Source organism: Bufo bufo, chromosome 6 (assembly GCF_905171765.1).
Source record: "Bufo bufo chromosome 6, aBufBuf1.1, whole genome shotgun sequence".
In the NCBI taxonomy this organism is placed as follows: domain Eukaryota; kingdom Metazoa; phylum Chordata; class Amphibia; order Anura; family Bufonidae; genus Bufo; species Bufo bufo.
In genome coordinates, this window is record NC_053394.1 from 179,319,002 (window position 1) to 179,463,180 (window position 144,179).

The 144,179-nt window shown below is 44.4% G+C and overlaps 1 protein-coding gene across 2 annotated transcripts; it reads right to left on the reverse strand.

Annotated features, from left to right (window-relative positions):
- Nucleotides 1-28,623: 28,623 nt before the first annotated feature.
- LOC121004700 (zinc finger protein OZF-like) lies at nucleotides 28,624-82,406 on the reverse strand. 2 transcript variants are annotated; one of them, XM_040437006.1, is made up of 7 exons: nucleotides 82,262-82,406; nucleotides 48,213-48,367; nucleotides 47,897-48,079; nucleotides 47,720-47,795; nucleotides 47,529-47,623; nucleotides 47,322-47,424; nucleotides 28,624-30,448 (listed from the first exon to the last, which is right to left on the reverse strand). In XM_040437006.1, the coding sequence occupies exons 2-7, from the start codon at nucleotides 48,288-48,290 to the stop codon at nucleotides 29,658-29,660; spliced, it is 1,326 nt and encodes a 441-aa protein (XP_040292940.1). In that variant the 5' UTR covers nucleotides 48,291-48,367; nucleotides 82,262-82,406; the 3' UTR covers nucleotides 28,624-29,657. The 2 variants fall into 2 exon arrangements, with proteins under 2 accessions (XP_040292940.1, XP_040292939.1); XM_040437005.1 differs by having other exon boundaries at nucleotides 47,505-47,623.
- Between the last annotated feature and the right edge of the window lie 61,773 nt (nucleotides 82,407-144,179).

Genomic DNA, 144,179 nt, shown 5'->3' on the forward strand with positions numbered 1-144,179 from the left:
AGAAGAAATAGAGCAACTTCTGAGCAAAAACAAACAATGAGGAAGTGAAAAGAGGAATGTCTGCAGGTAAAGGATGCTTATTATGAACATTTTTTTTTTCCCTTTACAACCCCTTGGATTGGCACTACATAAAAATTAGAACTGCACCCTCCTTGCTTTTACTGATGCAAACTGGTCTATGATCTGCTCAAAGTCAGTTTTTTCTGTTTCTTCTCTTTCTACACTCAGCAGAGCAAGATCACAGAGTCTGTCTTGACCCATGGAGGCTCTCAAATATGAAAGTATTAGTTTTAACTTGCTAAATGATCTCTCACAGCTGGCGATGGAAACTGCAATAGTTAGCATTATCTGAATAGCAATGCGAAGATTGGGGAAGACACTCTCATCTCCATATTGAACAATAAATTCGAGAAGCTCTTTAGGTCTTGATATTTTCATGTTGGCACGACTTAATAGCAACATTCTGCAATCCAAAATTTCTTCATATAGCTGCTGTCCATCAACATCAGAGCTGTAGAATTCTGCCAAATTTTCACACTTCTTTTTTAGGTCGTTATTGTAGGCACCGGAACACAGTCCCCCAACATCGAGAAGGAACCCAAACTTGGCGTCAGTGTCATGCAAACGGGTGAACCTTTCATCCATTTCTCTGTGAAGGCGGTCGAGTGTTCCCTTCATGACTCTTTCCATCTCCTCCTTGGCTGATAACCCAACATCTCTTAAGTTCTCACCAGGCATTTGTTTCTTTCGTCTCCGACGTCTTTCAACTTCAATATTCCAGTCTTGACAGAGACTGAGTCCTTCTTCGAGTGACTCACTGACTAAAACTTCTCTGTCATCATCAAAATGATCTCGGAGGGCTTTCAAATCCAGGGCAGCATCGTGAAAGTTCATGCTAGGATCCTGCAGCCTCTTTTGAATACGGTCGATGCAAATGAGTACTTTGTTCCAAAATCCTAGCAAAGTCAGAAAATCGTAACTCAACATGCGGTTACACAGCTGTCTTGCATCACTTCTTGTTTCACTGGTCTCGTTTTCATTATCTGTCATGTCTTGGAGAACTTGAACTATCTCCTCAAAGTAGTTGTTGACAGGCTTCACTGCTTCTGTCCTTGCACTCCACCTTGTTTCAGACTCTGACTTAACAACCATAGGCACAGCGTTTTTGAGTTTTTCCCATCGCTGTGTTGAACGAGAGAAGAACACATAGAGAGCTTCGATTGTACCAAAAAATGTGACCATCATTGTATCCTGCTTGGCTGCATGTACACCCACCAAGTTGAGTGAGTGATTGTTGCAATTCACAAACACTGCCAGGTTGTTTTTCTCACTTATTCTTTGATGAACACCACTTTTGTGTCCAGCCATCACAGCAGCGTTGTCATAGCACTGTGACCGACAATCCTGTAGCTCTATTCCGTCCTTCTCTAGCTGTTTCAAGATGTCTTCAACCAAGCTCTCAGCATCCTTCTGGCTTATCTGAATAAATCCAAGGAAGGACTCTCTAACACGGACAATTTTGCTCTCAAAATCAACCTCCACGTACCTCACTACTTCTGACATCTGCTCACGGTGTGCATGATCAGGAGTCGAATCAAACATGAGACCATAGTACTTGGCCTTATGAATACTTGTCAGTAAACTTTGGCGAACAGTAGATGCCATCATGTGAATGAATTCATTCTGAACACCTGGTGAAAGATAAGATGTGGATCCAGGATGACTTTCCACATGACTGAGGTGTTCTTTCATGACAGGGTCAAAGATGGCCAGTAGTTTCAGTAGGCCAAGGAAATTTCCCACGTTGAAGTCATCATCCAGCTGAAGTGACTCCCTATGTCCTCGCAAAGCCAGGTTCTGAGTCGCAAGGAATTTTATGCAATGAAGGATTCTCCTCAAGATATCACGCCACTTCTGCTTTTCCTTCTCAATCTGTGACTGAAGTTCCACGTCAATAACTCCTCTGTTTTCAGCTAAATTTCTTTCCATTTCTTTCCACTGTGCAAAGCACTCCCGATGATTCTTAGCATTTTCATGAACACTAATCCTTTCAGGTGCTTTCCATTGGCTGAATCCACTTTCCTGCTCCAATGAGGATTGATGGTCTGACCGGGAATATAGAAGACAACAGATACAAAATGCAGACTTTTTAAAAGGGGAATAGACCAGCCAAGAGCGGGTCACTTCCTCACCACGACCATTTCCCAATTTCCTCTTGAACCAAGTTTTGTTCATTGAGCGGTTACTTGTTGGTAGGAAAGGCCCCTCACTGTTTTGGAAATACTTTGAACCCAGCTTTATTATTTCTGTTCTTAATGCATCAGGCAGAATTGCTTTTCCAGATTCCTTGTTGAACTTCAGAAGTCCAATGTCATGGTGTTCAATAACTTCTGGTAAGACAGTTTGAGGCTCTTCAACACCATCAAATTCACCAGGTTCAGTATCGTCAGTTTCAATCTCATCAATAAACACAGAATTTCCGCCACCATCGTCTTCCCCTCCTGTCATGTTCATGTTCTCTCTGGCCTCCTCACTTCTAATCTCATCATACTCAGATTTATCTGACTTGACTTCGTCCTCGGCTTGTGATGCATTTTTACTTGATCCACCTTCAGATTCTAATAAACATGTAGCAGGTGCAGGGGACTCCATGGAAGGTGTCAAACAACTTGTTCCAGGCTTTTCAAAGAAGGTCATGAAGAACTTGCTTGACTTCTTGGCTTCCTCCGCCTCCAACTTTCGTCTCTTCCGTCCTTCAGCTCCACTTTCCTTCTTCTTCGTCAAGAAAGCTTTCATGGTTTTGCAATACACCTGAAAATTGATAGAAGTGGGCTGTCAGGGCTGGTGCTCTCCACTTCTATCACTGGGCTCTCCAATTTTTTTCTTTAGTAATTTTAAAGAAGAACACATACACACACTAATATATATATAAACGACTTACACTTTTCACTGACAATGACCCATACACATGCTCTCAGATACACATGCTGACTGTGGCACACACACACAATGGCCCGTGGGCACACAGTGATATAAAAAAAATCACTGATGATGCCAACTCACACTCATTAATATAAATTGGTGCACACAGTAACTCATACAAAAACAATGACACACACTAACACACAATCAAGGAACAGGGAGGGACACTGGTGACAGATGGAGAGGGACGCAGTGTGATGAGGACAGAGAGGATTGTTGACGTCCTAGGCGAAACCTAATTTTGCCGATCCCCTGGCTCCAGTAATATCAGCACCCATAAATGCGGTAACGGTACCCATAGATGCAGTAAAATCAGCACCCATAAATGCGGCCTTACCAGCACCAATAAATGCAGTAACATCAGCACCCATAATTGCAGTAACATCAGCACCCATAAATGCAACCTTACCAGCATCCATAAATGCGGCCTTACCAGCATCCATAAATGTGGCCTCACCAGAACCCATAAATACAGTAACATCAGCGCCCATAATTGCAGTAATATCAGCACCCATAAATGTGGCCTCACCAGAACCCATAAATACAGTAACATCAGCACCCATAAATGCAGAGGAATCGTGCGGTGTATGGGCACTTAGCAGGAGGGAGAGAGTGGCCTCCATGGGGGCGGATCATGTGGTGTACGGGCACAGCACTGGGCAGAACCGCAGAGTGGAACGGAACATCAGAGACAAGTGACTGTGCACAGTGGAACACACACAGGTCACACTCACTGGCAGTGGCACTGTGATGATCAGGGACACGCAGCAGTGCAGGGGATGTTTCCTCAAACTTTTACCGCATAGGAAATATTGTAAAAATAAAACCCATGAAACTTTATTTTTTTAATTCCACCCTATTTTGAATATTTTTCCTGCTTCCCATTACGTTGTATGAAACTGTAAGTGGTGTCATCAGGAAGTACAACTTGTTCTGCAAAAAAAATTGTACAGCTATGTGAATTGAAAAATAAAAAGTTATGGCTTTGGGAAGGTTGGGAGTAAAAAACAAAAATAAAAAAATTGAAAATTGCCCGGTCGTTAAAAGGTTATTACAGAAACAAATAGTGGAATATTGTATTATTTGACATGCCCTTAAAATATCCCCATGTGAAGTTGCCTGTTCAGGGTCCTGGTAGATAAGCAAAGTAGTAGAACCTACTGTACAGATGTTTGCTGTAGCTCAGTTAGGGAATTCTGAATTGCACTTCAAACTGTAGAAGTTTTGTGGTGGTTTCTTACTTTTTAAATCGATTGTTTTCAAAATGTAAGTCTTTTTTCACAGGCATTTTCTTTTACACATCCCTACAGAAAAAGAAAAACACCTGAAAAATGCCCCACAAACACCTCATAAATTAGAATTTTTTTTCACAGGCCCAATAAACTAATGATGGAGTAGTACTGGAGGATCATTGTTGTGTGCCAGTCGTGCCCGTGCTGTTATTTTGAATGTGGCCTGTGATCCGCAAATGACGATCCACACTGCACAAAAGTAGTGCATGCAATACTTTATTGTGGTGCAGAGGCACGGACAGAAAACCCACGGAAGCACTCTGTAGAGTACACACTGTATCTTCCAGATTGCAGTTGCAATACGGCATGGCCAGCACACATTCATGTGCATGAGCCCTTAAAGGGGCATTCCCATGCCAGATATCCATTACTTAAATCGGAACACCTGTCATATGTTACAGCCAGATATGGCAGAGGTTATGGAAACAGCTGAGCTCGCTGTGCTACTAATATGGGAGTTATGGAAACAGTGTTGGTCAGGTATTCCCTCAACCCTGACCACCTCTAGCCATCGTATGTGACAGGTATTCCAATCTCAGCCATAAATGTCTGAAATTGGAGTACCATTTTAAGGCTAACAACAATTACCAGAGCATAGCATGATTATATCTACTACATGCAAGAGGCAGAGAAGAAGAACCTTGGTTATAGAATAGTATAGTATAGTTTCTCTTGTGTCCAACCTCATACACAGCATATTAGGCTAATCATGCACAATAATTTGTATTACAGCAGGAAACTTTATGCTTGTCAGCTAATGTGGTAAAATTCTGAGGATGCAAGTTTTTGGAAACATCTACACTACAAAAAAAAAGCTAGAGAAAACCCCTAATTTGGCTCTGGTTTTTGCTACATTTACATTTATTTTGCTGGACACCAATGACTATAATGAGATCAGGCGGGTTTCCAGCATAAATGCCTGCTTTCTGCTGGACAAATACTGCTGCATGCAGGAATATTTGTACACCAGATCACATTATAATCAATGGGTATCCGGTGGTGCCCTGCGTTGTTTGGCTATGCCAGATATGGTAATTCTGGTCATCTGATAGAATAGAATAATGCCTCAAGTCAACGGAGATGTGGACGTAGCCGTAGACACTTTCAGGGGCACCTCATCCAGGATATAACTGGCATAATGTATTGGCTGGTTATCTTTACTTGCCTGCCAGCCAGTCTGAAGTGACACAGTGCACACTGACCAGTGGACTCAGTCTGTCTTCTGCCGCGGCGCCGCCTCCTGCTCCTGGCAATCTTCTGCTGGCTCTGACTCCCACACTCCGCACTGTGTTTCCCGCCTGGAAAGTGGGCGGAGCCGGCCGGAGCCTGGCCAGTCAGACTGTCTAGTTGTTAACAGTTAACTAACCAACACAGTAGTGCGCCCGCCGCGACGACCGCACAAATGAATCATCAGGGCCGGGCGGGCGCACGCACTAAACAGCTTTCTGCCTCAGACTCTTGCCGGCCGTTGCGCGTCCTGAAAAAAACGCACAATATAAAAACTTTTCAGCCGGCGCCGGAGCGCCCCCTGCAGTTTGGCGCCTGGGGCAACAGCCCCCCTGGCCACCCCCCACGCTACGCCCCTGTCTCTGCTTAGTGGGAGGGAAATATGTTACTTAACTGGGACTGTATGATAGAAGGGCTGACGGGAGGTGAGGGGTGTTAGTTACATGGGACTGTACGTTACAGAAGATTGGGGGGAGATGACTGGTGTTATTTACATGGGACTGGATATTATAGAGGACTGGAGGGTAAGGAGTGATGTTATTTACATGGGACTATGTGTTAGAGGGGCTGAAGTTATTTACATGGGACTGTATGTTATAGAAGACTGTAAGGAAGCAAGGTTATTTACATGGGACTGTATCATATAGAAAATTGGTGGGCGAAGACTGGTGTTATTTGCATGGGACTGCATGGTATAGAACAGGCATGCTCAACCTGCGGCCCTCCAGCCGTTGCAAAACTACAACTCCCAGCATGCCCAAATAGCCTACGGCTATCAGCCTACAGAAGGGCATTGTGGGAGTTGTGGTTTTACAACAGCTCGAGGGTCGCAGGTTGAGCATGCCTGGTGTAGAAGACTGGAGGGAGAGGAGTGATGTTATGTACATGGGACTGTAGGGAGAGGACAGGCATTATAATTTATGGGGGCACTACAGAGAATATTATAACCCCAAGGGGTATGGCAGGAGGTATTATAATTATAGGGGGCACTGCAGGGAATATTATAAATACTGTGGACACTGTAGGGGTACTATGGTGAAAGGGGGGCTTCCGCCTAGCAGTGAGCCCGGTGACATCACTGGCACTAATGGACTGGCTTTAGCGCTGCCTTAGCCTGTAAAGCCACCCATCAGTGCCGTTGACGTCACCGGGAACACTGCTAGGGCTGTAAACAAAACAGTATGAAATGTTAGAGGGGCTGAGTGGGGGAAGGGGATTCAGATTTGAACCCGGACAAATGCTTTAAAGGGCATCTGTCAGCAGATTTGTACCTATGAGACTGGCTGACCTGTTACATGTGTGCTCGGCAGCTGAAGACATCTGTGTTGGTCCCATGTTCATATGTGTCCGCATTGCTGAGAAAAATGGTATTTTGATGTATGCAAATGAGCCTCTAGGAGCAACGAGGGCATTGCCATTACACCTAGAGGCTCCGGTTTCTTTGCAACTGCCGCTCCCTGTCTACTTTGATAGGGCCTGACAGTGAAAATATCATCACAACTAGCCATGTCAAAGTTCAGTTACAGAGAGAGGGTGCGGCATTTACAGAGAGAGGGGAGCCTCTAGGTGTAATGGTAACGCCACTGTTTGCATATAATAAAACATCATTTTTCTTAGCCATGCGGGCACATATCTGGACATAACTACTGTGAAGTGGGCACATATGTGGGCATAACTACTGTGAAGGGGGTACATATCTTTGCATACCTATTGTGAAGGGGCACATATCTGGGCATAGCTACTGTGAAGGGGGCACATACAGTCATGGCCGTAAATGTTGGCACCCCAGACATTTTTCAAGAAAATGAAGTATTTCTCACAGAAAAGTATTGCAGTAACACATGTTTTGCTATACACGCTTATTCCCTTTGTGTGTATTGGAACAAAACCAAAAAAGGGAGGGAAAAAAGCAAATTGGACTTAATGGGCTTAACAAAATTATTGGCACCCTTTCAAAATTGTGGATAAATAATATTGTTTCAAGCATGTGATGCTCCTTTAATTCCTTAAGGACCTTATTTCACCTTAAGGACCAGGCCATTTTTTGCAAGTGGTGATAACTTTAAAACGCTTTTACTTATCCAGGCCATTCTGAGATAGTTTTTTCGTCACATATTGTACTTCATGACACTGGTAAAATGGAGTAAAAAAAAAAATCATCTTTATTTATAAAAAAAATACCAAATTAGCAAAAATTTTTTAAAAATTTGCAAATTTCCAAGTTTCAATTTCTCTACTTCTATAATACATAGTAATACCTACAAAAATAGTTATTACTTTACATTCCCCATGTGTCTACTTCATGTTAGGATCATTTTGGGAATGACATTTTATTCTTGGGTGACGTTGCAAGGCTTAGAAGTTTAGAATTAAATCTTGAAATTTCTCAGAAATTTAAAAAAAACAGCTTTTTAAGGACCAGTTCAGGTCTGAAGTCACTTTGTGAGGCTTACATAATAGAAACCACCTAAAAATGACCCCTTTCTAGAAACTACACCCCTCAAGGTATTCAAAACTGATTTTACAAACGTTGTTAACCCTTTAGGTGTTCCACAAGAATGAATGGAAAATAGAGATACAATTTCAAAATTTCACTTTTTTGGCAGATTTTCCATTTTAATATTTTTTTTCCAATTACATAGCAAGGGTTAACAGCTAAACAAAACTCAATATTTATGGCCCTGATTCTGTAGTTTACAGAAACACCCCATAGGTGGTCGTAAACTGCTGTACGGGCACACAGCAGAGCGCAGAAGGAAAGGAATGCCATACGATTTTTGGAAGGCAGATTTTGCTGGACTGGTTTTTTTGACACCAGGTCCCATTTGAAGCCCCCCTGATGCACCCCTAGAGTAGAAACTCCAAAAAAGTGACCCCATTTTAGAAACTACGGTATAGGGTGGAAGTTTTGTTTGTACTAGTTTAGGGTACATATGATTTTTGGTTGCTCTATATTGCACTTTTTGTGAGGCAAGGTAACAAGAAATAGCAGTTTTGCCACAGTTTTTTTTTTTTTGTTATTTACAACATTCATCTGACAGGTTAGATCATGTAATATTTTTATAGAGCAGGTTGTCACAGAAGCGGCGATACCTAATACACTGTGTGCACAATTATTAGGCAAATGAGTATTTTGACCACATCATCCTCTTTATGCATGTTGTCTTACTCCAAGCTGTATAGGCTCGAAAGCCTACTACCAATTAAGCATATTAGGTGATGTGCATCTCTGTAATGAGAAGGGGTGTGGTCTAATGACATCAACACCCTATATCAGGTGTGCATAATTATTAGGCAACTTCCTTTCCTTTGGCAAAATGGGTCAAAAGAAGGACTTGACAGGCTCAGAAAAGTCAAAAATAGTGAGATATCTTGCAGAGGGATGCAGCACTCTTAAAATTGCAAAGCTTCTGAAGCGTGATCATCGAACAATCAAGCGTTTAATTCCAAATAGTCAACAGGGTCGCAAGAAGCGTGTGGAAAAACCAAGGCGCAAAATAACTGCCCATGAACTGAGAAAAGTCAAGCGTGCAGCTGCCACTTGCCACCAGTTTGGCCATATTTCAGAGCTGCAACATCACTGGAGTGCCCAAAAGCACAAGGTATGCAATACTCAGAGACATGGCCAAGGTAAGAAAGGCTAAAAGACGACCACCACTGAACAAGACACACAAGCTGAAACGTCAAGACTGGGCCAAGAAATATCTCAAGACTGATTTTTCTAAGGTTTTATGGACTGATGAAATGAGAGTGAGTCTTGATGGGCCAGATGGATGGGCCCGTGGCTGGATTGGTAAAGGGCAGAGAGCTCCAGTCCGACTCAGACGCCAGCAAGGTGGAGGTGGAGTACTGGTTTGGGCTGGTATCATCAAAGATGAGCTTGTGGGGCCTTTTCGGGTTGAGGATAGAGTCAAGCTCAACTCCCAGTCCTACTGCCAGTTTCTGGAAGACACCTTCTTCAAGCAGTGGTACAGGAAGAAGTCTGCATCCTTCAAGAAAAACATGATTTTCATGCAGGACAATGCTCCATCACACGCGTCCAAGTACTCCACAGCGTGGCTGGCAAGAAAGGGTATAAAAGAAGAAAATCTAATGACATGGCCTCCTTGTTCACCTCATCTGAACCCCATTGAGAACCTGTGGTCCATCATCAAATGTGAGATTTACAAGGAGGGAAAACAGTACACCTCTCTGAACAGTGTCTGGGAGGCTGTGGTTGCTGCTGCACGCAATGTTGATGGTGAACAGTTCAAAACACTGACAGAATCCATGGATGGCAGGCTTTTGAGTGTCCTTGCAAAGAAAGGTGGCTATATTGGTCACTGATTTGTTTTTGTTTTGTTTTTGAATGTCAGAAATGTATATTTGTGAATGTTGAGATGTTATATTGGTTTCACTGGTAAAAATAAATAATTGAAATGGGTATATATTTGTTTTTTGTTAAGTTGCCTAATAATTATGCACAGTAATAGTCACCTGCACACACAGATATCCCCCAAAAATAGCTAAAACTAAAAACAAACTAAAAACTACTTCCAAAAATATTCAGCTTTGATATTAATGAGTTTTTTGGGTTCATTGAGAACATGGTTGTTGTTCAATAATAAAATTAATCCTCAAAAATACAACTTGCCTAATAATTCTGCACTCCCTGTATGTATACAATTTTTTTTATTTATGTAAGTTTTACACAATGATTTCATTTTTGAAACAAAAAAAATCATGTTTTAGTGTCTCCATAGTCTGAGAGCCATAGTCTTTTTGCGGGATGAGATGGCGGTTTGATTGGCCCTATTTTGGGGTGAATATAACTTTTTTATCGCTTGCTATTACACTTTTTGTGATGTAAGATGACCAAAAAAATATTTTACACAGTTTTTTTTACGGTGTTCACCTGAGGGGTTAGGTCATGTGATATTTTTATAGAGCCAGTCGATACGGACTCGGCGATACCTAATATGTATACTTTTTTTTATTTATGTAAGTTTTACACAATAATATCATTTTTGAAACAAAAGAAAATATCATGTTTTAGTGTCTCCATAGTATGAGAGCCATAGTTTTTTCATTTTTTCGGCGATTATCTTAGGTAAGAGGTTCAACTCACCTGGGGCAAGTAACAGGTGTGGGCAATATAAAAATCACACATGAAAGCAGATAAAAAGGAGAGAAGTTCACTTAGTCTTTGCATTGTGTGTCTGTGTGCGCCACACTAAGCATGGACAACAGAAAGAGGAGAAGAGAACTGTCTGAGGACTTGAGGACCAAAATTGTGGAAAAATATCAACAATCTCAAAGTTACAAGTCCATCTCCAGAGATCTAGATTTGCCTTTGTCCACAGTGCGCAACATTATCAAGAAGTTTGCAACCCATGGCACTGTAGCTAATCTCCCTGGGCGTGGATAGAAGAGAAAAATTGATGAAAAGTGTCAACGCAGGATAGTCCGTATGGTGGATAAGCAGCCCAAAACAAGTTCCAAAGATATTCAAGCTATCCTGCAGGCTCAGGGAGCATCAGTGTCAGCGTGAACTATCTGATTACATTTAAATGACATAAAACGCTATGGCAGAAGACCCAGGAGGACCCCACTGCTGACACAGAGACATAGAAAAGCAAGACTACATTTTGCAAAAATGAATATGAGTAAGCCAAAATCCTTCTAGGAAAATGTCTTGTGGACAGATGAGACCAAGATAGAGCTTTTTGGTAAAGCACATCATTCTACTGTTTACCGAAAACGGAATGAGGCCTAGAAGAAAAGAACACAGTACCTTCAGTGAAATATGGTGGAGGTTCATTGATGTTTTGGGGTTGTTTTGCTGCCTCTGGCACTGGGTGCCTTGAATATGTGCAAGGCATCATGAAATCTGAGAATTACCGACGGATTTTGGGTCACACTGTAGAGCTCAGTGTCAGAAAGCTGGGTTTCCGTCCGAGATCTTGGGTCTTCCAGCAGGACAATCACCCCAAACATACGTCAAAAAGCACCAAGAAATGGATGGCAACAAAGCGCTGGAGAGTTCTAAAGTGGCCAGCAAGGAGTCCAGATCTAAATCCTATTGAACACCTGTGCAGAGATCTTACAATTGCTGTTGGGAAAAGGCGCCCTTCCAACTGGAGCAGTTTGCTAAGGAAGAGTGGTCCGAAATTCTGGGTGAGAGGTGTCAGAAGCTTATTAATGGTTATAGGAAGCAACTGATTTCAGTTATTTTTTCCAAAGGGTGTGCAACAAAATATTAAGTTAAGGGTGCCAATAATTTTGTCCAGACCATTTTTGGAGTTTGGTGTGACATTATGTCCAATTAGCTTTTTTCCCCCTCCCTTTTTTGGTTTTTGTTCCAATGCACACAAAGGGAATAAACATGTTTATAGCAAAACATGTGTTACTGCAATACCTTTCTGTGAGAAATACTTCATTTTCTTGAAAAATTTCAGGGGTGCCAACATTTATGGTCATGACTGTATCTGGATTTAACTACTGGGAAGGGGGCACATATTTGGGCATAACTACTGTGAAGGGGGCACATATCTAGGCATAGCTACTGTGAAGGGGGCACATACCTGGGCATAGATACTGTGAAGGGGGCACATATCTGGCATAGCTACTGTGAAGGGGGCACACATCTGGCATAGCTACTGTGAAGGGGGCACATATCTGGATATAACTGTTGTGAAGGGGGCACATATTTGGGCATAACTACTGTGAAGGGGGCACATATCTGGGCATAAAAACTGTGAAGGGGGCATATCTGAGCATAATTACTGTGAAGGGGTCATATCTGGACATAGCTACTGTGAAGGGGGCTCTGAGCATAACTACTGTGAAGGGGGCACATCTGGATATAGCTACTGTGAAGGGGGCACAGTGTGGGCATTACTACTATGTGCAGGTACAAAGGAGGAATAATTACTATGTGGGGCATTAAGGGGACCGGGTGTGTATAGTTATGCTTTGGGCAGAGTTAGAGGTGTAACCTAGTATTAAAAAAATATATATACATATTGTAAACATATTGACCCATATTAACAAGGTTTTTTTATTTGCACGTGTATATTTATATTTGTATGTGTGTTTTTTTATTAGTTTTATTTTTTTTTGGGGGGGGGGGGCATGTACAATCCTTTCACAGGGGTCCTCTGCTGTTTGTGTTTCCGTCTCTGCTTTCAGTACTTACTTAGATGTGGTATACAGTTTTATTAAAGATTATGTAGCTGTTCTTATAATTGTGATGTAAAACTTCTTGTAACAATGTACATTCTATCTTACTGTAATATAGTCAACCAAAAAGAGATATATGGATACCCACTAGATCATATGAAATAATGTCCCAACGCAAAATGGAATAAAAACATACACAACTTTATTATAATCACATAAATACTCACGATTGACATAACACAAGATTAAAAACACAATTAAAAAAGCACTGGGGTTGGTGGTGTATGATTGGCGGGTCAGGAAATAAAGTGCAAGTGCAAAGTGCGATCAGTAGCAAGAGTTGATGAAAAGATCTGTATATTCATCAACAATGATGTAGTCACTGATTTGATCAATGAAAATAAGGAAAGAAAATATATACACCAAAACAGTGTATACCACTGGCGCCGCGATATGGCACACAGGAGGAATATGGTCATACAGTGTGACAATAAACTAAAGCTAGGTGAAACTGATAAGATTCACCAGCATCCAGTTACATATAGAGAAAAGAGAGACCAGTGAAGGCAATATTGCAATGTATACTGACCACAATTTTGACCTCAAACTATCCAGGCACCACCAGTCCACTCCCTGACATGCGTTCCACGTGCTGCTTTCTCTTACTGTAATATAGTAAGCTTCTTGTAATTTGTGAATATGAATAAGATGTTTAAAACCGAAATAAAAGTGGGGGGAGAAGACGCAATCTGCGCCAAAAATACATCTATTTTAGGCGTATTTCTGCTTAATAAATGACCCCCTATGTTTCTTAGCTGTGAAAATTCAAAATGACATTTTTTCATTAAACTGGTGCTTTAGCCCCAAATTATAAAATTTTCGCAAGGAGTAACAGAAAATACACCTGCCAATTTCTTATCCGTATTCTACTGAATATGAAAAAACCCTATATGTGCACACCACAGGACTCAGTAGGGGAAGGAGCACTAAATGACTTTTGGGTGGCAGATATTGCTGAAATGTTTTTTGGATGCTATGTTGCATTTGAAACCCCCAAAATGTGACTCTATCTTGGAAACTAAACCCTCCAAGGACTTTTTCAAGATGGAAAGTGGTGTTTCATTCAGCCGTGAAAATTAAAAAGTACCTTTTTTTATTATTAACAATAAAATCCAGGTTCTACTGGGTACATAAATGTGAACATAAACTGCTTTTTGGGTTCACTGGAGCATTCAGAAAGACCGCCATTTGGATTTTGCAGCACAGATTTTGATGGATTGGTTTACAGGCGCCATGTTGCTATTGAACAGTCTCTGGTTACCAGTACAGCCATTTTCTGACAACCATACATTTTTTATTTTTTCTCTAGACAGAGCTGTGTGAGGGCCTATTTTTTACAGGATGAGATTGCTTGATATGATTTTTTTGAGGAGAGGTGACCAAAAATGGCTGTTCTGGCATATTTTTTTTTTTTTATGTTTTACAACATTCACCTGATGGTATAGGTCATGTGATATGTCAAAGAACTGGTCATTACAGACGTTGCAATACCAAATATGTTTATTTTTTTATTTATTTTACATTAAAAACATTTTTGAAAAAATCTAGTTTTTGCATTGCCATTTTCAAAAAGCCATATTTTCCATTTCATTTTCTGGCGATTGTCTTGTGTGAGGGCTTTTTTTATGGGATGAGTTGACATGTTCATTGATACCATTTTGGGGTACGTAGTACTTTTTGATTGCTTGATATTGGTACTATTTTGGGGTACATATGACTTTTTGATCACAATGATTTTTTTTCTCTGGCGTTCACCTTATTAGTGCCTTATTATACAGCTGGTATCAGTAAAGTAATACTTCTTGATATTACTTTTAAACCTTTGTCCCTCTAATTTAAAACTATGTCCTCTTGTAGAAGTTTTTCTTCTTTTAAATTTTCTCTCCTCTTTTACCTTGTTGATTCCCTTTATGTTTTTAAAAGTTTCTATCATATCCCTTCTGTCTCGTCTTTCTTCCAAGCTATACATGTTAAGGTCCTTTAATCTTTCCTGGTAAGTTTTATCCTGCGATCCATGTACCAGTTTAGTAGCTCTTCTCTGAACTCTCTCCAAAGTATCAATATCCTTCTGGAGATATGGTCTCCAGTACGGCGCACAATACTCCAAATGAGGTCTCACTAGTGCTCTGTAGAGCGGCATGAGCACCTCCCTCTTTCTACTGGTAATGCATCTCCCTATACACCCAAGCATTCTGCTAGCATTTCCTGCTGCTCTATGACATTGTCTGCCTAACTTTAAGTCTTCGGAAATAATGACCCCTAAATCCTTTTCCTCAGATACTGAGGTTAGGACTGTATCACAGATTTTATATTCTGCTCTTGGGTTTTTACTCCCCAGGTGCATCATCTTGCACTTATCAACATTAAATTTTAGTTGCCAGATTTTTGACCATTCCTCTAGTTTTCCTAAATTCTTTTTCCATTTGGTGTATCCCTCCAGGAACATCAACCCTGTTACAAATATTTGTGTCATCAGCAAAAAGACACACCTTACCATCGAGGCCTTCTGCAATTTCGCTGATAAAGATATTAAACAATATGGGTCCCAGAACAGATCCCTGAGGTACCCCACTGGTAACAAGACCATGGTCTGAATTAGGGTTGGGCGATATACCGGTATCACGATATACCGCGGTATTAAAAAAACGGCAATATGGCGATATCGCTGTTTCCTAATTACCGCGGTATTTTGTGACGTCATAGAAGCGGTCATTAGTGATGAGCGGCAGGGGTCATATTCGAATTCGCGATATTTCGCGAATATTTTGTAGAATATTCGTCGGAAATTTGCAAATTCGAACATTCGCGATTTTTTTTTTTAATAAAAAAATCGGAAAGGTAATGATTGTGTAATATGCAAATTTTCGGAAGTCGAATTTTCGGATTAGAATTTTTTATTGCAAATTTTTCAACTTACAACTATTAGACAAAGAAGATTATGTCACTATATTAGCTAAATTGCTCTATTCGATTTTTTTAGAATATTCTCTATATTGCTATAACTTCATTTTTTCAAATATTCGTAATATTCTAAAACAAGAATATATAGCAATATAGCGAATATTCAAAAAAAAAACGAATATAGAGCAAAATTCGCAAACACTACTACTCCTAAAGTCAAGTATATTGCAGCCTTCTTATTGGCCCACAAGCTAGAAGCAGTGAGGGATCATGTGTACTGCTAAAAAAAAAAAAAAAAAAAAAAAAAAAAAAAAAAATCGGGGAAAATTCGAATATTCGAATATATATAACTATATTCGAAATTTTCGCGAATTTTCGAAGTACCTATATTCGCGATAAAAATTCTAAATTCGAATATTCGTGATCAACACTAGTGTTGAATGGAAGAGCACCCTATAGGCTCTCTCAACAGCACAAAGACCAGATAAAGTGTCCTTTCCAAACTTGGAAATCAGCCATTGCGTTACAGCCTTCAGCTTTTTCTGCTTTATGCTCATCAATCGTAGATTGTTTCTGCGCAGCCTGTTCTCTAAATCAGCTTTGCTCAATAAATAGGATACATCATGAGCCACTTTTCCCAGTTCTTTCCTCAAAGACGGTACTTGATCTTCCAAGCAGCTATTTGACTGATCTTACACCTTGTGCATTCTTCCCTTGAAAATTTTCACTGACCAAAAGAAATTATGACATTAGAAATCACAAATTACTTGCTATTAAAGGGAACCTGTCTTCCCAAAAAAAATGTTCTGGCAGTTAAGCCTCATTCACACGTCCGTATTTGGTCAGTGATTTCCATCAGTGATTGAGAGCCAAAACCAGGAGTGGAGCCTCCTCACACATAAGGTATAAGGGAAAATTCTGCTCCTGTTCTGTATTTAGAGCCGCACCTGGTTTTGGTTCACAATCACTGATGGAAATCACTAACCAAAACACCGATGTGTGAATGAGGCCTTAAAATCAGATAGACATATATTTTTTTTTAATTCAATTTCTTGAACATGATTATGGGGGCTGCCATTTTACATGAGATGTTCTTACAGGCATTTAGAGAATTTCTTTGCAGCAGCAACCATGGGCCATAGACAAAACAGACTGGAGGAGACTCATTTACCTCCATGAGAGGGTTTTCTACGCATGCTCTGAAACCTGTACAGAGATCAGAAGGGGGTTAAGGCTGTATTACACCAGATCCAGCTGCAACCCGCCATGTATGCCGAGGAGCTGGCGGATGAAAACTGCTGCGTGCAGCGATATTTGTCCAGGGATTTGTCGGGTTGCGGTTGGATCTCCGCTGACCGCCTATTATAGTGAATGGGGCTGGACCGAATGCTGGCAGCGCTCTGCTGAGCCTGGCAAAGACAGATCCGACAGGCTGTTCTCTGCCCGGAAACAGCCTGCCGGATGTGTTTCACGCAAGTGTAAAACAAGCCTTATCTTGAAATTCTGAATTAGATCTGCAAGTCAGCCAAATGGTGATCTATCTCTACCTTCATCAAGGCTGGATGTGAATTCCAAGGGGCAACAAGAGTGCTGGAAAATGTGGCTATATAACTCCAGCCTGCATTTCTTCTTATATTTCATTGCTGTGCTGCTGAAGGACTACCATGAATATGAAAATGTATTTACCTGAAATTTTATTTTCTTCTGTCCAGAGGAATCATAAAGCCCCCTAATAAATTTCACATTGCTGCATATATCACATGTGGTACTGACTTTAATACAAAGCAACTTGTTAGTAATTTATTCATAATTGCTAATTAACTTATTGCCCGTCCACTTGTGGGCAAAGGTGAGATAACCCAGAAAGCAAAAATACCAGGTACTGTCAATAAATTTACATAATAGTGACTTCTGATGGCCAAGTAAGATTATTACGACTATCTCCCCATGCTGACATGCAGAGGTTGCTTTTACAAAAAAAAAAAAGTATTCTATTAGAAAGCTTTTTGTCTCTATTTGGCTTCCATAGCCTCAACACTTTTGAAGCTACTATATTATGATCCTTTATTATATACAGTTTTAATAGAGTATTCATTCACTCTTCCGATATTTTATGAAATCTTTTATGTGTGAGATGCATCATTGTTTAATGTTCTTCCTCTCTATATTTAATTTCTATCATGTTATGCTTTTTGCTCTAAATAATCTTATGTACAAATATGTCTCTGCCTTATGTTGTCACCACTCTTTATTAACCATATGACGTCCATGCCCGAACTTTTGTATTCTGTTTTTGACCAAAGATTTTATTTATTTCAACCTGGTTTACTTTTGTATACAGCAAAGAATATTTGCTATATTACAAAAATGCTATGAATGAATTTTTTATCAGTTTTTTGGCATCTTTTCTCCCTTTTATATAGCCCTTCATCACTGGTAACATAGTAACATAGTACATAAGGCCGAAAAAAGACATTTGTCCATTCAGTTCGGCCTGTTATCCTGCAAGTTGATCCAGAGGAAGACCAAAAAAAACCCTGTGAGGTAGAAGCCAATTTTCCCCACTTTAGGGGAATAAAAATTCCTTGCCGACTCCAATCAGAATAACCCCCTGGATCAACGACCCCTCTCTGGAGCTATAGCCTGTAATATTATTACGCTCCAGAAATACATCCAGGTCCCTCTTGAATTCCTTTATTGTACTCCCCATCACCACCTCCTCAGGCAGAGAGTTCCATAGTCTCACTGCTCTTACCGTAAAGAATCCTTTTCTATGTTTGTGTACAAACCTTCTTTCCTCCAGACGCAGAGGATGTCCCCTCGTCACAGTCCTGGGGATAAATAGATGATGGGATAGATCTCTGTATTGACCCCTGAAATATTTATACATATTAATTAGATCTCCCCTCAGTCGTCTTTTTTATAAAGTGAATAACCCTAATTTTGATAATCTTTCAGGGTACTGTAGTTGCCCCATTCCAGTTATTACTTTAGTTGCCCTCCTCTGGACCCTCTCCAGCTCTGCTATGTCTGCCTTGTTCACTGGAGCCCAGAACTGTACACAGTACTCCATGTGTGGTCTGACTAGCGATTTGTAAAGTTGTAAGATTATGTTCTTATCATGGGCATCTATGCCCTTTTTGATGCAACCTATTATCTTATTGGCCTTGGCAGCAGTTGCCTGACACTGGTTTTTGCAGCTTGCTGTTTTATTAAAATTCCTAGATCATTTTCCATGTCAGTGTTACCGAGTGTTTTACCATTTAGTATCTACGGGTGACTTGCATTATTCCTTCCCATGTGCATAATTTTACATTTGTCAGTGTTAAACCTCATCTGCCACTTATCTGCCCAAGTCTCCAATCTATCCAGATCCCTCTGTAGTAGTATACTGTCCTCTTCAGTGTTAATTACTTTACACAGTTTAGTGTCATCTGCGAAAATTGATACTTTACTATGCAAGCCTTCTACAAGATCATTAATAAATATATTGAAGAGAATAGGGCCCAATACTGACCCCTGAGGTACCCCACTAGTGACAGTGACCCAATCTGAGTGTGTACCGTTAATAACCACCCTCTGTTTTCTATCATTGAGCAAGTTACTTACCACATACAGACGTTTTCTCCCAGTCCGAGCATTCTCATTTTATATACTAACCTTTTATGTGGTACAGTGTCAAATGCTTTGGAGAAGTCCAGATATACGACATCCATTGATTCGCCGCTGTCAAGTCTAGAACTTACCTTCTCATAGAAACTGATTAAATTAGTTTGGCATGACCGATCCCTCATGAAGCCATGCTGATATGGCGTTATTTGCTTATTTCCGTTGAGATGCTCCAAAATAGCATCTCTCAGAAAACCTTCAAACAGTTTACCCACAACAGATGTTAAACTTACCGGCCTATAGTTTCCAGGCTCTGTTTTTGGACCCTTTTTGAATATTGGCACCACATTTGCCATGCGCTAATCCTCTGGGACATTCCCTGTCAGCATAGAGTCCGAAAATATCAGAAATAAGGGTCTGGCTATGACATTACTTAATTCCCTTAGGATACGGGCGTGTATGCCATCCGGTCCTGGCGATTTGTCTATTTTAATCTTTTTAAGTCGCTGATGTACTTCTTCCTGGGTCAGACAGGACACTTTTAATGGGGAATTTATTTTTACATTCTGCATGTCTTCGGACAGTTTATTTTCCTCAGTGAATACATTGGAGAAAAAAAATATTTAACAGCTTTGCTTTCTCCTCGTCGCTCTCTGCGACTCCCCCCTCATTACTCTTTAAAGGGCCGACACCTTCAGATTTATACTTTTTAACATTTATATATTTGAAGAACATTTTAGGGTTAGTTTTACTCTCTTTGGCAATCAATCTCTCGGTCTCGAGTTTGGCCGCTTTTATTTTGTTTTTTACATGTTCTATTTTTTTCCTTATAGTTTTTCAGTGCTTCCGTTCTACCCTCCTGTTTTAGTGATTTATATGCTTTCTTTTTGTCATTTATTGCTTTCCTTACAGTTCTATTTATCCACATTGGTTTCTTTTTGTTCCTTAACCTTTTATTCTCATACGGTATGTACCTCTCACAATGAGATTTTAGGATGCTTTTAACGATATCCCATTTTGTGGCTGTATTTTTATTTTTCAGGACTTTGTCCCAGTTAGTTAGGCCTATGGTGAATAGTTTTTTTATTACCCGAGAAATCCTGAGTCTGAAACATATAAATGCACTGTATGCCTAAACACAAATAAATGTAGAGAAATTTGCAGGACTCCAGAATAATATTTGCAATTTAGTTTTCAATTTTATTACAGTGAAAACATATGAGGTTCTGTAGCTTGTGAAGGAAAAAGCCTGGACATTTTTCCATCATGAGCCACAGAAACCCCATAGAAAAAGGTCTTGATTGGACCAAATGTCCAGTATTAATCACATGTGGCGTAATATAACAAAATATATGTACTTCAACCTGGATATGTTTTTACGCTTAGAAAATTCTAAACTAAAAGATTATTCTGCAGTGTGGATTTCTCTACAATACTTTAGACTGCCAACACTGAGTGCAGATCTCATTTCCTCTAGGTAAACACAATTTAGAGAAAGCTCTCTGGATGTTTATTTGGTACAGCCTCAGAACAAGATGAAGATACAAAGAGTACGGTGCAGAGAGTAAGTGTCACTTCTGTGTACAGAGAACCATAGCTCTGGTAAATATAATCCAGACCAGGAAATCTTTGCTTTAATCTTAATGTATGTACAGTGCTGCCTATAATTATTCATACCCCTGGCAAATTTTGACTTAAAGTTACTTTTATTCAACCAGTAAGTAATTTTTTGACGGGAAATGACATAGGTGTCTCCCAAAAGATAATAAAACGATGTACAAGAGGCATTATTGTGGAAAAAAACCATTTCTCAGCTTTTATTTACATTTGAGCAAAAAGTGTCCAGTCCAAAATTATTCATACCCTTCTCAATAATCAATAGAAAAGCCTTTATTGGCTATTATAGCAATCAAACGCTTCCTATAATTGCAGACCAGCTTTTTGCATGTCTCCACAGGTATTTTTGCCCATTCATCTTTAGCAATGAGCTCCAAATCTTTCAGGTTGGAGGGTCTTCTTGCCATCACCCTGATCTTTAGCTCCCTCCACAGATTATTAATTGGATTCAAGTCTGGACTCTGGCTGGGCCACTCCAAAACGTTAATGTTGTTGTCTGCTAACCATTTCTTCACCACTTTTGCTGTGTGTTTTGGGTCATTGTCATGCTGAAATGTCCACTGGTGCCTAAGGCCAAGTTTCTCTGCAGACTGCCTGATGTTGTCGTTGAGAATCCTCATGTATTGCTCTTTTTTCATGGTGCCGTTTACTGTGATTAGGTTCCCTGGTCCATTGGCTGAAAAACACCCCAAAAGCATTAGGTTCCCACCACCATGTTTGACAGTGGGGATGATGTTCTTTGGCTTGAAGGCTTCTCCTTTTTTACGCCAAATGAAGGAAACATCATTGTGACCAAACAATAAAATTTTTGTTTCATCTGACCATAACACATAAGACCAGAAGTCTTCTTCTTTGTCCAGATGAGCTTTTGCAAAGGCCAAGCGAGCTTTTGTGTGCCTTATCTGTAGAAGTGTAACCCAGCAGTGTGCAGTGTACGTTGGATTGTCTGCTTTGAGACATTGCCACCAGCAGAGCCCAGATTCACCAGGATGGCCTTGGTGGTGATCCTTGGATTCTTTTTCACCTCTCTAAACTATCCTCCTGGCCAGCACAGGTGTAACTTTTGGCTTCCGACCATGTCCTCTGAGATTTTCCACAGTGCGGTACATCTTGTATTTTTTGCTCAAATGTAAATAAAAGCTGAGAAATGTTTTTTTTTTTCCACAATAATGCCTCTTGTACATCGTCTTATTATCTTTTGGGAGACACCTATGTCATTTCCCGTCAAAAAATTACTTGCTGGTTGAATAAAATTTACTTTAAGTCAAAATTTGCCTGGGGTATGAATAATTATGGGCAGCACTGTATGTACACACTTTACAGCCATTTATGACTTCATGTGTTGTCCAATTTAAGGGTAGATGTTCATGTAAAATGTAGAGCAGATAACCAGTGGCACTACACCAAACCTAAAATTGTCAGGATGCGACTGCCGAGGAGTGGTGCCTCACGGAGGTGCTCAGCTTGTAGCTGCAGTGAGCATATGTGATAAAAAGAAAAAGAAAACAAAACGAGCGGCACTCACCGTTGATAGGCAGGTTACTTTATTCCATGGCAGGAGGGGGGTGCAAGGGTTGCAGATACAGCAGCAAAAAGGCAACAGCCGTTTCGCGCGTGTATGCGCTTCTTCTGGCTTTCCAACACTGAAGAGGTCACGGCACCTTCTTATAGTGCACAGGAAGCCGCATCATCGCAGTAATTTGCTTAATTACTAAGTAATCAACACCTGGCCTCTCAAGAGGGAGGGCAGGGATTACAGTCAGGCGGGACCTCTTCAATGATGTAAGGTGCATATGTGAACATACATAAACCAATAAGAACAAATCAAAATACGAAAATACAATAAGCAAGAGTGGTTCATTACAAAAATACGCTCATATCTATTTTTTCATTTAGTCCCAGCGGACCCAATGCATCCGTGCGTAGGATCCATATAGTTTCTCTTCTCAGAAGCTCCCTTTCTCTGTCACCACCTCTTTCAGTGCGGTTAACTACTTCAAGGCCAGCAAAAGTCAGCACATTGGGATTTCCACTATGTGCCTTATTCACATGATCTATTAACCGCGGAACACCCTTTCCTGTTTTTAAGGAGTTTAGGTGTTCGCGGAATCTTTCAAATAAGCAGCGGATAGTTTTTTCCGATGTAGAAGCGTCCGCATCTACATAAAATTATATAAACCACAAATTTGCTGCGGCAGGTAATAAGTGGAAAAACCCTATGTTCTATCCCTGCAAAAGAGATCACTTGTAGTTGGGAATTGAAGCTGCAGAAGGAACAGTTTCTGCAACTCCTATTCCCTTTTGGTCTCTGTTCAGACAGCCATGTGAGACGTTTTTTCCTGAAATGGCTAGTTACCACTTGATCGCGTATAGTATGGCATCTTCTAAACGCTATCACTGGTTTCATATCTTTCAATTGTTTTAGGGAATCGTCCCTCACTAGGATACTCCAATTTTTCTTTATGACCTGTTTTATCTTATCGGCCATAGGACTGAATTTAAAGGAAAAGGCGAAGGGTGGGGGCCCTTTTATTGAGGGTTTACCCTCCCTTACTTCTGTCTGATGTACTTGTGACGCTTTTGTCATAGCTTGATTCAACAAGTCTGGGGGATACCCTCTACGTCTCAGCCTAGCGCGCAGATCCTGCGCCTGTTTATCATAACTCATTGAGGTGGTATTTATACGTGCAAGTCTCCTGAATTGGCCATATGGCACTGATTGTTTTACTGTGCTTGGGTGATAGCTGGAGAAATGGAGGAGGGAGTTGGCGGCGGTCGGCTTGCGAAAACCTTCCGTCACCAACTCCCCCTCCACCACTGATACCACTACATCCAGAAACTCGATTTTATTGCCCCCAAACTGGTAAGTAAATCGCATGTTCATGTCATTCTGTGTATTCAAGTAATCCACGAAAGCCCGGAAATGTGCCTCGTCGCTGGACCATATGATGAAAACATCATCCACGAATCTGTAATAGGCATGCATATATTTCAGAAATGGATTAAAACTCGAGTACACAAAACGGTCTTCGAACCGGGCCAGGTACAGATTGGCAAAAGTACACGCCACTGGGGTCCCCATCGCGGTACCGACCCTTTGTTTATACCAGGAATCTCCGAACATAAAGGCATTGTTAGTGAGAATTAGTTTCAGGCCTTCCGTGATGAACATCTTGAAGTCCTCACTTCTATCTGTGTTCTGTAGGACTTCCATCACTGCCTCAATGCCCTTATCCTGAGGGATCCGGGTATAGAGACTCTCCACATCGAGGGACACGAGTCGGAACTCCTCCTGCCACTGAATATCGGTCAGTGACCGGAGGAGGTCCGACGTGTCCCTCAAATGTGAGGGTATCATCTTAACGATAGGTCTCAACAGCCAGTCTATGTACCTGGACACCGGTTCGGTCACTGACCCAGTCCCGGAGACAATAGGTCGCCCAGGGGGCTGGGTCAGTGACTTGTGTATTTTAGGCAAAAAATACCAGGTGGGCCGTCTCGGAAAAATCGGAAGCAGTTTTTCTGCCTGCTGGCGTGGTACTACATTTTTCTCTACGTATGTATGTAAAAAACTGCGCAGAATATTTTGGATTTTCCAAGTGGGATCAGTACACAATTTCTCATACACCTGTCTGTCATCCAATTGTCTAAGTGCTTTGTCACTGAATGGCATCGGATCCACCAGGAATTTTCCCTCACCATTATGGACACAGTGCTAAAACAAAACGAGAAAGAATACGCTAAAATAACAACTGAATTACAGAAAGCAAAGACCGTTTTGGCATCCCGCCATACTGACAGCCAATCGCAAGCCTTTTTGAAACGAATGGATAAAAAACTGACCATAATACAAAATAGCATAAAAGAAAATAAACGTGACAAGTTTTTACGTGATAAGCTAGATTACGACGCAGGCAAAATGTTCAACTGGGGCAACAGACAACAGACAAGGATACGTCCAAAAAGAAGGAAGAGCGACTACTGGACATCAGATTCGGACTCTAGTGCCCATGATGATACCGACAACTCTTCTACGGACATGAGCCCTTTAGACAGGGCACTAGAAGGGGAAGAGGGAATAGTAAGAAACAAAAACAAAAATATAGGGAAGCAAGGTTACAAACGCAAACAGGTATCCTGGAAACGATAGAGGAGGAACCTGTCAGTGAGGAGACCCTGGTGGTTAATTTGTCCGGGATCGAATTGCCCCGGGACTGTGAACGCGTGCTCAATAAGGGCCTCAATTACAGTCTCACGGAACAGTTCGATCCAGTACAATTCGAGATAGACCTATTTAAAGCCACCAGAAAACTTAACCTTAAAAGAATATATGAGAACCCTATAGCTCCCAAAATACCTCCTATCCACCTTGAAGGGGAACGACCTATGAGTATCGGCCCTCTAGGTTTCAGCATCAATGCTAACTTTAGCGATGAAGAAATCTCTTGCCTTGAGGCCTTGACAGATTCCGTGTTGAGGGATCAGGCACAGGATATTGAATGCCCTGCGTTTACAGGGGGCATTCGCTCCACCTATTGTCCCCCCTTGCCCGCCGGCTCTAGCATTGACCTCTTCCAGCAAAGAGTGTTGGAAGAGGTTAAGGCTTTGGTATATCCCCGTGCTGAAAATAATCTCACAGATGCAGAGAAAAAAGCCTTAAAGTGGCTGAAAAACAGAGAGGATCTAGTGGTGAAGCCGGCGGACAAGGGGGGTAATATAGTGATACTGAGCAAGTCTTACTATGTTTCCGAAGCACTTAGACAATTGGATGACAGACAGGTGTATGAGAAATTGTGTACTGATCCCACTTGGAAAATCCAAAATATTCTGCGCAGTTTTTTACATACATACGTAGAGAAAAATGTAGTACCACGCCAGCAGGCAGAAAAACTGCTTCCGATTTTTCCGAGACGGCCCACCTGGTATTTTTTGCCTAAAATACACAAGTCACTGACCCAGCCCCCTGGGCGACCTATTGTCTCCGGGACTGGGTCAGTGACCGAACCGGTGTCCAGGTACATAGACTGGCTGTTGAGACCTATTGTTAAGATGATACCCTCACATTTGAGGGACACGTCGGACCTCCTCCGGTCACTGACCGATATTCAGTGGCAGGAGGAGTTCCGACTCGTGTCCCTCGATGTGGAGAGTCTCTATACCCGGATCCCTCAGGATAAGGGCATTGAGGCAGTGATGGAAGTCCTACAGAACACAGATAGAAGTGAGGACTTCAAGATGTTCATCACGGAAGGCCTGAAACTAATTCTCACTAACAATGCCTTTATGTTCGGAGATTCCTGGTATAAACAAAGGGTCGGTACCGCGATGGGGACCCCAGTGGCGTGTACTTTTGCCAATCTGTACCTGGCCCGGTTCGAAGACCGTTTTGTGTACTCGAGTTTTAATCCATTTCTGAAATATATGCATGCCTATTACAGATTCGTGGATGATGTTTTCATCATATGGTCCAGCGACGAGGCACATTTCCGGGCTTTCGTGGATTACTTGAATACACAGAATGACATGAACATGCGATTTACTTACCAGTTTGGGGGCAATAAAATCGAGTTTCTGGATGTAGTGGTATCAGTGGTGGAGGGGGAGTTGGTGACGGAAGGTTTTCGCAAGCCGACCGCCGCCAACTCCCTCCTCCATTTCTCCAGCTATCACCCAAGCACAGTAAAACAATCAGTGCCATATGGCCAATTCAGGAGACTTGCACGTATAAATACCACCTCAATGAGTTATGATAAACAGGCGCAGGATCTGCGCGCTAGGCTGAGACGTAGAGGGTATCCCCCAGACTTGTTGAATCAAGCTATGACAAAAGCGTCACAAGTACATCAGACAGAAGTAAGGGAGGGTAAACCCTCAATAAAAGGGCCCCCACCCTTCGCCTTTTCCTTTAAATTCAGTCCTATGGCCGATAAGATAAAACAGGTCATAAAGAAAAATTGGAGTATCCTAGTGAGGGACGATTCCCTAAAACAATTGAAAGATATGAAACCAGTGATAGCGTTTAGAAGATGCCATACTATACGCGATCAAGTGGTAACTAGCCATTTCAGGAAAAAACGTCTCACATGGCTGTCTGAACAGAGACCAAAAGGGAATAGGAGTTGCAGAAACTGTTCCTTCTGCAGCTTCAATTCCCAACTACAAGTGATCTCTTTTGCAGGGATAGAACATAGGGTTTTTCCACTTATTACCTGCCGCAGCAAATTTGTGGTTTATATAATTTTATGTAGATGCGGACGCTTCTACATCGGAAAAACTATCCGCTGCTTATTTGAAAGATTCCGCGAACACCTAAACTCCTTAAAAACAGGAAAGGGTGTTCCGCGGTTAATAGATCATGTGAATAAGGCACATAGTGGAAATCCCAATGTGCTGACTTTTGCTGGCCTTGAAGTAGTTAACCGCACTGAAAGAGGTGGTGACAGAGAAAGGGAGCTTCTGAGAAGAGAAACTATATGGATCCTACGCACGGATGCATTGGGTCCGCTGGGACTAAATGAAAAAATAGATATGAGCGTATTTTTGTAATGAACCACTCTTGCTTATTGTATTTTCGTATTTTGATTTGTTCTTATTGGTTTATGTATGTTCACATATGCACCTTACATCATTGAAGAGGTCCCGCCTGACTGTAATCCCTGCCCTCCCTCTTGAGAGGCCAGGTGTTGATTACTTAGTAATTAAGCAAATTACTGCGATGATGCGGCTTCCTGTGCACTATAAGAAGGTGCCGTGACCTCTTCAGTGTTGGAAAGCCAGAAGAAGCGCATACACGCGCGAAACGGCTGTTGCTTATTTGCTGCTGTATCTGCAACCCTTGCACCCCCCTCCTGCCATGGAATAAAGTAACCTGCTCAATTTAAGGGTAGAGTCTAAGACCCAGACATTTTATGCCTTGGTTATATTTAAAGGCTATGTACACCTTTGGGGGCTGATGGACTCCTTATCTCTGCTCTCTGACATAAACACTCCTTAAAGGGGTATTCCCATCACAATGATTACTGTTAAATCTCTTAATGATTTGACAGCGATCATTTTTCTAAATACATTTTATTACCCAATTCCCACCCTTTTTGAGAAAATAAGTCCCCTCTTACCCGATTGCTGTCTTTCGTCTCCTCTGGTTACGGACACCTCTCCTGTCGAATCCCGCCAGGCCACGCTTGCGCAGAAGACTGAAGATTCTCTCCTGGCCGGGCAATGTCCTGAATGCGCACGCCGCCGCTCATATACGCCATGATGACTTCTTCCTGGCCAGTATAGTACAGAGCCGCGAACGCACACGCCAGCACTGTACTATACAGGCCAGGAATAAATCACCATGGCGCGTGCGCGTTCAGGACATTGCGCGGCCCGGAGAAAAACTTCAGTCTTCTGCGCAAGAGCGGCCTGGCCGGGAGAAGACGTCAATCAAGCAACGCCGAATCCAGGAAGTGAACGTCGCGAAGGACGAAGGAGGTAAGTATGAAAACTAAAGAATGTGGCTTAAATGTGTGTTTATGACCTCTTAGTAGTCTAGAAATAAGGTTTATTTGATGACTTGCACAAAGTGTAAGTACCAGTCACGCAGTTAGAAAAACAGTTGACACTTTATGACAGAATATTTTTAATAAAGGCCAATAAAAAATATGATTTTTAGCCAAAAATTAGTAAAATGCAATCAAACAAAAATTGCCTCCAAAGGTGTGCATAGTCTTTAAGTCTAAAACTGTGTATCTGAAACTCTTTGTAGGAATTTTCCACTGATGACCTATGATCTGGATAGGTGTCTGACACTCGTACCCTACCGAGCAGCTGTCTGAGAAGGCAGCGGCACTCACAGTAGCACTGCGGCCTTCTCTCAGCTTCTCCTAGGCCAATGATAACACCTCCATGTCACATGGCCTAGGTACAGCTCAGTCCCAATGAAATGAAGTGGGGCTGAGCTGAGATACCAAGCACAGCCATTATATAATGTATGGCGATGTGCATGGTGAGCATGGAGAAGGCTGTGGCTCTAACAAGAGCACCAGTGCCTTCTCAAACAGCTGATCGGCTGGGGTCCCAGGTGTCAGACTCCCACCGATAAGATACTGATGACCTATATAGAGGAAAACCCCTTTAAGGCGAACCAGTCACCATGAAAATGTAATGCAGTCTGTAGGCAGCATGTTGTAGACTGATGTGCTCTGTTTATGCTTAGGAGTCATGTAGGTGGTGCCAGCCAGTGATTGACAGCTTACTCTCCATAACTAATTATACAGGGAAGACTGTCAGTCACTGAGTATGACTGCCCATATGACTCCTAAACATAAAAAGAGGTTGAAATGAATAAATTACAAGTTTTACTGATTCTTTCTCCACACAACTATATATCAATCTGCTCAGCTGCTCCTGCTTTATATAACATGCTGCTTGAAGATTGCACTGCATTTCAATGGTGACGTTCTTTTAATGACAATCTGCTCCAAGTAGATCAGATTTTAAAAAAATAAAACAATGACAGTTAGTATCCTCCACACGAAGCATGTGTAATTGTCTCAAGATGACAAGTCTTACCTCCTAAAACAAAGTTTGAGTGCATATCGAGGACTATTTCCAAAATGGAAAAACCAATCAATCAATGAACTTGATTAGCTGAATGAGCGCCGTATACATGTTTAATTTCTACTTACATGATTCTTTATTCTGATTGAGTCTACAAGTTTCTTTGACGAATGACCCAGTAGCGTATAGGAAGGATTATAAAAGTGGGAATGGCCTTGACTTTTAAGCTTACTGTGATATTTAATGAGGTGCGTGTTTCCATAATTAGGCCTCCTCATGTCTACAAGTTTTTAAGTGATGAACAAGACGAAACTTACGAATAAAACTTTTCCCACATCTGGAACATGAAAACGGTCGCTCACCAGTGTGGGTCTTCTCATGGAAAACAAGATCACATTTATTACTGAAAGATCTCCCACATTCCAAACATCGGAATGGTTTCTCCCCCGTGTGCGTCCTCTGATGAACAAGGAGTTGTTGTTTACGTGTAAAGCATTTGCCACACTCAGAACATGGAAATGGTTTCTCTCCCGTGTGGATGAGCTGATGATAGAAAAGGTTAGATTTACCTGAGAAACATTTCCCACATTCAATGCATGAAAAAGGTCTCTCCCCTGTGTGCGTTTTCTTATGCTTGGCTAGATCACTTTTTGTTTTGAAGCACTTCCCACATTCATTACAGGGGAATGGCTTTTCACCTGTATGAATAACCTGATGACGGACCAGATTTGATTTCTTGGTAAAGGATTTTCCACAGGCAGAGCATGAGAATTGATTTTTGCTTATGTCAATTGTCTCTTGTGGCATAAAATCAGAATTTTTTGTAAAACAATCAAAACATGGAAACAAGTCACTGCATGAATGAGATGTACACTGTGCATCAATATTTGTAGTATCAGAAAGATTTTTTCTGTGGACAGAGCTATCACATAGTACATCTGCTCCACAAGGAACCTGATTTTCCTCAGTCACTGCAAGGTCTTTTTCTTTCAGGTCATAAACAGTAGATAAAATAAGACCTTCTTCGGCAACAGCCCTGCTATTCTTTCCATCTCCTACAATATATTAATATAAAAGCAGGTTTCAAACTTTCAGTGTGGTAAAACAATATTTACAATACAAATGTCCACATACAGGATTGTCGAGTTTGTGGATTGCTGAACCTAAAAAGCAGCAGCAGCAGCATGATAATAGTGGTTCCATGTAGAAGATATTTTTTCAGTAATTAGTATCAACACATCAGTAAGATAAAAACACCCATGAAACTGTCCTCACCTCAGTACTGAAAAAAAAAAAAAACACCACGGAGGAGTGCTCTAGGCCAAGTATAAAATTTAGGAGTACAATGATTTATGTTGGTTGCCAGATACAGTGCCTTGCAAAAGTATTCACACACCCCCCCCCCCCTTGATTTTTTTTGTATTTTAGTGTCTCACAACCTTAAATTAACATGGATTGTTTTAGGATTTGCATTTGCATCATTTAATTTACAGAACATGCCCACAACTTTGAAGATTTTTTTTTATTGTGCAGCAAACAATAGGACAAAATAACAGAAAAGGTCAATGTGCATAATTATTCATTCCCCTAAAGTCAATACTTTGTAGAGCCACCTTTTGCGGCAATCACAGCTCCAAGTCGCTTTGGATAAGTCTCTTTGAGCTTGCCACATCTTACCACTGGGATTTTGCCCAGTCTTCCTTGCAAAACTGCTCCAGCTCCTTCAAGTTGGATGGTTTGCGCTTGTGAACAGCAATCTTTAAGTCTGACCACAGATTTTCTATTCGATTGAGATCTGGGCTTTGACTAGGCTATTGCAACACATTTACATGTTTCCCTTAAACCACTCAAGTGTTGCTGTAGCAGTGTGTTTGGGGTCATTGTCCTGCTGGAAGGTGAACCTCCGTCCTAGCCTCAAATCACGCACAGAGTGGTACAGGTTTTGCTCAAGAATATCCCTGCATTTAGCACCATCCATCTTTCCCTCAACTCTGACCAGTTTCCCAGTCCCAGCTGCTGAAAAACATCCGCACAGCATGATACTGCCACCACCATGTTTCACTGTGGGGATGGTGTTCTTTGGGTGATGTGAGGTGTTGGATTTGCGCCAGACATAGCGTTTTCTTTGATGGCCGAAAAGTTCAATTTTAGTTTCATCAGACCAGAGCACCTTCCTCCATACATTTTGGGAGTCTCCCACATGCCTTTTTGCATACTCACAACGTGCCTTTTTGTTTTTAGCAGAAAGTAATGGCTTTCTTCTGGCCACTCTGCCATAAAGCCCAACTCTATGGAGCGTACGGCTTATTGTCATCCTATGAACAGATACTCCAGTCTCTGCTGTGGAACTCTGCAGCACCTCCATGGCTACCTTAGGTCTCTGTGCGGCCATCTTTTGGCAGGTTTGCTGTTGTGCCATGTTCTTTTCATTTGGTTATGATAGATTTTATGGTGCTCCTGGGGATCATCAAAGATTTGGATATTTTTTTATAACCTAACCCTGACTTGTTCTTCTCAACAACATTGTCCCCTACTTGTTTGGAGAGTTCCTTGGTTTTCATGGCAGTGTTTGGTTAGTGATGCCTCTTGCTTAGGTGTTGCAGGAGGCCTTTCAAAAAAGGTGTGTATATCTAATGACAGATAATGACACTTAGATTGCACACAGGTGGAAATCATTTCACAAATTATGTGACTTCTGAAGGTAATTAGTTGCACCAGAGCTTTTTATGGGCTTCCTAACAAAGGGGGTGAATACATATACGCACATGCCAATTTTCTGTTTTCTATTTCTAAGGGCTCGTTCACACTTGCGTTGTTCTTTTCCGGCATAGAGTTCCGTCGTCGGCCTTAAGCTAAACGTCGTTTCGGCGCATTACCGGATCCGGCATAGAGTTCCGTCGTCGGCCTTAAGCTAAACGTCGTTTCGGCGCATTACCGGATCCGACATTTAGCTTTTTCTGAATGGTAACCATGGCTGCCAGGACGCTATAGTCCTGTTTGCCATGGTAAAGTGTAGTGGGGAGCGGGGGAGCAGTATACTTACCGTCCGTGCGGCTCCCGGGGCGTCATCCATGCGCATGGGGCGTCCTGACGTCATTCTGGAGCGCCCCGGGAGCCGCACGGACGGTAAGTATAAAGCTCCCCCGCTCCCCATTACTACTATGGCAACCAGGACTTTAATAGCGTCCTGGGTGCCATAGTAACACTGAACGCATTTTGAAGACGGATCCGTCTTCAAATGCTTTCAGTTCACTTGCGGTGTTACGGATCCGGCGGGCACTTCCGACAAATGGAGTACACAACGGATCCGGACAACGCAAGTGTGAAAGAGGCCTAAACAATAGTTCTATTTATACATTTTTTTAATTTCACTTCTTCAATTTAGTCTATTGTGTTCTGATCCATCAAATAAAATTCAGATTAACAAAACATTAAACTTAAGGCTGTAATAAAGGCTGTAACAAAATATGAAAAAAGTCAAGGGGGGGTATATTTTTGCAAGGCAATGTATATACCTGTGAAACTGGTTGTGCCTGCATTGCTGAAAACAATTATTAAATATAGGCAAATGAGACTCTTGAAGCAACGGGGGTGTTGCCATTACACCTAGAGGCTCAGCTCTCTCTTCAACTGCCGTGCCCTCTAAACTTTCATTGGCAGGACCAGTCAGAGTAAAGGTCATCACACCTGGCCCAGTCAATAAAAGTGCAGCGGGCGCTGCAGTTGCAGAGAAGGCAGAGCCTCTAGGTTTAAACACAACATATATATAAACATTGTTTTTCTCGGCAATGCAGTCACATATGAACATGGGTCCAACACAGATGCCTTCAGCTGCCAAGCGCACATGTAACAAGTCAGCCAGTTTCATAGGTACAAATCTGCTGACAGATGCCCTTTAACCACCTCAGCCCCCAGTGCTTAAACACCCTGAAAGACCAGGCCACTTTTTACACTTCTGACCTACACTACTTTCACCGTTTATTGCTCGGTCATGCAACTTACCACCCAAATTAATTTTACCTCCTTTTCTTCTCACTAATAGAGCTTTCATTTGGTGGTATTTCATTGCTGCTGACATTTTTACTTTTTTTGTTATTAATCGAAATTTAACGATTTTTTTGCAAGAAAATGACATTTTTCACTTTCAGTTGTCAAATTTTGCAGAAAAAAACGAGATCCATATATAAATTTTGCTCTAAATTTATTGTTCTACATGTCTTTGATAAAAAAAAAATGTTTGGGTAAAAAAAAAATGGTTTGGGTAAAAGTTATAGCGTTTACAAACTATGGTACAAAAATGTGAATTTCCGCTTTTTGAAGCAGCTCTGACTTTCTGAGCACCTGTCATGTTTCCTGAGGTTCTACAATGCCCAGACAGTACAAACACCCCACAAATGACCCCATTTCGGAAAGTACACATCCTAAGGTATTCGCTGATGGGCATAGTGAGTTCATAGAACTTTTTATTTTTTGTCACAAGTTAGCGGAAAATGATGATTTTTTTTTTTTTTCTTACAAAGTCTCATATTCCACTAACTTGTGACAAAAAATAAAAAGTTCTATGAACTCACTATGCCCATCACGAAATACCTTGGGGTCTCTTCTTTCCAAAATGGGGTCACTTGTGGGGTAGTTATACTGCCCTGGCATTCTAGGGGCCCAAATGTGTGGTAAGGAGTTTGAAATCAAATTCTGTAAAAAATGACCTGTGAAATCCGAAAGGTGCTCTTTGGAATATGGGCCCCTTTGCCCACCTAGGCTGCAAAAAAGTGTCACACATCTGGTATCTCTGTATTCAGGAGAAGTTGAGGAATGCGTTTTGGGGTGTAATTTTACATATACCCATGCTGGGTGAGAGAAATATCTTGGTCAAATGCCAACTTTGTATAAAAAAATGGGAAAAGTTGTCTTTTGCCGAGATATTTCTCTCACCCAGCATGGGTATATGTAAAATGACACCCCAAAACACATTCCCCACCTTCTCCTGAGTACGGAGATACCAGATGTGTGACACTTTTTTGCAGCCTAGGTGGGCAAAAGGGCCCATATTCCAAAGAGCACCTTTCGGATTTCACAGGTCATTGTTTACAGAATTTGATTTCAAACTCCTTACCACACATTTGGGCCCCTAGAATGCCAGGGCAGTATAACTACCCCACAAGTGACCCCATTTTGGAAAGAAGAGACCCCAAGGTATTCGCTGATGGGCATAGTGAGTTCATGGAAGTTTTTATTTTTTGTCACAAGTTAGTGGAATATGAGACTTTGTATGAAAAAAAAAAAAAAAAAAAATCATCATTTTCCACTAACTTGTGACAAAAAATAAAAAATTCTAGGAACTTGCCATGCCCCTCACGGAATACCTTGGGGTGTCTTCTTTCCAAAATGGGGTCACTTGTGGGGTAGTTATACTGCCCTGGCATTTTCCAGGGGCCCTAATGTGTGGTAAGTAGGTAAATGACCTGTGAAATCCGAAAGGTGCTCTTTGGAATGTGGGCCTCTTTGCCCACCTAGGCTGCAAAAAAGTGTCACACATCTGGTATCTCCGTACTCAGGAGAAGGTGGGGAATGTGTTTTGGGGTGTCATTTTACATATACCCATGCTGGGTGAGAGAAATATCTTGGCAAAAGACAACTTTTCCCATTTTTTTATACAAAGTTGGCATTTGACCAAGATATTTATCTCACCCAGCATGGGTATATGTAAAAAGACACCCCAAAACACATTCCTCAACTTCTCCTGAATACAGAGATACCAGATGTGTGACACTTTTTTGCAGCCTAGGTGGGCAAAGGTGCCCAAATTCCTTTTAGGAGGGCATTTTTAGACATTTGGATACCAGACTTCTTCTCACGCTTTGGGGCCCCTAAAATGCCAGGGCAGTAAAAATACCCCACATGTGACCCCATTTTGGAAAGAAGACACCCCAAGGTATTCAATGAGGGGCATGGCGAGTTCATAGAAAAAAAAAAATTTTGGCACAAGTTAGCGGAAATTGATTTTTTTGATTTTGTTCTCACAAAGTCTCCCTTTCCGCTAACTTGGGACAAAAATTTCAATCTTTCATGGACTCAATATGCCCCTCAGCGAATACCTTGGGGTGTCTTCTTTCCAAAATGGTGTTATTTGTGGGGTGTTTGTACTGCCCTGGCATTTGAGGGTCTCCGCAATCATTACATGTATGCCCAGCAATAGGAGTTTCTGCTATTCTCCTTATATTGAGCATACGGGTAATGAGATTTTTTTTTTCCGTTCAGCCTCTGGGCTGAAAGAAAAAAATGAACGGCACAGATTTCTTCATTCGCATCGATCAATGTGGATGAAAAAATCTCTGCCAAAAAAAAAAAAAGGAGGGGAAAGGCGTCTGCCAGGACATAGGAGCTCCGCCCAACATCCATACCCACTTAGCTCGTATGCCCTGGCAAACCCGATTTCTCCATTCACATCAATCGAGATTTTTTTTTTTATATATACAAAGTGTTTGCCAAAGTATATGAACACCGCCACCTCCTCAGCTCATATGCCTCGGCAAACGTATCTTTTACTGCAGAGGAGAAATCTCGTCTTGCAGCGCCGCATACACCGACTTGTGTGTAATCTGACAGCAGCGCAATGCTTCTGTCAGAATGCACATCAGTGCTGCAGCTAATCGATCGGTTGGTTCACCTGAAAGGTAAAAAAAACAAAACAAAAAAGAAAAAACCAGGCCGCAACGCAATAACTTTATTAACTTTAGAACAGAACATATTAACTTTTTTTTAACTTTTTTACTTACCGGTAATTTTTTTTTTGTTTAGTTTTTTTTACCTTTATAGAACAAACCTCTCCTTCCCCATGGGACAATGTGCAAAGCGCAAATCGCCCAAAGATGTGGCAAAGTACGTTATGCACTTTATCCCAGGTGAAAGGAGAGGTTTGCAGCAGCTGTGAGTAAAAGGGCCCTAATAGCCCTGTGTGCCTGTCCTGTGAGATGCAATCCCTATGCTAGGTGTACCTGTGTGTGGTACTTCCGGAAACACTCACCAAAGCATAGGGCAGGGTGGTCAGGACAGTCAGGACAGAAATAGCGGGTGTCACGCCTTATTCCACTCCTGCTACAGACACGACATCTTTTTCGGGGTGACGGTTGGGTTGAGGTACCAGGAATGACACTGGGGAAATGTCGCTCGTGTAGACGGCTAACTACACTGGTGGATGGGGCCACGGAACCTCCTGGGTAAAGGAGGTTCTCGATGATCTCTTCCTGGAATTTGAGGAAGGATCCTGTTCTCCCAGCCTTACTGTAGAGAACAAAACTATTATACAGCACCAATTGAATTAAATATACAGACACCTTCTTATACCAGCGTCTGGTTCTGCAGGAAACTAAATACGGAGACAACATCTGGTCATTGAAGTCCACCCCTCCCATGAGCGCATTATAGTCGTGGACACAGAGGGGCTTTTCAATGACACGGGTTGCTCGCTCAATTTGGATTGTCGTGTCTGCGTGAATGGAGGAGAGCATGTAAACGTCACGCTTGTCTCTCCATTTCACCGCGAGCAGTTCTTCGTTACACAAGGCAGCCCTCTCTCCCCTTGCAAGACGGGTGGTTACAAGCCGTTGGGGGAAGCCCACGCGACTAGTTCGCGCGGTGCCACAGGCGCAAATCCGTTCTAGAAACAAATGCCTAAAGAGGGCCACACTTGTGTAAAAATTGTCCACATAAAGATGGTACCCCTTGCCGAATAAGGGTGACACCAAGTCCCAGACTGTCTTCCCACTGCTCCCCAGGTAGTCAGGGCAACCGACCGGCTCCAGGGTCTGATCTTTTCCCTCATAGATCCGAAATTTGTGGGTATAGCCTGTGGCCCTTTCACAGAGCTTATACAATTTGACCCCATACCGGGCACGCTTGCTTGGGATGTATTGTTTGAAGCCAAGGCGCCCGGTAAAATGTATTAGGGACTCGTCTACGCAGATGTTTTGCTCGGGGGTATACAAATCTGCAAATTTCTGGTTGAAATGGTCTATGAGGGGCCGAATTTTGTGGAGCCGGTCAAAAGCTGGGTGGCCTCTGGGACGGGAGGTGGTGTTGTCGCTAAAATGCAGGAAACGGAGGATGGCCTCAAATCGTGCCCTGGACATAGCAGCAGAGAACATGGGCATGTGATGAATCGGGTTCGTGGACCAATATGATCGCAATTCATGCTTTTTTGTCAGGCCCATGTTGAGGAGAAGGCCCAAAAAAATTTTAAGTTCGGAAACTTGGACTGGTTTCCACCGGAAAGGCTGGGCATAAAAGCTTCCCGGGTTGGCGGTTATAAATTGTGTGGCATACCGGTTTGTCTCTGCCACGACTAAGTCCAAGAGCTCCGCAGTCAAGAACAGCTCAAAAAATCCCAGGGCCGAACCGTTTTGAGCTGTCTCAACCCGAACTCCAGACTGGGCGGTGAAAGGGGGAACTACAGGTGCGGCTGAAGTTGGTAACTGCCAATCAGGGTTTGCCAGCACCTCAGGGATTCTAGGGGCTCTATGGGCCTGTCTGTGCGGTGGCTGCGACGGGGTAACTAGTGCACGTGCCACCGTACCAGCTTCAACTGCCCTTCTGGTGCTCGCCACGTCACCATGTTGTACGGCAGTGCTGGTACTAGGTCCAGGGAGGGCTGCGCTGCTGGTGTATGCCTCACCACGTGATCCGGCAGCGACAGCCCCACTCTGCTGCTCTTGAAGCGGATCCTGCATAACCTGTGGTCTAGCGACACGGGGCCGGGTACGCCTGGTGCTGCCAGGGACCTCAACCTCCTCGTCCGAACTTTGGGTCAGAGAGCCACTGCTTTCTACAGGTTCATATTCTGACCCGCTAGATTCGTCAGACGAGGGTTCCCACTCCTCATCCGACTGGGTCAGAATCCTGTAGGCCTCTTCAGAAGAATACCCCCTGTTTGACATTTTGGACTACTAAATTTAGGGGTATTCCCTGAGACTACCCAAGAAAAAAAGCCTGTCTTACAAAGGGGAGGCTAGCGAAGTACCGGAGGCTGCTGCGGTTGATAAAAAAATATCAAAACTGATTTTTTTATCGCCGCAGTGCGTGTAAAATGAATGTGCAGTGATCAAAAAATATATTTTTTTGTCACTGCGGTGGGGCGGGCGTGGGTGAACGCACGTGTGGGCGACCGATCAGGCCTGATCGGGCAAACACTGCGTTTTGGGTGGAGGGCGAACTAAAGTGACACTAATACTATTATAGATCTGACCGTGATCAGTTTTGATCACTTACAGATACTATAAAAGTACAAATGCTGATTAGCGATACGCTATTCAGCGAATAAAAGTGACTGCGGTGCGGTGGGGTGGGCGCTAACTGACGCTAACTACCTAACCAAGGGGCCTAAACTATCCCTAAAACCTAACAGCCAATACCAGTGAAAAAAAAAAAGTGACAGTTTACACTGATCACTTTTTTTCCTTTCACTAGTGATTGACAGGGGCGATCAAAGGGGTGATCAAAGGGTTAATTGGGGTGCAGGGGGGTGATCTGGGGCTAAGGTGTAGTGTTTGGTGTACTCACAGTTCAGTCTGCTCCTCTGCTGGATCCAACCGACGAAAAGGACCAGCAGAGGAGCAGACAAGCCATATAACAGATCATATTTACTAATATGATCTGTTATATGACTTTTGATTGGATTTTTTGAAAATCGCCAGCCTGCCAGCCAATGATCGTTGCTGGCAGGCTGGTGACGAACTTGTTCTTTGAATTTTGCCGGCCCGCGATGCGCATGCGCGGGCCGGCTTTGAGCGAAATCTCGCGTCTCGCGAGATGACGCGTATATGCGTGATTGTGCGCAGCGCTGCCACCTCCGGAACGCGAATCTGCGTTAGGCGGTCCGGAGGTGGTTAAATAAAGCATTTATAGCAGACTGTTTCTACACTAGAAACAGGCTATGAGCTGTGCGCTGCGATTGGCCAGCGCTGCAGCAAGGGACACGCCTCATACAAAAAATCAGTCCAGTACAACAGAGGGAGCGCAGACACCGGAGCCTATACCGGGCGAACGGAGCGGCGCCCAGACATACTAGTAAGTGCAGGGGGACCCCTGGGCGCCGCTCTGCCCACTGATATAGTTTGTTTTTAGTTTGTACACGAGTGAAAGGTCCTCTTTAACTAATGCCGCTCTGCAGTCCCATGCTGATCTGGTGGCTGCTATCCATGCCATTACTAGAACGTTATACTGAAAGGTCACCTCACATCCTGGTACAGGTAAAGAGGGGTATAGAAAATTATGTACAAACAATTGGATGTGGTTAATCCTTAACCACCTCCTGTCTCGCTAACGCCGAAAGGCGTGATTGCTGCGGTGCTCCCAGGTCACACTAACGCCAATAGGCGTCATCTCGCGTGAGCCGAGATTTCCTGTGAACGCGCACACACAGGCGCGCGCGTTCACAGGATCGGAAGGTGAGTGAGTGGATCTACAGCCTGCCAGCGGCGATCGTTCGCTGGCAGGCTGTAGATGCGATTTTTTTAACCCCTAACAGGTATATTAGACGCTGTTTTGATAACAGGGTCTAATATACCCGCTACCTGGTCCGCTGGTGGTCCCTTTTGCTTGGATCGACCACCAGAGGACACAGGCAGCTCTGTAATAAGTAGCACCAAACACCACTACACTACACCCCCCCCGTCACTTATTAACCCCTGATCACCCCATATAGACTCCCTGATCACCCCCTGTCATTGATCACCCCCCTGTCATTGATCACCCCCCTGTAAGGCTCCATTCAGATGTCCGTATGTTTTTTACGGATCCACGGATACATGGATCGGATCCGCAAAACACATATGGACGTCTGAATGGAGCCTTACAGGGGGGTGATCACCCCATATAGACTCCCTGATCACCCCCTGTCATTGATCACCCCCTTGTAAGGCTGGCTCCATTCAGAGGTCCGTATGTGTTTTGCGGATCCACGGATCCATGGATCGGATCCGCAAAACACATACGGACGTCTGAATGGAGCCTTACAGGGGGGTGATCAATGACAGGAGGGTGATCACCCCATATAGACTCCCTGATCACCCCCTGTCATTGATCACCCCCCTGTAAGGCTCCATTCAGACGGCCATATGTTTTTTACGTATCCACGGATACATGGATCGGATCTGCAAAACACATATGGACGTCTGAATGGAGCCTTACAGGGGGGTGATCACCCCATATAGACTCCCTGATCACCCCCTGTCATTGATCACCCCCTTGTAAGGCTGGCTCCATTCAGAGGTCCGTATGTGTTTTGCGGATCCACGGATCCATGGATCGGATCCGCAAAACACATACGGACGTCTGAATGGAGCCTTACAGGGGGGTGATCAATGACAGGGGGGTGATCACCCCATATAGACTCCCTGATCACCCCCCTGTCATTGATCACCCCCCTGTAAGGCTCTATTCAGACGTCCATATGTTTTTTACGGATCCACGGATACATGGATCGGATCCGCAAAACACATACGGACGTCTGAATGGAGCCTTACAGGGGGGGGGTGATCAATGACAGGGGGGTGATCACCCCATATAGACTCCCTGATCACCCCCCTGTCATTGATCATCCCCCTGTCATTGATCACTCCCCTGTAAGGCTCCATTCAGACGTCCATATGGTTTTTACGGATCCACGGATACATGGATTGGATCCGCAAAACACATACGGACGTCTGAATGGAGCCTTACAGGGGGGTGATCAATGACAGGGGGGTGATCACCCCATATAGACTCCCTGATCACCCCCCTGTCATTGATCACCCCCCTGTCATTGATCACCCCCCTGTAAGGCTCCATTCAGACGTGCGTATTTGTTTTGCGGATCCGATCCATGTATCCGTGGATCCGTAAAAAACATATGGACGTCTGAATGGAGCCTTTCAGGGGGGTGATCAATGACAGGGGGGTGATCAATGACAGGGGGGTGATCACCCCATATACACTCCCTGATCACCCCCCTGTCATTGATCACCCCCCTGTAAGGCTCTATTCAGACGTCCATATGTTTTTTACGGATCCACGGATACATGGATCGGATCCGCAAAACACATACGGACGTCTGAATGGAGCCTTACAGGGGGGGGTGATCAATGACAGGGGGGTGATCACCCCATATAGACTCCCTGATCACCCCCCTGTCATTGATCATCCCCCTGTCATTGATCACTCCCCTGTAAGGCTCCATTCAGACGTCCATATGGTTTTTACGGATCCACGGATACATGGATCGGATCCGCAAAACACATACGGACGTCTGAATGGAGCCTTACAGGGGGGTGATCAATGACAGGGGGGTGATCACCCCATATAGACTCCCTGATCACCCCCCTGTCATTGATCACCCCCCTGTCATTGATCACCCCCCTGTAAGGCTCCATTCAGACGTGCGTATTTGTTTTGCGGATCCGATCCATGTATCCGTGGATCCGTAAAAAACATATGGACGTCTGAATGGAGCCTTTCAGGGGGGTGATCAATGACAGGGGGGTGATCACCCCATATACACTCCCTGATCACCCCCCTGTCATTGATCACCCCCCTGTAAGGCTCCATTCAGACATTTTTTTGGCCCAAGTTAGCGGAAATTGTTTTTTTTTTTTGTTTTTTTTTTCTTACAAAGTCTCATATTCCACTAACTTGTGTCAAAAAATAAAATCTCACATGAACTCACCATACCCCTCACGGAATCCAAATGCGTAAAATTTTTTAGACATTTATATTCCAGACTTCTTCTCACGCTTTAGGGCCCCTAAAATGCCAGGGCAGTATAAATACCCCACATGTGACCCCATTTCGGAAAGAAGACACCCCAAGGTATTCGCTGAGGGGCATATTGAGTCCATGAAAGATTGAAATTTTTGTCCCAAGTTAGCGGAAAGGGAGACTTTGTGAGAAAAAAAAAAAAAGAAACCAATTTCCGCTAACTCGTGGCAAAATTTTTTTTTTCGATGAACTCGCCGTGCCCCTCATTGAATACCTTGGGGTGTCTTCTTTCCAAAATGGGGTCACATGTGGGGTATTTATACTGCCTTGGCATTTTAGGGGCCCTAAAGCGTGAGAAGAAGTCTGGGATCCAAATGTCTAAAAATGCCCTCCTAAAAAGATGTTGGGCCCCTTTGCGCATCTAGGCTGCAAAAAAGTGTCACACATGTGGTATCGCCGTACTCTGGAGAAGTTGGGCAATGTGTTTTGGGGTGTCATTTTACATATACCCATGCTGGGTGAGATAAATATCTTGGTCAAATGCCAACTTTGTATAAAAAAATGGGAAAAGTTTTCTTTTGCCGAGATATTTATCTCACCCAGCATGGGTATATGTAAAATGACACCCCAAAACACATTGCCCAACTTCTCCTGAGTACGGCGATACCAGATGTGTGACACTTTTTTGCAGCCTAGGTGGGCAAAGGGGCCCACATTCCAAAGAGCACCTTTAGGATTTCACAGGTCATTTTTTACACATTTTGATTTCAAACTACTTCCCACACATTAGGGCCCCTAAATTGCCAGGGCAGTATAACTACCCCACAAGTCACCCCATTTTGGAAAGAAGACACCCCAAGGTATTTCGTGATGGGCATAGTGAGTTCATGGACGTTTTTATTTTTTGTCACAAGTTAGTGGAATATGAGACTTTGTAAGGAAAAAAAAATCAAAAAAAAAAATCATCATTTTCCGCTTACTTGTGACAAAAAATAAAAAGTTCTATGAACTCACTATGCCCATCAGCGAATACCTTAGGGTGTCTACTTTCCGAAATGGGGTCATTTGTGGGGTTTTTCTACTGTCTGAGCATTGTAGAACCTCAGGAAACATGACAGGTGCTCAGAAAGTCAGAGCTGCTTCAAAAAGCGGAAATTCACATTTTTGTACCATAGTTTGTAAACGCTATAGCTTTTACCCAAACCATTTTTTTTTTACCCAAACATTTTTTTTTTTATCAAAGACACGAAGAACAATAAATTTAGAGCAAAATTTATATATGGATGTCGTTTTTTTAACCCCTTAAGGACCGGGCTCATTTTCACCTTAAGGACCAGGCCATTTTTTGCAAATCTGACCAGTGTCACTTTAAGTGCTCATAACTTTAAAACGCTTTGACTTATCCAGGCCATTCTGAGATTGTTTTTTCGTCACATATTGTACTTCATTACACTGGTAAAATGAAGTCAAAAAAATTATTTTTTTTGCACAAAAAAAATACCCAATTTACCAAAAATTTGAAAAAAATTAGCAAATTTCAAAGTTTCAGTTTCTCTACTTCTGTAATACATAGTAATACCCCCAAAAATTGTGATGACTTTACATTCCCCATATGTCTACTTCATGTTTGAATTGTTTTGGGAATGATATTTTATTTTTTGGGGATGTTATAAGGCTTAGAAGTTTAGAAGCAAATCTTGAAATTTTTCAGAAATTTACAAAAACTCAATTTTTAGCGACCAGTTCAGGTCTGAAGTCACTTTGCGAGGCTTACATAATAGAAACCACCCAAAAATGACCCCATCTAAGAAACTACACCCCTCAAGGTATTTAAAACTGATTTTGCATACATTGTTAACCCTTTAGGTGTTGCACAAGAGTTATTGGCAAATGGGGAGGAAATTTGAGAATTTCATATTTTTGTCAAATTTTTCATTTTAACCCATTTTTTCCACTAACAAAGCAAGGGTTAACAGCCAAACAAGATTGTATCTTTATTGCCCTGACTCTGCCGTTTACAGAAACACCCAATATGTGACCGTAAACTACTGTACGGCCACACAGTAGGGCGTAGAGTGAAAGGTGCGCCGTTTGGTTTTTGGAAGGCTGATTTTTATGGACTGTTTTTTTGACACCATGTCCCATTTGAAGCCCCCTGATGCACCCCTAGAGGAGAAACTCCCTAAAAGTGACCCCATCTAAGAAACTACACCCCTCAAGGTATTCAAAACTGATTTTACATACGTCGTTAACCCTTTAGGTGTTGCACAAGAGTTATTGGCAAATGGGGATGAAATTTGAGAATTTCATTTTTTTGCCTAATTTTCAATTTTAACCCATTTTTTCCACTAACAAAGCAAGGGTTAACAGCCAAACAAGATTGTATCTTTATTGCCCTGACTCTGCCGTTTACAGAAACACCCCATATGTGGCCGTAAACTACTGTACGGGCACACAGTAGGGCGTAGAGTGAAAGGTGCGCGGTTTGGTTTTTGGAAGCCAGATTTTGCTGGACTGGTTTTTTGACACCATGTCCCATTTGAAGCCCCCCTGATGCACCCCTAGATTAGAAATTCTATAAAAGTGACCCCATCTAAGAAACTACACCCCTCAAGCTATTCAAAACTGATTTTACAAACTTTGTTAACCCTTTAGGTGTTGCACAAGATTTAATGGAAAATAGAGACACAATTTCAAAATTTCAAATTTTTGGCAGATTTTCCATTTTAATATTTTTTTTCCAGTTACAAAGCAAGGGTTAACAGCCAAACAAAACTCAATATTTATGGCCCTTATTCTGTAGTTTACAGAAACACCCCATATGTGGTCGTAAACTGCTGTACGGGCACACGGCAGGGTGCAGAAGGAAAGGAATTCCATACGGTTTTTGGAAGGCAGGTTTTGCTGGACTGTTTTTTTTGACACCATGTCCCATTTGAAGCCCCCCTGATGCACCCCTAGAGTAAAAACTCCAAAAAAGTGACTCCATTTTAGAAACTACGGGATAGGGTGGCAGTTTTGTTGGTACTAGTTTAGGGTACATATGATTTTTGGTTGCTCTATATTACACTTTTTGTGCAGCAAGGTAACAAGAAATAGCTTTTTTGGCACGTTTTTTTTTTTTGTTATTTACAACATTCATCTGACAGGTTAGATCATGTGGTATTTTTATAGAGCAGGTTGTCGCGGACGCGGCGATACCTAATATGTATACATTTTTTTTTATTTATGTAAGTTTTATACAATAACTTCATTTTTAAAACCAAAAAAATGTTTTAGTGTCTCCATATTCTAAGAGCCATAGTTTTTTCAGTTTTTGGGCGATTATCTTGAGTAGGGTCTCATTTTTTGCGGGATGAGATGACGGTTTGATTGGCACTATTTTGGGGTGCATATGACTTTTTGATCGCTTGCTATTACACTTTTTGTGACGTAAGATGGCAAAAAATGGCTTTTTTTACACTGTTTTTATTTTTATTTTTTTACGGTGGTCATCTGAGGGGTTAGGTCATGTGATATTTTTATAGAGCCGGTCGATACGGACGCGGCGATACCTAATATGTATACTTTTTTTTTATTTATGTAAGTTTTACAGAATGAGTTCATTTAAAAAAAAAAATAAAATCATGTTTTAGTGTCTCCATAGTCTAAGAGCCATAGTTTTTTCAGCTTTTGGGCGATTATCTTGAGTAGGGTCTCATTTTTTGCGGGATGAGATGACGGTTTGATTGGTACTATTTTGGCGTACATGCGACTTTTTTGATCACTTTTATTACCTTTTTTGGGAAGTAAGGTGGGCAAAATTTCAATTTTCTCATAGTTTTTATTTTTTTATTTTTATGGCGTTCACCGTGCGGGGAAAGTAACATGACCATTTTATAGATCAGGTCGTTACGGACGCGGCGATACCTAATATGTGTAGTTTATTTTATTTTTTTAATTTTTATTCAGTGATAAATGTTTTTTTTTTTATCTTAACTTTTTTCACTTTTTTTTACATTTTTGTGACCCAGACCCACTTGGTTCTTGAAGATCCAGTGGGTCTGGTGTCTGTATAATACAGTACAGAACAATATATATTGTTCTGTACTGTATTTTACTTACACTGAACAGATCTGTGCTTTTAGCATAGATCTGTTCAGCACCATGGACAGCAGGGCGCCTGAGCAGGCGTCCTGTTGCCATGGGAACCCTCCCCGTCTGCTCAGAACTTCGCAGACGGGGAAGGGTAAGCACGGGGCTGAGGGGGGCTCTCTGGGGGCTCTCTCCCTCTCCATCGGGGGGCTGCAAAGGCACAGCAGCCCCCCGATGGAGAGGGAGGGAGCTCCCTGACCGATGACAGTTAACTTTTTCCATACAGCAGTCCGTACGGACCGCGGTATGGAAAGGGTTAAACGGCTGACATCTTCACAGATGTCAGCCGTTTATACCAGGGTGCCAGCAATGTGCTGGCACCCTGGTACAACCACTAGAAGCCAACGATCGTTCATGGGGAGGCGGGCGGGGGATCGCGATCCCGCCTGCCGCACCGCCCGCACCGCCTGCGACACCCCCCCGCACCACCCTCCGGCATAAAATCGTGCAGGGGTGCAGGGGGGGGTGAAAAATATTTATTTTAGCCACTCTAAAGTTTCTGATCCCCGCGGTGAGGGACCGCGGCGATCAGAAACTGCAAAAAGCGCAGCAAACCGCAGGTCTGAATTGACCTGCGGTTTGCTGCGATCGCCGATACGGGGGGGTCAAATGACCCCCCCCCTGCATTGTTACGGGATGCCGGCTGAATGATTTCAGCCGAAATCCCGTTCCAATTAACCCCTGGGGTGCCGGAATACAGATTTTAAGTCAGGACGTACCGGTACGTCCTGGGTCCTTAAGGACTCGGGAAATAGGGCGTACCGGTACGTCCTAGGTCCTTAAGGGGTTAAAAAAAAAATTACAACTGAAAATGAAAAATTTCATTTTTTTGCAAAAAAATCTGTAAATTTCGATTAATAACAAAAAAAGTAAAAATGTCAGCAGCAATGAAATACCATCAAATGAAAGCTCTATTAGTGAGAAGAAAAGGAGGTAAAATTCATTTGGGTGGTAAGTTGCATGACCGAGCAATAAACCGTTAAAGTTGTGGAGTGCCGATTTGTAAAAAAGGGCCTGGTCACTAGGGGGGTATAAACCTGTGGTCCTTAAGTGGTTAATACTCACCAGGGCTGATAGGTGAAGGTGTTTCCACTTTGTGCTGCTCCTCACTCCTTTCATACACCTCTTCTTCTAGTACTTCAACTTTAATATCAATCAAGTCTTCATCCTAAGTAATTCACAGACAACATTCTAAAGTAGCTTAAACTCATACTGATATAAAAGTAGTATTATAGTTGTATACTCTACTTTGATATCTTCATTCCATTCTACCTGACAGTCTTGTAGGTTATCATGATCTTCCTTTGGACAGTCCTCAGAAAAAAGACTAGGACATCTAACTGATGTATTTTTCCTACTGGTTCCATCTGTAGTTAAAAAGAAAACCCACATTATATTCTCCACATATCATGGGCAGATAATAAGAAAAGCTCTCTGTACAGTCAATGAAAGTTTTCTCTTACTCTGTGAAGTGAAGGACTGGTCATTTTCTATAATGTCCTTAGATAGATCCTTTTGTCCTTCTAAATATTCCCACACCTATGTGAAGAAATTGTAACGTTAGGAACCTGACACAATGGTACAGTCATCTCTCAGACTCCTTCCCTGTGTAATGTCCCAGCATTCCCAGCAGTGCTCACCTCTCCTGTTAGAAGATGTACAATCTTGTTAGTGAGTTTTAAAATTTTCTGCTCATTGTTTTTCTCGAGTGTCAACAAGTGAGAAGAAGGCACAGTGATGGGGCTCGGAGTCCTGTTCCATCCTCCAGAACTTTTACCACAGGTCTCACGATCATCAAATGCCTTCTTTGTGAAAATATACCCCTGCACATGAAACGTTACAATGGAGTGACCTCTTACAAGACGTTGTACAACATAACCTTATTTTCCAATGGTCCAATTCATATAAATAGTTCTTTACTAATACAGATATGTGTAATGTCACTGAATCCCTCACCTCTCCAGTCAGCAGATAGATGACCTCAAGAGTTAGATTTAATATTCTACCAACAATCTTGTCGTTTTTTATGTCCATTGTCCCAGGAACTTCAGAGGAACCCACTGTGCATGTGTAGAAGATATTGATCTAGATCAGTATCAGAAAAGCAGCATCTGAAAACATGAAAAAACATTGATGGCAAGTTGCTAGTAAATCAGAGAAATATTAAGAAAATAGTCTGAATAATCCTATAGTACTGTATAGTTACTCCTATTAGTCCCAATAAAAATATAATTTCCCTAATTTCATAGCAAACCTTCAGTTCCTCTGATCCTCAAGCAGCAATGAATGGATCATGATGCTTTGCTTCTAATTAGGATAATGCATCTATAATACCTTTCCCGACACAAGAATGAGGAGTCTTTTTTTCTTCTGTTCTAATTAGGTCACCCTGCTGCTATTAGTGAAGATTATTGCATCTGCTTTCTCCATCAGGTCTGGATAGAGGTACTGCCATACTAAGGGGTTTGTAGCACCTTCAATACCGGCTCTACATGGTTGCTGCTGGGTTTCCTGGGGGTCCCAACCCTGCTGGATGTGTGCTGGCTGTATCTATGCTTCCTTTGCCAAATTAAAATGGAGCTGCTGTGCTTATTGTGCCTGTAAGACGCATATGCTCACACAAGGAGAGAAGAGGAAACCGCAAGAGATTCCCTCATCTTTATGTGACCGAACATAAGTGCATACTGTGATCACAAACAAATAACTAAGCGGTGCAGCGGCTGAGAAGCTGGTTTGTGCATGTGCAGGCATGCACCCTTTCTTATATTTAACCTGCCATCTTACATAGTTACATATAGTTAATACGGTTGAAAAAAGACATACGTCCATCAAGTTCAATCAAGGGATATGGGGACGCGAATCCCAGAAGAAAGTGAGGCTCAGATTTCTACACGTTTTCATAAGCATTAAAGGGAGTCTGTCACCACAATTTGCCCTTATAGACCACTTACATAGCACTGTAGCATAACTATAGATCAGTCAAATGGTACCTTTGTCTTTTTGTTTGGATGTTCACCAGGGGCAAAAACTGAGTTTTATTCATATGTAAATGAGAGCTCGCAAGTGCCCAGGGGCGGCGTTCGGGCTGTAAGTGCCCAGGCCGCTCTTCCTTCTCACATAACCCCTCCCCAGCCTGTTGCTTGGCCCGCCCTGTAAGCCTCTTACGTCATCCAGTGTACTGGCCGATATCCCGCCCGCGCATGCGCACTGCATGGAATGATGCTGCTGCCCACAATGGTCATCACAGTGCGCATGCGCGGGCGGGATATCGGCCAGTACACTGGATGGCGTAAGAGGCTTACAGGGCGGGCCAAGCAACAGGCTGGGGAGGGGTTATGTGAGAAGAAGGAAAAGCGGCCTGGGCACTTACAGCCCGAACGCCGCCCCTGGGCACTTGCGAGCTCTCATTTACATATGAATAAAACTCAGGTTTTTGCCCCTGGTGAACATCCAAACAAAAAGACAAAGGTACCATTTGACTGATCTATAGTTATGCTACAGTGCTATGTAAGTGGTCTATAAGGGCAAATTGTGGTGACAGACTCCCTTTAATGTTGTTTACTTTTAAGAATTCATCTAAACTCTTTTTAAAACTGTCCACCGTTCCTGCTGTGACTGAGGAAGTCTATTCCACAGACTCACAGTAAGGAAGCTTTGACGTTTCCGGAGACTAAACTTTTTCCTCTCCAATCGGAGGCAGTATTCCCTTGTCCTTTGAACGCATTTTACATGGAACAGTTTTTCACCATATTTTTTGTATGGCCCATTTATATATTTGCATAGGTTAATCATGTCCCTCCTTAGACGTCTCTTCTCAAGAATAAATAAATTCAATTATTTTAATCTTTCTTCATGCCCCTTATCAGTTTAGTCGCTCTCCTCTGTACTTTTTCCAGCTGCAGTGCGTCCTTTCTATGGACTGGTGCCTAGAACTGGATTGCGTATTCCAGATGAGGCTGCACCAACGCTTTGTAAAGTGGTAATATTACATCCCTGCCCCGCAAGTCCATGCCTCGTTTAATGCATAACAATATCCTGGTGGCCTTAGAAGCAGCTGATTGACATTGTGTGCTATTATTTAATCTACCATCTACACGGACACCCAAATCCTTCTCTATAAGTGACTCTCTCAGTGTTACATCACCTAGGACATATGAAGCACGGAGATTATTACTACCAAGATGCATAATTTTACATTTGTCCACATTGAACCTAATTTGCCAAGTTGATGCCCAATCACTCAGAGTGTTCAAGTCAGCTTGTAGTACATGGGCATCTTTCATAGACTGTACAGTACTACATAGCTTAGTGTCATCTGCAAAAATAGAAATGGTGCTATCAACACCCTTCCTAGATATCATTAATAACTGAACCTTGGGGTACACCACTTATAACTCGGGACCATTCTGAAAAGGAATCATTGACCACAACTCTCTGGACACGGTCCTTCAACCAGTTTTCAATCCAATTACAAACTATACTTTCCAAGCCTATAGACCAGGGATGGCCAACCCGTGGCTCTTGGGCCGCATGCAGTTTTTTGCTTCTTCAAGTGCGGCTCTAGCTGTAGAGCCGGGAAGGAGTCAGGCAGCTCACTCTCCACTCTATGCTCAGATCTCTTTTCCTGATCGGGCACTGTTGCTACTTTGCAGCTCCAGCTCACTCTCCACTACGTCCTGATGCACACAGTGTGAGAACGTACTACATGGAGACACGCACTATGACCTGACGTTGTGCTCATCAGGTCACAGTGGAGAGCGTGTCAGACCTGCAGAGTAGCAGGTCCCTGATTAGTAGAGGGAAGAGATTTTTTTTAAATTATATAACTGAGCATGGGGCTCTGATCTGAGCATGGGAGGGGAGGGTCCTGATCTGGGCAATGGGGGCCTGATCTGAACAATGGTTGTCTGATCTGAACAATGGGGGTCTGATTTGAGCATGCGGGTTCATATTTGAGCATGGGGGGGAGATCTGAGCACTGAGGGTCTGACACTGGGAGTCTGATTTGTTTTGTCTGATTCGAGCATTGGGGGTCTGATGAGGTTTGGGGATCTTATTTCAAATGAGGATTTGAGATCTGATTTAGGAGTCTGATCTGAGGTCTGATAAAATCTATTTTTTCTTTTTTTTTCTCTCTGCTAATGAAAAATAAGAAACAAATATTTTTATCAGACCTCAGATCAGATAAAAAAAAAACATTTCGCTTATTTATTTTTCTTTGTTAAAGCCTAGGTGTATCTTGTAGGGCGAAAAATACGGTGACCCATGTGTAAAATATATATTTTTTTGGCTCTTTGTGACTGTAAGGTTGGCCACCCCTGCTATAGACTTTAATTGACCTATTAAATGTCTATGAGGGATAGTATCAAAACCCTTTGCAAAATCCAGAAATACTACATCCACAGCCGCCCCTCTGTCCCGGCTACTAATCACTTCCTCATAAAAACAAATCAGGTTAGTCTGACAACTTCTGTCCTTGGAAAACCCATGTTGGTTATCACTTATAATATTATTTACAGTCACATACTCCTGTATATAGTCCCTTAAGAGTCCTTCAAACACTTTTCCCACAACAGAAATTAAACTAACTGGTCTATAATTACCTGTGAAGGACCTAGATCCTTTTTTGAATATGGGCACCACATTTGCCTTGCGCCAATCACTTGGCACTGTACCAGTACCTAGAGGATCAATCTTTGAGATTTTCTCTGGCACTCACCGGGCAGCTGAGTTTCTCAGCAGAAAAGGTAGCCTGGCTCTGACTATCTCTAGTAGAAGCAATATATAGAGGGAAATGTAGTTTTTTTCCCAGGACAAAAACATTAATATATCTTCCCCATTACAGATGGCCAGCATTTCTCCCCAAGGGAAAAGAAAAAGAAAATCCAGGCACAGGTTGTGTCTTAAATGTCAACAACCCTTAACTAAAGATGCATCTACTGATACTTGTACTCATTGTTCTGAGCAGATTTCAGAAAATGAGGATCTCCCAGAAGCCATCAATTTATAACTATGGCTTAAAGGAAAGTTGTCTGAAGCTAGGGGTGGGCGATATAGACAATATGCAATATAAATTATATAAATTTGGCCAACGATAGATTTCGTTTATATCGCCATATCGCAGTAGAACATGCTCTCAGCGCGCACCATGTTCTCCTGAGCCAGCACAGTGGAGAAGGAGTCCCTCCCTCCCCACTGTGTGAGGCTGCCGCTGACCACCAATGAGAACAGAGGAGGAGAGGAGGGACTGTGGCCACTCCGCCACCAATGAGAACAGAGAGGAGGAGGTACTGTGGCCACTGAGCCACCAATGAGAACAGAGAGGAGGAGGTACTGTGTCCACTGTGCCACCAAGGAGAACAGAGGAGGAGGAGGAGGGACTGTGGCCACTGCGCCACCAATAAGAACAGAGAGGAGGAGGTACTGTGGCCACTGCGCCACCAATGAGAACAGAGAGGAGGAGGGACTGTGGCCACTGCGCCACCAATGAGAACAGAGAGGAGGAGGAGGAGGGACTGTGGCCACTGCGCCACCAATGAGAACAGAGAGGAGGAGGAGGGAAGGGACTGTGGCCACTCCGCCACCAATTAATATAGTTAATATGCCTGAATACAAACGTAGCCTGCATGTGCTGGCCATATCCCATACCCCTCTATGACTGCACACTGTGATCCACCGCAATTAACCCCTCAGGTCCTGGCATGTGCAGGCTATGTTTGTATTCAGGCATATTAACTATATTCATTGGTGGCGCAGTGGCCACAGCCCCTCCCTTCTACTCCCTCTCTTCTAAGTATTATATTAATTGCAGGCCCCCCCTCCACGCGATTAAATCATTGGTGGCAGTGGCCCCAGGGTGGCAGCTTCTGATCAGAGCCCCAGCAGTGTAATCCTGGGGCTACGATCGGTTACCATGGCAGCCAGGACGCTACTGAAGCCCTGGCTGCCATGGTCAGCTCCCTGCTGCTGTCTGCACTATGCACAGGGCAGCAGGGAGAGTGTGAAGTCCTATTTACCCTGATAGAGCTCTATCAGGGTGAATAGGACCAGGGTTCTAGCCCCTAAGCAGGCTAATAGTTATTAAATAAAAAGTTTTAAAAAAGAAGTTTAACCCGGGGGCGGAGCTTGGCCGTTGGCGTGGATGGCTGTGTGAAAGAGCTGCTCCTCCACGATCCAGCATTTACAGCCTTTTAAACAGCAGTGACCTGTACAACAATGGTTAAATGCGGTCGAGACAAGGGACTAGAACCCCCGGATACACCAAGATCGCACAAGAGGCAACAGGACATGCAAAAATTCCTTAAAAAAAGAAGCTCGCACTCTCCGGGAGCTAATGCCAAGATGGCGGCGGCGCGCGAGACTGAAGCGGAAGCCGATGACTCCGAGGCAGATAGCGAACGATGCGGAGCAGCTGAAAAGCGAGACCCGGCGCCTGTGTCCAAGTCATTTCTCACCAAAGTACTCGGTCAAGCCTTGGACAAAGCCATTAGACCGGTACTAACAGAACTGGCCGATATTAAAACAGAGATATCTCAGGTGGGACACAGAGTTGAGGCCCTGGAGCATACGGCCCAAGAACTGTGGTCGCATGCCACAGGAGTGGCAGAATGCCTGAATGGTCATGCAGCTGAGCTCAATAGAGCATTCTTACTGCTGGAAGACCAAGAAAATCGCAGCAGGAGACGCAATATTCGTATAAAAGGCCTACCGGAGTCCTGGGCTGCGGAATCACTTCGCAAAGTAGCCATGGAAATTTTTACAGATTTATTAAACCCAGACTCTGCTGCGTCTATTACCATCGAACGAATACATAGGGCCTTGAGACCAGTGGCGTACCTACCATATAGGCAGATCACGCAGCTGCTATGGGGCCCGTGAGAAAGAGGGGCCCGAAGTGGAGGAGAGGCCCCGCCCCCTAATTGCTCCGGTTTATCTTTCTAAAGCTAAAGGACCTTTGATGATGTCATCAGAGGTCCTGTAAGGGAATTGCACAGTTCCCAGGTTAGAACAGTGCATCTGCCAGGACCTGTGATGACATCATCTTCAACATCACAGGTCCTGCAGAATCTAGCAAAGGAACTGCACCAAAAATGGTGTAGTTCCTAGGTTTCAAATGTATATCTGCCAGGACCTGTGATGACATCATCACAGGTCCTTCAACCCCTAACAGCAAGTATTAGAAGTTCACAAGCAGCTCTGCATGGATCCATACAGACTGGAATGGAGTGGTAAGAGGAGGTCCTCCACTTTTCATCATTTACCCCCCCCCCTCCATGCCCTGTTTTTACTCATTGCTCACTCATGTATAATACTTCAGACAGTTACAGTGACCACTAACTCATGTACCTCACACACACAGTGACCATAGTGTATAACTGACCACATATTTCTGTAAACACTGCATCTACAGTATTATACCCTCTATGTGTCACATCAATACACTGCTCTGTGTGTATGTATATATATATATATATACACTGCGTGCAGAATTATTAGGCAAATGAGTATTTTGACCACATCATCCTCTTTATGCATGTTGTCTTACTCCAAGCTGTATAGGCTCGAAAGCTTACTACCAATTAAGCATATTAGGTGATGTGCATCTCTGTAATGAGAAGGGGTGTGGTCTAATGACATCAACACCCTATATCAGGTGTGCATAATTATTAGGCAACTTCCTTTCCTTTGGCAAAATGGGTCAAAAGAAGGACTTGACAGGCTCAGAAAAGTCAAAAATAGTGAGATATCTTGCAGAGGGATGCAGCACTCTTAAAATTGCAAAGCTTCTGAAGCGTGATCATCGAACAATCAAGCGTTTCATTCAAAATAGTCAACAGGGTCGCAAGAAGCGTGTGGAAAAACCAAGGCGCAAAATAACTGCCCATGAACTGAGAAAAGTCAAGCGTGCAGCTGCCAAGATGCCACTTGGCACCAGTTTGGCCATATTTCAGAGCTGCAACATCACTGGAGTGCCTAAAAGCACAAGGTGTGCAATACTCAGAGACATGGCCAAGGTAAGAAAGGCTGAAAGACGACCACCACTGAACAAGACACACAAGCTGAAACGTCAAGACTGGGCCAAGAAATATCTCAAGACTGATTTTTCTAATGTTTTATGGACTGATGAAATGAGAGTGAGTCTTGATGGGCCAGATGGATGGGCCCGTGGCTGGATTGGTAAAGGGCAGAGAGCTCCAGTCCGACTCAGACGCCAGCAAGGTGGAGGTGGAGTACTGGTTTGGGCTGGTATCATCAAAGATGAGCTTGTGGGGCCTTTTCGGGTTGAGGATGGAGTCAAGCTCAACTCCCAGTCCTACTGCCAGTTTCTGGAAGACACCTTCTTCAAGCAGTGGTACAGGAAGAAGTCTGCATCCTTCAAGAAAAACATGATTTCCATGCAGGACAATGCTCCATCACACGCGTCCAAGTACTCCACAGCGTGGCTGGCAAGAAAGGGTATAAAAGAAGAAAATCTAATGACATGGCCTCCTTGTTCACCTGATCTGAACCCCATTGAGAACCTGTGGTCCATCATCAAATGTGAGATTTACAAGGAGGCAAAACAGTACACCTCTCTGAACAGTGTCTGGGAGGCTGTGGTTGCTGCTGCACGCAATGTTGATGGTGAACAGATCAAAACACTGACAGAATCCATGGATGGCAGGCTTTTGAGTGTCCTTGCAAAGAAAGGTGGCTATATTGGTCACTGATTTGTTTTTGTTTTGTTTTTGAATGTCAGAAATGTATATTTGTGAATGTTGAGATGTTATATTGGTTTCACTGGTAAAAATAAATAATTGAAATGGGTATATATTTGTTTTTTGTTAAGTTGCCTAATAATTATGCACAGTAATAGTCACCTGCACACACAGATATCCCCCTAAAATAGCTAAAACTAAAAACAAACTAAAAACTACTTCCAAAAATATTCAGCTTTGATATTAATGAGTTTTTTGGGTTCATTGAGAACATGGTTGTTGTTCAATAATAAAATTAATCCTCAAAAATACAACTTGCCTAATAATTCTGCACTCCCTGTATATATACACACACACACACACACACACACACACATATACACACACACACACACTGCATATATTACACAGTATTATACATGCAATATGTACAGATATATAGTATATACCGCAGTGCACTGATATGTGAGGTACAAGGTATAATAGATGCAGTGTGTACAGATATATAGTATATACAGCGGTGTACTGATATGTGAGGTACGAGGTGTCAATACACTGCTGTATTTACTATATACCTGTACACACTGCATCTATTATACCTCGTACTCGTACCTCACATATTACACTACTGCAGGGGCGTTGCTAGGGTCTGAAGACATCCGGGGCACGAGCCCACGTGAAGCCACGCCCCCATCCCATGAAGCCACGCCCTCATCGCCACTGGGGGGGCCTTCACAGTAGTTATTAACCCCTTTCAGCAATCCCCCCTTCAGTGAATGGCGGACTGCTGAATGGGGTTAATAACTACAGTGAAGGGCCTAGCTGTCTGGGCAACCCCACAGATCATCCATAACAGTGCCATCCACAGATCCCCCTCCCCATAACAGTGCCATCCACAGATCCCCCTTCCCATAACAGTGCCATCCACAGATCCCCCTCCCATAACAGTGCCATCCACAGATCCCCCTCCCCATAACAGTGCCATCCACAGATCCCCCTCCCCATAACAGTGCCATCCACAGATCCCCCTCCCCATAACAGTGCCATCCACAGATCCCCCTCCCCATAACAGTGCCATCCACAGATCCCCCTCCCCATAACAGTGACATCCACAGATCCCCCTCCCCATAACAGTGACATCCACAGATCCCCCTCCCCATAACAGTGCCATCCACAGATCCCCCTCCCATAACTGTGCCATCCACAGATCCCCCTCCCATAACTGTGCCATCCACAGATCCCCCTCGCCATAACAGTGCCATCCACAGATCCCCCTCCCCATAACAGTGCTATCCACAGATCCCCCTCCCATAACTGTGCCATCCACAGATCCCCCTCCCCATAACTGTGCCATCCACAGATCCCCCTCCCATAACAGTGCCATCCACAGATCCCCCTCCCATAACTGTACCATCCACAGATCCCCCTCCCATAACTGTGCCATCCACAGATCCCCCTCGCCATAACAGTGCCATCCACAGATCCCCCTCCCCATAACAGTGCTATCCACAGATCCCCCTCCCATAACTGTGCCATCCACAGATCCCCCTCCCCATAACAGTTCCATCCACAGATCCCCCTCCCATAACAGTGCCATCCACAGATCCCCCTCCCATAACTGTACCATCCACAGATCCCCCTCCCCATAACTGTGCCATCCACAGATCCCCCTCCCCATAACAGTGCCATCCACAGATCCCCCTCCCCATAACAGTGCCATCCACAGATCCCACTCGCCATAACTGTGCCATCCACAGATCCCCCTCCCCATAACTGTGCCATCCACAGATCCCCCTCCCCATAACAGTGACATCCACAGATCCCCCTCCCCATAACAGTGACATCCACAGATCCCCCTCCCCATAACAGTGACATCCACAGATCCCCCTCCCCATAACAGTGCCATCCACAGGTCCCCCTCCCATAACTGTGCCATCCACAGATCCCCCTCGCCATAACAGTGCCATCCACAGATCCCCCTCCCCATAACAGTGCTATCCACAGATCCCCCTCCCATAACTGTGCCATCCACAGATCCCCCTCCCCATAACTGTGCCATCCACAGATCCCCCTCCGCATAACTGTGCCATTCACAGATCCCCCTCCCATAACAGTTCCATCCACAGATCCCCCTCCCATAACAGTGCCATCCACAGATCCCCCTCCCATAACTGTACCATCCACAGATCCCCCTCCCCATAACTGTGCCATCCACAGATCCCCCTCCCCATAACAGTGCCATCCACAGATCCCACTCGCCATAACTGTGCCATCCACAGATCCCCCTCCCCATAACTGTGCCATCCACAGATCCCCCTCCCCATAACAGTGCCATCCACAGATCCCCTTCCCCATAACAGTGCTATCCACAGATCCCCCTCCGCATAACAGTGCTATCCACAGATCCCCCTCCGCATAACAGTGACATCCACAGATCCCCCTCCCATAACTGTGCCATCCACAGATCCCCCCCTCCGCTCACAGGAGTGTACAACTGTACATTATTAACATTTTAAACTGTAATCCTAGTAATCCGTATCCTGCAAGTGCAAATTAAACTTTTGCTCATTCTAGTCTTACTCACAGGCTCTCTCTCAGCTAGTCAGCTCCAGGCAGTGCGGGCGGCGCTCACTCACTGACGTCACGCCTGCGCCGCCTAGTGGGAAGAGCAGGCGCCTGACGTCAGTGAGTGAGCGCCGCCCGCACGGCCTGCTGTTATCGGAGCTGTAAGAATCTAGTGAGATGAGCGGCTGCAGATGATTTTTCAAGTTAAAAATTAAGTCTGCAGGCAGGGCAGGAGGATTAGTATTACACATACAGTTTTTTTGAGTTAAATATATGGAGTGAGCGGCGGGGTCGGTGTAGCGCAGGAGAGTCAGAGCGCCGGCCGGCCCTGCCAGTGACAGCAATACATTCGGGGCACTTGTCAAAACATCCGGGGCTCAAGCCCCGAATGTTTTGACCTAACGACGCCCCTGCACTACTGTATATACTGTATACACTGCATAGATTATACCCCGTACCTCACATATCAGTACACTGCTGTATATACTATATACCTGTACACACTGCATATATTATACCCTGTACCTCACATATCAGAACACTAGGGAATATACTATATACCTGTACAGACTGCATCTATTATACCTCTTTTGTGTGCCAGGGCTGTTTTGTAATCCCAATCCGGCCCTGGTGACATAAATTATAAAACGCAGCAGCAAGAATAGTTCATGGAACAAAAGGAGGGGCTATAAAAGGGGAATGGGGGCCCAATTTAGATTCCTGCTATGGGGCCCAGTGATTTTTATGTACGCCCCGGCTTGAGACCCCAGCCGAAGCCAAACGAGAGGCCGAGAGATGTGGTCTGCGGCCTACTATCATTCATAGACACAGCGCGTGTCATGGAGACGGCACGTACTAGAGGCCGGATTTCGTACGGAGGTACAGATATTGCCCTATATCAGGACATAGCGCCCTCAACGCTAGCAAAAAGGCACATATTGAAACCCCTGCTAGATGCACTACGGCAGGGGTGGCCAACCCGCGGCTCCTCGGACCTTCACTTGCGGCTCTCAGAGGAGCGCGGTCTCCTCTACATATGCGGCTCGCAGGGGAGCGGGCCAGGGATGTCGCAGGTTTTCATAATATTTGCAGCACAGGGGAGAAGGAAGAAGAAAGCAGTCCCTTCCTCCTCCCTGTGCTGCTGCCGCTGCCACCAATGATATTGCAGAGGGGAAGAGGAGGGGAGGGGCTGTTTCCACTGCCACCAATGATGTTAACTCACTCATTTATTCAAATACAGGAGGAGGGTTCTGGCTGCAGAATCATATAGCCCGCACCTGAGAGGTTAAGTGCCGGGGAACGCAGCATAGAGGCCAGGTGTCGGCTATGTGATTCTGCCGGCACCCGCCCCCTGTATCTGTATTAAAGGTTGTCATTGGTGGCGCAGTGCACCCCCCCCCCCCCCTTAATACATGCAGGCCCGCGCTCTGACCTGACGCTGTGCACGTCAGGTCACTATGGAGAGGTCGCCACAGTCTTCAGAGCAGCGGCAGCAGAGGTAGGATAAGCCTCCTACACAGTTTTATTTTATTAAAGTACTGATCTGGGGGTCTTATCTGACATGGGGGTAGTATGAGCTCAGATAAGACCCCCAAATCCACATCAGACCCACAAAATAAGCCTCCCAGTGCTCACATAAGACACAAAAAATCAGACACCCCATGCTCACATCTCCCCTATGTCAAATCACCCCTGAGCATCTGAGCATGGGGTGTCATCTGAGCATGGGGCGGTCATCTGATAATAAGGCGGTCATCTGAGCATGGGGCGTCATCTGAGCATGGGGCGGTCATCTGAGCATGGGGCGGTCATCTGAGCATGGGGCGGTCATCTGAGCATGGGGCGTCATCTGATAATAAGGCGGTCATCTGATAATAAGGCGGTCATCTGAGCATGGGGTGTCATATGAGCATGGGGCGGTCATCTGATAATAAGGCAGTCATCTGAGCATGGGGCGGTCATCTGAGCATGGGGCGTCATCTGAGCATGGGGCGTCATCTGAGCATGGGGCGTCATCTGAGCATGGGGCGTCATCTGAGCATGGGGCGTCATCTGAGCATGGGGCGTCATCTGAGCATGGGGCGTCATCTGAGCATGGGGCGTCATCTGAGCATGGGGCGTCATCTGAGCATGGGGCGGTCATCTGATAATAAGGCGGTCATCTGATAATAAGGCGGTCATCTGATAATAAGGCGGTCATCTGATAATAAGGCGGTCATCTGATAATAAGGCGGTCATCTGAGCATGGGGCGGTCATCTGAGAATGGGGCGGTCATCTGAGAATGGGGCGGTCATCTGAGCATGGGGCGTCATCTGAGCATGGGGCGGTCATCTGAGAATGGGGCGGTCATCTGAGCATGGGGCGTCATCTGAGCATGGGGCGTCATCTGAGCATGGGGCGTCATCTGATAATAAGGCGGTCATCTGAGCATGGGGCGTCATCTGAGCATGGGGCGTCATCTGATAATAAGGCGGTCATCTGAGCATGGGGCGTCATCTGATAATAAGGCGGTCATCTGAGCATGGGGCGGTCATCTGAGCATAAAGCGATCATCTGAGCATGGGGCGTCATCTGAGCATGGTGCGTCATCTGAGCATGGGGCGTCATCTGAGCATGGGGCGTCATCTGAGCATGGGGCGTCATCTGAGCATGGGGCGTCATCTGAGCATGGGGCGTCATCTGAGCATGGGGCGTCATCTGAGCATGGGGCGGTCATCTGATAATAAGGCGGTCATCTGAGAATGGGGCGGTCATCTGAGAATGGGGCGGTCATCTGAGAATGGGGCGGTCATCTGAGCATGGGGCGTCATCTGAGCATGGGGCGTCATCTGAGCATGGGGCGTCATCTGAGCATGGGGCGTCATCTGAGCATAGGGCAGTCATCTGTGCATGGGCGGTCATCTGTGCATGGGCGGTCATCTGTGCATAAGGATGTCATCTGTGCATAAGGATGTCATCTGTGCATAAGGATGTCATCTGTGCATAAGGATGTCATCTGTGCATATCTGTGCATAAGGATATCATCTGTGCATAAGGGTGTCATCTGTGCATGGGGTGTCATCTGAGCATAAGGCGGTCATCTGAGCATAAGGCGGTCATCTGAGCATAAGGCGGTCATCTGAGCATGGGGCGGTCATCTGTGCATAAGGATGTCATCTGTGCATAAGGGGTGTCATCTGAGCATGGGCGGTCATCTGAGCATAAGGCGGTCATCTGAGCATGGGCGGTCATCTGAGCATGGGCGGTCATCTGAGCATGTTTGATAACTCAATTGCAGTAATACTGTCGTGTGCACGCATATTTGTGTAAACGGATAGCTTGTGGCTCCTGGCAGTCATAAGATTTTTTTTTCTGGCTCTTTGTGTCTGTAAGGTTGGCCACCCCTGCACTACGGGCTCAAAAGATCCCATATACCTGGATGTATCCCTTTGGACTGTCAGTACTGAAGAATGGAAGACGCATTGCCATACACACTCCAGAGGACCCAGATGGGGCGTGGGAGCGCATTGGTATTCAGCCCATTGATATCCCTTCTTGGCTACCTGTGGCCTGCCCGGCAGCACTCCCAGTTCTCCCACAAATAGAATCATGGAGAAGGGTCCAACGTGCCAAGGCCAGCAAGACAACTAAACACCAAATAGGAGCTGCAGACCCTCCAACATGAGGACATACCACGCTGTAATCTGGTTCAGTATTATTGAGGACATGGGTGGACCCTGATGGGGATACTTTCACTGGGACAGTCCTTGCATTATTGCATTTATATCACTGTGGGCTGACCTAGCCATTATCCCCCTACATATTTGGTGACTTGAAGCTGAGTCATCATACATCCAAGGGGCCCAAGTTCACCATCATTTCTCAATTAGTTTTTTCTGTGCACCTTGTTAATGTTCAAGTTACAACGAGTCTATAATGTGCTCAGTACCTTCCTATCTAACAGCTTGTTAGTTTGATATTTGAATAACAATGCGTTTCTGTTCAAGGAACTCAACACCTTACTGAAGATACATATATGTGGTGTTTAAACATCAGCATGCTACCGTTTAAATGCACTCAGCGCCTTCTTACATGAAGGCTCATATATGTGATATTCGGGCTCTGGTGCGTTTCCGCTCAAAGCTATCAGCATTTTTCTGCCTGAAGTCTGTATCTGTGATGTCTGTTCCATAACACATATTTGGTTAATGTACCCGATACACTTATGTCTAGAGCAGTGATGGCAAACCTTTTAGAGACCGAGTGCCCAAACTGCAACCCAAAACCCACTAATTTATCACAAAGTGCCGACACGGTAATTCACCCTGAATACTACAGTCCAGTATAGTGTATCTTCCATGTACTTTATCATTTAGCTATAATACCCTGCCTACATTCAGTGCGCTGCCTGCGCTGTTCATAGTGCGCCCTGCGTTGATGAATGGCAGGAAAGTCTATGGCATATTGGTACACCACAGACTTATTCCAAGATGTGGGTGCCCACAGGGAGGGCTCTGAGTGCCACCTCTGGCACCCGTGCCATAGGTTCGCCACCACTGGTCTAGAGAATCAGATGTGTGCTTACTGGGTCTTACTTTTTCCTGGAGGCTTACATCTGTGACTCTCAGATGCTAGTATGTCTCAGTTTAATACATTCAACACCTTCCTACCTGAAAGTTTATGTCAGGAATGTATGCTTACTTGATAATATATGTTATAATTAATGTATTTAACACATTCCCACCTGACAGTTAGATCTATACCTGCTAAGCCTTAACCCCTCCCCCCCTTCTAACTACTTACCTACATTTTCACCTAAGGTATAGGTATAGACGATAATTGAAGTATACAGGTCACCAAAGAATAACTTTAACATTACTAGCTGTGATGTCTGGATGACGCGACCAGGCTAAAAGTTTTTCTTGTGTTTCACCCACTCACACTACGGTTAACTCCTTATGTGACAGACTCTTTTTACTGGCCTAATATCCAGTAACTGGTTAACTACATTATTCTCTCTATTTCTATTGGTTTTTCTTGTTCTCTTTTTCTCTCTCCCCCCCTCCCCCCTCTGATTCTCTTCCCTATTTGTATTCCGCTTAAAGGGACACTTGAGAGGCAGCCTCTGAGAATCAGACTGGGCGCAGGCGCGATGCGATCCCGGCCAGTGAGGGTGTCGGGCGCATGCGCTGAAGATGGACGGGGACACTAGTAGCCGCCCAGCGAAGTGAATATTGATGAGCTGGGCGGCGCTTCAAACGGCAGTTGTGGCGAGGCTGGCTGGGCGCAAGTGGAGATGAAACACCGCCCCTTGGGCAGATTGAAGACGATTCAAGCAGGTTATAAAACTTCAGATTACTGTATTTATAAGGTGGACAGGGGGGATACTTAGATGATTCTAATACACTTTATAAGACCTGTACTGTCATATATATACCTAAATATGCTTTTTGGGCCTGTCACTGTCCCTTTAATCCTTGCACCTACCCTTCAGATGAGTTCACAGAAGGTTTCTTTAACACGAAACTAGGTAATATTGCTCACCTAAGATGACTGACATAGTGATCTCTACATTTAATGTGAAAGGTCTCAACTCGCCTCAGAAACGGAGTCAAGTTATGCTTGCTCTTAAAAAGCTGGGTTCGCATATTGTATTCCTCCAGGAAACTCACCTCCGCCAGAAGAAAATGCCAAGACTACTGAAGCGCCCATATCCACTCTGGTACCACAGTGTTCAGCCAATGTCTGCCTCTAAAGGGGTCGCCATAGCAATTCATCATCAGTCCCATTTACCTTTCTGAAACAACATTCAGATGCGGAAGGTAGGCTCCTACTAGTCAAGGGCTTAATAGCAAACAGCAAATTCACTCTAGCAAATTTTTATGTTCCTAATAAATCTCCTGTTCATTGGCTCCTGCAAGCCCTAGACACCCTCAAGCTTTTTGCCGAGGAACACATAATCCTAGGTGCTGACCTGAATTTAGTGCTGGACCCAGCTGTGGACTCATCCTCAGCTAAGTCCCATATATCCCAAAAACTCCTCAGCAAACTCAACAAGAAACTCCATGAGTTACACTTAATAGATGTATGGCATAGCCTCCACCCCACAGTCAAAGACTTCTCCTTCTACTCCGTCCCACATGGATCGTATCAGCGATTAGACCACGTTTTGCCTTCTGCACCTCTTCTCTCCTCTTTTAGGTCAGCTGAGATCGGAACTATCACCGTGTCGGACCATGCACCATGTTCGGGGACCTTTACCCTAGCCTCTCTACCAAAAAGAGAATGTAGCTGGAAATTAAATGAATCTCTACTTCTCAATCAACTTCATCTGGACCAGGTTAGGACCCAATTGATAGAGTACTTTGCGATCAACTCCTCTGCACACAGCTCACAACCCATTATCTGGGAGGCTCATAAAGCGTTTGTCAGAGGTTGTTTTATCTCTCTGGGCACTAAGGTTAAGAAAGAACGACAAAAAGCTGTAGACACACTCTTAGAGAAGATAGCAACAGTAGAAAATTTGCATAAGGCTTCCCTACGAATGGAACACCAAAAAACTTTGACAGAGCTTAGGTTACAACTTCGTGACCTTCTCAATCAAAGAGTGATAAGAAAGATGTTGAACTTTCAACACAAAGTATACGCCCATGGCGACAAGGGGGGAAAACTGATGTCCTCTCTGCTTAAGAAGGCTAAGAATATAACCTACATCTCCTCTATAAAGCAACCTGATGGCAGCCTAACACAGGAAACCCCAGAGATAGCTAGAGCTTTTAAAGAATTCTACTCAGCACTATACAATCTCCATCAGAAAGATACGAGTGATAGGGAACTCCAAAAAAGAGCAGCACATTAGGGACTTTTTGGGCTCTCTTCACATCCCGGTCATTACACCTGAGGATTCCACATACCTCACTAGACCAATTACAGCGGAAGAAGTAACAAGCATTCTTAAAAGCTTTCCACCAGGCAAGAGCCCAGGACCAGACGGTCTGTCCTTGCTATACTATAAAAAGTTTCAGGATATCCTAGTCCCCAGGTTTACAGAAGTCTGCAATGCCTTACTACAAGGTGACTTCTTACCCAAGCAGACACTGGAATCCCACGTTACCCTAATCCCTAAAGAGGGAAAAGACCCCCAAAACTGTGAAAGCTATCGTCCGATTTCCCTCCTGAACCTGGACTTAAAGCTTTGGGCCAAGGTCTTAGCATGCAGATTAAGCAAGCTCTTACCAGCCCCGATAGGACCTGAGCAATCAGGCTTCGTCCGGGGTCGTGAGGGGAAAGACAATACTCACAGAATATTTCACGCTATACACATGGCTCATAAAAAAGGCTTCCCCCTAGCTTTACTTAGCATCGACGCTGAAAAGGCGTTCGATAGGGTCAATTGGATGTTTATGAATTTGACTCTACAACGCTTTGCCTTTCCAGACGCCTTCATACAGGCAATTCTTACTCTCTACCATAATCCTCATGCCAGTTTAAAAATCAATGGCACGCTCTCGCTGACTTTCGACATCATTAATGGGACTAGGCAGGGATGCCCCCTGTCCCCCTCGCTGTTCATTTTGGTAGTGGAAACACTCTTACAGTTAGTTAGACAATCACCGGACATTTTGGGAGTTAAATACGGCCAGAGAGAATTAAAATGCACTGCGTTTGCAGATGACTTATTGTTCTTAGTAAAAGATCCCGAAAGGGGGCTAGGCCCCTTGGTGAACAAAATAGATACATATAGTTCACTCTCAGACTTTAAAAGGTAAATCACGCTGTGGCGAAACCAACCTCGCCACTGGGTTTTGGAGGGGCCTGGCTACTAGCCTCTTGCCCCAGGATTATGGGGCCTCTCATCAGCCAGGCCTCATTTGTTCACAAAGGACTTGGACTAACTTGAACTCTCACCCCCACGAATTAGACCAGGGTTCAAGTTAGTCCATTACGTTTGGTAATTGTATTTTGTGGATTGCGTCTCAGACAATGCTCATTGTGTTAGTTAATTGCGTCTCAGACAATTCTCATTGTATTTTGTTTATTGCGTTACAGACAGAGGGAAGAGGATTTTGTGTACAATTGCTGGGGAGGTTTGAATACTGTAAATGCATGTGATTGGCTGTTTTTACAAAACCCTGTGGGTGGTGGCCTTGTTGGAAGATGTGTATAAAATGCTTGTGTGTTAGAATAAAGCGGTTGCTTTTATACCTTCATTAAGTTTTGGCTCATGTTTGGGGAATGAGATAACTACACTCTTGGGATTGCTATATCACAATACTCCCCTGAGTATAAGCTCTTGTAAGAGCTTGTTCATGGTTCCTGCTCTCTGGATGTAGGAGAGGTTCACCCACTGGAAGCTGAAGCCCAGTCTTGGGTCCAGCATGGGTGAAGGACGGTGAGACCCCAACCAAGCTGCGGCGGTTCGTGGGGTCTGCAGTGCGTACGGTGTCAAGTGGAGTGCTTGGAGTCCTCTGGAAGCACTAGGAGCATATATGGACGGAGGTACCCGGTCGGGGTGCTAGGCGTTCCGTTACACACGCTAAATCCGAACTCTTAAATATCTCCTTACCAGTATCTAAAGTAGCTGCCTTAAGCACTCATCTTCCATTCCATTGGACTAAAGGGCCAATTAAATACCTGGGGATCCAAATCCCCAAAGACACCAACGATTTATACGGGCACAATTACACCTCCCTTCTAGGGGAGATACGACGTTTGCTTCAAACTTATAGTCTTCCCTATCTCTCATGGATGGGACGGAAAAACATTTTAAAAGCCTATGTGATGCCCAAAATCGTATATATTATGCAATTAGTTCCAATATGGCTCCCTAAATCCTTTTTCTCGAACGTACAGAGCATGTTCTCCAAATTCCTATGGAATGGTAGGAAGCCTCGTATTTCACACAAAATCCTGGTTAGATGTAAGGAGCAGGGGGGTTTAGGATTGCCTGATGTTTCTAGTTATTATAGAGCGATACAACTCAATAGATGGCTGGAATTGGTGGACCCTAAAAGACAACCAGACGTACACGCTATCTGTACACATAGTGCAGGCCAACACTTCCAGAAGCGCCTATGGCTTCCAGATAAGAACATACATAAGGATACGACTATAGATCCTATGCTTAGAGGACTAGGTGAGGTATGGAGAGACATGTGTAGAACTTTGGCACCTATCCCATCTCCCCTGATGCCGGCAAGCCTTATTCCAGACCTCTTAAATCGAGCCAATCTAGATAAACCGCAGTTGTGGTCCTACCTGGCATCGACTAGAATTAGTGAAGTTACTCCAGACATGGAGCTCTCTATCCTTGGAACGCTCCCAAATACAATTGTTGACTCGCCTGGGTTTTTACTCATGAAATCCCATATCAGAGCTGTGTGCGCAGAGTTGAAAGAGTAGTACTTCCTCCAAAGGTCTCTAACTGACTTCGAGAAATTGGTCTCCTCACCACTTTCTATTTATAGGAAAGTGGCGAAACTCTATCCATTGGTGGGAGGCTTGGGTGAACCTCTGAAACCTCTGTATCTCAGAGAATGGGAAAAGGAATTAAACAAAGTTCTGGATGATGCAGAAGTCAAAAGGGTGCTAGCAAACTCACATGGATTCTCTACCTGTACTCGTCTACAGGAGAACCATTTCAAAATATTATCAAGATGGTACAGAACTCCTGACTTTCTCTTCAAGAGAGGCCTGTCTGCTACAAGAGAGTGCTGGAGGTGTGGTGAGGGAACAGGTTCTTTGTCGCATATTTGGTGGGACTGCCCTCGAATCAAGTCCTTTTGGAGAGAAGTAGAAGCGTTGATACAGAAACTTACAACCCCAGATTTCAAGCTTAAACTAGAGATGGTGGTCCTGGCCCTCCCCATCCCGAATATGTCCCATCCAAATGGAATTTAATATCGCACCTTCTAGCAGCAGCCAAAATGTTAATTCCCCTACATTGGCTAGACACGAATCCTCCTTCCATATCAGAATGGAAAGCTAAGGTCAACCAAATTTGTCGGTTCGAAGAGATGTCTGGGTGGATTAACAGAACGCATGATAAGATGCTGAAATTGTGGAGCCCTTGGAGGTCTCTGGCGGAGGTGACCCCTGGTTGATAGACACACCAGCAATTAGGAAAAGCATCACCTGTCGATCTACCAGACCCCCACCCCCCACCCCTGCTCCCCCTTGACTTTTTCTTTTCTTTATTTTTTCCTCTCCTCATATTTTCTTTCTTGCCTCTTATCTCTGTTTCCCTCCATTTCCCTCCATGAACTCAACACCGATATCTTGGAGCGGAAGTTAGATCCGTTGAATTTCTCTTTCTCATAATGTCTGAAGGGAACTGAACAACAATAACAACAACAATAAGGCTACTTTCACACTTGCGTTCGGTGCGGATCAGTCTGGTATCTGCACAGACGGATCCGCACCTATAATGCAAACGCTTGCATCCGTTCAGAATGGATCCATCTGCATAACAGCTTTTTCAGATCTGAGTTTTCGATCCGACAGTATATTCTAACACAGAGGCGTTCCCATGGTGATGGGGATGCTTCAAGTTAGAATATACTAAGAACTGTGTACATAACTGCCCCCTGCTGCCTGAGGGGTTAATTGTGCGTATCATAGCCCCCTGTAAGAGATCAGGTGCTGCCAGGCAGAAGACCCCCCTCCCTCGCCAGTTTTAAATTCATTGGTAGCCAGTGCGGCCCCTCCCTCCCCTGTATTAAATTCATTGGTGGCCGGGGGGCGTGGCCTAAGAGCGCATGGAGTAAGTCGCACCGCTCGTAGCTCCTGCCAGCATCCTGCTTAATCGAGTGGTAGCACTCCTGAATTATTGATCCAACCTTACCTGGTGGTAGTGAAGTGACCGGAGGGTGCGGTGGTGACTTGGTGAGCTCCGACATGCCGAGGAAGTCCAGCAAAGGGCCGCGGTCTGACAGGCCTGAGGTGAGCCAGCATGGCGCCGATGAAGAAGAGGGGACGGCCTTACAGCAAAAGATGAGCCAGAGTGCGGCTGCAAAACTGAGCAGGTTTGCTCGTGCTGATAGCGGTGTGGGTGATTGGGCTGAGGGAAAGGAGACGGATGCACATACCTCCTCTGAACAGGAGGACGGATCCCTTGATGGTGAGGCCCTGGATGCGGTGAATTGGCCGCCATTGACCCCTGCACATCCAGCTAAAAATACAGTAGGCCCCAAGGCTGCGGCCAATGAAGAGCCCACACTGAAAGATATTATGGCCGCTGTGGCCAGCTGCAACAGCACCCCGAAAGTGCTCACAGTACAAGTCGGCAGCCTAAGGTCAGATGTGTCTATAATTAGGCACGACCTGCACAAGATTTCTGAGCGCACCTCTGAATTGGAGAAGAGGGTGTCCACCATAGAAGATGATATTCAGCCTTTGCAAATGGCGGCAAAAACAACTGCTAAGGACATAGCTGCTTTATATGCCAAAACAGATGATCTGGAGAACAGGTCCAGAAGGAATAACTTGCGGATTGTGGGAATGCCAGAAAAGACGGAGGGGGATAATGCCACAGAGTTTGTGGAAAAATGGTTGCATCAGTTGTTTCATGATAAAGGTCTATCTTCCCTATATGCGGTGGAGCGGGCGCACAGAGTCCCCATGCGGCCGCTTCCGCCAGGCAGACCTCCCCGTCCTATACTGGCGAAGATCCTGCATTTTAAAGACCGGGACACTATCCTGCGGCAATCAAGGGACAATGATGAGATGGTCCTAAATGGGGTTAAAGTGTCCATATTCCCGGATTATTCCAATGAAGTGCAACGGAGGAGAAGTAGATTTATGGATATAAAGAAAAGGCTGAGAGGTCTACAAGTCCAGTACGCTATGCTGTTTCCTGCTAAACGGCGTGTGGTGGCATTGGGATCCACCAGATTTTTTGAAGATCCGGAGGAGGCGGCGCAGTGGCTGGACGTCCACGAGCGACAATTGAGAAGTGGAGCCCTGGACACTTGAAGAAGACAAGATATGGTTTCTTATGTTCACTTTATATATGCATTTGCACTCTAGGGTTGTTTTAATTGTTACACCAGTTAAGGAGTGTACTATGTAATGCTACCATATGGTAGATCCTGAGGAGGGAGTAGGTGGTTGAGAGAGTAAAATGTATTTCTCAGATGTGGGGAGGATTCTCTACCTGAGGAAATGTGTTATAATCTGTTATGATTATTGTAGGTTGGGGGGCAGGTTGCTCTCGGATTGCCCTGTTTTAATGTGTGAGGTTGATATCAAGGGGACAGCGATCCCCTGTTATAGTAACCTGATTATGAGAGGGAGGGAGGGGGGGGGGGGGGGCAGGGAAAAAGTTGGGGGGATGGGATAAGGTCTTGAACTATGAGCAAATGGTGTCTGAGTGGGTCGTGAGATTCAAGTATGGTTTGATGTTTTACCATGTCACAGGTGATTAGAGTTTTAAGCTGGAATGTGGGAGGGATGGCAGATGCACGGAAGAGACAGTGTATTTTTCAATACTTGGGGCGGTTTCAGCCGGCTATATGTTGCCTTCAGGAAACGCATCTGACCGGAGATAATTTACACTGGATGAGTAAAAATTGGGTGATCCATGCGTTACATTCAACTCATTCCTCTCACTCTAGAGGTGTAAGCATGATTGTGCATAGTAGTATTAGGTATGAACATATGCAGGAATGTGTGGACACTAATGGTAGATATGTGTGTGTTGTGTGTAAGGTGGATGGGATACAGGTGGTGCTGGTGTCTGTGCACGTGCCTCCACCGTTTGCTTCCCCATTGATAAGAGAGATTATGGACTTTGTGGCGGACTTCCCTGGGTTGCCGTGGCTGTTGGTTGGGGACTTCAATTGCACACTGAATGACTCATTAGACAGATGTCGGGTGGAAGGAGAAGCTGGTTTACCGGGGAGCGCGGCTCTCAGAAATATTATGGGTGAAATAGGTGTACATGATGTATGGAGACTGCGTAACCCTGATAAGCGTGAATTCTCGTGTAGATCAGGCGCGCACCATTCGCTATCGCGTATTGATTTGGCCCTTGTTAATGATATAATGCTGCCACTGGTTAGGGATGTTGTCTATCATCCTCGGTCGTTGTCTGACCATTCTCTGGTGCAGATTGACTTGTGCCTGGGGGTGCTCAGACAGGGACCTAGGCTGTGGAAATGTAACTCACATTGGCTGAATGTGTTGGGTGACCTGTCTGGGATCTCTCTGGAGATTAAGGAATTTTTTTATATCAATGCAGGGACGGCTTCGATACCGGGGGTATGGGACGCCATGAAAGCATTCCTGAGGGGAGTCTTGATGAAAGAAATTAGCAAGCATAAATCTAGGTCTAGGGAGGCGGAAGTTAAGGCGCATGTCCTAGTGGCTGAGGCGGAGAGAGAGTTTGGTAGATCCCCCACCCTGATTAATAGTGAGGCGCCGACAGTAGCTCAGGAGCAGCTGAGGTGTCATTTAGTGCAGGCCGCAGAAAGAAAGAGAAGTTTCTATCGTCAGAGATCCTTTGAAGAAGGCGAGAAGGTGGGTCATCTGTTGTCGGTGGTTTCACAGGCCCAGAGAGGCTCCTCTTGTATTCAGGAACTGAGAGATGACATGGGGAATAGTAGCCAGGACACGAAAGGAATATTAGATATTCTAAAAAGCTTTTATGTATCTCTATATGCTTCCACCGGCTCTAGTTCTGAGGAGGCTCTGAATGATTTCCTAGTGGAGGCACAGTTATCGGTGTTGTCAGAGGAGGATAGAGAAAGGCTGGAGGAGCCGATATCAATTGAAGAACTGGAAGCTGCTCTTGGGGATATGGCAAATGGTAAGGCGCCTGGAGCTGATGGCCTCCCAGTAGAGGTGTATAAAAAGCTGCAGGGGATATTACTTCCTGAGTTACTTAAGGTTCTTGAGCACTCATTGGAGGCAGGTTCGCTACCACACTCGATGCAGGAAGCTATAATTGTGGTTATACCTAAGCCTGGGAAGGATCCTAAAATACCGGATTCCTACAGACCAATTTCGCTTCTCACGGCTGATGTTAAGCTCCTGGCGAAGGTGTTGGCGAACAGGCTGTCCAAGGTAATTCTGACCATAGTACACCCGGACCAGACGGGTTTTATGCCTGGGAAATCGACGGCTATTAATCTCCGTAGGCTATATGCTAGTTTAAATATTCCGGCGGATAATTGTGGAGACAGGGCCTTGCTTGCTCTCGACGCCGCCAAGGAGTTTGATAGTGTGGAGTGGAGCTACTTGTGGGGGGGTCTTGAGAATCATGGGATTTGGAGCGCGGTTCATTCAGTGGGTAAAGGTCCTGTATTCTAGTCCTAAGGCGAGAATTAGAGCTAATGGAGGGTTGTCAGATTGTTTCGCCCTTGCCAGGGGCACCAGACAGGGATGCCCATTGTCGCCCTTATTGTTTGCTCTTGCAATAGAGCCGCTTGCGGCGTATATCCGCTTATCAACAAATATTGAGGGATTTAGATACGGTGGGCTGCACAACAAAGTGGCTATGTACGCTGATGACACTCTGCTTTTTATGGGCGATACTGGTGCGTCCCTGGATGCGGCCATGGCATTGATTGACAGATTTGGTGGCTTCTCTGGGCTTCAGATAAATTGGCAAAAATCCTCTTTGATGCCAATTGATGGGCAGGCCCTGTCAGGTAGACAAGTAGATAGTCGGGTTCCCTGGGTGGATAAATTTAAATACTTGGGACTGTATATAACACCTAGATTGTCGGAATTTGAGGACCTTCATTTGTTTCCGTTGCTGGCTACTTTTAGGCTAAAGGTGAGGTCATGGTGTAGGCTCTTTCTTTCAGTGGTAGGTAGAGTGAACCTCTTAAAAATGGTTATGATGCCCCAGTTGCTCTATGTATTGAACAATGCTCCCGTATGGATCCCCCTGGATAGATTTAAGAAAATTCACTCTATATTTAGGGATCTTATTTGGAAATATGGTCAGGCTAGGATTAAACTGGAGACATTGCAGTACCCTAAGTCGGAAGGGAACTTGGCTGTTCCTAATGCATGGATTTATTTTTTGGCTTCCCAATGTCAGCATTTCAAGGGGTGGATTGGTCTCCAAGTGCCGGATATGACTTGACAGATATTGCAGCATTGGTTGGGCAGTCGTGATCTCATGGGAATTCTGGAAGGGTCAGGTATGCATGCTGGGAGGGAAAAACTCCCTCTTATTGAACTTATGAAAAAAGTTTGGGCAAAGGTGAAGCAGCTAAGAGGTGTAGGTGGAATCAGTGAACTTTCCCCTATCAGAGATAATCACCTGTTGCCTGAATTTTTTGCCATGTCAGGACTTCGGAACTGGGAAACTTATGGAGTGACGAGAATTGGCCAATTAATTGAGGATAAGATTTGTAAGTCATTTCAGAACCTGCAGCAGGATGTCAATATCCCTAGGGGATGGTTCTATAAATATCTTCAAATAAGGCATGCCCTTGAGGTCACGCTGCGGAAAGGATGTGTGATAGCCCAAATGGAGGTGATTCATAAGCTTGTTCTCCCGACAGGGGGGGGGGGGGGGGGGGGGGGAAGAGGGCTGATATCACAGGTGTACGCTCTTTTACTTGATAAATTCTTAGAGGGGTTTCCACTCTCAAGAATGAAGAAATAAGAGGCTGACTTGGGGGAAATGTCTAAGGATAAGTGGGATGAAATATTGGAAGGAGTCCCCAAGGTGTCCTTGAGTGAACAGGGCAAACTGTCCCAACTATTCATCATACATAGAGTGTACAAAACACTGGTGTTCCTAAAAAAGGTTGGAGTAAGAATTGATGACAAGTGTCCAAAGTATATGGAAGATGGTGCGGATTTGTTACATATGCTGTGGTCTTGTCCAGTAATTGGTAATTATTGGGAGGATGTAAGGAATATGATTAATAGTAAAATGACGTTGAAAATTCAAAAAGATCCCAAGGTGTGTGTATTGGGATATGTGTCTGAGATTGGAGGGACTGAATCGGTCAAGGTTGCGGTGGGGAGGTTGTTGTATGTGGCCAGGAAGCTGGTGGCTATGAGGTGGATCCAGGGAAGTCCGCCTACACTGGGTGAGTTTGAACGGAAGGTACATGACATGCTGATATTGGAAAAAGGGGTGTATGTGAAGAGAGGGTGTCCTCAGAAGTTTGATAAATTGTGGAGTGATTGGTTATCTCATACTCATGTGGTTATATAGGCTCGGGTTGGTTCAAGACTAGTTTACAGGGTTGGGAGGTGGTAGGGAAGGGTGGGGGGGGGGGGAGGGATCTGAGATTGTTAGGTCTTATGCAATTCCTTGTCTCAATATTTGTTTCTACAAGTGTACTTGTTATGTTTGGATACTTGATATAACTGTATGTTGATATTTCTACGGATATTGCTGTACACTGATTCCACATGGTGGATAAAGTAAGAAAAGACAATGTATTGTTTTTGTAATATCCTGCATTTATTGATTTAATAAAAACTATTTGATTCAAAAAAAATTCATTGGTGGCTAGTGTGGCCCCCCCTCCCTCCCCTGTATTAAATTCATTGGTGGCCAGTGCGGCCCCCCTCCCTCCCCTGTATTAAATTCATCGGTGGCCAGTGCGGCCCCCCCTCCCTCCCTCCCCTGTATTAAATTCATTGGTGGCCAGTGCGGCCTCCCCTCCCCCCCTAATTAAAATAACCCCCATCATTGGTGGCAGCGGAGAGTTCCGCTCAGAGTCCCAGTTTAATCGCTGGGGCTCCGATCAGTTACCATGGCAACTAGGACACTACTACAGTCCTGGCTGCCATGGTTACTTAGCAATTTTAGAAGTATTATACTTACCTGCGCTATCTGTGGCCGGCCGGTCGCTCCTCTTACTGGTAAGTGAAAGGTCTGTGCGGCTCATTGCTTATAGCACAGACCTGTCACTTACCAGTAGGAGGAGCGCCCGGCCGGCCACAGACAGCGCAGGTAAGTATAATTCTTCTAAAATTGCAGTAGCGTCCTGGTTGCCATGGTAACCGATCGAAGCCCCAGCGATTAAACTGGGACTCCGATCGGAACTCTCCGCTGCCACCAATGATGGGGGGGGGGAGAGGGGAGGCCGCACTGGCCACCAATGAATTTAATACAGGGGAGGGAGGGGGGGCCGCACTGGCCACCAATGAATTTAATACAGGGGAGGGAGGGAGGGGGGCCGCACTGGCCACCAATGAATTTAATACTGGGGAGGGAGGGGGGGCCGCACTGGCCACCGATGAATTTAATACTGGGGAGGGAGGGAGGGGGGGCCGCACTGGCCACCAATGAATTTAAAACTGGGGAGGGAGGGAGGGGGGGCCGCACTGGCCACCAATGAATTTAAAATTGGGGAGGGAGGGGGGTCTGGCCCCTGCTGCCTGGCAGCACCTGATCTCTTACAGGGGGCTAGGATACGCACAATTAACCCCTCAGGTGCGGCACCTATGGGGTTAATTGTGCTGATCACAGCCCCCTGTAAGAGATCGGGTGCTGCCAGGCAGCAGGGGGCAGTTATGTACACAGTTCTCAGTATATTCTAACTTGAAGCGCCCCTATCACTATGGGAATGCCTCTGTGTTAGAATATACTGTCGAATCTGAGTTTTCACGAATCGATCTAACTCAAATCCAATGCTATATTCTAACATAGAGGCGTTCCCATGGTGATGGGGACGCTTCAAGTTAAAATATACCATCGGATTGGAGAAAACTCAGATCCGATGGTATATTAATAGGGACTCCTGACTTTTCATTGAAAGTCAATGGGGGACGGATCCGTTTGCAATTGCACCATATTGTGTCAACGTCAAACGGATCCGTCCCCATTGACTTGCATTGTAAATCAGGATGGATCCGTTTGGCTCCGCACGTCCAGGCGGACACCAAAACGCTGCAAGCTGCGTTTTGGTGTCCGCCTCCAGAGCGGAATGGAGGCGGAACGGAGCCAAACTGATGCATTCTGAACGGATCATTATCCATTCTTTATGCATTGGGGATGAACGGATCAGTTCGGGGCCGCTTGTGAGAGCCCTCAAACGGATCTCACAAGCGGAACCCCAAACGCAAGTGTGAAAGTAGCCTAATCCATGTCTGTTTATGATTCGATCATTATGCCTAACGTTGTATGACAGTGGATGTAAATTATTCATGGCTATACCTGTTCATGTCATGTTCTTCTGTCTTTCTAAATTGAAAATTGGAAAATAAAGAATTCATTAAAAAAAATATATAAAAAAATTCACCTACAAAAAAATAATAATAATAAAGTTTGACCCCCCCCGAAATATAGAATATATCGCAATATAGATTTTAGGCCATATCGCCCACCCCTATGCCTTTGATGACATTCATGCACAAAAGAAAAAGTTGAAGAAGCATTATAAGTAGCATAGACATAAATCTCCCTCAAGTTCCTCCTCATCTTCAGATGTTCAGTTCTTTCTGATGGCTCAGAACAGGGTTCGTTGACAGATTTTTTTTCTTTTTCACAAAGACAAAGCTCCCAAATTAATCAAAGCCATTAAAAGTGTGGAAACAGATGAATCCTTAAAGGATGTTGTTACTAAGAACACACTTTTTTTTTACGGAGTAAAAAAAGTCGACATTCCTGTAGCCAAGTTAGCAAAAAAGTCTTTCAAGTTAATGAGTCCTCTCTTCTCAAGGATCCACTGGATAAAAGTGTGAATTCTCTTTTGTTTAGAATCTATCAGTTATCTGCTTCCCTTTTTAAAGCCTATCTGGCTACTGTTCGTGTTGCTTGGCACTTAGATCATGTCCAGTCTGGCTGAACTAGATAGAGTCTATCTTCCTAGAAACTGGCTGGTGATTTTACCTGTGAAAAACATGATATCTAATTCTGCATATGGGGTCTTCTCAAACCCTGGTCCAGTGATGTAGCCTCAAAACATAATTTCCATGCCCTTCCTTTCATCTTTCTAGTCTCTTAGTAAAGGAACTAAAAATTGGTACTAAATGAACTCATTGAAGATAAAGGAAATTATTTTCCTCGACTTTCTAATAAACCAAGAATCAGGGATTCTGCACTCAGAAGTGTAGAGGGAAGCTAGTTTCTCGTGGTTCCAATAGAGGAAACAGATTTTCTAGACCAGACAGAGAAGACTCCTGCTCTTTCTCAGCCAAGAACAAAAATAAATAATAATAATATAATAAAATGTATTTATATAGCGCCACCATATTCCGCAGTGCTTTACAAATTCATAGGGTTCATGTACAAAACCAAAGTAAGTGGCTAATATGCAACTGAAACACTAGGAGTCAGGGCCCTGCTCGTAAGAGCTTAAAATCTATGAGGAATTGGGGGTGACAAATAAGGTAGCTGATTGTATAAAAAAATAAGAATTCTGACACCAGCTCAACCCTGCTTCCTAAGGGTGCCAGGTTGGCAGAGTTTTACAACCTTTAGAGAAGTTTTACTTCTAATACCTGGGTTCATTCCACTATAAAGGACAATTACTCCTTAAAGTTCATTCACTGGCCTCCAGACAGATTCGTTTCTGTGTCCTCCAAAAAGCCTCACATTGCAGCCCTTCTGACAGAATTTCTTCAATAGCATGCATTAGAAGAAGTTCCTTTGAAAAAAAGATGACAGGGAGTATACTTGGCAGGTTTTACAGTTCCCAAGCAGGTTAGAAAGTGGCGACTATGTCAAGATCTTTGTTGTGTAAACAGATTCATGAAAAGAGTCTGCTTCAAAATGGACGCAATAGGATCTGCCACAGCCATTTGTTAAAAAAGACAGTGGGCGTCATTTATCAAAGACCAGCTTTTATCGCAATCTTTGATAGCACCTGCGCTGCTGGAGGAAACCTTGTCATAAATTAGTCAGTCTGTGAGCCTGGAGTGGAAACTGCTCCAGCCCCTGACTGTATAGTTTTCACTCCTCTTTTTCATCTGTTTCGAGGTGTAAATGTTAGTAAATTTGCTGGGGCCGATGTCTTGGTCCTGGCGCGGCCCCCGCCACTCCCAAGTGGCAAAAATGGCGCAGGAACACTTGTGCTACAAAATTTGGTCGCAGGGGCATTACAAAAATAGCAAAACAGGGTCCTGTGACTTTTTTATGCCCAACACCGGTGTAGACTTCTTAATAAATGACCCCTAGTATCTTTTCCAAAATAGTTCTTACAGATGCTTACCTGCAGGTACCAGTATGAACAACAGCACAGAAAATTTCTCAGAATAGCAGTTTTTCACCAGTCCTGATCAGTTTGCCCATCTACCTTTCTGTATAACTTCCACTCCACGACTGTTTACCAAGCTCACCATTGTTTTAGCCACGGCATTGAGACTTCAGAGGATTCAGACTGTCCCATACTTAGGCTAGTTACAGACTAGCACTAGCGATCTGGCAAGGAGCTCTCTGCATTCCCACATTGTCGGAAGCATGAAAGCCTCTGTTCAATCCCATTAAAGGGCATCTGTCAGCAGATTTGTACCTATGAAACTGGCTGTTACATGTGCGCTTGGCAGCTGAAGGCATCTGTGCTGGTCCCATGTTCATATGTGCCCACATTGCTAAAAAAAAGTTAAGTTTTAATATATGCAAATGAGCCTCCAGGAACAATGAGGGCGTTGTCATTACACCTAGTGGCACTACTTTCTGTGCTGCGCTCTCTGCACATTGACGGGGTCAGACAGTGAAAACGTCATCATACCTGGTGCTGTCAAAATGCAGAGGGCGTGACAGTTGCAGAGAGAGCAGAGCCTTTAGGTGTAACGACAACGCCCCCGTTGCTCCTAGAGGCTCATTTGCATCTAGCAAAACATCACTATTCTCAGCAGGCACATATAAACATGGGACCAACGTAGATGCCTTCAGCTGCCAAGCGCACATGCAATAGGTCAGCCAGTTACAAATCTGCTGACAGATGCACTTTAACTACAAGGTCACCTGCACACGTTGCGGAAAAGTCATGCAGACTTTTTCCGTGCAGAAATTGACCTGCATTGCGGATTTCCAAATCTACAGCATGTCAATTATGTTTGTGGATGTAGCTGCAGATCTCACCCTTTTTAATAGAAAGGTGAGATCTGCAGACTTTGGTGCAGATATGCTGCAGAAACGCACATAAATCCACATAGAAATTCGTTCGGATCTTATGTGCGTTCACTTGCTCTCGTGTGCAGGTGGCCTAATGAGGACTGGCGGAGAACCGGCCAGAAGAAAACCGCTGCGTAGAGGCCATTCTGGTAACAGCCTTATGGCCTTGCAGCGTGTGGTTCTCTCTCCTCATGAATCTCTCCAAAAGAGAGTTCTAGAAACCGCCCGTGTCTCCAGATCTTTTGTCTCAGAGGGGATTTTTTCCACCTGTCTCCTCACACATTGCTACTTACAGCGTAAAGGTAGCTCGTCTAGGTGTAAATCCAGATGCTGGGTGTCCTTAACCCAGTGCTTCTCAAATAGTGGGGCGCCAGGCTCCGTAAAGGGGGGCTCGTTCAGGGCCGGCCTTTGGGGTGTGCGGGCTGTGCGGCCGCACAGGGCGCCATAGCAACAGGGGCGCCGGGGCGGCCGACAGCTCGCAGTGTAATATGCGGCAGGGAGATGAGCGCTTCCATTGTGGAAGCGCTCATCTCCCGTCTGATCAGAGGCCGGCGCAGGCGCTGGACGCGATGTATGGAGCGGGGGCCGGGGGAGGGACTGGGAGGAGGAGCTGGGGGCCGGCAATAGCGGTGGGGCGGTGCGGTCACTGTACTATAGCCCCGCCCCACCGCTCCCTCCGGTATACTAATATAAAATGTATTATTGAATTAAAAGTTATTAAACATGCCCCCCTCACTCCTAATAGTACCGTATATCCGAATTTCTTCTGTATAATGCCGGCAGGCAGGCCGGGCGGCCGGCGCGTCCCTCAGTGATGTCACGTGCCTGCGCCGCCTGCTTTATGAATGAAGCAGGCCGCGCAGACAAGTGACGTCACTGCGGGACGCGCCGGCCGCCCGGCCCCCCGGCCCGCCTGTCGGCATTATACAGAAGAAATTCGGATATACGGTACTATTAGGAATGAGGGGGGCATGTTTAATAACTTTAAACGGCGGCGGCGGGCACACGGAATCTGTGGATGGCACAGTTAAGGGGTGGGGGTCTGTGGATGGCACTGTTATGGGCTGGGGGGGCACTGTGGATGGCACTGTTATGGGGTGGGGGGTCTGTGGATGGCACATATATAACAGTGCCAGCCACAGATCCCCCTGTAACAGTGCCAGCCACAGATCCCCCCCATAAGTGTCCGTCATCCACAGATCCCACCATAAGTGTCCGTCATCCACAGATCCCCCCATAAGTGTCCGTCATCCACAGATCCCCCCATAAGTGTCCGTCATCTACAGATCCCCCCATAAGTGTGTGTCCGATCCACATTTCTTTCTTTTTTTATTCTCTTATACGTTAATAAGGATACAGTGTTATGCAGAGGTGTACTTATAACAATTTTATAGACAAATGATACTATTTACAGTCGCGCGGGGGGCGCAAAATGTTTTCTTCTTCCTAGGGGGGGCATGACAGAAAATAATTGAGAAGCACTGCCTTAACCCTTTAAGGACCTCCGCTGTACATGTATGGCGGAAGTCCAGTCCCCAAACATGGCCCCTGCTCGCATGTGCAGCGGGCGCCATAGCTGCCAAGTTTCTGCTATTTTAAATAGCAGAGACCCGCGGCACATGTATGCAATCAGCCATAAGGCTGATCGCATACATTTTCCCTTTCAGATGCCGTGGTCAAATGTGACCACGGCATCTGCGCAGTCCGGAAGTGGAAGTCGCGCACTTCCGCTCTGGTAACAGCATTCCCCGGCTGAGATGGGGGAACCTGGCTGTTACATTGATCTAATAGGCTGGCTTCAGTGCCTATTAGATGACTATACCAATACAGGCCACTAGGTGGCAGCATTGTTTTGGTATAGTGCAAATGAAGTGTTCAATGGTGTCTATATAGAAATCAATGAACACAATAGGCAATCTAATGATTGCCAGTTATTCATACACAAGTTGACTTAAAAAAAGTAAAAAATAAATTAAAATAAAAGTTCAAATCACCTCCCTTTCCTTAAAATAAAAATAATAAACATCATAGGCATCGCCGCGTGCGAAAATGCCCATGCTATTAAAATCTACCAATATTAATGGCATACGGCAAATGGCAATTTGCCATTTTTTGTCACTTCAACTACCCAATAATTATTTTTATAAAAAAGTGATCAAAAAGTAAACCGTACTGACCTGGAGAATGAAGGTAACAGGTCAATTTTACCGCATAATGTACAGTGTAAAAAAAAATATATATATAAAAACCTTTATCAGAATTGCATTTTTTCCCAATTCTACCCCATTTGGAATTTTTTTCACGCTTCCTACTACATGGTATGCAACCGTAAATGGTGCGATTAAAAAGTACAACTTGTCCTGCAAAAAATAAGCCCCTATAAGGCTATGTGAATGGAAAAATAAAAAAGTTAGGACTATGGGAAGGCGGGGAGTGAAAAATGAAAACGCAAAAATGGAAAATCCCGGGGTCCTTAAGGGGTTAAAGCAGAAGTAAATAGGGCTTCACTTCCCTCTGATATTAAACAAACTCCTGATCTCTCTAGTTGTACCCATGTGTAGAGTCTTTTTGTATCTATTCAGCTATTTACAATGAAAGAAGTACACCTATAGGCTGCACGTAGGGCATCCCATTCACAGGAAGAGCACCAGTATTATGCACCCACACTTGCTGTGGATATGCAGAGGAACATATGGAAAAATACATGGGAAAAATGAATACATACCAAGCAGCAAAGCACCAAACCCTGCACCACAGCTGGGAGATCAGGAACTGGTTATATTTCCATAGGCTTCATTACCTGTTTCCAGTAGGAGGACAGGAACATAGCTGCAGATGCAGTTATCACACTCTAAAGGCTGAAGGACCTGTGATGATGTCATAGTCATGTGACCTGTGGGGCAGTGTCAGGGGCGGTGCTTGAATTGTGTGCTGTGCGTGATGTCATGCTGCCTGTGGGTATTACTGCGCACAGGCTCGGACTGGCCCCAGGGGTACAGGGGAATCCCCCGGTGGGCCCCTGAGCAAGGTGGGCCCCTAGTCTCCCACCCCCTGCACAAATGGCACATAACACATTAGATTTACTGTACTATATACATATATTCAATGTACAGCATCTCAACCAGCCTATGTTCATATAAAAAACTTGTTAAATTATTTATTATATTCGAATGTATCCGTACGGTGGGCCTCCAAATCAAATTTTACTGGTGGGCCCTAGGTACCCCAGTCCGACACTGACTGCGACATGTCTACATGTGACTGTATAATAGCTGTGTGTAATTGTAATGTGGACGTACTCCTGTGGTAGTGTCTAAATCCCATGAGGACCATCTGACGCCAGGTGTCTCTGAAGCTGACTGTGGACACTGGAGCAGGGCAATGGCTAAATCAATAGCTTACCCTAATGATTAGGGATGAGTGAACTTGTGTTTCAAGTTCGGCATACAAGGTTCCTGTTATCTAAGAATTTAGTTATGGATTCTGGTACCATGGATCATAACTTATGGTCTGTGGTAGCGGAATCCATAACAGAATTCTTAGATAACCCGAACTTTGGACGCCGAATTTGAAACACAAGTTCGGTCAACACTACTAATGATGCTTTAGTGAGGCGCATGCTGACTGTGGGGTTGAGGCTTTGAATGACACGTAACATCAGAAGGTCTTTACGGCACATGACATTTAGTACACAGCAGAGCTGTCGGTCTAAGGCTAGGGCTACACGGAGACATGTATTTCTGAAAAGTTGTGCGACATTTCTTCTAATGATAGTCAATGGTATTGCACTGCGACTGTGCTGCTACGCAGTTAAAATCTATATAGTTTAATTCATATGATATTCTATATTTGGTTATATGCTCCCATCTAGTGGCCATTTTTGGTAATGCACTTGTTTTTTATGTTCGTGGTATATGTAATTCATTTCATTCTCCACCCCTTCTTCTGTGTACCTCACTTCCTGTTTCTCTATACTGCTCCAGGCATTAAACAGGTACACATGTATGCTCATGTAAGCTTACAAAAGCATCATCTTTTGACCGCACAATACCGGAATCCATCTGTTCTGCTGTACTCTGTTATCTGGCTTACAGAATAAAGCAACTTACATGGATAAACTCAGTGTTGGTGAGTTCAAGCTATCTGATAAGGATTGTCCACAGTGATTATATCTGCTTATACAGGCCAGGCATAGAGGTCTCAATGATGCAATGATGTTGCAATGATCCATCCAAGTTGGATTTTTATGCGAATTTCGCGTCGCAGCATGTCTCAGAGCAACACCATTGACTGTCATTAAAAAAAACTGTTGTGCGACACATGTCTCCATGTAGCCCTAGCCTAAGAGTCTGATCCTTACATATAAACCAGAAAAGTTACAAGCACACTGTAAATCAACAAAAAGTCACACATTTTTGGTGGGAAAGTTGGCTTGCTCCAGTGATATAAAGGAAACTGGCGTACATCCAATTATGAGGTGATTATAAAACTAAGGCTGAGTGCACACAGGGTCCTTAGGATAGACTATCAATATAAGATGGAGGAGGGGGGTCTGACTCTGAACCCCTGCCAATTAGCTGACTGACGGTGCCTTTACTCTTGTGCAAATGCTATAGCCTCTTCTATTTTTGCTTTGGTCTGTAAACCAGAACGCCCTACACTTAGTAGTGACTGTTTTATGATTTGCAGAGAAGTCCCATTCAACAGCCAGATAGCCATTTATTTTTCTTTACAATCAAACCCACTGGGTTAAGGATACCACTGTGTAACATCTAACCAAGGCCTCTGTCAGCCTTATATGTTCTGAGCGTACATTTCTGATGGAAGTAATGAATGCAAGCATTTTGTATTAGATTGTAAGCAATATGCAGCAGGGCAGATGTGATCCAGGGAGATATCCGATTGCCACATCTGGGGTCAGGAAGCAATTTTTTCGCCCTCTTGAGGTAAAATTCTCAGGGGGTTTGTTCGCCTTCGGCTACTTTCACACTCGCGTTTGGTGCGGATCCGTCATGGATCTGCACAGACGGATCCGTTCAGATAATGCAACCGTCTGCATCTGTTCAGAACGGATCCGGTTGTATTATCTTTAACATAGCCAAGACAGATCCGTCTTGAACACCATTGAAAGTCAATGGAGGACGGATCTGTTTTCTATTGTGCCAGATTGTGCCATAGAAAACTGATCCGTCCCCATTGACTTAAATTGTGTGCCAGGATCCGTTTGGCTCAGTTTCGTCAGACGGACACCATAACGCTGCAAGCAGCATTTTGGTGTCCGCCTCCAAAGCGGAATGGAGACTGAAGTGATGCATTCTGAGCAGATCCTTTTCCATTCAAAATGCATTAGGGCAAAACTGATCCGTTTTGGACCGCTTGTGAGGGTAATATAACAAAAACAAAGACAGGTGCACTCTGCGGTCTTAGTAAGCCCTCAAACTGTTGTTAAAATTGAGAGATTAGCCAACATGTCCTACGTGAGGACATGTCTGAGCCCGAGCACCGCGCCAAGGTTTCTCAAGTAGCTCGGGAGCTAACGCTAAACCTACCTGGGCTGTGTGGGCAATACCAGGAGCCAGTGGGCGAATTACAGGAGCGCAAGGTCCGACTCAAAGCAATCTCCCAGTAACCTCCAGCATGTGACCATGCATACAATGGAGGATGCCTGCAGCGGACCACAAGTACCACAATGGACTTCCTACACAGTATAGCAAATGTGTGGATGTGATAAACAGTAGTTTTTATTTAGAATTTTTTGGAGGTGTCGAAACTCCTAGTCTGAATGTGCCTTTATTTCCATCTACAGGCAGCATTCTGGTGCACATGTGAGGCCCGGGCTATATCAGCCAGTCTTGGGTGGGGCTCAGAGCTCTCTGCCTCCTCCCATTGTATGCATGGTCACATGCTGGAGGTTACTGGGAGATTGCTGGTATTGCCCACACGGCCCAGGTAGGTTTAGCGTTAGGTCCCGAGCTACTTGAGAAACCTTAGCGCGGTGCTTGGGCTCAGACATGTCCTCACGTAGGACATGTTGGCTAATCTCTCAATTTTAACACCAGTTTGAGGGCTTAGTAAGACCGCAGAGTGCACCTGTTTTTGTTCTTGTTATATTATATATACTGTTTATCACATCCACACATTTGCTATCCTGTGTAGGATGTCCATTGTGGTACTTGTGGTCCGTTGCAGGCATCCTCCATTGTATGCATTTTTGCTGAGGATTGCCATTAGCAACGGGCCACAAGTGCAGGATCTGGGGACTCCATTATAATAAAGTGGATCATCTCCTAAACACATGGCGGTGGCTGCTACAGGAGCGGGCACTATAGGGGACTCCATTATAATAAAGTGGATCATCCCCTAAACACATGGCGGTGGCTGCTATAGGACCAGAGACTACAGAAGACTCCATTAAAATAAAGTGGATCATCTCCTAAACACATAGCGGGGGCTGCTATAGGACCAGGGACTGCAGAAGACTCCTTTATAATAAAGTATATCTTCTCTTAAACACATGGTGGCAGCTGCTACAGGACCAGGAACTATAGGTAAATCCATTATAGTAAAGTAAATAACCTCCTAAACAGATGGCGGCAGCTACTAGAGGATGTTACACTATAGGGGACTATTTTATAATAAGTGTAGAGGTGCCAGATTATAGTATACCAGTTGGATATCACAATAGCATTAATAGTAGACTGTATTGCATAGACTATGGTTGCATAATTTAGTTGGCAGAATGCTATCATCCATTCACCTGCAGTTATGGAATTATTCTGTGGTACCCCAGTACAGGGGGTATGTGCAGATGATTGGTTTGTAATGTTTTTTAATGTTTGCAATGTACACCAGCAGGTGAGGTATGGTTGGCATCAGGAATGGGGCTAACCCCCCCACCACTTCCCCTTTTTTGGTAGCAGTAGGCTGTCACACCTATCATAAGCTGTCCCTGATCCACATGGTCAATCCTCACATTATTGGGGGCACTATGGGGGCATCTACTGAGGCCACAAAGAAGGGGTATTTTATATGGAGGGCACTATGGGGAAGGGGGGAGAGGAACACTATGGGGGCTTCTACTGAGTCCACAAATAAGGGGTATTTTATATGGGGGGCTCTGTATAGGGGCATTTTATACAGGGACACATTGAGGTGGGCACTAAGAAGGGGTATTTTATACTTGCAAATTATGGGGGACACAGGGCATCTACTGGGGCACTATATATGGGGCATTTTATACTGGTACATTATGGGGGCACTAGGAGGAAGGGGGAGAGGAGCACTATGGGGGCATTTACTGGGGGCACTATAGAGGGGCATTTATACTGGCACATTATGGGGGCACTATGGGGACATTAGCTCAATTGGGGGTATTTTTTGCACTGGCACACACTATAAGGGGGCATTTTTTGTACTGTCACACTATAAGGAGAATTATTACTACTGGGGGGCATTATGGTGGGTTTTATTACTACTGGGGGTCTATGGGAAACATGATTACTAGTATGGGCACTATGGGAGCATTATTACTTCTGGGTCACAGTGGGGACATGTTGGGGGCACTGTAGGAGCACTATTATTACTACCATGTGTGCTCTAGCAGAGAATTATTCCTATTGGTGGGACTTTTGGGAGCAATATTACTGTGAGGGCACCTTGGCACAGTATCAGCTTATCAATATAACTAAATAGCAAAGACAGGTGCACTCTGCGGTCTTACTAAACCCTCAAACTGATTTTAAAATTGAGAGATTAGTCAACATGTCCTACGGTGTAGAACATGTCTAAGCCCGGGCACCATGCCAAGGTTTCTCAAGTAGCCCGGGACCTAACACTCTCCTAACTGAGCCGTATGGGCAATACCAGGAGCCAGTGGGCAAATTACAGGAGCATGAGGCCGACTCACAAACAACTCACCAGTTACCTCCAGCATGTAGCCATGCTTGCAGTGGGAGGAGGGAGGAGTCTGCGAGTCCCACTCAAGACTGGCTGATATAGCCCAGGCCTCACAGGTGCACCTAAATGTGACCTGTAGATGGAAAACAGGCACATTTAAATTGGAGTTTATACACCTCCAGGAATCTCTATATATACAAACTGAAAAGACTAGCGTGGTATTAGCAGGAGGTGCTCAAACCCACATACAGTCGTGCATATATATAGGGGAGCAAATCCTGCACTTGTGGCCCGTTGCTAATGGCGATCCCCAGCAAAAATGCATACGGTGGAGGATGCCCGCAGCAAACCACAAGTACCACAATAGACATCCTACACAAGGCTATTGCTTTGCTATTTTGTTATATTGTTATATTGATTATGACATTCACACAATTGCTACCTTGTGTAGGATGTCTATTGTGGTACTTGTGGTTTGCTGCGGGCATCCTCCACCGAATGCATTTTTGCTGGGGATCGCCATTAGCAATGGGCCACAAGTGCAGAATTTGCTCCCCTATATATATGCACGACTGCATGTGGGTTTGAGCACCTCTTGCTAATACCACGCTAGTCTTTTCAGTTTGTATATACAGTATCAGCTTACCACAATTATTTTTGGGGGACGTTATGTTTACACTATTTGTGTCAGGGGCACTATTTGCTAGGCGCAGTTATTTTAGGGCACTGTGTGCCAATAATTATTGAAGGGGGCATTATCTGCATGGTACTAGTATTTTCAGGGGGTTTATCTGTTTTTGCAGTATAATATTGGGGAGCACAGCGGCACAGTATTGGGGGTGGTAAGGATGATTTGTCCAGAAGATGGGAGAATGATGGAAAAGTAGTAAACTAAGATTTTTTTTGTCAAACTGCAGAGACGAGAAATGGCTGAAAAATTGTGATCTGAAGGTCTGAAAGGAGAAGATGAGGAAAGAGAACATCTACATCAAAGGAGACGTCACTGGATGTAAGAGGTATGGGGCGCTGTATTAAGCCTCATGCACACGACCGTTTTTTTTAAGGTCCGCAAAAAACGGGGTCCGTAGGTCCGTGATCCGTGACCGTTTTTTCGTCCGTTGGTCTTCCTTGATTTTTGGAGGATCCACGGACATGAAAAATGAAAAATAAATCTAAGTCAAGTTTGCCATTGAAATGATAGGAAAAAACAGACACGGATCACGGACACGGATCACGGACGCGGATGACAATCTTGTGTGCATCCGTGATTTTTCACGGACCCATTGACTTGAATGGGTCCGCGAACCGTTGACCGTGAAAAAAATAGGACAGGTCATATTTTTTTCACGGCCAGGAAACACGGCTCACGGATGCGGCTGCCAAACGGTGCATTTTCCGATGAAAGTCAATGGGTCCGCGAAAAAAAACGGAAAACGGAACCACGGACGCGGATGCACACAACGGTCGTGTGCATGAGGCCTAACCCTGTATGTTCTGTAGTGACGGCAGGGTGGATATAGAATTTGGCCCACCCTGCCGCATCCTGGCCCCAGACTTCAGGTCACACTGTGCGTGTTCTGAATTCTGGGGGCTCACACCCATCTACTACATTATCTGTACTCAGAGAGTTATTACTGTGTTATCTGTGGTGTTACGTATAACTGCAAGTGATATCTACTACATTATCTGTAAAAAGGGGGGTGGCCACAGATTGGGGGGGGGGCGCAATACTTGGCTTGCCCCAGATGCTGGCAACCCACGCTACGCCACTGCTAATGTCACTGTAAAGGAGAATATTTAGACTCTCCAATGTGTAGATGTCTACACCCTTGTTCCTCTGGATAGGGAATTAATAGACAGGCCAATTAGACGTCTGGGCGAATCCGACTGATTCCTGCGTTTCAGAACAGTTTGTAAAGAATCCTGCTCTTCCCTGCGCTCAGTAACTAACAGGAAAGGGAGAGAAGAACCAGACTGCCGCCAATTAGTGCTGACAGTAGATATACGTGAACATAAGTAGTACACTTACTGTGATTGCTAAGCGCTGCCAGTCTCCTCTTCTCTCATCCCTGTTAGTTACTAAGCGCAGGGAGAAGAGAGAAGAACGGGACTGGCAGCGCTTAACACTGACAGTAGAAACATAGATAGTATCTAGTGATGAGCGAGCACCAAAGCTTTCGGGTGTTTGGGTATTCGTGCGCTTGGCCGAGCACCCGAGTATAATGGAAGTCAATGGGAGACAACCAGGCACCGCCTGCTCGGATGAGGGGAGGGTGCCTGGTTCATAGGAAAAGGTCTGAAAGTGATGGAAACACCTCTGAAATCGATCAGGAACAGCAGGGGATCATGTCTGGATGCTTCTTGGACTCCAATGTCGCTGCTGGGAACCATGTTGTACGCCACTTTTACAGACCAACAAAAAAACGCCCCCCCTCCAAAAAAACAAAAACAAACAAAAACTTTTTAGAGGAAAAATTGTTAGGAAACATTCAATTGTATATACAGTGTAAGTGCTGCCAAAAATTACAAGGAAGAAGCACTCCGATACAGCCTGTATATCACATAAAGGAAGGCCTCATTCACATGGTGCTACAATTGTTCAGGTACACTGCTACACTCCTAAAGCCTATGCACTAAGTGAAAGGGCTGCCAAATATTACAAGGAACTGGCACTCCAATACACCCTTTCTTACACATAAAGAAAGGCATCATACACACCCTTGAAAAATTATCCTTGATGGCCTGCTGGTGACCTTCCAAAACATTCGGAGTGAGGGCATGCTGGTGACCCTATAAAAAATTAGGAGCGAGTGCCTGCTGCTGAGCTGACCTTCTAAAACATTATATGTGAGGGCCTGCTGTTCAGCTGACGCTCTAAAACATTATATGTGAGGGCCTTCAGGTGAGCAGACCACATAAAACATTAGAGGTGATGGCCTACAGGTGAGCAGACCGTATAAATCATTAGAGGTGAGGGCCTACAGGTGAGCAGACTGTATAAAACATTGGAGGTGAGGTCCTGAAGGTGAGCGGACCCTATAAAACATTGTAGTGAGGGCCTACAGGTGAGCAGACCATATAAAACATTACAGGTGAGGGCCTACCGGTGAGCAGACCGTATAAAACATTGGAGGTGAGGGCCTGAACGTGAGCGGACCCTATAAAACAATGTAGTGTTCCTTAGGCAGACTACAACAGGGACCTTAAAGAGTTCTCTTGTCCTTAGCGGGAGCCTTATGACATATCTGGAGTATTATGTAGAACATACCCTTATCAACGGACAGGGTTTTAAAACCTAGGGCTTTTAATGGCGATGTATCCCGTGGAGACAGTTCTGTTTCTGTTGTGTTTTATGTTTAAAAAAAAAAAAAAAAGTGGGAAACAGAAGGCAAAAGATCACTCTCACGAATTCAAGTACTAAGGAGGGTGTAACTGTACATTTAGAGAAATGTGAAAAAGTGACAATAGTGTAATTTTCAACTATGTTGGTCAATGTGATCTTACTGTCAACATGTATGCCTGTACTTTCCCATAATAAAAATGTTTAAATATATATATATATATATTCCAGTCCCTAGGCACAGTTTCTTTATACAGGGAGTGCAGAATTATTAGGCAAGTTGTATTTTTGAGGATTCATTTTATTATTGAACAACAACCATGTTCTCAATGAACCCAAAAAAATCATTAATATCAAAGCTGAATATTTTTGGAAGTAGTTTTTAGTTTGTTTTTAGTTTTAGCTATTTTAGGGGGATATCTGTGTGTGCAGGTGACTATTACTGTGCATAATTATTAGGCAACTTAACAAAAAACAAATATATACCCATTTCAATTATTTATTTTTACCAGTGAAACCAATATAACATCTCAACCTTCACAAATATACATTTCTGACATTCAAAAACAAAACAAAAACAAATCAGTGACCAATATAGCCACCTTTCTTTGCAAGGACACTCAAAAGCCTGCCATCCATGGATTCTGTCAGTGTTTTGATCTGTTCACCATCAACATTGCGTGCAGCAGCAACCACAGCCTCCCAGACACTGTTCAGAAAGGTGTACTGTTTTCCCTCCTTGTAAATCTCACATTTGATGATGGACCACAGGTTCTCAATGGGGTTCAGATCAGGTGAACAAGGAGGCCATGTCATTAGATTTTCTTCTTTTATACCCTTTCTTGCCAGCCACGCTGTGGAGTACTTGGACGCGTGTGATGGAGCATTGTCCTGCATGAAAATCATGTTTTTCTTGAAGGATGCAGACTTCTTCCTGTACCACTGCTTGAAGAAGGTGTCTTCCAGAAACTGGCAGTAGGACTGGGAGTTGAGCTTGACTCCATCCTCAACCCGAAAAGGCCCCACAAGCTCATCTTTGATGATACCAGCCCAAACCAGTACTCCACCTCCACCTTGCTGGCGTCTGAGTCGGACTGGAGCTCTCTGCCCTTTACCAATCCAGCCACGGGCCCATCCATCTGGCCCATCAAGACTCACTCTCATTTCATCAGTCCATAAAACCTTAGAAAAATCAGTCTTGAGATATTTCTTGGCCCAGTCTTGACGTTTCAGCTTGTGTGTCTTGTTCAGTGGTGGTCGTCTTTCAGCCTTTCTTACCTTGGCCATGTCTCTGAGTATTGCACACCTTGTGCTTTTGGGCACTCCAGTGATGTTGCAGCTCTGAAATATGGCCAAACTGGTGGCAAGTGGCATCTTGGCAGCTGCACGCTTGACTTTTCTCAGTTCATGGGCAGTTATTTTGCGCCTTGGTTTTTCCACACGCTTCTTGCGACCCTGTTGACTATTTTGAATGAAACGCTTGATTGTTCGATGATCACGCTTCAGAAGCTTTGCAATTTTAAGAGTGCTGCATCCCTCTGCAAGATATCTCACTATTTTTGACTTTTATGAGCCTGTCAAGTCCTTCTTTTGACCCATTTTGCCAAAGGAAAGGAAGTTGCCTAATAATTATGCACACCTAATATAGGGTGTTGATGTCATTAGACCACACCCCTTCTCATTACAGAGATGCACATCACCTAATATGCTTAATTGGTAGTAGGCTTTCGAGCCTATACAGCTTGGAGTAAAACAACATGCATAAAGAGGATGATGTGGTCAAAATACTCATTTGCCTAATAATTCTGCACGCAGTGTAGTGTAGTGCAGTTGGCACTTATTTGATGGCATGCAGTTTAAAGTGTAATGCAAAGAGCAAAATCTGTAGCAAATTTCTGCCATGTTACTGACTATTGTCGAGGCATACACATTATAACTTTCTATGGTTGTCTCGTGAAGTCCTGTAATCATTGTATTGATGTCTTTTTCTAAACCAAACTTTTGTCTATAATAACTATTTCAATTGTCTCATTTTCCATGCCGTCAGGCTAGCAACATGGTCAGTGGATGTGTTTATCTATAAAACTGGTCTTAAGTCTGAAAAGTTTTTTTGTAAATAAAATCTGACCATTGATAAAAAAAACAAAAAAAAAAAACTAACATTGTAGTGAGGGCCTACAGGTGAGAAGACCGCATAAAACATTAGAGGTGAGGGCCTACCAGTGAGCAGACTGTATAAAACATTGGAGGTGAGGGCCTGAAGGTGAGCGGACCCTATAAAACATTGCAGGACATATATACTGTATGGAAGAGGAGGATGAGAAAACCAGATTCAAACATATACCCTTTTTATGTGGTGAAAAGGGTGCATCTGAATCTTGTGGACATTATAAAGCATACATTTAAATTGCGTTTTTGTTCCTCATTAGCTCAGCTTTCCTCTGGTGGAATGGAGAAGTCAGGGGCAATCCAGGCCTTGTTCATTTTTATCCGAGTCAACCTGTCAGCATTGTCAGTGGACAAGCGGATACGCTTATCTGTTATAATGCCACTAGCAGCACTAAATGTACGCTCGGACAATACACAGCACCTCCAAGGCATAGAGCGCAAGTTCGTGCCACGTGTTGAGCTTGGACACCCAGTAGTTGTAAGGCACCGAGGGATCATTGAGGACGCTGACACGGTCTGCTATCTATTCCTTCACCATCTTACAAAACTTTTCCCTCCTTGGGACAGTAGGCCACGCTTCAGGGTGCAGTTGCTGGCGGGGTGTCATGAAAGTGTCCCATGCCTTGGTGAGCATTGCCCTGCCTTTTTTGGAACTGGAGTGTGTTCCCGTTGTCTGCCTTCCTCATTTTCCTATGGAAGTACGGACTCTGCCGCCAGCTTTGTCAGATGGAAATGTTTGGAGCAATTTCTCAACAAGGACCTTCTGGTATTGCACCATTTTACTTGCCCTCTCCATCACAGGAATGAGAGATGAGAAGTTCTCTTTGTTTTGGGGGTTGAGAAGGGTGAAAACCCAGTAATCCGTGTTATCCAAAATGCATATAACGCAGCCTAGCATGAAGTCAGCCATGTGTGCCAGAGTACCAACAGGCAAGACGTCTATGTCGACATCAGGATGACTCTCCATCTCCTCATCCTCCTCCTAATCCCCTTGTGCCCATCCACGTCGAATCGATGGAATTAAAGTTCCCTCGGTAGTACCCTCTGTAGCAGAGGCAACTGTCTCCTGCTCCTCCTCATCATGGTCCAATTTGCGCTAAGAAGATGAAATGTGGGTGGTCTGGCTATCACCCACACTAAAGTTGTCTCCCATTTCCACGTCTGCCACATTTAGAGCGTCGTCCTTAATTGTGAGCAGCGATCGTTTGAGTAGACACAAAAGTGGGATGCTTACGCTGATTATAGCGTTATCGCCACTAATCATCTGTGTGAATTAATCAAAGTTTCTTAAACCCTCACAGAGGTTTCCCATCAATGTCCACTCCTCGCTTGTAATTAGTGGAAGTTGACTTGAAAGGCGATGACCATGTTGCAGCTGGTATTCCACAACAGCCCTCTGCTGCTCACAAAGCCTGGACAACATGTAGAACGTAGAGTTCCAGCGCGTGATCACGTCGCACAACAGTCGGTGAGCTGGAAGCCCCAGGCGCTGCTGCAGCGTTGACAGAGTGGCTGAAGCTGTGGACGACTTGCGGAAATGGGCACCCACGCGGCGCGCCTTTACTAGTAGATTTGTCAAATTTGGTTATGTTTTAATAAACCACTAAGTTTAATACGCGCGCTAGGCATGGCACGTGCATCAGGTTGCCGTTCTCCAAAGCCGCCACCAAGTTACAGCCATTGTACGACACAACCATGCCTGGTTGTAGGTTGAGTGGCGACAGCCACAGCTCGGTCTGGTCCCTTATACCCTGCCACAGCTCTGCAGCGGTGTGCTGTTTGTCCCCTAGGCAGATCAGCTTCAGCACGGCCTGTTGAAGTTTCCCCACAGCAGTGCTACACTGCTTCCAGCTACCGACTGATGGCTGACTGCTGGAGGTAGAAGTGGTGGAGGTAGCGGCGGAAGAGAAGGAGTTGAAGTGGGGGTTGGAGCCAGTAACATAGCTTCTGGCGGAGTTCCTGATGGACATAGGGCCCGTAATCCTGGGCGTGGGTAGCACCTGCTCCATCCCAGGGTACGACTTACTCCCAGCCTCCACAATATTCACCCAGTGTGCAGTCAGGGAAATGTAGCGTCCCTGGCCACCAGCACTTGTCCATGTGTCCGTGGTCAAGTGGACCTTCCCAATAACTGCGTTGGTCAGGGCACGGGTGATGTTCTGGGACACATGTTGGTGTTAGGCGGGCATGGCACACTGTGAAAAAGTGTCAGCTGGGGACTGCGTACCGAGGGACGGCCGCCGACATCAGGCTGCGGAAGGCCTCAGTCTCTACAAGTCTATATGGCAAAATTTCAAGGGCCAGTAATTTTTAAAGTTGCGCATCTAGTGCTATGGACAGTGGGTGGGTGGCTGGGTATTTCTGCTTGCGTTCAAATGCCTGGGGTAAGGACAATTGGATGCTGCACTGGGACAGGGAAGTGGATGTAGTTGCTGATGGTGCATGCGAAGGCCCAGGTGCAGGGGATTGGCCAGCAGTGCGTAACACAGGGGAAGAGGAGGCATTGGGTGGCCCGCAGACCCAGATTGTGGACCCAGGCATTCGGCCCACTGATTAGGGTACTTGGATGCCATGTGGCAGATCATGCTGGTGGTGGTGAGGTTGCTGGTGTTCGCGCCCCGGCTCAGGTTACAAACTACCACTCTTTTATCGTCTGCACTTTCCACAAAAAAGCGCCATACTGAAGAACGCCTACCCGTGCTCCATGTAACAGTTGCAGGCCTGTTTGGTGTGGGCCCGACTTCTCCCTTTTGCCACACCACTGTCTCTTACAGCTTGTTGCGGTGCTGCAGATCCTTCCTGTACTGCTTTCCTCGCTCGGCCTTTCACCTTCCCAAGTTGGGTCAGTGACCTCATTGTCCACCACCTCCTCTTCCACTTCCTCATCCCCATCCTCCTGACTTGATCTAACCACAACCTCAGTGATTGACAACTGTGTCTCATCCTCATCCACCTCTTCAACAAATAATTGACGTTCACCACCCTCATCTTCTTGACCCTGTGATAGGTCAAGAGGTTGTGAATCAGGGGACAAGATCTGTGCCTCTTCAAGCATGCTTGGCGAGAGGGCCAAATCTAGTGATGGCGATGAAAATAGGTCCTCGGAATGTCCGAGTGTGGTATCAACGATTTGTCCGACTCCTGACTCTACATGGTGGGAGGAAGGAGGATCAGGGTGAGGATTCTGTGGACCAGACTCTTTGCTAATGAGACTGGCCTTGGTGGAAGAGAGGGTGGAAGAATTATCTTCTGCCATCCAACCGACCACCTGGTCACACTGGTCCGACTTGGACAGTGTTGTCCTGCGACGTCCAGTTAATTGTGAAATGAAACTGGGTATGGTGGATTTTTTCTTTTTTCCAGTTTCACCGGCAGCTGGCTGTCACAATGCGCTCTGTGTGTGGTTCCAGGAGGCGGGGACGCCGAGGCACGCTCGCGTCATCGGCGCACCCGGCGTCGCTTATTCCCGTGGGAACTACACTGGGGCTTAGTGCCGAGCTGATCACTCGGCGCTCGGCTGTATGGGCTGCATTGTAAATCAGGAGTCATGTGATGCTGGCCACGTCACATGACTCCACTAGTGCACTATTTAGACAGGCAATCTGCTGGCCACAGATTGCCTGTTATTGAGGTCCTTCCTGCATGATACTCACCTGGTTTGTTTGTTCCTGCTCGGCTTCTGATTTCCTGTATGTTTCATCCTCTGGTCTTGGCGTGCTCTCCTGGTTTGACTTCGGCTTGTCCTGACGATTCTCTGCTTGCTCCTCCAGTACCTTTTCTGCTCTCTTGGTTTTGACACGGCTTGTTTGACCTTTCTGTTTATGTGTTGTTTGTCTTCCCTGCACTATCCTAGCTAAGGGTTTGTCGACCAGTTGCCCTTGTCGCTAGGACTTGCGAGGCAAGTAGGCAGGGAAAGGGGTGAAGGTGGAGTTCAGTGGTCACTACCCCACCCCCTGTGTGTGACACTGGCACAGTTTCATTGCGCCCAGGGCCACGGCCTCTGCCTGAACCGTCAGCAACACACTGCTTTCTGATGGCGTGCTGTAGATCTCACTTGCAGACAGACTGTAGTGAATAAGCCCCTTTTTATAATGTCTGCTAAACACACTGCTTTCTGATGGCTTACTGTCGATCTCACTTGCAGACAAACTCTAGTGAATAAGGGTACTTTCCCACTAGCAGCAGGACGGATCCGACAGGCTGTTCACCCTGTCGGATCCGTCCTCCCGCTATTTCGCCGTGTCGCCGCTCCATCCCCATTGACTATAATGGGGACGGGGGTGGAGCTCCGGCGCAGCACGGCAAAAGGCCGCCGGACCAAAAGTACTGCATATCCGACTTTTTAGTCCAGCGGCCTCTCGCCGTGCACTGCCATGCTGCGCTGGAGATCCGCCCCAGTCCCCATTATAGTCAATGGGGACGGAGCGGCGGCATGGCGAAATAGCGGCAGGACGGATCAGACAGGTTGAACAGCCTGTCGGATCCCTCCTGCCGCTAGTGTGAAAGTAGCCTAAGACCCTTTTTATAATGTCTGCTAAACACACTGCTTTCTGATGGTGTACTGTAGATCTCACTTGCAGACACACTCTAGTGAATAAGGCCCTTTTTATAATGTCTGCTAAACACACTGCTTTCTGATGGCGTACTGTAGATTTCACTAATATCAAATCTTTCTGTCTTTTAAAAGCTTTTGGGTACTTAAAAAAGCGATTTTCCAGCCCTGCACTATCTGTCCCTTCCTGAAGACGCCTGTCCCTGATACTGCTGAATTTAACCCCTGGTAAAAAAATAAAATAAAATAGTGCTGCACTGCTGTCAAACACACACTGTAGTCCTTAAGAGGACCGTTTGGTCTTTCAATATTTTTTTTTTTAGTTAAATAAGTGAATTTCCAGCAAAACGCTATCTGTCCCTGCCTACTGTCTGCTCTCCCTGACGCTGAATGATCAGAGCGCGGGACATCGGCTCCTATATAAACTGGTATCACGTGTTCCGGCCAGCCAATCAGTGTAAGGCTAATAGCTAACATGGCTATGGCATTACACTGAAGGGAATTACTTACCTGAAGTTGGTTGGCTGCTTAGGAGGCGCCAAATGTGTGGGGATGAGACTCGAGCAATGCGACGAGCACACGTGGTATTCGGCCGAGTACCGCCATGTGCCGAGCATAGCGATGCTCGAGCCGAACCGGTAGTCGGCCGAGCATGCTCGCTTATCACTAATAGTATCCTGTCATCTGCAAGCTAAACCCACAATCTCACTTCTTGTGCTCAGTAACTAACTAGGAAGCTTAAAGGGAACCTGTCATGTGGATATTTGATTGTATATAATTAGTTAGATTATAATCATTAACTACTAAAAAGTGCCTTAGATGTATTCACTTACTGGTGTGACAGATGGTTACCTCATAATATACACACAAAGATGCCACATGCCGCATGTTAATGAGCTGATTTGAGTCCAGCGTGATGTCATTGAGTCCAGCGTTTTTTAATTCAGAGATATAGCCACTCCCCTGCCCACCTGCTGCTGATTCATATGGAAAATAACTGTCAATCAGCAGCAGGTAGGCGGGGAGAGTCAGGAGCTTATGAATATTCATGACTCATCATTATCAGCTGGAGCTTTTCAATACAAGATGTTGGCAGATTGACTGGGTCAATTAAAGAAAGTGACCCAGCATTTTGCTAAGCGAATCAGTCACTTATTTATGTTGCCCTTAGTTAGGACACCATAAAACTGGTGACAGGTTCCCTTTAAGGAAGAAATAAATGTACAGAGATTACAGTCAGTGCTGGAAGCAAATGAAAATAACCCCCAAAAAAATGGAAAAACAATCATATATAAACACTTACAAACACAAAACACAGACAATAATCTGCAAAAAAAATATTGTGCTTTTGCGCTACGGTTTTTCTTGTGAGGTGGGTACCCTACACAAATAACCAATGTATATAATATAGAAAACCACGCTGCTTCAACTTGAGTGCAGTTCACACTGAGGGAGACAAAAGATATCTATCGATTTGATTACTCTGTTTTGGTTCCCACTAAGGTCGATGCTCAAAGCTTCGAAAAGTCAAAAAAAGAGACGGCCCAACATAGTGAAATACCGCCAATAGAGATGTTCCGAACTATTCGCCGGCGAATAGTTCCCGGCGAATATCGCTTGTTCGCTGCGGCGGGCGAACATATGCGATGTTCGGTCCGCCCCCTATTCGTCATCATTGTGTAAACTTTGACCCTGTACTTCACAGTCAGCAGACACATTCCAGCCAATCAGTATCATACCCTCCCTCCAAGACCCTCCCACCTCCTGGACAGCATCCATTTTAGATTCATTCGGAAGCTGCAGTGTCACAAATTTGACTAAGTTGTAATCACAATGCGATTAATACAGGTTATATTAATCGCATTGCGAATTCAACTTAGAGCTGGATTCCAAATGGTTGTTGTATTGCTAGAATATAACGAAGATTGAGAATATAGTGCTATATTCGTTATATTCGTCAATTCTAGCAATACAACCATTAGGAACTCAGATCTAAGTTGTAATCGCAATGCGATTAATACAGGTTATATTAAATCGCATTGCGAATTCAACTTAGAGCTGGGTTCCTAATGACCCTGTACCTCACAGTCAGCAGACACATTCCAGCCAATCAGCAGCGTACCCTCCCTCCCACCTCCTGGACAGCATCCATTTTAGATTCATTCGGAAGCTGCATTCTTAGTGAGAGGAGGGACGGTGCAGCTGCTGCTGATTTAATAGGGAAATCGATAGCTAGGCTAGTGTATTCAGTGTCCACTACAGTCCTGAAAGACTCATCTGATCTCTGCTGTAAGGACAGCACCCCAAAAAGCCCTTTTTAGGGCTAGAACATCAGTCTGCTTTTTTTTCCCCTGTGTAATCTAATTGCAGTTGCCTGCCTGCCAGCGTGTGTATCAGGCTCACAGCGTATACTGTGCCCACTTGCCCAGTGCCACCACTCATATCTGGTGTCACAGTAGCTTGCATTTAAAAAAAACAAAAAAATTTTTTGACTGTAATATAATGGCAGTCAGTTGCCGGCACGCGCGTGTGTTTCATGCCCTGCAAGTGCACAGTGTCACCAGTGCAACTCATATCTGGTGTCACATTCGATTCCATTTAAAGAAAAACAACAGTTTTGACTGTAAATAAATAGCAGTCAGTTGCACACACGTGTTTGTGTGTTTAAGGCCCAGCTGCAAGCGCATAGTGTCACTTCAGCGCCATTCATATATGGTGTCACATTCGATTCCATTTAAAGAAAAACAACAATTTTGACTGTGAATAAATAGCAGTCAGTTGCACACACGTGTTTGTGTGTTTAACCTCTTAAGGACATAGGGCGTACAGGTACGCCCTTGTGCCCTGGTACTTAAGGACACAGGGCGTACATGTACGCCCTGTGTATTTTCGATCACTGCCGTGCGGCTGGCAGTGATCGGAACCCGGTGCCTGCTCAAATCATTGAGCAGGCACCTAGGCTAAATGCGCGGGGGGGTCCCGTGACCCCCCCATGTCGGCGATCGCGGCAAACCGCAGGTCAATTCAGACCTGCGGTTTGCTGTGATTTCTGCAGTTTCTGGTCCCCGCGGTCCCCTGCGGTCTGCGATGCGATGTCAGCCGTTTAACCCTTTCCATACAGCGGTCCGTACGGACCGCTGTATGGAAAAGGTTAACAGCGCAGGGAGCTCCCTCCCTCTCCCATCGGGGGGCTGCTGTGCCTTTGCAGCCCCCCGATGGAGAGGGAGAGAGCCCCCAGACAGCCCCCCGAGAGATCCCCTCCTTACCCTTCCCCGTCTGCGAAGTTCTGAGCAGACGGGGAAGGTTCCCATGGCAACAGGACGCCTCTCAGGCGTCCTGCTGTCCATGGTGCTGAACAGATCTGTGCTGAAAGGCATAGATCTGTTCAGTGTAAGTAAAATACAGTGCAGTACAATATATATTGTTCTGTACTGTATTATACAGACATCAGACCCACTGGATCTTCAAGAACCAAGTGGGTCTGGGTCAAAAAAAAGTGAATAAAAGTGAAAAAAAAGTAAAAATCAAAAAACACATTTATCACTGATAAAAAAGGAAAAAAATAAAATTCCCTACACATGTTTGGTATCTCCGCGTCCGTAACGACCTGATCTATAAAACGGTCATGTTACTTTACCCGAACGGTGAACACCATAAAAATAAAAAATAAAAAACTATGATGAAATTGATATTTTGCCCACCTTACTTCCCAAAAAAGGTAATAAAAGTGATCAAAAAAGTCGCATGTACGCCAAAATTGTAACAATCAAACCGTCATCTCATCCCGCAAAAATCATACCCTACCCAAGATAATCGCCCAAAAACTGAAAAAACTATGGCTCTTAGACTATGGAGACACTAAAACATGATTTTTTTTGTTTCAAAAATGAAATCATTGTGTAAAACTTACATAAATAAAAAAAAAGTATACATATTAGGTATCGCCGCGTCCGTATCGCCCGGCTCTATAAAAATATCACATGATCTAACCCCTCAGATGACTACCGTAAAAAAATAAAAATAAAAACGGTGTAAAAAAAGCAATTTTTTGTCCTCTTACGTCACAAAAAGTGTAATAGCAAGCAATCAAAAAGTCATATGCACCCCAAAATAGATGCCAATCAAACCGTCATCTCATCCCGCAAAAAATGAGACCCTACTTAAGATAATCGCCCAAAAACTGAAAAAACTATGGCTCTTAGACTATGGAGACACTAAAACATTTTTTGGGTTTTAAAAATGAAATCATTGTGTAAAACTTACATAAATAAAAAAAATTGTATACATATTAGGTATCGCCGCGTCCGTGACAACCTGCTCTATAAAATTACCACATGATCTAACCTGTCAGATGAATGTTGTAAATAACAAAAAAAAAAACGGTGCCAAAAAAGCTATTTCTTGTTACCTTGCCGCACAAAAAGTGTAATATAGAGCAACCAAAAATCATATGTACCCTAAACTAGTACCAACAAAACTGCCACGCTATCCCGTAGTTTCTAAAATGGGGTCACTTTTTTGGAGTTTCTACTCTAGGGGTGCATCAGGGGGGCTTCAAATGGGACATGGTGTAAAAAAAAACAGTCCAGCAAAACCTGCCTTCCAAAAACCATATGGTGTTCCTTTCCTTCTGCGCCCTGCCGTGTGCCCGTACAGCGGTTTACGACCACATATGAGGTGTTTCTGTAAACTACAGAATTAGGGGCATAAATAATGAGTTTTGTTTGGCTGTTAACCCTTGCTTTGTAACTGGAAAAAAAATATTAAAATGGAAAATCTGCCAAAAAAGTAAAATTTTGAAATTGTATCTCTATTTTCCATTAAATCTTGTGCAACACCTAAAGGGTTAACAAAGTTTGTAAAATCAGTTTTGAATACCTTGAGGGGTGTAGTTTCTTAGATGGGGTCACTTTTAGGAGTTTCTCCTCTAGGGGTGCATCAGGGGGCTTCAAATGGGACATGGTGTAAATAAACCAGTCCATAAAAATCAGCCTTCCAAAAACCAAACGGCGCACCTTTCCCTCTACGCCCCGCTGTGTGGCCGTACAGTAGTTTACGGCCACATATTGGGTGTTTCTGTAAATGGCAGAGTCAGGGCAATAAAGATACAGTCTTGTTTGGCTGTTAACCCTTGGTTTGTTAGTGGAAAAAATGGGTTAAAATGAAAAATTAGACAAAAAAATGAAATTCTCAAATTTCCTCCCCATTTGCCAATAACTCTTGTGCAACACCTAAAGGGTTAACAACGTATGCAAAATCAGTTTTGAATACCTTGAGGGGTGTAGTTTCTTAGATGGGGTCATTTTTGGGTGGTTTTTATAATGTAAGCCTCGCAAAGTGACTTGAGACTTCAGACCTGAACTGGTCAATTCAGACCTGCGGTTTGCTGCGATTTCTGCAGTTTCTGGTCCCCGCGGTCCCCTGCGGTCTGCGATGCGATGTCAGCCGTTTAACCCTTTCCATACAGCGGTCCGTACGGACCGCTGTATGGAAAAGGTTAACAGCGCAGGGAGCTCCCTCCCTCTCCCATCGGGGGGCTGCTGTGCCTTTGCAGCCCCCCGATGGAGAGGGAGAGAGCCCCCAGACAGCCCCCCGAGAGATCCCCTCCTTACCCTTCCCCGTCTGCGAAGTTCTGAGCAGACGGGGAAGGTTCCCATGGCAACAGGACGCCTCTCAGGCGTCCTGCTGTCCATGGTGCTGAACAGATCTGTGCTGAAAGGCATAGATCTGTTCAGTGTAAGTAAAATACAGTGCAGTACAATATATATTGTTCTGTACTGTATTATACAGACATCAGACCCACTGGATCTTCAAGAACCAAGTGGGTCTGGGTCAAAAAAAAGTGAATAAAAGTGAAAAAAAAGTAAAAATCAAAAAACACATTTATCACTGATAAAAAATGAAAAAAATAAAATTCCCTACACATGTTTGGTATCTCCGCGTCCGTAACGACCTGATCTATAAAACGGTCATGTTACTTTACCCGAACGGTGAACACCATAAAAATAAAAAATAAAAAACTATGATGAAATTGATATTTTGCCCACCTTACTTCCCAAAAAAGGTAATAAAAGTGATCAAAAAAGTCGCATGTACGCCAAAATTGTAACAATCAAACCGTCATCTCATCCCGCAAAAATCATACCCTACCCAAGATAATCGCCCAAAAACTGAAAAAACTATGGCTCTTAGACTATGGAGACACTAAAACATGATTTTTTTTGTTTCAAAAATGAAATCATTGTGTAAAACTTACATAAATAAAAAAAAAGTATACATATTAGGTATCGCCGCGTCCGTATCGCCCGGCTCTATAAAAATATCACATGATCTAACCCCTCAGATGACTACCGTAAAAAAATAAAAATAAAAACGGTGTAAAAAAAGCAATTTTTTGTCCTCTTACGTCACAAAAAGTGTAATAGCAAGCAATCAAAAAGTCATATGCACCCCAAAATAGATGCCAATCAAACCGTCATCTCATCCCGCAAAAAATGAGACCCTACTTAAGATAATCGCCCAAAAACTGAAAAAACTATGGCTCTTAGACTATGGAGACACTAAAACATTTTTTGGGTTTTAAAAATGAAATCATTGTGTAAAACTTACATAAATAAAAAAAATTGTATACATATTAGGTATCGCCGCGTCCGTGACAACCTGCTCTATAAAATTACCACATGATCTAACCTGTCAGATGAATGTTGTAAATAACAAAAAAAAAAAACGGTGCCAAAAAAGCTATTTCTTGTTACCTTGCCGCACAAAAAGTGTAATATAGAGCAACCAAAAATCATATGTACCCTAAACTAGTACCAACAAAACTGCCACCCTATCCCGTAGTTTCTAAAATGGGGTCACTTTTTTGGAGTTTCTACTCTAGGGGTGCATCAGGGGGGCTTCAAATGGGACATGGTGTAAAAAAAAACAGTCCAGCAAAACCTGCCTTCCAAAAACCATATGGTGTTCCTTTCCTTCTGCGCCCTGCCGTGTGCCCATACAGCGGTTTACGACCACATATGAGGTGTTTCTGTAAACTACAGAATTAGGGGCATAAATAATGAGTTTTGTTTGGCTGTTAACCCTTGCTTTGTAACTGGAAAAAAAATATTAAAATGGAAAATCTGCCAAAAAAGTAAAATTTTGAAATTGTATCTCTATTTTCCATTAAATCTTGTGCAACACCTAAAGGGTTAACAAAGTTTGTAAAATCAGTTTTGAATACCTTGAGGGGTGTAGTTTCTTAGATGGGGTCACTTTTAGGAGTTTCTCCTCTAGGGGTGCATCAGGGGGCTTCAAATGGGACATGGTGTAAATAAACCAGTCCATAAAAATCAGCCTTCCAAAAACCAAACGGCGCACCTTTCCCTCTACGCCCCGCTGTGTGGCCGTACAGTAGTTTACGGCCACATATTGGGTGTTTCTGTAAATGGCAGAGTCAGGGCAATAAAGATACAGTCTTGTTTGGCTGTTAACCCTTGGTTTGTTAGTGGAAAAAATGGGTTAAAATGAAAAATTAGACAAAAAAATGAAATTCTCAAATTTCCTCCCCATTTGCCAATAACTCTTGTGCAACACCTAAAGGGTTAACAACGTATGCAAAATCAGTTTTGAATACCTTGAGGGGTGTAGTTTCTTAGATGGGGTCATTTTTGGGTGGTTTTTATAATGTAAGCCTCGCAAAGTGACTTGAGACTTCAGACCTGAACTGGTCCCTAAAAATTTAGTTTTTGTAAATTTCTGAAAAATTTCAAGATTTGCTTCTAAACTTCTAAGCCTTATAACATCCCCAAAAAATAAAATATCATTCCCAAAACAATTCAAACATGAAGTAGACATATTGGGAATGTAAAGTCATCACAATTTTTGGGGGTATTACTATGTATTACAGAAGTAGAGAAACTGAAACTTTGAAATTTGCAAATTTTTCCAAATGTTTGTTAAATTAGGTATTTTTTGGTGCAAAAAAATTTATTTTTTTGACTCCATTTTACCAGTATCATGAAGTACAATATGTGACGAAAAAACAATCTCAGAACGGCCTGGATAAGTCAAAGCGTTTTAAAGTTATCAGCACTTAAAGGGACTCTGGTCAGATTTTCAAAAAATGGCCTGGTCCTAAGGTGTAAAAAGGCTGTGTCCTTAAGGGGTTAAGGCTCAGCTGCAAGCGCATAGTGTCACTTCAGCGCAACTCATATCTGGTGTCACATTCGATTCCATTTAACCACCTCAGTCCCTATAGCTTAAACACCCTTAATGACCAGGCCACTTATTACACTTCTGACCTACCCTACTTTCACCGTTTATTGCTCGGTCATGCAACTTACCACCCAAATGAATTTTACCTTTTCTTCTCACTAATAGAGCTTTCATTTGGTGGTATTTCATTGCTGCTGACATTTTAACTTTTTTGTTATAAATCGAAATTTAACGATTTTTTTTGCAAAAAAATGACATTTTTCACATTCAGTTGTAAAATTTTGCAAAAAAAACGACAACCATATATACATTTTTCTCTAAATTTATTGTTCTACATGTCTTTGATTTCAAACTACTTACCACACATTTGGGCCCCTAGAATGCCAGGGCAGTATAACTACCCCACAAGTGACCCCATTTTGGAAAGAAGACACCCCAAGGTATTCGCTGATGGGCATAGTGAGTTCATAGAAGTTTTTATTTTTTGTCACAAGTTAGTGGAATATGAGACTTTGTAAGAAAAAATAAATAAAAAAAAAATCATCATTTTCCACTAACTTGGGACAAAAAATAAAAAATTCTAGGAACTCGCCAGGCCCCTCACGGAATACCTTGGGGTGTCTTCTTTCCAAAATGGGGTCACTTGTGGGGTAGTTATACTGCCCTGGCATTCTAGGGGCCCAAATGTGTGGTAAGTAGTTTGAAATCAAAATCTGTAAAAAATGGCCGGTGAAATCCGAAAGGTGCTCTTTGGAATGTGGCCCCCTTTGCCCACCTAGGCTGCAAAAAAGTGTCACACATGTGGTATCTCCGTACTCAGGAGAAGTTGGGCAATGTGTTTTTGGGTGTCATTTTACATATACCCATGCTGGGTGAGAGAAATATCTCGGCAAAAGACAACTTTTCCCATTTTTTTATACAAAGTTGGCATTTGACCAAGATATTTCTCTCACCCAGCATGGGTATATGTAAAATAACACCCCAAAACACATTCCCCAACTTCTCCTGAGTACGGCGATACCACATGTGTGACACTTTTTTGCAGCCTAGATGCGCAAAGGTGCCCAAATTCCTTTTAGGAGGGCATTTTTAGACATTTGGATCCCATTCTTCTTCTCACGCTTTAGGGCCCCTAAAAAGCCAGGGCAGTATAAATACCCCACATGTGACCCCATTTTGGAAAGAAGACACCCCAAGGTATTCAATGAGGGGCATGGCGAGTTCATAGAAAAAATAATAATTTGGCACAAGTTAGCGGAAATTGATTTTTTATTTTTTTTCTCACAAAGTCTCCCTTTCCGCTAACTTGAGACAAAAATTTCAATCTTTCATGGACGAAATATGCCCCTCAGCGAATACCTTGGGGTGTCTTCTTTCCAAAATGGTGTTATTTGTGGGGTGTTTGTACTGCCCTGGCATTTCAGGGTCTCCGCAATCATTACATGTATGGCCAGCATTAGGAGTTTCTGCTATTCTCCTTATATTGAGCATACGGGTAATGAGATTTTTTTTTTCCGTTCAGCCTCCGGGCTGAAAGAAAAAAATGAACGGCACAGATTTCTTCATTCGCATCGATCAATGTGGATGAAAAAATCTCTGCCAAAAAAAAAAAAGGAGGGGAAAGGCGTCTGCCAGGACATAGGAGCTCCGCCTAACATCTATACCCACTTAGCTCGTATGCCCTGGCAAACCAGATTTATCCATTCACATCAATCGATGTGGATGAATAAATCATTGCCGGGATTATTTTTTTTTTTATATATACATATAAGTGTTTGCCAAAGCATATGAACACCGCCACCTCCTCAGCTCATATGCCTTGGCAAACGTATCTTTTACTGCAGAGGAGAAATCTCGTCTTGCAGCGCCGCATACACCGACTTGTGTGTAATCTGACAGCAGCGCAATGCTTCTGTCAGAATGCACATCAGTGCTACAGCTAGTCGATCGGTTGGTCCACCTGGAAGGTAAAAAAAACAAAACAAAAACGAAAAAACCAAGCCGCAACACAATAAATTTTATTAACTTTATAATAACTTTTGAACAGAACATATAAACTTTTTTTTAACTTTCTGAACTGAAGTTAACTTTTTTGCTTACCTTTTTTTTAATTTTTTTTACCTTTTATAGGACAAACCTCTCCTTCCCCATGGGACAATGTGCAAAGCGCAAATCGCCCAAAGATGTGGCGAAGTACATTATGCACTTTATCCCAGGTGAAAGGAGAGGTTTGCAGCAGCTGTGAGTAAAAGGGCCCTAATAGCTCTGTGTGCCTGTCCTGTGAGATGCAATCCCTATGCTAAGTGTACCTGTGTGTGGTACTTCCGGAAACACTCTCCAAAGCATAGGGCAGGGTGGTCAGGACAGTCAGGACAGAAATAGCGGGTGTCACGCCTTATTCCACTTCTGCTACAGACACGACATCTTTTTCGGGGTGACGGTTGGGTTGAGGTACCAGGAACAAAACTGGGGAAATGTCGCTCGTGTAGACGGCTAACTACACTGGTGGATGGGGCCACGGAACTTTCTGGATACAGGAGGTTCTCGATGATCTCTTCCTGAAATTTGAGGAAGGATCGTGTTCTCCCAGCCTTACTGTAGAGAACAAAACTATTATACATCGCCAATTGAATCAAATATACAGACACCTTCTTATACCAGCGTCTGGTGCGTCGGGAAACTAAATACGGAGACAACATATGGTCATTGAAGTCCACCCCTCCCATGAGCAAATTATAGTCGTGGACACAGAGGGGCTTTTCAATGACACGGGTTGCTCGCTCAATTTGTATTGTCGTGTCTGCGTGAATGGAGGAGAGCATGTAAACGTCACGCTTGTCTCTCCATTTCCCCGCGAGCAGTTCTTCGTTACACAAGGCAGCCCTTTCCCCCCTTGCAAGACGGGTGGTAACGAGCCGTTGGGGGAAGCCCACGCGACTAGTTCGTGCGGTGCCACAGCAGCCAATCTGTTCTAGGAACAAATGCCTGAAGAGGGCCACACTTGTGTAGAAATTGTCCACATAAAGATGGTACCCCTTGCCAAATAAGGGTGACACCAAGTCCCAGACTGTCTTCCCACTGCTCCCCAGGTAGTCAGGGCAACCGACCGGCTCCAGGGTCTGATCTTTTCCCTCATAGATCCGAAATTTGTGGGTATAGCCTGTGGCCCTTTCACAGAGCTTATACAATTTGACCCCATACCGGGCGCGCTTGCTTGGGATGTATTGTTTGAAGCCAAGGCGCCCGGTAAAATGTATTAGGGACTTGTCTACGCAGATGTTTTGCTCTGGGGTATACAAATCTGCAAATTTCTGGTTGAAGTGGTCTATGAGGGGCCGAATTTTGTGGAGCCGGTCAAAAGCAGGGTGGCCTCTGGGACGGGAGGTGGTGTTGTTGCTAAAGTGCAGGAAACGCAGGATGGCCTAAAATCGTGCACTGGACATAGCAGCAGAGAACATGGGCATGTGATGAATCGGGTTCGTGGACCAATATGACCACAATTCATGCTTTTTGGTTAGACCCATGTTGAGGAGAAGGCCCAGAAAATTTTTAATTTCGGAAACTTGGACTGGTTTCCACCGGAAAGGCTGGGCATAAAAGCTTCCCGGGTTGGCGGATATAAATTGAGTGGCATACCGATTTGTTTCTGCCACGACTAAGTCCAAGAGCTCCGCAGTCAAGAACAGCTCAAAAAATCCCAGGGCCGAACCGATCTGAGCTGTCTCAACCCGAACTCCAGACTGGGCGGTGAAAGGGGGAACTAATGGTGCGGCTGAAGTTGGTGACTGCCAATCAGGATTTGCCAGCACCTCAGGGACTCTAGGGGCTCTACGGGCCTGTCTGTGCGGTGGCTGCGACGGGGTAACTACTGCACGTGCCACCGTACCAGCTTCAACTGCCCTTCTGGTGCTCGCCACTTCACCATGTTGTACAGCAGTGCTGGTACTAGGTCCAGGGAGGGCTGCGCTGCTGGTGTATGCCTCACCACGTGATCCGACAGCGCCAACCCCACTCTGCTGCTCTTGAAGTGGATCCTGCGCAACCTGTGGTCTAGCGACACAGGGCCGGGTACGCCTGGTTCTATCAGGGACCTCCACCTCCTCGTCCGAACTTTGGGTCAGACTGCCACTGCTTTCTACAGGTTCATATTCTGACCCGCTAGATTCGTCAGATGAGGGTTCCCATTCCTCATCCGACTGGGTCAGAATCCTGTAGGCCTCTTCAGAAGAATACCCCCTGTTTGACATTTGGACTACTAAATTTAGGGGTATTCCCTGAGACTACCCAAAAAATAAAGCAAGCCTGTCTTACAAAGAGGAGGCTAGCGAAGTACCGGAGGCCGCTGCGGTTGATAAAAAATATCAAAACTGATTTTTTTATCGCCGCAGCACTTGGAAAGTGATTGTGCAGTTTTCAAAAAAATATATATTTTTTGTCACTGCGGCGGGGCGGGTGTGGGTGAACGCACGTGTGGGCGACCGATCAGGCCTGATCGGCCAAACACTGCGTTTTGGGTGGAGGGCGAGCTAAGGTGACACTAATACAATTATAGATCTGACTGTGATCAGTTTTGATCACTTACAGATACTATAAATGTACAAATGCTGATTAGCGATACGCTAATCAGCGAATCAATGACTGCGGTGCGGGGGGCTGGGCGCTAACCGACGCTAAACTACCTAACCAAGGGGCCTAAACTATCCTAAAACCTAACAGTCAATACCAGTGGGAAAAAAAAGTGACAGTTTACACTGATCACTTTTTTCCTTTCACTAGGTGATTGACAGGGGCGATCAAGGGGTGATCAAGGGGTTAATTCGGGTGATGGGGGGTGATCTGGGGCTAAGTGTAGTGTTGGTGGGTACTCACAGTGATCTCTGCTCCTCTGCTGGAACCAACCGACGAAAAGGACCAGCAGAGGAGCAGACAAGCCATTTAACACATCATATTTACTAATATGATGTGTTATCTGGCTTTTCATTAGTTTTTTTGAAAATCGCCAGCCTGCCAGCCACGATCATTGGCTGGCAGGCTGGTGACGAACTTGTCCTCTAACTTTTGCCGGCCCGCGATGCGCATGCGCGGGCCGGCTTTGAGCGAAATCTCGCGTCTCGCGAGATGACGCGTATATGCGTGACTGTGCGCAGGGCTGCCACCTCCGGAATGCGATCCTGCGTTAGGCGGTCCGGAGGCGGTTAAATAAAAACAACAATTTTGACTGTGAATAAATAGCAGTCAGTTGCACACACGTGTTTGTGTGTTTAAGGCCCAGGTGCAAGTGCATAGTGTCACCAGCGCAACTCATATCTGGTGTCACAGTAGCTTGCACGCATAGTACAACTTAACGAATCAAAAAAAAAATGACAGGCAGAGGCAGGCCACCCTGCAGGGGCCGTCGTGGTCATGGTGCTGTGATTCCCTTTGGCCCTAGAATAATGCCCAGTGTTCAGAGGCCACGTACCCTGAACTTGAAAAGTTCTGAGGACATAGTTGACTGGCTAACACAGGACACCCAATCTTCTACAGCTTCCGCTCGGAACCTTGACGCACCATCTTCCTCCAGCTCAGCTCCGGGCACCTCTCAAGTTACCACTCGCCCGCCTGCCGCCACCACCAACACTAGCACCACAGCCGCTTCACTTGATCTGTCAGAGGAGTTATTTACACATCAGTTGGAAGAAATGAGTGATGCGCAACCATTATTGCCAGAGGATGTAGATAACAGGGATATGTCTCAGACAGGCAGCATTACACACATGGACGTACGGTGTGATGATGATGATGATGTTGTATCCGCTGCTGCTTCCTTCGCTGATTTGTCAGATATAAGTGAAGCGGTTGATGATGACGATGTGTCCGTGGATGTTAAGTGGGTGCCCGCTCGAAGAGAAGAAGAACAGGGGGAAAGTTCTGATGGGGAGACAGAGAGGAGGAGGAGACGAGTTGGAAGCATGGGGCGGTCGTCGCAAGGAGCTAGTGGCACAGTCAGACAGCATGCATCGGCACCCGGGGTCAGCCAGACAGCGCGCCAATCAACGCATGCTGTTGCCACCACCAGAATGCCGTCATTGCAGAGCTCAGCAGTTTGGCATTTTTTTTGTGTGTCTGCCTCTGACAACAGCGATGCCATTTGCAACCTGTGCCAAAAGAAACTGAGTCGTGGGAAGTCCAACACCCACCTAGGTACAACTGCTTTGCGAAGGAACATGATCGTACATCACAAACGCCTATGGGATCAACACATGAGTACAAGCAGCACACAAACTCAAAGCCGCCATCCTCCTCCTGGTCCAGCATCTTCAGCCACGTCAACCACTGCTGTCCTCCTTGCCCCTCTCAACCATCCGCCACTCCGTCTCTCGCTTTGAGCAGTTCCTGCTCATCTGCCCACAGTCAGGTGTCTGTCAAGGACATGTTTGAGCGTAAGAAGCCAATGTCACAAAGTCACCCCCTTGCCCGGTGTCTGACAGCTGGTTTGTCTGAACTCTTAGCCCACCAGCTTTTACCATACAAGCTGGTGGAGTCTGAGGCGTTCAAAAAATTTGTAGCTATTGGGACACCGCAGTGGAAGGTACCCGGACGAAATTTCTTTGCACAAAAGGCAATCCCCAACCTGTACTCGATTGTGCAAAAGGAAGTAATGGCATGTCTGGCACACAGTGTTGGGGCAAGGGTCCATCTGACTACTGATACCTGGTCTGCAAAGCACAGTCAAGGCAGGTATATCACCTACACTGCGCATTGGGTAAACCTGCTGACGGCTGCCAAGCATGGAATGCGTGGCTCTGCAGAGGAGTTGGTGACACCGCCACGACTTACAGGCAGGCCTGCTGCCACCTCCTCTACTCCTCCTACTCCATCCTCTTCCATAACCTCCTCGGCTGAGTCCTCTTCTGCTGCTGCGTCTTGCTCCAGATCAACGGCACCCCCCCAGGGGCTATTCCACATCCCGGATACGACAGTGTCACGCCGTCTTGGGGTTGACTTGCCTGAAAGTAGAGAGTCACACCGGACCAGCACTCCTGTCCGCCCTGAACGCACAGGTGGATCAGTGGCTGACTCCGCACCAACTGGAGATCGGCAAAGTGGTGTGTGACAACGGAAGCAATTTGTTGGCGACATTGAATTTGGGCAAGTTGACACATGTGCCGTGCATGACACATGTGTGTAATCTGATCGTACAACGCTTTGTGCATAAGTACCCAGGCTTACAGGACGTCCTCAAGCAGGCCAGGAAGGTGTGTGGCCATTTCAGGCGTTCCTACACGGCCATGGCGCACTTTTCAGATATCCAGCGGCGAAACAAAATGCCAGTGAGGCCGACACGTTGGAATTCAACACTCCTAATGTTCGACCGCTTGCTCCAACAAGAAAAAGCCGTCAATGAGTATTTGTATGACTGGGGTGCTAGGACAGCCTCTACGGAACTGGGAATTTTTTTGCCACGTTACTGGACGCTCATGCGCAATGCCTGTAGGCGCATGCGTCCTTTTGAGGAGGTGACAAACCTAGTCAGTCGCACCGAAGGCACCATCAGCGACATCATACCATTTGTTTTCTTCCTGGAGCGTGCCCTGTGAAGAGTGCTGGATCAAGCCGTAGATGAGCGTGAAGAGGAAGAGTTGTGGTCACCATCACCACCAGAAACAGCCTTATCAGCATCACTTGCTGGACCTGCGGCAACGCTGGAAGAGGATTGTGAGGAAGAGGAGTCAGAGGAGTATTGTGAGGAAGAGGAGTCAGAGGAGGAATGTGGCTTTGAGGAGGAGGAGGAGGAAGACCAACCACAACAGGCATCCCAGGGTGCTCGTTGTCACCTATCTGGTACCCGTGGTGTTGTACGTGTCTGGGGGGGGGGAAGAACATACCTTCAGTGAGATCACTGAGGACGAGGAACGGGACATGAGTAGCTCGGCATCCAACCTTGTGCAAATGGGGTCTTTCATGCTGTCGTGCCTGTTGAGGGACCCTCGTATAAAAAGGCTGAAGGAGAACGACCTGTACTGGGTTGCCACGCTACTAGACCCCCGGTATAAGCAGAAAGTGGCGGAAATGTTACCGAATTACCGCAAGTCGGAAAGGATGCAGCAGTTAAAAAATAAATTAAAAAGTATGCTTTACACAGCGTATAAGGGTGATGTCACAGCACAACAGGAATCTAACAGGGGAAGAGGTGAAAGTAATCCTCCTCCTCCCATGACCACGCCGGCAAGGACAGGACGCTTTACAGACGTGTTGTTGATGGAGGACATGCAGAGCTTTTTAAGTCCTACACGCCACAGCCCTTCGGGGTCCACCCTCAGAGAACGACTCGACCGTCAGGTAGCAGACTACCTCGCCTTAACTGCAGATATCGACACTCTGAGGAGCAATGAACCCCTTGACTACTGGGTGTGCAGGCTTGACCTGTGGCCTGAGCTATCCCAATTTGCGATAGAACTTCTGGCCTGCCTCGCTTCAAGTGTCCTGTCAGAAAGGACCTTCAGTGCAGCAGGAGGTATTGTCACTGAGAAGAGAAGTCACCTAGATCAAATAAGTTTAGATTACCTCACCTTTTATTAAGATGAATGAGGGATGAATCCCGAAGGGACTCACAGTGGGCGATACATTCGACTAAAAAAGGCCTGATGAGATGAGCTGCCTTGGGCTAAAAATGGTCCACATGCTGCTATATTTTATCTCTGAATGCCGGATGACTTGCGTGACTTATCTGCCACCAACTAGGGTTCAAGCCGCAATGTTTTAGGGCACTTTCTGCCTGGGAAACATCAATTTTTCTGGCCGCTGCTACAGCAGCTGCAACAATACCTAATTTTTCAGGCATGTGTACAAGCCTAATTTTTCTGGCCTCTGGTGCTGCACTGTGGCTTCAAAAAAAAAAAAAAGGCACATACATGTGTCAATTCCCCTTCGTGATCGTTACCTTGTTGTGGTGAAGGGGCTTGCATATCACAATGAAGTGACCACCTCTATGAGTGTGTTGGCAATGGCAATGTTTGCACACCCCAGATAATAAGGTCGTTGCTTCATTGTGAACAGACCAAAAGCGATCGGCTGGATAATTGTGCATAGAAAAAACATTAATTTTCTTTGTGATCATCTAAGGTGATCATTAAAGCCTACTAGGCCAACAATGGGCCTACACTGCAGAATCATTGTTTTCTGGGTCACTTAACTGTCACTGAACTACCTCAGCACGACCATAGGCTTTGAAAAACCCCCATCGCCTGCAATCTCCCAAACGTGCGCACGAGCACAGTCATCACTACACCAAGATTGATATAGAAGTAAATTTGAGGCACACAATTTTTACGATTTGCAAAATTGGGGCATTTATTCATTAGCATATACTGCTGTCATCCATAGGCCCAATCTTTTTCAGATTACACACATATTGGCAGAAACCGTACATTTCGGTCGCGCAGGACCTTCATCTACGGTTTTATCTGCTCAGACGGATGTGAGTGAGTGGGGAGCTGGATGCATGGTATAAGTTAAGAGCGACCGTTCTTAAATATGTATGATTGACGCATAGAGGTATAAAATTTATGTCATGAGTGTGTCAACTATTGACAACTCTTTGCGGTTGTCTAAAATCTATTCCATACACGTAACAGGGATTAAACAGATAGGAATAGTACTACTTAACACACCTTAACCACTTAAGGACCACAGGTTTATACCCCCCTAAAGACCAGGCCCTTTTTTACAAATAGGCACTCCACAACTTTAGCGGTTTATTGCTCGGTCATGCAACTTACCACCCAAATGAATTTTACCTCCTTTTCTTCTCACTAATAGAGCTTTCATTTGGTGGTATTTCATTGCTGCTGACATTTTAACTTTTTTTGTTATTAATCGAAATTTAACGATTTTTTTGCAAAAAAATGACATTTTTCACTTTCAGTTGTAAAATTTTGCAAAAAAAAACGAGATCCATATATAAATTTTGCTCAAAATTTATTGTTCTACATGTCTTTGATAAAAAAAAAATGTTTGGGTAAAAAAAAATGGTTTGGGTAAAAGTTATAGCGTTTACAAACTATGGTACAAAAATGTGAATTTCCGCTTTTTGAAGCAGCTCTGACTTTCTGAGCACCTGTCATGTTTCCTGAGGTTCTACAATGCCCAGACAGTACAAACACCCCACAAATGACCCCATTTCGGAAAGTAGACACCCTAAGGTATTCGCTGATGGGCATAGTGAGTTCATAGAACTTTTTATTTTTTGTCACAAGTTAGCGGAAAATGATGATTTTTTTTTTTTCTTACAAAGTCTCATATTCCACTAACTTCTGACAAAAAATAAAAGCTTCCATGAACTCACTATGCCCATCAGCGAATACCTTGGGATGTCTTCTTTCCAAAATGGGGTCACTTGTGGGGTAGTTATACTGCCCTGGCATTCTAGGGGCCCAAATGTGTGGTAAGGAGTTTGAAATCAAATTCTGTATAAAATGGCCAGTGAAATCCGAAAGGTGCTCTTTGGAATATGGGCCCCTTTGCCCACCTAGGCTGCAAAAAAGTGTCACACATATGGTATCTCCGTATTCAGGAGAAGTTGGGGAATGTGTTTTGGGGTGTCATTTTACATATACCCATGCTGGGTGAGAGAAATATCTTGGCAAAAGACAACTTTGTATAAAAAAATGGTAAAAGTTGTCTTTTGCCAAGATATTTCTCTCACCCAGCATGGGTATATGTAAAATGACACCCCAAAACACATTCCCCAACTTCTCCTGAATACGGAGATACCAGATGTGTGACACTTTTTTGCAGCCTAGGTGGGCAAAGGGGCCCATATTCCAAAGAGCACCTTTCGGATTTCACTGGTCATTTTTTACAGAATTTGATTTCAAACTCCTTACCACACATTTGGGCCCCTAGAATGCCAGGGCAGTATAACTACCCCACAAGTGACCCCATTTTGGAAAGAAGACACCCCAAGGTATTCGCTGATGGGCATAGTGAGTTCGTGGAAGTTTTTATTTTTTGTCACAAGTTAGTGGAATATGAGACTTTGTAAGAAAAAAAAAAATAAAAATCATCATTTTCCACTAACTTGTGACAAAAAATAAAAAATTCTAGGAACTCGCCATGCCCCTCACGGAATACCTTGGGGTGTCTTCTTTCCCAAAATGGGGTCACTTGTGGGGTAGTTATACTGCCCTGGCATTTTCCAGGGGCCCTAATGTGTGGTAAGTAGGTAAATGACCTGTGAAATCCTAAAGGTGCTCTTTGGAATATGGGCCCCTTTGCCCACCTAGGCTGCAAAAAAGTGTCACACATGTGGTATCGCCGTATTCAGGAGAAGTTGGGGAATGTGTTTTGGGGGGTCATTTTACATATACCCATGCTGGGTGAGAGAAATATCTTGGCAAAAGACAACTTTTCCCATTTTTTTATACAAAGTTGGCATTTGACCAAGATATTTCTCTCACCCAGCATGGGTATATGTAAAATGACACCCCAAAACACATTCCCCAACTTCTCCTGAGTACGGCGATACAAGATGTGTGACACTTTTTTTGCAGCCTAGATGCGCAAAGGTGCCCAAATTCCTTTTAGGAGGGCATTTTTAGACATTTGGATACCAGACGTCTTCTCACGCTTTGGGGCCCCTAGAATGCCAGGGCAGTATAAATACCCCACATGTGACCCCATTTTGGAAAGAAGACACCCCAAGGTATTCAATGAGGGGCATGGCGAGTTCATAGAAATTTTTTTTTTTTGGCACAAGTTAGCGGAAATTGATATTTTTTATTTTTTTCTCACAAAGTCTCCCTTTCCGCTAACTTGGGACAAAAATTTCAATCTTTCATGGACTCAATATGCCCCTCACGGAATACCTGGGGGTGTCTTCTTTCCGAAATGGGGTCACATGTGGGGTATTTATACTGCCCTGGCATTCTAGGGGCCCTAAAGCGTGAGAAGAAGTCTGGAATATAAATGTCTAAAAAATTTTACGCATTTGGATTCCGTGAGGGGTATGGTGAGTTCATGTGAGATTTAATTTTTTGACACAAGTTAGTGGAATATGAGACTTTGTAAGAAAAGGGGTGATCAATGACAGGGGGGTGATCAGGGAGTCTATATGGGGTGATCACCCCCCTGTCATTGATCACCCCCCTATAAGGCTCCATTCAGATGTCCGTATGTGTTTTGCGGATCCGATCCATGTATCCGTGGATCCGTAAAAATCATACGGACATCTGAATGCAGCCTGACAGGGGGGGTGATCAATGACAGGGGGGTAATCAATGACAGGGGGGTGATCAGGGAGTCTATATGGGGTGATCACCACAGTCATTGATCATGCCCCTGTAAGGCTCCATTCAGACGTCCGTATGCGTTTTGCGGATCCGATCCATCTATCAGTGGATCCGTAAAAATCATGCGGACGTCTGAATGGAGCTTTACAGGGGGTTATCAATGACAGGGGGGTAATCAATGACAGGGGGGTGATGAGGGAGTCTATATGGGGTGATCAACACAGTCATTGATCACGCCCCTGTAAGGCTCCATTCAGACGTCCGTATGCGTTTTGCGGATCCGATCCATCTATCAGTGGATCCGTAAAAATCATGCGGACGTCTGAATGGAGCTTTACAGGGGTGTGATCAATGACAGGGGGGTAATCAATGACAGGGGGGGGTGATCAATGACAGGGGGGTGATCAGGGAGTCTATATGGGGTGATCACCCCCTGTCATTGATCACCCCCCTATAAGGCTCCATTCAGATGTCCGTATGTGTTTTGCGGATCCGATCCATCTATCAGTGGATCCGTAAAAATCATGCGGACGTCTGAATGGAGCTTTACAGGGGTGTGATCAATGACAGGGGGGTGATGAGGGAGTCTATATGGGGTGATCACCACAGTCATTGATCACGCCCCTGTAAGGCTCCATTCAGACGTCCGTATGCGTTTTGCGGATACGATCCATCTATCAGTGGATCCGTAAAAATCATGCGGACGTCTGAATGGAGCTTTACAGGGGTGTGATCAATGACAGGGGGGTAATCAATGACAGGGGGGTGATCAGGGAGTCTATATGGGGTGATCACCACAGTCATTGATCACGCCCCTGTAAGGCTCCATTCAGACGTCCGTGTGCATTTTGCGGATCCGATCCATCTATCAGTGGATCCGTAAAAATCATGCGGACGTCTGAATGGAACTTTACAGGGGTGTGATCAATGACAGGGGGGTGATGAGGGAGTCTATATGGGGTGATCACCACAGTCATTGATCACGCCCCTGTAAGGCTCCATTCAGACGTCCGTGTGCATTTTGCGGATCTGATCCATCTATCAGTGGATCCGTAAAAATCATGCGGACGTCTGAATGGAGCTTTACAGCAGTGTGATCAATGACAGGGGGGTAATCAATGACAGGGGGGTGATCAGGGAGTCTATATGGGGTGATCAGGGGTGATCAGGGGCTAATAAGGGGTTAATAAGTGACGGGGGGGTGTAGTGTAGTGTAGTGGTGCTTGGTGCTACTTTACTGAGCTACCTGTGTCCTCTGGTGGTCGATCCAAACAAAGGGGACCACCAGAGGACCAGGTAGCAGGTATATTAGACGCTGTTATCAAAACAGCGTCTAATATACCTGTTAGGGGTTAAAAAAAACACATCTCCAGCCTGCCAGCGAACGATCGCCGCTGGCAGGCTGGAGATCAACTCTCTTACCTTCCGTTCCTGTGAGCGCGCGCGCCTGTGTGCGCGCGTTCACAGGAAATCTCGGCTCACGCGAGATGACGCCTTTCGGCGTTAGCGTGGCGGCAAGCGGTTAATAATAATAATAATACTAGTGGACATAACAGGGATTAAACTGATAAGAATAGTACTACTTAACAAACCGCTCCTATCTGGTGGCACAGTAGATTGCACGCGCAGTGCTCCAAATTGGACGTAGGAGGACCGACCAAGCATCTTTTTCCATCTCCCGGTTCCTAAAATGATTCCATATACGCGTCCCCTGATAGGGGACGTAACAGGGATTAAACTGATAGGAATAGTACTACTTAACACACCTGATAATAATGCAGAGAGAGGCAACGCAGAGAGAGGAGTCTGAAGAAGAGGAGTCAGAGGAGGAAGGTGGCTTTGAGTAGGTGGAAGACCAACCACAGCAGGCATCCCAGGGGGCTTGTTTGTCACCTTTCGGGGACCCTTGGTGTTGTACGTTGCTGGGTGGAGGAAGAGACCTTCAATGACATCAGTGAGGACAAGGAACGGGACATGGCTAGCTTGGTATCCAACCTTGTGCAAATGGGGAGTTTGCGGTTGTGCAAATGGACTGTTTGCGGTTGTTTGCGGTGCGTTAAACGGGGAGTTTGGTCTGTCACTGTGAAGCGGGCGTAACCCTTACACTACCTGATCGATACAACATCATACCTGATGTTTTAAAGCACGTTATTCCAAACAATTTAGGAATGTTAGGTGATTTATGCCCTTTATGGATTAAAACCAGACTCTGCGTCAACTATGTAATTTTCCATGGGAGTTTTGCCATGGATCCCCCTCCGGCATGCCACAGTCCAGGTGTTAGTCTCCTTGAAACAACTTTTCCATCACTATTGTGGCCAGAAAGAGTCCCTGTGGGTTTTAAAATTTGCCTGCCTATTGAAGTCTATGGCGGTTCGCCCGTTCGCGAACATTTGCGAAAATTCGTGTTCGCTGTTCGCAAACTGAAAATTTTATGTTCGCGACATCTCTAACCGCCAACTGAGTTTAAAAAACGTGATCCATAAAACAACACGTACAGTACAGACCAAAAGTTTGGACACACCTTCTCATTCAAAGAGTTTTCTTTATTTTCATGACTATGAAAATTGTAGATTCACACTGAAGGCATCAAAACTATGAATTAACACATGTGGAATTATATACATAACAAACAAGTGTGAAACAACTGAAAATATATGTCATATTCTAGGTTCTTCAAAGTAGCCACCTTTTGCTTTGATTACTGCCTTGCACACTCTTGGCATTCTCTTGATGAGCTTCAAGAGGTAGTCCCCAGAAATGGTTTTCACTTCACAGGTGTGCCCTGCCAGGTTTAATAAGTGGGATTTCTTGCCTTATAAATGGGGTTGGGACCATCAGTTGCGTTGAGGAGAAGTCAGGTGGATACACAGCTGATAGTCCAACTGAATAGACTGTTAGAATTTGTATTATGGCAAGAAAAAAGCAGCTAAGTAAAGAAAAACTAGTGGCCATCATTACTTTAAGAAATGAAGGTCAGTCAGTCAGCCGAAAAATTGGGAAAACATTGAAAGTAAGGGCTATTTGACTATGAAGGAGAGTGATGGGGTGCTGCGCCAGATGACCTGGCCTCCACAGTCACCGGACCTGAACCCAATCGAGATGGTTTGGGGTGAGCTGGACCGCAGAGTGAAGGCAACAGGGCCAACAAGTGCTAAGCATCTCTGGGAACTCCTTCAAGACTGTTGGAAGACCATTTCAGGGGACTACCTCTTGAAGCTCATCAAGAGAATGCCAAGAGTGTGCAAAGCAGTAATCAAAGCAAAAGGTGGCTACTTTGAAGAACCTAGAATATGACATATTTTCAGTTGTTTCACACTTGTTTGTTATGTATATAATTCCACATGTGTTAATTCATAGTTTTGATGCCTTCATAGTCATGAAAATAAAGACAACTCTTTGAATGAGAAGGTGTGTCCAAACTTTTGGTCTGTACTGTATATAAAATGTGCACGTCCTCTCATGAAACGCCCGGCGGACGTGCACATTTTATATGCGTGTTGTTTTATCGATTTTGTGAGTACAATAAATCCAGTTATTTAAACTCAGTTGGCGGTATTTCACGATGTTGGGGCATCAATTTTTTTACTTTTAGGAGATTTGAGCCTTGACCTTAGTGGGAACCAAAACTAAGGAATCACATCAATCTTTTATCTCCCTCAGTGTGAACTACACAAAGTTGAAGCAGCGCGGTTTTTTATATTATATATAGTGCTGGAAGCAAGTCAAATAGGCAGAAACACAGGCAGAGAGGGCACATATAGGGAGCTAGAAGATGAGCTATTGAGGCAGATTGGAAGCTGCCTCATTATGTTCCATATAGTTGTCTTCAGTGCTCGGTAGAACACTGAAGACAGACTCTCCTTACCATTTCTCAGATTGCTGCTAAGGAGACTCTTTAAGTAGTGCCCTGGGGCAAGGGTACTTTGGACTGTAGACACAGTTTTTTTGCACTATAAGATGCACCGGCCCATAAGACGCACCTAGGTTTTAGAGGAGGACAATAAGAATATTTTTTTTTTCATTAGACCTCAGGTCAGACCACCAATCAGACCCCCAATGTGATTAAGACCCCAATAAGACCTCAGCTCAGACCCCAATGTGAATGACCCCCAATCAGACCTCAGATAAAAGCCCCAATCTAAATAAGACCTCCATTAATACCTGAGATCAGCCCCTATGCCTCCTATCAGACTCCATGCATCCTATAAGACCCCATGCCTCCTATCAGCCCTCATACCTCTTATCAGCCCCCAGCCTCTCAGCTTTCAGGGCACGTACACAGGAGCAGGCATGTGTGGCAGGAAAGCCTGCTCCGCCCCTCATCTGCCTGCTCCCACGTTCCCTTCAACGTCTCCCTGCACATCTGCCGGCCGAATGGTCCCTGTAAACCGCCACCAGACGGGGCCGGCCATTCTCTATAACCCTGAACCAGCCACACCACCTGACCCTACCACCCAGAGCCCGCAGCAGCAGACCTTTCCCTACCACCCAGCACACGATGCTGCCGTCCCTATCATTAAGTAAAAATAAAATCCTTTCCCTGATAAAGTATATTACCAAAATGTTTTAACATCCCTGTTCGAACACTATATTAAAATAAACCAAAATGAGAGTTACACGTTAAGGATATATGCTTTCAAGTGTATCCTGAACAATTAAAATCTAAAATATTAGGGAAAATTATTCAATTAAAAGATGTAGCAATTCAAAACACATTTAAGCCCAAACCTTGGTGTCTTACATCTTATTCTAGAAAAGGAAGGTCATGGCCACATGCACCAAGCAGTCTCTCTGGGATCTGAAAGGAATCCTCTCATGTTAGTTTGTCCTCTTTATACCATGCCCCTAACCTCTACCCTAATGTCCACACCTGTCATCACTAGAGCCAATATAATCTGAGGAGAGCTTTATAGCTGATCACCTAATGTGGTTCATGAGGAACATAAACTACACCATGCAGCATGGCACAACTAGTATTTCCAAATCAATTGACATTGGCAAGGCACCCAATCAAGCGCCAGCTAAACAGTCTTCATACATTTCCCCTTTGCTTTTTTGTTCAGTGGCTTATATGTAGCACTAGCACAGGGATCAGCAATCGGAAACAACTCCCAGAATTCTCCTCTCACTTGTATGGGAGTTACAAGAACAGTCGAGTAAGTGTGAATGCTGGGAGTTGTAGCTTCACAGCAGCTGGAGTGCCAAAGATTGCTGATACATGCAATAGCACATATTGTCCATGTTGGGCACATCCTTGCTGACTGCTACTTTCCTGCAACTGTTAAAGGGGTTGTCCAGGCATAGAAAAACATGGGTGCTTTCTTCTAAAAAGAGTACCATCCCTGTCCATGGGTTGTGTTTGGTATTGCAGCTCATTTCCATTGCAGTCAATGGATCCGAGCTTCAGTATTGCACACAACCTAGGAACAGGTGTGGTGCTGTTTTTGGAAGAAAGCAGCTATGTTTGTCTAATCCTGGCCAACCCCTTTATTGCTTCATCTTTGGCCCATATACTAATACTACTTCCCTTCCTGTGCTCAGTTACCCCGTATGTCATTTCGATACTGTCCTGATTTGTGAACATTAAAAACCTTTCCTGTTGGGTTATCTGCATTTGTATAGTCCTCTTTATATGGAGTCTTTTCAGTCATTTTACACTGCCTCTGTGGCACTGTCTAAAAAGTTGCCATTAATAAATGTGCCAAAAGAACTTACTCCATTGGAGCCACGACCACTATGCTTGTGAGTTTTCAAAGGTGCCAAGGACAGCGTTGAAAACCCCCCCAGAAAAACTGGTGCAAACCATTCATGAATGTAACATTTGTAATGTGAGACAAAAATCTGGCACAAACGGAGGAATTCATCAAGCTCTCTACACCAGCATTGTGACTTTAAAAAAGTTGAAAAATAAAGGGTTGCAACTTTTTGGGCTTATTAGTGACACTGTGTATTTTTACACCACTCGCTCCAGTCTTGAAACATGGGAGGGAAGATGGGCATTTGAGATGATATAAAGTAGACCCATCAACTGTGAGTCAGCAAAATTGTTGCAATCTTAGTTCAGTAAAAGGTAGTGTAGAACGTAGAGTAACATCTCAGGACACAAGTGTTAGACTTAAAGATGCACCAAATTTATCAAACATTAATTTGATAAATTTGGTGCAAATAAGGCAACTCCATGATCAGAGTCAACTCTGACTACAGACATTTGACACCTCAGATACCATGGTAAATAGCAATCTTGGCATCTGAGAGTTAACTTACTGGGACCCTACTCAATGTGGTGACCAAACACTAGGGGCTAACAGGAACATAGCAATTTTGCCACAGACTGTAGTAATAGTCTTATTACATTCTATGGTATGTAATGATCAAAATTTTAATCCTTTAGGACAGGGTGGGGAACCTTTTTGCCATTTGGATATTTGTAACATCATTAGCGGGCCATACAAAATTCTCAACTTTAAAATCTGACTGCTATATTTGGTCAAACATATAACTGACTTAGGAGTAATTTTCAGAAATTGCGTGTCACCGCCAGTTCTGTGAGAAGGTCTGTTAGACGTTCTTCTCTACCTCTTGCATGACGTTCTTTGTTTTGGTTTCACTTTGTCATCTCTTTTCCTTCTCCCAGCTGTCACCTATTTACACTAATTGTCTCCCTTTATATTCCCTCCCATACTGCCTCACTTTGCGGTTTATACTTCTTCCTGGATGAGTTGTTCACTGCTGGAGGCTGCTACTGCTGATTCCTCAGATAAGTCTTTTTCCTTTATTTGTGTTTCCTTGCTAGCTTGATTCTAGGTGACCCCGACTCCGTCCGTATTAAGTGCATGGAGCCGTTGGTCGTGTCCCCTCACTATTATAGGGTTTTCAGATGTCACACAGTATTAGGTACGTGGGCATGCAATCGTCTACCATAAAGACCTTTGCATGGGCATAGCAGTCATTATATATTATATATAGTACAGGCGCTATTGTGGCCAAATATAGCAGTCTAATTTTTAAGTTGAGAATGTTTTAGATTTTAAAATAACATAAAAACGTGATTTAAACAATAGGTCACTGTCTCATGAGATATTTCCTTTGACAAAGCTGGGTGCCTGGATAAAAGTAAAATGATCATTGAGAAATGCAGAGAATTTCTGAGAAGCAGCTTCAAAAGAAAGGATCGCATGGGAATGATGAAGAAGGTCCTAAAGTAAGCAGCAACATTCACTCGCCATTCTTTTATAAATCATCAGCGGATACTCCTCCAGAAATCTTCGATTTCCTAAAAAGGGCTAAAATGGAGTGTTAGGCATTTGCCTAACCTTCCACCACACCTGAATCATGGACCAGATTACTGGGTAAACATTTATTTCAGTAGAAATTTCCATATCAGATAAGTGCAATAAGGCTTAGGTCACACTTCAGTTATTTGGCCAGTTATTTCCATCAGTTATTGTGAGCCAAGACCAGTAGTGAAGCCCACTCAGAGATCAGGTGTAATAGAAAGTTATTCACTTGTTCTGGGATTTTGATATATTTCACTCGTATTAGAGGTTTTATACAGGGCCACTCCAACAGACCCGGACAAAATAGCCGCCTTCCTCGATTCTCTGGATTTCTGGACCCTTACGGAGGAACAACAATCAGTCATAGATGCGACTATTACAGAGGCTGAGGTACGAAATGTGATTTCCTCGTTGCCCAATAACAAAGCCCCTGATCCTGATGGACTCTGTAATGAATATTACAAAATGCTTAACCCTGAGATCATCCCTATACTAACCAAGTTCTATAATGCCATATACAAAGACCATGCGGCGGTGGACTTGTTCCTAGACTCTAGGACAATATTACTTCCCAAACCCAATAAATACGTGACACTGCCACAGTCTTATAGACCCATATCCCTTCTGAATAGTGATTACAAATTCCTGGCGAAAATTCTATCAATTAGACTACAAAATATCCTCCCCAAAATCATACACCCCCTCACAAAGAGGTTTCATTAAATCTAGACAATCTGTCAAAAACATCAGGGCAGCTATAGCCGCTGCCCTTGAGACACAACATGGTAATGCCCCCCCACACACTCACCCACCGGCACTGATGGGTTAATTTTTTTCCCTTACCTACAACCGGCTACCGGCTTTACAGGCCTCTCTCAAACATACTCCTACCTTAAGGGGACATACCACCCGTTACTATAAATTTCTAAATACCCCACTAGATTATGGGCAATAACTAAGTGGCTCAGCGATATTGTCGCGGGTAGTACGGGTAAGGAAGGACAACCAAAGGGAACCACAACATAACAACAGACTAGGCCCCAAACCTAAGGAAAAGAGGTCACCTCCTAGCAATTCATGAATATCTCTCCCTAAGCTGCTAAAAACATGTGCAAATCGCAAAGGTAGAAAGGCACATGCACCGGAACCTGAGACTGCTGAAACATTGCACCAAACCATCAGCTTAGGAAACAGGGAAAAAGGCAACCGGCTCCTTCCAAAATGAAGGAGCTAGTGTCTCCCTGAGGCCGAGTCAGAACAGACACAACAGGAAAGGGAAAATTACTTAGCTTGAGAAGCAACTGGAACAGAAGAACCACCACACAAGCAGAGAACTATTAGCCGCAGGGAAACAAGTGAGAGGAGGAACATATAAAAAGCCACCTGACTGACAATGAGCAGCATCTGCGAAGGGGTGGAAACCTGTCAGCAACAATGAAAACAAGAGAGATCTGTCAGTCTTCCATCTATCTGAACTTCTAAGATCTCTCCCAGGACCGGCAGTGACAGATATCCCGCAACTGACGATGTCCACTTTGTATCAGGCCCTGGAACGCAACCTCCGCTATTTGCCGCCCAGTTGCTACCGGGAGATGACCCTACAGATTTATCACCGGGCATATATATCTCCGGTACGGGGCCATTGTATGGGCTTCTTTGAATCAGATAGCTGCTTCCGTTGTAGAGAGGCAGGAGCAGACATTTTTCATTGCTTGTGGCTATACCCGGTAATACAATCCTTTTGAGGTAAAATAGATACGATTTAAATCACAATTTAAATCACTAGTCAGTAAGGCTTGATTTAAATCATAGTTTTCTACATAAAGACTAATTCTTGCTGGTATAACTTATAATATGCAAGTAGATGAAGATTTAAACAACTTTTCATATTAGTTTGATTAGGTTGATTCTACATTCATAGGTTTGTAGAAGTTAGGATTAAGGTATTTTTCTCAACTCTGTTCATGTTATAACATTTTTGCTGTGAAGAAGAGGCATGTGATCTCTGCTGAGTCAAATTCAGTTTTGAGAACTGCAAAAGTAAACCAAGCATTAGTGATAATATCTTGTAGACAGAAAAACTGCCCAATAATCTTACAAAAACCTCTGGAAGGGAGCCTAGCCGCAGAGCCGGATGCACGCACGAGTGTGAGCTCTGCTGAGGATCGCCGGTGAACAGGCCTATTAAGCTTATTTGCAAAGCACCAGCATGGGTAAAACCACCAAGGATAAAGCGAAGGAGACCCCTGGCACCAGTAGGTCGTTACCAGGCCAGGGAGATCTGGACCGATTTGTAAAAAAAACGGGCCCCCAGAGTCAGAAGCGCTTCAGCAAAATGGCGCCGAGAGCGGAGCCGCTAGAAACCTCTGGCTCAGAAGATGATGCAGACAGTGTTGCTGCAGCGCCTGAGGTGACGGAAGATATGCCGGTCTCAAGAGCCTTTATGAGACAGCTGCTGTCAGAGGCTTTGAACCCCCTGGTCACGGAGCTAAAGGAATTTAAACAGGATCTTAAGCAGCAGAGTGACAGGGTGGAAGCAATAGAAAATGCCCAAGCCACCATAGTGGACTTTAACACAGCGGTCTCACACTCTATGGACCATGCTCAGGCTCACCTGAACTCGCTTTACAGCCAGATGGAGGACCAAGATAACCGGGGCAGACGCAACAACCTGAGGCTCAGAGGTTTCCCGGAGTCTATTCAGACTGAAGCCATCATACCCACGCTAGTGGAGTTTTTCAAAGGCCTAATGCAGGAAGGAAGCAGCATGGACTTTACTTTAGAGAGAGCGCACAGGGCTCTGAGGCCCCAGCCAGGTCCGGCTGACCCCCCGAGGGACATTATATGTAAGCTGCTTAGTTTTTAAACAAAGGAAAGTGTGCTTAAAGCTGCCAGAGCTTTGCCCCACGTTTCATTTGAAGGCTCTGCCATTTCAATTTATCAGGATCTTTCACCAGTAACCTTGAAGAAGAGGAGAGCGCTCAAACCCCTGCTGGACATTCTGAGAGAGCGTAAGTTAATCTACCGCTGGCTATATCCTTTTGGCCTACTAGTGAATTTCCCGGATAGGAAGATTACTATTAGGTCACCCGCTGACCTTAGAAGAATTTATGATAAGCTGGACATAGATGACCTTCAGATTGAAGATTGGAACCCGATCCAAGAACTTACCCAGCTTCCTATGCTACCGCTGATTGCTCCCTGGACTCCGGTGGATCAAGGACGCTCTCAAAAGCAAGTCCGGCGTTTGAGAAAGTCTGAGTACATATTGTATTTATGTGTATTTATCTCTTATATGTGCCTTATTCTGCTATTTAACTTGATGTAAAGCCCATGTGACATTAGCTGCCTGTTCACCCCCCTAGGTCCTCTAGGTGGCAGTCTACGTCCACGCTTCCACACTGTTTTGTGTGGTACATCTAATGTTCATTAGTTATGTTTATGTTTTCTGTTTTCTTTTATGTTGCCCCATGTCGTCTCATATTGGTCACGTGTCTTCTCTGCTAAGGTCCATACCTTTTCACTATGTCTGATCTAAAGATATTATCCTTTAAAGGGACTCTGTCACCACTTTCTAACCCCCCCTTTTAAAAGTATTGTTATCTCCATGGCGCCCCTGTGATTACAAAGGTGTTGTTAGAAGATAAATTCGCCGTCTCCTTTTGATAAAAAGAGCTTTTATCTAACCTGTCAATCTTCTTGATAAGGTGCCCAGGGCGTTTCTGTTGGTCTCAAGCTGCCGCCCGCCGCCGCCGCTGTTGGTGCCCAGCTCCTCCCCTGATGCTTTCAGCGCCGCCTGAATGTAATGAAATACGCCTCCGGCTCTCGCTCAGTGCCCCCTCCTCCTTTTCAAAGATCCCGCGCGTGCGCACAGGCCTGTGCCTGATGCGCCCGTGCGGACATTTACAATCAGCCTCATTGAGCGAAGTGCGCATGCGCGCACTTCGCTCAACCTCCTCATCAGACGAGCACTGCAGCCGGCCGGCTGCAGTGCTCGTCTGATGAGGAGGTTGAGCGAAGTGCGCGCATGCGCACTTCGCTCAATGAGGCTGATTGTAAATGTCCGCACGGGCGCATCAGGCACAGGCCTGTGCGCACGCGCGGGATCTTTGAAAAGGAGGAGGGGGCACTGAGCGAGAGCCGGAGGCGTATTTCATTACATTCAGGCGGCGCTGAAAGCATCAGGGGAGGAGCTGGGCACCAACAGCGGCGGCGGCGGGCGGCAGCTTGAGACCAACAGAAACGCCCTGGGCACCTTATCAAGAAGATTGACAGGTTAGATAAAAGCTCTTTTTATCAAAAGGAGACGGCGAATTTATCTTCTAACAACACCTTTGTAATCACAGGGGCGCCATGGAGATAACAATACTTTTAAAAGGGGGGGTTAGAAAGAGGTGACAGAGTCCCTTTAATGTCAATGGCATGAACACTCCTCAGAAAAGGAGCCAAATATACCACTTGCTCCGTAAGGAAAGAGCTGATTTGGCCCTGTTGCAGGAGACACATTTTAGGCACTTACATATACCCAAAATGATAAATAAGAGCTTCCCAGAATGGCACCACGCCTCCTACTCTTCAGCAGCCAGAGGAGTTTCCATAGCCTTGGGTCAGAATTTCCCCTTTTCCTTGGAAGCAAAATTGTCTGACTCTGAGGGTAGATATTTATTCTTAAAAGGTAGAGTGGCGAATACGTTGTATACTATAGTCAATTTATATGCTCCGAACAGCGGGCAGATTAATTGGCTATTGCGTACCCTGGAGATATTAAAAACGTTTAAAGAAGGATTTCTTATAATGGGAGGCGATCTTAACCTAACACTTGACCCGTCAGTTGACTCGACCTCCAAGATCAGTGCTGTCTCGGGAAAACAGTTGAGGAGATTACTTATAGCCTTTAGAGACCTTGGGGTCTCGGATGTCTGGCGCCTCCTTCATCCTGAGGGAAGGGACTATACCTTTCACTCACAGACGCATAATTCATACCAACGATTGGACTACATATTCCTTGCAAATCATATACTACCCTCGGTCACTGAGGCTAATATAAGTAGTATAATAATTTCTGATCATGCGCCGGTGAGTGTAAGTGTGAGTCTTCACGCCCTACCTCCGAGATCATGGGTCTGGAGACTGAATGAAACACTTTTGGAAGATGAATCTCATAGAAAAGCTGTTGAACTGTGCCTTAAAAATTATTTCCTGGAGAATGCTAGTGACCTCATTAGTGGGACAACGCTTTGGGAGGCTCACAAGGTAGTTGTTAGGGGAGAACTCATAAGTCTAGGCTCTGGGGCCAAGAAAATTAGGCAGAAACAACTAGATTCCCTACTTCAACAGATATCCACGCTAGAAACTCTTCACAAAAAAACTAAAACGGAAGACGTCCTGGTGTCCCTTAAATGCTTGAGGCACAGGGTCATTGACCTTTTGAATGTACGTACCGCTAGAGCCCTGAAGACTCTGCGCTTCAAACAATACCTACATGGGAACAGAGGTTCCAAGTTAGTCTCCAGCCTAATCAAGAACCAAAGGAATAAGTCTTTTATCCAAGCCATCAAATCACCCTCGGGCCTCCGACTTATCAATACCCCGGCGATAGCTCAGGAATTCTGCTCCTTCTACTCGAGATTATATAATCTCCCATCTCCCCTTAATAGTCCTCAGATTGAGCCACACATTTCAGAATTTCTTAATTCCATTGAGATCCCGAAACTTTCAGAGGATGACATGCACATGTTAGTACAGCCATTCACAGAAGAAGAAGTGGAGAAAGTTTTAATGTCTATCCCCTCTGGTAAGTGCCCTGGACCAGATGGCTTCCCAATTTCTTACTATAAAAAGTTTAAAGATATTTTATTACCTCATTTTGTTACAGCATGCAACCTTCTCCTCGCAGGTGGCTCTCTGACCCCGCAAGCCCAGGAGGCACATATCACGATCATCCATAAGGAGGGTAAGGACAAAGAGGCCTGTGGAAGTTACAGACCTATCTCGCTCCTTAACACTGATTTGAAATGGTGGGCTAAAATCCTGAACAATAGGATGACAAAACTGCTTCCTGGGCTTGTGGGCGAGGAACAAGTAGGTATTGTCGCAGGAAGAGACGGTAGACATAATATAAGTAGAGTGATACATGCGGTTAACTATGCTAATAAAAATAAGTCTCCTCTTGTGCTTCTAGGGACGGATGCGGAGAAGGCGTTCGATAGGGTGAGTTGGGCCTATATGAGCAAAGTCTTATCTGCTTTTGGTTTCCCGGCAGACTTTGTCAGGGCTATCTACACTCTGTACTCTGCTCCCTCTGCGAGAGTGATGGTCAATGGCACCCTGTCGGACGCCTTCCATATTAGAAACGGCACTCGTCAAGGCTGTCCGTTATCCCCCACCTTATTTGTCCTCACATTGGAGACACTCCTTCTTAAGCTCCGTCAGTCAACCATGATTAAAGGAGTGAGATTAGGTAGATATGAACACAAGATGGCTGCTTTCGCGGACGATCTACTGCTTTTACTGACAAATCCCCTGGAAGCCTTGCCAGAGGTTATGCGGATCTTCTTGTCTTTTGGGACTATCTCAAATTTCAAGATAAACTTTGATAAGTCGGAGGCCCTTGGCGTTTCCCTACCAGCTGCTTTATACAACAGAGTTAAAACCCTCACACCCTTCAAATGGCCTGCACAGGCTATAAAATATCTGGGAGTAATGATTTCGAAGGACCCCAAGTTACTGTTTAGCCTTAATTTCCCCCCATTGCTCACCAAAGTTAATTCGGTTATCTCTGGAAGTAGTTCTCCCTTTCTCACATGGCTAGGCAGGAAAAAATGTCCTCACAACCTACATTCTGCCAGTGTTAATGTACACTTTTAGAGCTTTACCCATTAAGGTGCCAATTAGCTTCCTTGATAAACTCAACTCCAGTATGAGAAGGTATCTGTGGGATAAAGGACGTCCTAGAATGTCCCTCCGCCTCCTTTCCAGAAGAAAAAGAGAGGGGGGCGTCTCCCTACCTGACCTCTCAACATATTTACAGGCTATTAGTCTAGAGAGATGGCTTTCACTAGTTAGGCAAGAAACACAATACATGCATATAGACCTGGAGTTGGCTTTGTTGGGCAGGGAACTATTTCACAGACTGTGGTCTCCGGGGAGAGCAGGAGAGGGGACTAGAATTGACAGTGAACTTACTAAGGGAGTGCTACAGGCTTGCCAAAAATCTATGGCACTGTCATCTACCCAAGGCAAAGCCTCTCCCCTTGCTCCTATATCCGTTATTCCTTCATTAATGTTCCCCCGCATTACTAGGCCGTCCGACATATGGTTATCCTTGTCGCATCACAGACTAGGGGACTTGAAAAGATTAGGGATCTCCTCCGACTTCTTCACTGCTCTCTCCGAGGGCCCTGACACTGATAGAGACTTCATTCAAAAGAATGACTTTGAAAACACATGTAGAAAATTTTTGGTGTCCAGCTTCTTTCCCTTACCTGACCCGACATGGCTAGAGAATTATGTCTTATTACCACGCCTACCCCAAAAATCCACCGCACTCATTTACAAACAGATTCTAAGTGCTAGAGACTCTGTCACTCCGCCCTGGATAGCTGAGTGGGGGAAGGAATTGCACCTAGATTTTAACGAAAATGACAGTAAATGGATCCAGAAATCTTCGCATGGCTTCTCCAAGTGTATAAAAATACAGGAGAACTCGGTTAAGATTGCTTTATGCTGGTACAGAACGCCTGAATATCTATACAGGATCAACCTAACACCTAATGACCTTTGCTGGAGGTGTGGAATGACTACTGGTTCCCTATCCCACATCTGGTGGTTCTGTCCAATTATCAGACCTTTTTGGGCAGAAATAGAGTGTATTCTTAATAAGATATGTGGAAAATCTTTGAAACTCACGGCCCAGCTGGTGCTACTCTGGTTGCCTACATCTGACTTTCGCCCTAGCAAAAATGATCTGGCCACTCATATGCTTATGGCCGCTAAACTTTTGATTCCAGTGAAGTGGAGATCAATTGACCCTCCAACAATTAAGATGTGGCGTACTAGGGTGCACCAGATGTGCCAGATGGAAGAGTTAGTGGGCTGGACACACAATTGCCGAGATAGATTCCTACAAACCTGGCAACCATGGTTGACATACAGGGCAGGCCTTCTAGACTCCCAACAGTGGATTGATGAGTAAGGAAATGTTTTTTATCCTAGCCTCTACATCAACTATATAGGAAGATCCCGCCAAGGCTCCAGGACTCCCTCCTTTGCCATAATTCCCAGTCACTCTGTATTATATGTTCTTACCATTGTCACATACTTAAGACTTGCTCATTTCACGCCTTAAATACTACCTAAAGTGTTATTTAAATCACTGCTTACTGAGAAGACTTATAATTATATCATAGACCGACATGCTGTTGGGGCTGTTCTTTCCCTCCCCCTTTCTTACCCTTCTTCACCCCCCCCCCCTCTTTCCCACATTGTTGATGGATACTTAACGTTTCTCACAATATTATTGTTAGTATCTATCACTGGTCGGATCTCCGGATCCTCGTCAAGTGGTGGACATGCCTTACTCTGTAATAAGATGTGATAAACGCTGTGCTGCGACACAAGCTTTATGTTGATATTTGTATTGCCTATACAACAATAAAAAGAGATTTCAAACAAAAACCTCTGGAAGAGCATGACATTGTGAATGGATTAATGGAATTTATTTACCAAAAAAATTACACATATAGAAACATAGAATGTGTCGGCAGATGAGAACCATTCAGCCCATCTAGTCTGCCCAATATACTGAATACTATGAATAGCCCTTGGCCCTATCTTATATGAAGGATGGCCTTCTGCCTATCCCATGCATGCGTAAACTCCTTCACTGTATTTGCAGCTACCACTTCTGCAGGAAGGCTATTCCATGCATCCACTACTCTCTCAGTAAAGTCATACTTCCTGATATTACTTTTAAACCTTTGCCCCTCTAATTTAAAACTATGTCCTCTTGTACCAGTTTTTCTTCTTTTAAATCTTCTCTCCTCTTTTACCTTGTTGATTTCCTTTATGTATTTAACAGTTTCTCTCATATCCCCTCTGTCTCGTCTTTCTTCCAAGCTATACATGTTAAGGTCCTTTAATCTTTACCGGTAAGTTTTATCCTGCAATCCATGTACTAGTTTAGTAGCTCTTCTCTGAACTCTCTCCAAAGTATCAGTATCCTTCTGGAGATATGGTCTACAGTACTGCGCACAATACTCCAAATGAGGTCTCACTAGTGCTCTGTAGAGCGGCATGAGCACCTCCCTCTGTCTACTGGTAATGCCTCTCCCTATACACCCAAGCATTCTGCTAGCATCTCCTGCTGCTCTATGACATTGTCTGCCTACCTTTAAGTTTTCTGAAATAATGATCCCTAAATCCCTTTCCTCAGATACTGAGGTTAGGACTGTATCACTGATTTTATATTCTGCTCTTGGGTTTCTATGCCCCAGGTGCATTATCTTGCACTTATCAACATTACATTTTAGTTGCCAGATTTTTGACCATTCCTCTAGTTTTCCTAAATCCTTTTCCATTTGGTGTATCCCTCCAGGAACATCAACCCTGTTACAAATCTTTGTGTCATCAGAAAAAAGACACACCTAACCATCGAGGCCTTCTGCAATATATATTAAACAATATGGGTCCCAGAACAGATCCCTGAGTTACCCCACTGGTAACAAGACCTTGGTCTAAATATACTCCATTGACTACAACCCTCTCTTGTCTGTCCCTCAGCCACTGCCTAATCCATTCAACAATATAGGAGTCTACGTACAGCCTTATTCTACATAATTAAAAAACTAATCTTTATTTCATGATGGAATAACCTTTGGATGGTAATATATTTTCCTTAAAAAACATTTTCTATCATAGATTTTTATCCACCCTGCCTCTGGACCCTATATGGGCCATTTTTTGATAAATTGTTTCGACCACAAAGCGATGCACCCCTGGCAGACGGAAAACACTATGTCTAATAGCAGCAGCAGGGGTCAAGACCATCCTCCATACATGGATCGATCCTACGTCCCCACCATTTAAGTTATTTCTTGAGAAACTTTGCTTCTTAATGAAGATGGATTGGGTAGAAGTGTCTTCAAAAAAAGAAGACTCACGTGAAACAATTTTTTTGGCGTGCTGGGAGAGTTTTATAGATACAGTACAGACCAAAAGTTTGGACACACCTTCTCATTCAAAGAGTTTTCTTTATTTTCATGACTATGAAGGCATCAAAACTATGAATTACATGTGGAATTATATACATAACAAACAAGTGTGAAACAACTGAAAATATGTCATATTCTAGGTTCTTAAAAGTAGCCACCTTTTGCTTGGATTACTGCTTTGCACACTCTTGGCATTCTCTTGATGAGCTTCAAGAGGTAGTCCCCTGAAATGGTCTTCCAACAGTCTTGAAGGAGTTCCCAGAGCTGCTTAGCACTTGTTGGCCCTTTTGCCTTCACTCTGCGGTCCAGCTCACCCCAAACCATCTCGATTGGGTTCAGGTCCGGTGACTGTGGAGGCCAGGTCATCTGGCGCAGCACCCCATCACTCTCCTTCATGGTCAAATAGCCCTTACTTTCAAAGTTTTCCCAATTTTTCAGCTGACTGACTGACCTTCATTTCTTAAAGTAATGATGGCCACTCGTTTTTCTTTACTTAGCTGCTTTTTTCTTGCCATAATAAATTCTAACAGTCTATTCAGTAGGACTATCAGCTGTGTATCCACCGGACTTCTCCTCAACGCAACTGATGGTCCCAACCCCATTTATAAGGCAAGAAATCCCACTTATTAAACCTGACAGGGCACACCTGTGAAGTGAAAACCATTTCAGGGGACTACCTCTTGAAGCTCATCAAGAGAATGCCAAGAGTGTGCAAAGCAGTAATCCAAGCAAAAGGTGGCTACTTTGAAGAACCTAGAATATGACATATTTTCAGTTGTTTCACATTCGTTTGTTATGTATATAATTCCACATGTGTTAATTCATAGTTTTGATGCCTTCAGTGTAAATCTACAATTTTTATAGTCATGAAAATAAAGAAAACTCTTTGAATGAGAAGGTGTGTCCAAACTTTTGGTCTGTACTGTATATTGCCCCTCCGGGTTAGGAGATATATTCAGGAAGCTTCCAGCTCACCTCATGGTACCAGACACGAATCTTATCAAATGACCCGCCTATATCAGGGATGTGATTTAATCTGAGTGCTCGATGGGGATCCCTGCGTACATGTTTAGATTTTACATGTACTGAATATGGAGAGGAGATGAATGAGTTGGGCTAATGTTATGTTTTATTTGCTCCGCAGTTTGCAGAGAATTCAGTTATGGTTCTTCCACCACTTTTTCCCCCATACCCATCCTTTCCCCCTCCCCTCCCCTTCCCTCATTTCCCTTCTAAAAAACCCTTCTAATATATTGCTCTATTTGCTTATATTGGGACCATCACCAGAGACGTGTCATAAATAATACTGATCAATATTACTGCTCTTATTAAAATGTATGTTATTCTTTATGACAACCTTAAATAAAAACATATGAAAATAAAATGGTGTCATTTATGGGTGGTTTCCATTATGTAACCCCCTCAAAATCACTTTATAACTGAATTGGTGCTTAAAAAAATGGTTTTGGAAATTTTCTTGAAAATTTGAAAAATTGCTTCTAAAATTCTAAGCCTTCTAACATCCTAAAAAAATAAAAAATGACATTTACAACTATTTTATGAGGCATTACTATCTGTCTTAAAAGTAGAGAAATTAACATTTAGAATTGTGAACTTTTCAAAATTTTTGGTAAATTTGGGATTTAAAAAAAAATATAAAAAATAGGTGAAATATATTGACTCAAATTTACCACTGTAGTGAAGTACAATGTGTCACAAGAAAACCTTCTCAGAATGGTTTGGATAAGTAAAAGTGTTCCAAAGTTATTACAACATAAAGTGACACGTCAGATTTGCAAAAAAATGGCCTGGGCAGGAAGATGAAAACTGGCTCGGGGTAGAAGGGGTTAAAAAAGGCTGTTTAGCCAAAACACATCACATCTGACTATATTCTGTTTACTGATCCACTTCTAGTAATTTAAAGGGGTATCCACATCCGCCCACCACCAAGTGTCCTCCCCATAGTACTGAATGGGAGCACACAGCACTTGCGCGGCCACCAGCGCTTGGCTATTTCGGCGGCCCCATAGAAATGAATGGAGGGCGGCTTCGCATGCGCAGTGCTCCCCCCACAAATTTCGGTGCTCTGTTCTCTCCTAGCGATTAGTGTTGGGCACGAATATTAATCGCGAATATTGGCACTTCAAAAATTCAAGAATATTTAGAATATAGTGATATACAGGGAGTGCAGAATTATTAGGCAAGTTGTATTTTTGAGGATTAATTTTATTATTGAACAACAACCATGTTCTCAATGAACCCAAAAAACTCATTAATATCAAAGCTGAATATTTTTGGAAGTAGTTTTTAGTTTGTTTTTAGTTTTAGCTATTTTAGGGGGATATCTGTGTGTGCAGGTGACTATTACTGTGCATAATTATTAGGCAACTTAACAAAAAACAAATATATACCCATTTCAATTATTTATTTTTACCAGTGAAACCAATATAACATCTCAACATTCACAAATATACATTTCTGACATTCAAAAACAAAACAAAAACAAATCAGTGACCAATATAGCCACCTTTCTTTGCAAGGACACTCAAAAGCCTGCCATCCATGGATTCTGTCAGTGTTTTGATCTGTTCACCATCAACATTGCGTGCAGCAGCAACCACAGCCTCCCAGACACTGTTCAGAGAGGTGTACTGTTTTCCCTCCTTGTAAATCTCACATTTGATGATGGACCACAGGTTCTCAATGGGGTTCAGATCAGGTGAACAAGGAGGCCATGTCATTAGATTTTCTTCTTTTATACCCTTTCTTGCCAGCCACGCTGTGGAGTACTTGGACGCGTGTGATGGAGCATTGTCCTGCATGAAAATCATGTTTTTCTTGAAGGATGCAGACTTCTTCCTGTACCACTGCTTGAAGAAGGTGTCTTCCAGAAACTGGCAGTAGGACTGGGAGTTGAGCTTGACTCCATCCTCAACCCGAAAAGGCCCCACAAGCTCATCTTTGATGATACCAGCCCAAACCAGTACTCCACCTCCACCTTGCTGGCGTCTGAGTCGGACTGGAGCTCTCTGCCCTTTACCAATCCAGCCACGGGCCCATCCATCTGGCCCATCAAGACTCACTCTCATTTCATCAGTCCATAAAACCTTAGAAAAATCAGTCTTGAGATATTTCTTGGCCCAGTCTTGACGTTTCAGCTTGTGTGTCTTGTTCAGTGGTGGTCGTCTTTCAGCCTTTCTTACCTTGGCCATGTCTCTGAGTATTGCACACCTTGTGCTTTTGGGCACTCCAGTGATGTTGCAGCTCTGAAATATGGCCAAACTGGTGGCAAGTGGCATCTTGGCAGCTGCACGCTTGACTTTTCTCAGTTCATGGGCAGTTATTTTGCGCCTTGGTTTTTCCACACGCTTCTTGCGACCCTGTTGACTATTTTGAATGAAACGCTTGATTGTTCGATGATCACGCTTCAGAAGCTTTGCAATTTTAAGAGTGCTGCATCCCTCTGCAAGATATCTCACTATTTTTGACTTTTCTGAGCCTGTCAAGTCCTTCTTTTGACCCATTTTGCCAAAGGAAATAATTATGCACACCTAATATAGGGTGTTGATGTCATTAGACCACACCCCTTCTCATTACAGAGATGCACATCACCTAATATGCTTAATTGGTAGTAGGCTTTCGAGCCTATACAGCTTGGAGTAAGACAACATGCATAAAGTGGATGATGTGGTCAAAATACTCATTTGCCTAATAATTCTGTACAGGGTGTATATTCGTAATTTCGAATATTCTAGATTTTTATTTTTTCAACAGTAATCTCCATTCTTGCTTGTGGGCCAATGAGAAGGCTGCAATGTCTTTGTCTGAGCTTAACAACCCTAGCAACCAATAGGAAAGTTGCTTACCCCTTACTATTTTAGAAACTCCCCAGCAGCCATTTTCTGTAGTTTTATGGCGTTCTGAGCGAGACAGCAGTGTCATTGCTGTGCTCTGTGCTTTCCACACTACATTAGATAGATAGTTAGATAGCTTATATATATATATATATATATATTCAGAAAAATGAGCGGCACTCCAAGGATAAAAGCAGTGAACCCTTTATTCACACCGGTGGTGCAACGTTTCGGCTCTAGTCACGAGCCTTCCTCAAGCAAAGATACAACTCAAATAACAGTGATTATATAGGGAATACAGATCATGTGGTCACAGCCCAGTGGGTGTGTTCAACAAATCATAACAATACATAACAATAATTTGCAGTGAATACACATAGTACCTTGTAGTGCAAAAAAATATGCTGATCATCATTGGAAAACAGTGATATGTGCTAAATATAAAGCAGTATACAGATCGAGTACATAGACATGATCAAATAGTGTGTCAACATATGGTATATTCATTATACATAAGTGTATGAAGGGGGAGGAGCAACGAAGTAATATCGCAGAACATACCCAGCCGTGAAGTCGGCGTTGTAGATGTCATTCTGCGCAGGCGTGGCAGCGCATCAATAGCGAGTACGTAACAAGCCAGGAATGCTGCACGTCATCACAGTGAGCCGACACCCCTACGTCACTGCAGACGTCCTCCCGGAGGGACACAGTGTGTAGTCCTATGCGCATGCTCAACAGAAAATCGAACTGGACGCGCCATCTTTGTTACTGGAGAGCTGCCCATAAAACACCATTATGCATATCGCACCCAACCAAAGACAAAAGCGGGCACAGGGGGTTATAGAAGGGCAAAAGGAATCCCATATGACAGGGTACCCATAGGCCCCACCCTGGCAGAAAATCCACCGCAGCCACGATGACTGCAGTACCTGCAGGGATAACGCCAGGGATTCCAACCTCCCATCCTGCCCGAGAGGGATCTCCTCTGCTTGGTCAACGGATGCTGCACAAGTGTGTACAGTTCAGCTCCCAATATCGGAGAAAAAAAATATATGACAAAAAAAGATTTAATAGGGTGTCATCACACGGTGCCTGCCATGCCTGCCAGCAACAGAACTGAACCAAATATAAAATGTAAAGTGTAATGGAATGAACCCCTTCCATGGTATGCTGCGTATACTCCGACCATATGTTCCATACCCCAAGGTGCAAAGTGAAAGTGATCTAAAAAAGAAGAAAAAAAACATTAGAGTAGGAATAATGTGAGTTGTATAACTCTCAAAGTGTGTACACAATTGTGCGAAACAGTATCCAGCAATGCAAAGAGGGCAAACCGACCCTCACAGAACATCCCCAAAATTGTAGTCAGCGTTTAAGCCCTTTGGCTTCAAGCTGTCCAACTTATGGATCCAGCTCAACTCTCTGCGTTTAAGTATCCTGGATCTATCCCCACCTCGCCGAGGCTGGGGTATATGGTCCAGGATCCAGCACCTCAAATCACCTTCTTTATGCGTGGCCTCAGTGAAATGTTTCGATACTGGCAGATCCAGCCGTTTTTTGCTTATACTGAGGCGGTGATTATTGAGGCGGGTCTTCAATTCAGTTGTTGTCTCACCCACATAAAGCAAATTACATGGGCAAGACAACACATAGATGACATGGTTAGAGTCACAGGTCAGGTGAAATAAAATACTGTGGGACACACCGGTATTGGGGTGTACAAAATACCTTCCCTTACGAATATATCTGCAATTAACGCAGTTTAGGCAGGGAAAACAGCCTAAGCCAGACTGAGTCAATTTGGTTTGCTTCAAAGATCCCCTGGAGCCAATATCGGCCTTGACCAACTGGTCACGCAGGTTCCGGGATCGACGATATGATGACAATGGTGGACATGAGAACTCAGGGATATCTTTGAAGCATGTACCCAACAGACCCCAATGTTTGTTCAATATCTTGTTTATTGAAGGACTGAGTTCAGTATATACTGAAACGAACGGAATCCTGGCCTTTTTCTGGACAGTACCCCGTTTCGTCAGTAACTCAGTCCTATCAAGCGTGCGCACTCTGTCCATGTGTTCGTTCAATAGTGGTTTGGGATAACCCCTATCCTGGAACTTAACGGCCATGGAATTCAGAGTCGCATCAAGTTTGCTCTCATCAGACACCACACGTTTGACACAGAGAAATTGGGAGAAGGGCAGCGACCGGATCATTCTCCGAGGGTGTGAGCTGTTGTAACACAAAAACGTGTTGGTATCAGTGGGTTTTGTGTACAGCTCGGTGTGCAACACACCCTCGTTGAACACTACTCGTGTGTCCAAAAACTGGATCTCAGTTCGAGAATGGATAAGGGTAAATTGTAGGTCGGGATCATGGCTATTCAGAAAGCCATGAAACTCGGCCAAGTCGGTCTCAGATCCTGTCCATATGAGGAAGATGTCGTCGATATAACGCCACCACCTCAGCACATGGCTGAAGTGGTGGGACAGATAGACGACATCTTCCTCATAGCACCGCATAAAAATATTTGCATACGTGGGGGCCACGTGGGACCCCATGGCCACACCACGTTCTTGCAAATAGAATACGTCCCTGAAGAGAAAGTAATTGTACTGTAGCACAATCTTCAGCAAATCAATGATAAATTCAGAGGCTTGAGGAGTATAGGCTGATGTCCTCAGCATTTTCTCCACCGCCCTGAGGCCCCTTTCATGTACAATTGACGTGTATAGCGAAGTCACGTCAAAAGATGCGAGTAGCACTGAAGACACCTGGGTTAAATCAACACTCTGTAATTTGATCAAAAAATCTGATGTGTCTTGTATGTAGGATGATCCCCCTATGGAAAATTCCCGCAGAGCTTTGTCTAGGAATATAGCTATGCCGCTAAAGATAGAATCAGAACCCGAGACGATGGGTCGTCCCGGAGGATCAATGAGGGTCTTGTGGATCTTGGGCAGCACATAGATCACAGGAGTGACCGGATGTGCTACCTCAAGAAAATCACTAAGACCCCCATCGATAATACCTGCGGTCAAAGCCTCCCTAAGACATCGGCGGATGATATCCGCTATCATAAACTTGGGGTCAGTATCTAAAATACTATACACCTGTGGGTCATTCAGTTGTCGCATAATTTCTTGTACATATTTAGTGGTGTCCATCACCACGACCGCACCCCCCTTGTCAGCGGGTTTGAGAGTGAGGGTGGGGTCGGATCTGAGGGACTCCAAGGCTTCTATCTCAGCGGTAGTCAGATTGGGGTATCTGAACTCCGGCTTCCCCTGAAAGGACAACCTGAGCTCAGAAATTCCCTGTCTGACAGCACTGATGTAAGCATCAACAGATGGCTCATTGATAACTGGCACAAAATTACTTTTAGAAAATAGGTTGAGAGAACCCAGGGTGAAATCACTCATCTGGGGTCTCGCAGCCACATTCTTCTTGTGGAACCATACTTTCAGCTTGATGCACCGAAAAAAGGAAAACAGATTGGATTCTATTTTAAACCAATCGACTGGTGCGCTGGGACAGAATGAAAATCCCTTAGACAGGACACTCACTTGAGTAGCAGTCAATTCCTTAGAGGATAAATTGACCACAGTCACTTCTTCCTCCCTGAGGTTGACTTTGTTGCCATTGACCTGGTCTTGCTGCTGCGTTCTCCGCCTGGCCCTCCTGTGTCCACGGCCACCTCTCCTGATGCGTCGCCGCGTCTCTCCGGTAACTGTGGATCCTTCTCTAAAAAAGACTGCTCCACATTAGAGGATGCCTGAGTTGTCTTTCTCCGTCTCCTGTTGTCTCGCTGTTGCGTGTTGAGTTGTCTATCGGTCTGCCAATTATAGATATTCCCTTTCCTGTAGTCGTCTGCGTCCCTGCACCATTTCACCCTTTTGTTTTCCTCTGAATCTATTTGAAAAAATTTCATATGGGAGGACGTATCCTCCATATATTTGGTGAGGTCTTCAGGAGATAAAAGAGACTGCAGACCGGCTTCAATGTCGCCTTTTTCACACTGCAGATTAGACAATTCATGTTGCAGATACTAAATGTTGAGCAAAATAAAGTCTAAAGAATAACGATTTGATAAAGATTCAAACTTTTTGCAAAACACGGGATTATCAAAAAACAGATTGGGTCGGATGTTGGACCGCATCCCTCGGGGAATTTTTTGTGTTCTGTGATATTCGCCAAGGGTCATCATGTGAAGACGCAGAGAAATAATGCGTTTAGAAAGATTTTCATACTTGCGCTTTAGCTCTTTTGCAGATGGGGTGTTGAGGAAGGTGGTATCTCCCCCTATGCCTCGCAGGATACGTTCAGCATCTTCTGTTGTGTACACACAACCACTGGTGGAGGCGGGTTCAGGTGTAGACATCATGGAAAACAATATAAAATGATAAATGCAGGAAAAATGTTGAAATAGGCCGTGCTTAGCCAATAAGCCAAAATGTAGAAAGAAAAATGGCGGCACTGGCTCCAAAGGGAAAAGGCGGGTGCACGTCCCAAAGGGAATGGACTGGTTTCCCTGATGGATAAATTCAGAAAAATGAGCGGCACTCCAAGGATAAAAGCAGTGAACCCTTTATTCACACCGGTGGTGCAACGTTTCGGCTCTAGTCACGAGCCTTCCTCAAGCAAAGATACAACTCAAATAACAGTGATTATATAGGGAATACAGATCATGTGGTCACAGCCCAGTGGGTGTGTTCAACAAATCATAACAATACATAACAATAATTTGCAGTGAATACACATAGTACCTTGTAGTGCAAAAAAATATGCTGATCATCATTGGAAAACAGTGATATGTGCTAAATATAAAGCAGTATACAGATCGAGTACATAGACATGATCAAATAGTGTG

What these genes read in the sequence shown, in the direction of transcription:
- LOC121004700 (XM_040437005.1), bottom strand. Translation starts at nt 48,290, where the DNA reads ATGGACATAAAAAACGACAAGATTGTTGGTAGAATATTAAATCTAACT. An exon ending in TACATCTTCTAACAGGAGAG is followed by an intron (nt 47,796 to 47,896) that starts GTGAGCACTGCT and finishes TTCTTCACATAG; the next exon opens with GTGTGGGAATATTTAGAAGG. An exon ending in ACCTTCACCTATCAGCCCTG is followed by an intron (nt 30,449 to 47,321) that starts GTGAGTATTAAC and finishes AATATATTGTAG; the next exon opens with GAGATGGAAAGAATAGCAGG.